The sequence below is a fragment of the Nesoenas mayeri genome, assembly GCF_963082525.1.
Source record: "Nesoenas mayeri genome assembly, chromosome: 4".
NCBI classification, from domain to species: Eukaryota; Metazoa; Chordata; class Aves; order Columbiformes; family Columbidae; genus Nesoenas; species Nesoenas mayeri.
This window is the reverse complement of record NC_137540.1, coordinates 24179991-24324169: the sequence shown is the minus strand read 5'-3', so window position 1 is coordinate 24324169 and position 144179 is coordinate 24179991. Positions and strand designations below refer to the sequence as shown.

The window sequence follows — 144179 nt, the reverse complement described above, 5'->3', positions numbered from 1 at the left end:
CCTTAGCTAGGTAAAGACCTGTCTGATGTTACTAGATTAAGTTGTGTTAGTGATTAAGAAATTGATGGCAGATACTATGAAAACGTCTTTAAGTCTTTATTTGTCATCAACAAATGTTCAGAAAGATTAACCCTGGAATTTTTTGTCTTGGAAGACGTGTTTATGCCCATGCTTTACCGGATTAGTCTTCAGTATTCTCTAGAAGATATTTCCTGCTCCTGGAGTAGTCTTAGCTTTTCAGTTCAGTTGTGCCATCTTTGATAGGAAAGCATTTGTTTTAAGCATTCTCATTAGAATGCCAAATCATAGATAGAATAAATGGTTCTTTTTTTTTTTTTTTTTTACATATATATAATTACCCTAAGTACTTTAATAGCAAAAGTAAAAGTTCTGGAGGTATGTCACCACAGGGTGCTGTTAAATGCACCCACCGAAATCTGTTTCCCAGGAAGCAATCTGCCTTTCAAGGGAAGATTTGTGAAAGGCATTCAAGTGGGAACCAAGATTCTTAACGTCAACCTCAATCCAGAATTAACAGGGTTTGTACACAGATATATTCAGAGTATGCACAAAAGCTCTCTTCAGTAAAACTGGCCGTACTCTAGGGCCCAGGTTATAACTGAGTGGACTGAAGAATGAAGCTCTGGTTTTAAAATCAGTGAACATTTTGAGAAATAGTCTAGGAATCAAACATCAGGACTAAATACCACTGAATTTCAGAGTTTGAAGCAGCCAGAACATTGTCCAAATTGTTCTTCAAAAGCCTCATGCCATTCAACAGATGAGAATGCATAGCTGTGTTCCCCGAGCACGAGTCCTGAGATTTTTAGTGTATGTCTTTCTGTAATGTCAGTTAGTTGGAGAATTATCATGATTCTCTTGCCTAAAGGGCAGCACTTGGTTTTGGCAGTGTGTAGTCCTTTCCTCTTTGTTTCACCAGAAAGGAGAAAAGTAACAGCTCCTTGAACAACACAGCAATACAACACTCTGCTCCTGGCTACAGGGCGGTCAGTGGGGGAATGCTGGCCAAGTTTCAGCACAACTGTACTCATCAATTTTAGTTTTCTGACTCTGCTTTGTCACAAGCAGAAGACAGTGGACATGGCAATAAAATTACAGCATGTATTGCTAAAATAATTGCAGTGGAGTGAAGTGTGCAGTGAAAAGAGTTTTGTGTTTTTTTGTTTTGTTGTGGTTTTTTTTTTTTTTTTTAACCGATGGAGGAAGGCAACCATGGTTATTCCACATTCTACTTGGTGTCAGATAAGATCCCTTATCTCAGTCGAATGTTGCGCTCCCATTTCTCCTCTGAACGTCGTATTGCAGAGCTGCTCTCTTGAGGAAGGAAGATGCACGGTGCAGACAGAGGGTGCCACCTAAGGGCAAAAGTGTGCTGAGAGTTCCAGCAAGAGCAGAACTGAGTGCACCCTCCAGCCTCTAAATCATCCACTTGTTGCATTTCTTCTCCAGTCAGGCTGACCCTGGACAGTTCATCATGTACTTGGTGGTCTGGAGCACTTCTTGGACAAAGCATAATTCTACATTTTCAGTAAGTTTTAATTAATTTTTATTTGTTTTCCAATAACTTTTGTATGTAAATGTGTGTAAATCGCTCCCTGTAGTGCAGGAGATGACTGTGGTGTTAAACCAATCAGAGGTATGGGTAGATTTGCACACCACCAATCTCTTCAAAACTGTTTGGAGTCCTGAAGTAAAAGGCCACAAAGAGTTTAGGTGGTGAAACTGGAGAAAAAGTAATTAAGTAATTACACATCTGTAATGGTAACTGCCTCCTAAAAATATATATATATATATATATATATATATATACACATAATATATACATATATATATATTGCCATGGTACCGGAATCTGTTGTTGACTCAGTGTTCCCTGCGTTACTGACTTGGGAAAGTGAGGAGTATTATGTCCAGTGTGGTGTGTAAGGTAGAAGCAATATCTGCCTTGTTATCCAGGAACAATGTATGCTATTCCTCATACCACCGAACTAGAGAGAGATTAACCTTATCATAATATTAATTAGTCCTTCTGCCTATAACAATTTATTTAGCAGTGGAAACAGTCAAGACTCACTGAAGTAGAAAGAAATCTCATATGACTACTGTGAGTAATACTGATTCAGGCTAAACTTTCCTTTAGATCTGCACAACTAAACTTGATGTGCCCCCACAGAGCAAATATTGAAACATTTTAGAAAACTTGAATCTTGTCAAGTGATACAGTTTATATCTTCTGTTTTTAAATGCTAGTGCATTTATTTATTAGAGGCTACTCCATCAGCTCAGGAAATGAGCACTCTTAAAGACAATAGTATTCAGTAATTATCGCATCTCTCATTTAATCGTGTCAGGAAAGCCTCTTAAAATTATGATTACATCCAAACTCCTGCTACATTGCCTGTAAGAAGTGTATTACAAATAAATTAAAAAATATTACTGCATCAATATTGCAATCATGCTGTAGGACCTGTCATGGTTTAACCCCAGCTAGCAGTACAACTACAATAGCTGCTCACTCAACCTCTTCCCCACTCCCCCAACAGGGGAGAGAATCAAAAGGGAAGGGAGAAACTTGTATTGAGATAAACACAGTTTAATAAAATAACAAAATACTAATACACTGCTAGTAAATATATACATAAAATAGAAATAAAAGATACTCAAGGCAATTCCTTACGAACTCTGTCCACTACTGAGTAGTCAGTCCTAGCAAGCAGCACCTGGTCACCAACAGAGGAAAAAGGCAGAAAGGCCCAGTGGCCTCTGCAAAACAGCTAAAGCTGGACTAAACGTCCTGCATCAAAGACTCCTCCAGCTCCTGCAAAAAAAAGCAAAGAGAAGACTAAGAAAAACGACCACGTGCAAGAGAATGTGCCCACGAAGCCAGAGAGCCAAAGCGGAAGAGATTAACTCCTTAAAAAGGGTGCATGACGCCCAAGGGATGGAATACTCTTATTGATCAATCTGGATGTCAGTCAAGCTCTGCTCCACCCATCTTGATGCAGAGGGCAGAGCCCTCAGAATGTCCTTGGCTCTCAGACCAGAGCAATTAAAAACATTAGCCCTGTGCTGGGCTGTTATCTCTTGTTCTCAAAATAAGTCCAAATAATGAGCATGTGAGGTATGAAAAAGAAAGATTTCTAACTGCAAGAAGAAAACGAACTAATTTTCAGTCAAACCAGCACAGGAGCTAATGAATTTGCGCTCATGGTGAAGTGCGTGAATGGAATTAGTATTTTCATTGATCTGACATTACATTCAGCCCTTTGAAGGTAACTGTGAGGCTGATGTGGCCCCCGATGAAAATGAGTTTGACATGCCTGCTGTAGGTGATTTACAGTTAATATACAGGGAACAGCTACATAATATAGCAAGTGCACACAAGAGCATTTTTTCTTCACAGAAGAGCATTAAATGGGAAAGCATTCAGAGCAATAACAACTTACTGCAATGGCAACTAACTGAAATTGCGATTAATTCACCAAGCTAAATGGAAAATATTTCCTTAGCTATTTTTTTTGTAAAAGAAAATCTGGTAAGACACGTTTCAGGCAGTGAGTTTCTATCAGATGTTTCTTCAGGTATGAATTACCTACTATGTGCATGTTAGTCATATCACAACGCTTAATGTTTTCAAAGGCTAGTTAGGGAAGTAAATTACATTTTAGATGGGCAGCAGTTGCTTTAAATTAGTGTGGTGTTTTGGGGAAATAGCCCTGGAAACATTTTGGCAAAATAGCTTGTCTTTTTTTGTTACAACACTGAAATATGGCCACAGACTTGCCTCCAGGTCACTGCAATGCAGAGGATATTTTATGTTCTCTTCCTTTTGTTCTTTTAACTAGTGAAGAGTACAGTTGTCTCAGTAGTAGTAACAAATTAATCTACCGTAGTGATTTTTTTTTGTTTTGCAATTACTCAAGTCTTTATGTGAGAATGTGATGGACGTTTTTAGAAGATTTTATGTTGAAAGAAAATAAAGCAGGTTGTTAAGAATGTGGGACAATTGTTTCAGCCAAGCTATGTGAATAACTAACACTAATGAACTGATACACTAGTGGACTGCTGAGCAGCCGCTTACAACAGCTGTGATCCTGTAAGTAATTCAGTTGCTGACACTGCGTCCAGTGTTTTGAACTGAGGAATGAACGCCTGACAGCCACGCTGCTCACAGTCATCGCTCTCTTAGGAAATACCCAGTTTAATGAGTACAATAGAACAAAGCAACACCTGCCAATTGGAAACAATCTTCCTGTAGGCAAATGGTCGTAAATAATACCAAATCAGAACTTGACCTTTGGCCCTGGTCAGAAGTCTGTTCAATGTCACGTGTGCATTTGCATCCCTGTGTAAGTTACCCCTGAAACACACACACACATACACGTGTGCACATCGGTTTGGGAAGACCAGAGAGCTGGGGATGGTCAGCATATTGGCCCACTGCGTGAACACAGGCATGCTGGTTTGGCACTGCAGAGAAACATTGGACTCCTCACCATTCCTCTCCATGCCAGGATGACTTCTCTGTTCCTGCTTGCTGTTCTGAGAGCAGCTGCTGGTTTGTTTTTTGAGCCCTTTGATGTCAAATAATTCCACTCATAGGTTTTGCTTCAGTTGGCACATGATGGTTTCCCTGAGGTTCAGTTATGTGAACTGGAATGTTTATTGTCACGCAGGCTAAGAACTGGTCTTTGGTTTGCCCGTGGGAGGCCTCTGCTAACTAACTCACATGGCTCTGACCTACCCAGACAGGTAGTTCAAACTTAAAAGGCTAAGGTAGGCAGCTCCTAAGGCTGGGAAAGAAAATTACTGTTCTTCAACTGAGCAGGACTTAAAATAGCAATTAAAAGAACTAAGGTGAAAGACTGTGAAAGAAAAGATGTTGGGGGTGGAAAGGGAGCTGCTCAGTCTTTGCAGAGCAGAACAGATGTGCATCAGACTGCAGTCCCCTGTGTATGGAATACATTTCAGTTCTGCAGCATTGCCAAGGTAACATTAAATCAGCTGAGTTTCAGATTTGTTTTCTTGAAATTTAAGTCACTTGACTTAAAGCGCCTGTGGTTTGCAATAAAGTGCATTCCTGAGATGGAAAGGAGTATCTACGGTGTTAAGCCAGTTACAGGTGGGGAGTACACTAAAACACCTGCTTTGGGATTATTGTTTTGCTAGTATTCTGTAACAGAAAGCACTTCAGCAGTATCATAAAAAGTATCTTCTGGACCCCTTCATGGGTAATAATTACACGACTAATGGTAACAAGGACTTTACTCTTGGCTTTTGCAGGTGTAGTTAATCATAGAATCACAGACTAGTTTGGGTTGTAAGGACCTTCAAAGCTCATCTAGTCCAACCCCCTGCCATGAGCAGGGACATCTTCAACTAGATCAGGTTGCTCACAGCCCCATCCAGCCTGGCCTGGGATGTCTCCTGGACAGGGCATCCACCACCTCTCTGGGCAACCTGGGCCACTGTCTCACCACCCTGAGCATACAAAAAATGTCTTTCCTGATGTCTAGCCAGTGCAGCTCCATTGACTTCAGTGTATTTACAGTAATAGCAGTAAATTATCTTACTTGCAACATCTCCCTTCAGAGAGAAACCACATTGTATTCCATTTTCTAAAACAGAATAATTCTTGTTATACTTCCTACATTTCACACCATATTTGAACACTGGAAGTAGATAGTTAGGAAGACAGAAGAATGACACTGGCATTGAAATAAACTAATGCACTTAAAGCAAACAGAAACTGTTTTAAAATGAGATTTTCCAAGTATAAAATAAAGTGGATGCCGCACCATTGGTGAAAGTAACTCCCAGCTAGAGCAGGACACAAAAGAGATGGAAAGAGATGACCCAGTGGGTGGAAACATACAGGATGTTTCCAGTCAATGGGTGGAACAAGTCCATACAGAATTACAACCATGTGAACAGCAAGGTTTAGTTGGACACAGAAATGGCTAAGGAGGCAACCAAGAATGAAGTCATCTCACCCTCACTTCTGGAGCAAGAGTATGGTTGTGCCACAGAATTCTTAACTTCCTGAATCTGGAAATTCTTAGAAAAGCTCCAAGAGAGGGGTGTGTATGTAGGACTGTCAGGAGAGAGTCTAAGTGCAGGATAGCATCAGACCAGCATGACAGGAAACTACCATGTGCTACTGCAAGGGAGAAGTTTGGTTTTTTTTAAGTTCCAAAAGCAGATCACATTGTCACTGCGCATGGGACATCATTTGTGAGTCAGTCACCTCCAGGGAAGTGAATTTGCACCAGGGAAGAAGACTGCAGGTGCAGTGACATGATAGCAAGTCCCTGCTCTGGACTGGAGTGGGTCCAGAGGAATGTAATGTGTACAACTCTAATGACTGCTGATTTGTTGATGACTCATGTATATGGTATTTTTGAAATTATGAAGACCTCCCTACAGGTGTTTTTGTAATATGTCTGCCCAAGAAATTCAAGGACAACTCTTAACTACAATGGACTTGAAAAGAAAAAAAAATACTCCCACAGTGGAATTTTGGAAAGAATTCCTCAGATTTTGACTTTTTCAGATTACTTAAGACAACTGTTCTGGTCCTCCCTTGTTTTCTTTTCTTCTGAGTACCATTTTATGCATAGTGATACTTGCAGAACTGCAGTTGCCCAACAAGCAAGAGAACCTTGTTTTCTGTTAATTGCAAGGTACATCTGCTTTTAGCCCCCAAATTTGGCTGTCTTCCATGGTGTCTACTTATGGAAGCGCAACCACAGCATCTGACTTGGTTATGCAGTCAGTCTGCCTGAATAATTCTGAAGACTCAATAACCAAACTATACTTGTTTTGAACAAATATGAGCCATCCACAGGCTCATGTTTGTTTATTTACACACACTACTGATGAGACCACTTAAAAAATAAGCTGTCGATTTACATGCAGAGAAGTCACAAATCAGAAGAATGACTTCTCCAGCTAAATACTTCAGAAACCTACGAGCTCATGTAGCTTCAATTCCCCACTTTGTTCCACTCCTGAGGTAGATGTCCTGAGCATTGCTGACACAGACTAGTCTAGTGTCAAAAAGAAGATAGTTGATTCATATTAATATTGAGTCATGTCATGTCTGCTGCTCTTTAGGAAAAAGAAAATGATGTAATGATGGCAGCACTGAATCAAAAAAATAAAAGTGTGTCTCTCACATAAAAGAACATGTCAGGCTTACTTAGCTAAAATACGGTGTTCTTATTGCAGCAGCCACACCAGCAGCAAATACAGATCTTAAGACTATTTTTTAAATTGCTAATATTATTTCCCCAGAAACTGTGAAAAGATAAGTTCTTCAAATATTCAGTGTTCTCCAGATAAACTAATTTTCCATAATTCACACTTTCACTTCCAGTCTCACACAGGCTAAAAAATGTGTTTATTTGCCTCTGGTGATTTCATATCTAAGGTATTCCTACAGCTATCTAGCAATGACGAGTTAATTCTGATTAAATTGTTTCCTGCATGTGTATAACATATGGTTGAGTTTGCTTGTTTAAGTCTCTGTCTGATAAGCCTTGGAGACAATGGTTCTATTTAAAACTTGTAAAGGAAATAATTGACGCCAAATAGCTTCCTGTAATAGAAAAGAGACTTCTCCCCAAACACATCCACCAGTTTGGGCCAGCATCTGATCCAACAGTAAATGCCAAAGTCCCTTATCTTAACCTTCATTTATCTGTCACACAAACCAGATAAGTTAGCAGCAGACTTGGTCACACTGCATTTAGGTGCATTCTGTTCATTATTTTTTTTTCAGTACAAGAGATTAATACAGGGTGCTGGACAACCTGTTGATTTTCTTTTACATTGTTTTTTCTTCCTTTTTCTTCCTAAGAGTTGCATGAAAGCTGGCCAGCTTCTGCTTCTGTTTATGAGGCTTCCAAGTCAGGAAACTCAATGAGTTTTAAAATTATGACTCCCTCAAGCCCTTAAAGTACTAACATTTTCTAGATTGCCAGGGAAATACAGAATTACAGGTATGTCTAGATCAGGGTTCTTCAATTTTTGCAGTTCATCCCAGGCTAAATACAGTCCTATTACACTGAAGGATGTGACCATTCAGCCTGGGACGGAGAGCCACCAAAGTCATGACAGCTCACACCTGGCTTTTACTGACTGCAGACCATTTGTTACTGGACAACTGCTGTCTGCCACATGGGTACAGAACTCTGGATCTCCAAAATACCTGGTGCTGGATCTCTAGATGACCATTCACTACTGATGGCCTGGAGAAAGGGCGAAGAGTGTCCCTACTGAGGAAGAACGATCTCTGAACACTTAAATGAAAAGTTCACAGCTGGGAAGACATGAAGGAAAAAGGAGAGCATCCAGCGGTAGAAAAACCAAATACAGGTAGTCAGGAAAACCAAGAGTTGTTACAGAAATGGGTTATCTCTGTGCAAGTCTATAGATGGAGGAGGGTCATCTTTTCCGTAACCAGACACAAAATTCAGTAAGAAGAAAATCCACTACTGCTTCATTCCCAAGACCACAAATAGTCTGCTGTTCCTGAAGTTCTCAAGGAACTTCTCTATGGAGTTGTGGTACATGACGGTCAGAAAGCATGTTTTGGAAAAACATATGCCAATATTTTTCTGTGTAAGTATCAAGGGTTCTGCTTACTGCAGAACAATGTTTAGATTTCTTAAAGAGAAGTGTGACTTAAAAGAGTTCGGTGGCAGGTTCACTCTATTATTTACTGCATGGGGGAAATATACCAAGCTAACCGTTGCTGACCTTCTCTCCAGGTGCCCATACCCATTCACGAAGCAAACTTTCAGGCATCTTCCCTCCCTGATAACCGTTCTCTGGAGTCTGTGCCTTGGAGCTCTCAAAGCAAACTTTCAGGTGAAGCCTGTATCTGCCGCAGTGCAAACTTTCAGGATTCTTCTCTCTCTGATAACCATTCGCTTCGGAGTCTGTATTTTTAAGCTCCAAAGGCAAACTTTAAGGGTAGGCCTTGTACCCGTTCGTGAAAGCCAACTTTCAGATATTCCCTCCCTGATAACCGTTTGCTCTGGAGTCTATGTTTAAAGCTCCAGAGGCAAACTTTCAGGTGAGGCCTGATAACCATATGCAGAGCACACTTTCAGGAGACAAAATTCTTAGGAAAAAAAAATTTAATGGAGTAGAATAGCAGGACGGCTGGCTCAAGCTGGGTACCTGTGCTGAGGTCTAACCCGAGCATAGGAAAACATAGACTTTTATATCTTTACAGACCATTCATACGACAATTCAGTCCAATAGCAATATTTGACATGGGGTCTTCTTGCTTCTCATTGGATCTTTTTCTCTGATTCCACATGGGCCTTTGTTTTGTTCAGCTGTATACATTGTTTACTGTCCAGAACCTTGCAGGTACTGTTTTGTCTGAGTAAATCCTTTCTTCTCAGCGAAGTGCAAAATAGGCCTTATCTTGAAAGTGTTCAATGTCGTTTGTAGTTGCTTTTGGTAAATATGAGCAGAACTTTACAGCTTAAAATTTTAGCAAATTCAGCTGACTAAGTAACATGAAGCAAAGAGTTTATTTAAAATCATACAACCTTATGTCTCTAAATAATTAATTACATTTAGTGTGCACCTACTTAAGCTAAATGATTAATATTAAACTTAAATTGGGCTCATCTACTGACCTGTGAGTAGTAAAACCATTGCCATACAGCTCACTTATTTAGCAGGGAGAACTCAAAGTAGGCTCATTCAGGCTGTCGTGAAGTGGTTGACTTGTAGTTAAATTGCATACAGTAGGAAAAGTATGCACGAGACTCCCTGCCCCCACAAGCCACCGGTGTTCAGTGTGCCATTCTGCTTCCTTGTGGGTCTCCTGGAAAGAGTTCTTGGCCTGGATTCGGCTCAGGCCCTCTCCTCCTCTGAAGTTTGGACCAAACTGCTGCTGCTTTGGCTGGAAGGCGAGTCAAGTGCATCCACCACAGTAAGTAATGGCAGTTTCCCAGTCAGGGAACTGTTATTGTACTTGTGCAATGGTATAATTCAAGTAATAAGAACACTCCATTAATTATGACCTTTATTTTTTTTTTTTCTCCAGCTTTAACTGGTAATATGGTTATGATTTGCTGTCATGGCATGCTGTATGAGTTGAATATATCCCTCTGGCATATTTTGCATTCATGATAAGTGTGCCCTCCCTGGGGCACTTTTTTTTTTCTATTTCAATGCAATGAGATAAATTACACAGAGATGTAGACAACACAACCAAATCCTTGCACAAGAAACATAAAAATTACATGCTTTCTGCTTAAATGAGAATTAAACACTTTATAAAGCTTATTTGAGGGCTGTTGGTTTAGAATGAGCTTATTCTTTGCACCAGTGGCTCTGTTTTGTCATTGTTTAAATGCCATAGCACAGATTGTGCTGTCCAGCCACATGCCAGACACTTGTATTATTATAGTAGACTCTCCCATCATGACTCTATCATGTATGTGCCTGCCTCCAGAGCTGCTGCAAATGCCGCAGACAAGCACTGGGCCTTGAGCCTCCTTGCCCTATAAGAATCTAACAGCTCCCTGACACACTCCTCAGCCTATTGCACCAAGCTATGCTCGGTCCCCAAGCGACACAGCTCTGCTCTCCTGTTCCAGGCTTTATATGCAGCTCTCCCCAGCACATTTGCCTCCATAGGCCTCCAGAACACAACCAGCTCAGGCCCAGCAACCCAAATTCCAGCTGAGCACTCTGACTTTGGCGATGCGTATCCAGTTCATTAACTATGTATCCAGCCCCAGCAGCTCTTGCTTTCCATTGGCACTCTCTGTGTGCGGAGGAAAGGGGGAGAAGGAGCTGCTAAGGCCTGAAATTCTCCTTCCTTGCTCAGGCTGTATGTGCTATCTCAGATGGGTGATGCAAGTACACGAGGTAGTTTTGCTGGTGTACGGTCTCCGTCTCTTTTCACTGATGATATCATGCCATGGACTGCTGTGATTCAATCGGGAAAGAGGATGTATGAAGTGCTTGCAAATTTAATGGTGCTATGAAAAGGAAGGTACCACCATGTGCTGTTGCATTGGCCCACTCTGTATTGCTGTTTCTCTTATTAATGGATCCACCCATAGTTGCATGGCATGATGACTGATTGTAATTAACATAGTGAGATGCATTCTGTGAGTGCAAAGTAGTTGGATTGTAATTAGTCATGTGATAAGTATACATGGTACATTTTATGCTTGGGTTCTTAAAAATACAAAGTGCCAAAGAGAATGAGAGACAGTTTCTTTGATTTTTAGGCGGTGCAGGTAAATTAGTTGAAGTAGTGTCAAGCCAAAGGCTTGCAACCTCAGAACAATGGAAGTTACTCAAAAGATCAGAACATTCTTACACTCTGACTCTGCTTGTACATACTAAATTCTGTTGCAAATGTAGCCTGAAATGCTCCTTGTGTGCAATGCCCTATAATTTCTTAACATGCTGAGTAAAGATTTTATTTAAAAGCTTAAACTAGTGGCTCCACCATAAGGATGTATTCTACAAAGAAGCCCTTTGAAATTTAAATAAGATAGTCTTCTACCTAACAATCTCTGCAGTTGCAGGGAGAAAAGGGCTTGTTTTAAATTCAGAATAGTACAGGACATATTATGAAAGGTATTGAAGTGAAAATAGATGCATAACTATTGCTATGTGTAGCCATAAGAAAACCTTCCAAAGACTGATTCCTTCTGGACTACCAGCTGTTCTGTAGGAAGAGTGTGGGACTGGAAGTCAAAACTTCCAGTATTTTGCACCTAGTTGCCTGTGTAATCCTGAGTATGTCAGGTCACGCTTCAGTTTTTTCCTTCTTGGAAATGTGAATATTACCTTACCATCTATGTTGTGAGGTTCAGTATATCAGTATAGCGACTTGATTTGAAAGCTTCAAGAGGCAGGAGTTACAGATGTCAAAATATTACCAGGCATAGAATGACACATGAAAATGTATAATTGGGATTATAAAGCCAGAATTGAAAATGAAGCACTTCATTAACACTTGACCCAAATTGCCAAGTGCTCCCTTTACAGGGATTAAACAATGATCTGGCTTTTAGAAGCGAGAAACTTTTCCAAGGGTGTGTTTCTATTGCAAACTCTTTTCCGTCTCTGCTTGTTCTAAAAGTAGTTTATGGCCAGAGGATACTAAAGAATTTTCTTTTGGGGGCTAATGACTGTTATAAATTCTGTTAAGATTTCCAGTTGTGGAAAAATATAGTACAACAGCAACATAAAAACGAGATTGTCCAACATACTGCTCCAGCTACTTCATCCTTAAAAATAATTTCCAGTTAACAAATCAGTAAAAAGTTAAGAGAAGCAATGTGACAAAGCTAAGTAGAAGTAGGAAAGAAGTGCCCACAAATGTTTGAGGTAAAAAAATATAATTATTTTAATCATCAAATTAAATGTGAAACTTCTATAGATGTTCCTATGCAATGCTCAACACAAGTCTGCTAATGTGGCTGGCATATGTATTGGTGAAGATACAATTTACCAGAACAGAGGGCTGCCACTTACCCTGCATGAGGAGTTCTCTTCTTCAAAAGGAAGACACGCTTTTTAAAAGACATCCAATTTAAAATCTATGAGAGCAAAACTGTTAGGTGATAGTAAGCAATTAAGAAATCCAGGGAAAGTGCTGAAAAAATGCCTGCACAAATGCACCAGCATGTAGAGTGATCCAAATAAAATTAAAAGTAACCTACTTCAGTGGGCATAACTCTGTGGCAAGGTTGTAACTTCTGGGATAGAACTCAGTCCCTTTAGTTTGACAAAATCACTTTTGTTTGATTAGGTAAAAATTATAATCAGACATCCCAGCACATAGCTTTTTAAAAGCTCAGTTCTGTACTACTTTAAAAGGTACATTCAAATAATCCTTATCCTTACATTAACAATAGAGAGGCATTTCTTAGGAACAACGTGGCTTTTTGGCCAAATTAATTCACAGCTTTTGTAGCAACAGTAGAACTGTAAATGGTGGTAGTTTATAGAATAAGTAGAAGAAACAATAATTGTCCTCATAACATCAATCTAAAGCTAGAGTAATTCCACATATTTCAATGTAATGACTGTGGATTTAATCTAGTGGATAACTATACCCTTAAGAGATTTACAGACAGACAGAAGAGATTTTGGTGAGTACGGAAAAAAATTTTGGCATCATTAAAGGCAGTACAATATCTCTAAGGCATTAGATGTATTTTCTTATTTTTATTTTCTTTTGAATCATTGATAGTTCTTCCAGTAGTTTTTACAGGGATTCTACTTTTTTAGTTCTGTGATTTTCTCACTCCGCCTGGAACCTCTCTTCAGCCTTTTTTTGCTGGTTGTTTCAGAGCATTTAACGATTTGACAGGCATGTTTGCATCACTGTCTCTTGTCATTATCTCTTCACCCATGAATGTTTTAATCCTTACTGAGATATTTCATCACCTGTAACATCAGTCATCTCTTTCTGTTTAAGCTTTGCTGCTACCAGAAAATGCAGTGACCCAGGTTTTGATCTTGAAAAGATGGCACTGGGAATATAAAAACCATAAAGAAAATACTAAGCACAATTTCCAGGACCAGAGAGTTTCTTACACTGTTGCTATAACTAGTGTCTCACAGTGAATGTTATCAATGACAGAAACTGCAAAAAAAAAAAAAATTTCTTAGAGGTCAACAAAAAGAATCAGTGGTAAAAAAGTTTCAGGAAAAAAGTTGGGTTATGTTAACTTGGTTTGTATTTCACCATTTTTGCTACCTTCTGATGAAAGGTACTACAATTAATATATTCAGTTTCCATTCCTTCTGGTTAGGTTTAATATCATGCAGCTGAATGCGCACATATTCGCTATTTAAAAATAGCAAAACTCTGCAATCTTTAAGGATTAGTATTAAAAAAATTTAGTTTCCAGTCATTTCTATAATCTTAAAAAAGTTAGATTTGATTCAGCAGAGAAATTCATGTGAATAGCCCCAGGAATTTCAGCAGCTCTGTTTGAAAGTGTGACAGAATAGTGCTTGAGCTGTAAATGCTGGATCTATGTATTAGATTGTTTGCCTGCAGACATTCGTTTACTGAAACTGTCATTGTGCAATTTCCATTGCATGATATTAAAAACAGAATAAGGATGACCTCCAAACTACAGAATTTGCCAATAGATAAGCAGGCTTTCTTGTTGACATGTGAGTACTGAAGGTCACTGCAAAATCCAAAGCTGTAATTTGTACAAGTCAGAGCCTTCTCTGTTTAAGGGAAATTGGAAGCTCTTACTGTGTTGAACAAAAGTCATCCTAGCCCTTGCACACAGGATGATGCTCAGTTGTGTTGCAGCAGTAGGGCAACGAATTCATTGAAGATAAACACAATGCTTTTAGATGTGAGGGAGCTACAAGAAAGGAATATTCAGAATCTAAATTGTCTGCCTGGCTTTTAAAATTTGGTCAGCTGAGAGTCATCAATTATGGAATTACAGAAACAGTACAATTTTGGAAAAAAGTCCCTCTCTCCTTCCCCCTCCAACTTGTCTAGACTTTGCTCTGTCTTTGCACACAATCTTGCTACTGTTGATGCGAGAGACATTTCCTCAAAACAGGCTGCAGTCTGGGACAGCCTTTGTGTATTTCTCAGGCTCTGTGACCCTTCATCTCATTTCAAATCTCAAATAAAAACAACTCCTTTTCTCCTGCTCTCACTGTACATTTTAATGTGTCTCTTCTGCTGCTCTGATTTAACTCTTGACTGTAATACTCCCAAACAAAACCTTCATTAAGATAGATTCCAAAGTTGAATGCAGAAAGGACCTGTTTGTACAAGTAGTTACTGTCTGGGCAAGATTGTTCTCTACTGTATATTTACTACTATTTCAGCCAGTCTGGTTTTAAGTATCTAAAGCTAATTAGCTTCTGTAAATTAGATTTTCTTGAAGATTATCCTTAAAAGCCCTGAGTCTTAGTGTAAGAAAGATTTTTCCTAGTAAAATCTCTACTTTTTTTTCCTTACGTGGTACATATATAAGTATACTTTGGTACATATATAAGTATACTTCTAGATATGTTTCAGGCCTCTTTTCTGCAACTGTACCCACATAGGGCCAGCAAGTATGCTTGAAACCTCACTGGCATTACCCTACCAGATGGATTTCATTGCAGATGGGGACCAAAAATACTTCCTCTCACTGGCACTTAGCCCCACTGAATGTTTGTGGGCAGTGTTCTCCTTGTCCCTTCTTTGTCCTTTAGCCAAAGAACATAAAATGGCTAATATTTCTAAAGACATTTGCAAATCAAGATGCCAAACTTCAGACACCACTTATTATGTACTTTTTGAAAATAAGATCCCTGTTTGGGCATCAAAACTGGGAGACACCCAAAATTAATTGTCACTTTTGAAAATCCCAGACAGTCACTCTACTAAGTCTTAATCTTTCTCAGAGATTTAATCTTTGTGAATCTTTGTGGCAGCTATTGCTCTTTGCTGCTTCTTTCTGAGCAACTCATGTCATTTCCTTAGGATCTTTGAGATAATACAAGGACAATATTTAATACCCTAATACAGTATAACTTAAAAATAAGGTGCTTTGTGTGCCAAGAACTTGTATGTGAATTGTTGGGTTGTTGTTGTTTTGGTGTTTGTTATTTTGTTTGTTTGCTTGCAGGGTTGTTTGTTGTTTGTTTGTTTGTTTGTTTGTTTGTTTGTTTTGGGGGTGGTGTTTTGGTTTGGTTTGAGCTTTTTTAATGGTTTTCCTTAGTTGCAAAGTGTGAATAGTTAGATATAGTCTTCCTCTAAATCGATCTTTAAATGTACACTAGAGCATGCCACACAATTTTTGACTCCTCAGTTACCCAAGGGCATGAGGCTAAGGGAAACCTCTAGTTTATGTGCAAGTTTTGTCCTAATATGCAGTCAAAGTGTGGCCAGACACACACCCCAAACCAGGAGCTTAGAGGTGTTCTTGAATCCCCCAGCTCAGACAAAGATAGAGGCACTCTTGCTTTTTAAGGAAGTTTCAACAAGAACAGCAGATAATGTGATTTGGCTTTTTTTTTCCCCTAAATAAAATTGCACTACACTAAGCAAAAGCTATGAGTAAATGATGCAAGATTTTGATGGTGCAGTAACTTTGGTTTATTTATTTGCCAGACATTCTCTGCAGAGAAAAAATTAAAGTTTCTAAGTCTGTTTAGCATGGAAACCTGCTCTGAACAGCTAAGGAAAAAGTCACACTTGGGAATCTATTAACTTAAGTACTGGCATGTCAGTCTTTTCTGTAAAATGTATGTTGCATCCATGACAAATGGCAGAAGTACCACACTGACAAAAGCCATTTCATTCTTCTACAGTGGAGACAGTCCAAGGCGTCAGTCTTTGTGCACAATGTGTGATGTCTTTCTTTTAGTCAGTGATGGAAGAAGTTCTTGAAGTTATGGCAATGTTTCCCATGTATTTGCATTCTTGTAAAATGCACAGTAGATGAAGATGGAAATTATATTTTTCATTGATCCTAAGCTCCAAGTTTCCTTGTTGAAGATGTTTAATTAAAAAAAAAAAAAATAGCCCAGTGAGACTGTTGTTAAGGCATTCAAGTACATTTACAAGACTAAGGAAAATGCTGTCCCAAACAGATGCTCATTAGCAGAATGAAGAACAAGGAACTAAATCCTGTTTAGAGCAAATGACATCAAATTTGCAGTCTTTTAATAGAGGTGACTTTCTGGGGAGGAGACTTCTATATTCAGCAGCATATTCTAGTACATGAAGATATGTTACGTAGGCTGGCTTTTAACTCATTCTGTTTTACTTATTCTGTTTACTGGAATTAATAATGTATGTTTGCAAAAAAACCATACTCCTACAAAGAGTTTTTTCTTAAAATACAGTAAAAATGACAGAATATATAGTAACATGGGTGATAGCAACTAGAAAGTGACCTGAGGCATGGAAACAGAGTTTTAGGATAAAATCTACCACAGATCATCAACATCCATTAAAAAATTTCTTATTTCAGTAAGGCACTAACCTGTAGAAAGAGGAGGTGAGCCCTTGCCGTGGAACATACAAATGTACAGAGACCAAAACAAGCTCCTTTCTTCTTGGAAATGTGGATACCAATGTATTCAGATAGTTATCAAATTAAGGAACTTGTATTACAAGAAAATAATATTTAAATTGCAGAAGTAACAACATCTCAGATTACTGTAGCCTCTTAAAATGTTAATTAGTTCTACTATTCATTTTTGTTAGGACTTACACAAAGTCACTGACACTACTACTTACGACAGACTCACTTTCAAGTTGGATCCTTAGTACACTAGTTAGTACAAAGGAATTGGTATTTAGTTACGAAACAGTTACAGCCAAACATTTCTTATTTGTTCTAAAGCAATTGTTTCCAGAAAAATGTATTGGTTTGTTTGTTTTTTAAATAGAAATGATCCTTCTAGACTATTACCCTGAAAATTTCATTTTCCCGCAGCCTGAATTTGGGGCCACATCTGTGGTGACAATATTCTTTCCAACTCAAACTACTATTTCCTTTCACAGTCTGTCTCCGCAGAGCTGGTGCAGAAACCAGAGACACTCCAGCCCCACGGGGCAATTGGGCAATGGGTGGAAAGAGCCCCCTTATTTAAAAAAAAACAAACTTTTCACCTAGCCAAGTAGACCTTTACCTCACCACAATTTATCTGACAGGCTAAAAACAACTGGCCATATTTGAAAACTTTGCCATTCAGGCTTTTGTTTCTCTAAGTTTGCTGTATACTTTTTTTCTTCTTCTTTTATTTTTCTCCCCCAATTTAGGAACGGTTTGGATGACGATGGGAAATGAAACGTCTGCTCATGGATGGCCTCCCTCCAGGCGTCACCATCACCTCAGGGATGGACACGCCACTCCTATCACACAGCACCAACGCTGCCGGCTTAAGCACCAAGGGCTGGGAGCAGCCAGAAGTAAGAGCATCCCCGAAAAAAAAAAACAACAGCCTTTGAAACCAAGACCAGGTTGCTGTAAACAGTGGTTTACCCGCAGGAGAACCAATTCTCTCCAGTTACCTTGAAGCTCCGGCCGGGCGCTGAGGGCGGGAAGGGGCTGAGGGAGCGGGCGGGGCCGGGCCGAGCCGGGCCTGTGTCAGCAGCTTCCCCGCCGCCTCGGGGGCGTGAGGGAGAGAGAGGGGAGAGGGAGGGAGCGGCCGTCGGGGGCGGAGGACGGCTGCGCGGCCGCCTCCCAGAGCTGCTGGCGGCCCTGAGGGGGCAGCGGCCGGAGAAGCGGCGTGGGGCGCAGCGGCCAGCGGGAGGGCCGGGCCGGCGGGGCCGGGCGGCCGCGGTGGGTACACGCACCCGCCTGCCGGGTCGTGAGGGGGGCGGCTGATGGCGGAGGAAGGGAAGGAGCCGCGGGGCGGGGAGCGCCGCCGTTCCCGCCCTCTCTGCGCCGTGTGAGAGAGGGGCTCCGGGGCTGGCGTGGGAGGCGATGCTGCTCCGTTCTGACTCCCTCCCCGCGCTCCCTTGCAGGCACCGGCCACAACCTTACGCTAGCGCCGCTGCGGGGGAGGGCGAAGCGTCGGGCTCTGGGCTCCATCACCGCCCTGCGTGCGCAGACGGCGTCTGTGAGACCGGCCGGTAGGTCCGCGGCTTCCCCGGCCGCTCGTTCCTGCGCGCCGGGGTGAGAAGGGAGCGGGCGGCTGCGAGTTCGGGGCCCGGCGGAGGCGTCCGGGCCGGGCCGAGCGCCGGGACCGCGGCCGTGGGGTGGCGGCCCGGGCCGCAGCGGGCAGAAAGAGGGAAAGTTGGGTACGGGCAGCACGGCGTGGGACGGCGGTTCTGCGGCTCCGGTCACCCGGGGGATGAACTGGGCTCCCGGTCACAGTGGTACTCGCGGCGGCGGGGGCCGGGGGGGGTGCGTTTGCCGGCCGAGAAAGGCTCGTTTTTTGTTTACCCAAACAAAGCAACCCCCCGAACTTCTTAACTCCGTGTCTTATTAACATTTTTGAAGGAACAGAAATGAAGGATAGATGTATTGGCCGGTGATGAGAAATAGCGTAGGTTTCATTGGCTTTTTATCTCCCGGCAATCGACACCTCCGCAAGCCGCAGCATAATCTCCCTCATATTCTAGATTGTGTCATTCTCTTTAAATTGCATGTTTAAAACAACAAAGGCAGTGACTTCATAGGGAACCGCCAGGAGCTGCTCTGTACCCCTCCTGTTTATTGGGGAAGCATTTGGGAACCGGTTTGGTTTTGTAGGTGGGATCAGAAGTAAACGCAGGACATGAAAACTGTAAGGTTGGTTGCCGGTAATCTGTGTCTAACCATCTTATTAAGGTGCGATTTTGGGAGAAGGGAGCCTGAAAGTCATTACATGTGGAACTAGCTGGGGCAGTAATCGTGATCAGTCCGTGAAGGCTTCTCAGTGGGAAGAGAGCGTGTTTTATGAACCCGTGCAGTGAAACTGGGTCAGAATACACAGACTTTCTCCTGGGGGCTGAACCTCACACACGAAAGCTGTCAACATATGTTCCGAGGTGTCTTGGCTCCCAGGTCGTTTGTTTGGGCTCAGACCAGTGAAGTGACGTTAAATATTTGAAATAATTACTCTAGGGCAGGACTGTGTTCTACGTTCAAATTACATATCAGGCCTTGAATTGATACTCTGCAAGTCTGTCTTCGGATGACCAGAGATATGTTTTAAAAACACTTAAGAATTAAAATCAAACAGGATAAATAAACAAATAGGAAAACAATTTAAATAGTTTGGTTCTTATGCAAGAAATACTGATGAGGAAAGAGTAAATCTGATCTTAGAATCTTTTCGTAGTGCAGTTACAACAGAATTTACTACCACTCCTAGTGCTATCAAATGTACCTATCTGTTCAGCTTTCACGTTGGGCATTTGTATTACATCTGGAGTGTCTTTTTTATCTGCCAACAAGCATTTCTTCCCATAGGCAGTTTTTAAATGTGAGCAATAATTTAAGGAAATAAAAGCATGACAGCAAGACTTAGAAAAACCTAGAATCTAGCTTTTTAAGATATTTTATGACTCATTTTTAACCTTGCAGTTTTCTCTGATGACTGGAAAAGAATGTAACGTGTATTTCTTCCATAATTTGTCTTTTTTTTTCTCTTTTTTTTGTTGTTGCGTGGTAAAAAAATGAACCTTCTTTAGATGATGGGTTTTGTGTTGATACTTTTTGATTCCTCCTGTTTGGGGTGTAATTTTATTTTTTTCGTTAAAGTAAAAGTAAAGAAGAGCATGCATGAAACAAGGAAATATCTGTGGGAGAAGGATGGCCTGAATGTTACAGGAGTGCATAGCCCATATCTTCACCAGGATAACAGGGTTTATGAAGAGGATGGGATCCAGTAGTCTATTCACAGCTTCATAGGCCTTTGAAAATAAAAATGGGCTGTGATATGGGTGAGTGGTAAATAACCACTATAACTGGTTATCTTGAACTGGTGATAAGTTGTGCGTAGTATTGTTGGTTTGGATGCCCTGGGGGGAGGTAGTGATGAAGCCCAGGAAAGGGAGGAGGTTGCATTCCTGCAGGTGGGATGTTACCGAGGCACAAATGTTGCCTGTGCCTGTTTCAGTGGGAAGGAAGGTATTGTGTTTGTGTTTCTTTGCTTTTTTTTTTTTCCTCTATGGTGGGATTTTTCAGCTGTGCAGTTCTTGTAAATAGGGATTAAGTATCACAGTGAAGGACTGCAAGTTAAAGAGCAGTCTTTTATCTGCTTACATTTTAAAGAGCACTGCAAAGCAAATATTTTCACTCTTACATGTGGAGCAGAAATTTGGCACACAGCTATTTTTTTTTTCTAACCAAATGCAGGTATGAACAATAATAATTAGCAGTTGTATAGCACAATAAATCTTCAAAGTGCCTTCAAATCTTAATCAGCAAACCTTAATAGTGTGCTATTCCTGCAAGAGAGGTAAGTAATTAGATAGATAAAATGGGACTGGTCAGACTATTAAATGGAGCTTATTGTTGAAGTACCAGTCAGTTGGACAAAGCTGCTCTTTATCACTGAAGTATCTGAATGCTACTGTGCATTAAGTGGCTTCAAATATTTATGTGTTGAAATACATGACAATATGGCCCAAAGGACCTGGTTAACATAAGCACTCTCTTGTTCCAAGTCCTTCACAGTTAAGGAGACCTTGTATTCAAGAGTCTCTCTCGTGGTTGTCCCAGAGCACCTGTCAGGACTTATTAACTTGAACAAGACCAAGGTCAGCTCTTAAAGAGGAATGATTTTCTTTTGAAGAACTTTCCAGTTCACCCACTTGACAAGCCTAGAACCTTTAGTCAGTTGATGATATTGGTAAAACTCAAAGCCCAGGAGTCTGTGAAACCTGGGAACCATGTAAGTATTGGTCTGGCCAGTGCATTTTGAACATTTGAGGGGGAGTGTTGGTTATCAGCCCAATGCTCTGTTAGTCACCCCTTTTTTTTTTTTTCTTGGTTTACAGAAAGGCTGTCTGGAATTTTACTGTTTGAAAACAAGCTAGTTAGTGAGACAAGGAGGCTGAAAAGCAAGTCTTGGGGTAGTATGTCACAATGCAGAAAATATTTGCAAGCAGTTGCCCTTAACTGTCGCTTACCATGGGACAAGTGTGGACGGAAAGCTATGAATACCAAAGTAAGTTAATGTTGTATGTCGCCAGTTAACTATTAATGAAATCTGTGCATCTGTAAAGAAGGGTGGAACTTCTGAAAGAAGTGTTTCCCAGCCCCACCTCCTCCTCAAGTGCAGAGAAGGAAGCTGGCATTTACAGATGGGAAGGGCAGAAGACGACTCTTTGGTGCCATTTTTATTTTGTCCGGGCTTCTCTTTCTCCTGTGTCAGTTAAATATGTGGTGAGCAACTAAGCATATTCTTTGTGCATCATTATCTATTAAAATGCTTTCATAAAAGGCAATGAATTGAGTAGGCTGCCTTGGGACAATGATATGCCTTGTGAATTTGAAATCCAGTTGCCAGGATAGAGATCTGCTCCAGTTAGCTTATGAAACTCTGTAGAAAGAATAACAGAGGTGAGAAGGCTTTGTTCTTAGGGTTTCATTTGTTGTTCTCTATCTTTTATGGGTAAATTTAATATACCACAGAAATGTTTGCAATTAGTACACTGAGAGTCAAAGGAGACCTAGTATTAAACTGCTGATTTTTGATTGTTGGTATTTGTAGAGAATACTGTAGTTTTGCGGGATGTTGAGTGTTGTTAAGGATTTGTAGATGATGGGGTAATGTCAGATTTAGGCCTAGGTATTCTGTCAGCTCTTTGTTCCTGCTTCCAACAGTCTGTTTTTAAATTAGATGAGACAGGGCACTTAGAAAAGAAAAGGAAGCTTCGTCTCCCATTTCGTAGCTAGAAGAATTGACTGACCTAAAAACAATGAAAATCTAAGTGATGAAGTTCAGAATTGAACACAAACCTCTTCATTAATGAATCCAATGGCTGTCAAAAAACACCTATCACTTTTTTCAATAGACTCTGCTGTGAAAAGACTTTCAGTTTTTTGTATGCTTCTACTTTGTTAGAGGAAGGACATGGTTTTCTGGGGAGGAGGGTCTTCTCCCACCTCTGGATAAATAATTTTGTTTGTTTGTTTCTTGAAAATTGTCTTACTAAAGAACATTTACTTGCATCTGTGGGAGAGATATGGAAGGGAACATCCTATAGAGCTTGCTGAACTTTTTGAAAGTGAATCTGAAAATGGTGTCAATATGGTGTTGACATCTTCTCTGAGTATTTGTACGTAGTATAGGTACTTAGTTTCAGGCACATATGCAGAGAGGTACCTGAGAAGTGGCATGTCTGTTTTTAGAAAAAAAAAATCTTGAGCTGAAAGCTACTTGGGTGTCTTCTTGAGTGATGCTGTTGCAGGTGAGTTATATTTGTGCAGTACACTTGAAACTGATGCTGAATTTAATAGCAAACACTCTTGTTTAACTCTCTTTCCCTAGTAAGAGAACTTAAACACAGGTTGTTTCCCATCAGACCTTCCAACGAAATCCAGTTTTGTTTGTTACTCTATAATTCGTTGAGGGCGGGGAAGCTGTTAGATCATACAAATTTCTCATGTTTGGAAGGTAGAATGTACTTTTCATCATAATGAATGTGAGACTCTTACTGGATAACTCAGTGGAAATTCCAGGTTCTCATGTGTTTCTTATCCAGTATCATAACAGCTGTAAAAGCTGTTTTGACCACATCTATATATTGATGAGGTCTTATGTAGGTGCAGCTGATGTTCTGTAACAGCCAGATGACAGTTGTCTTCCTCATAAGTTCCAGGATGTCCTTGTACATTGGAATCCTAGCACCACCACTGTGTGCTGTATAAAACTAATTATACTAGTTCATTGCAATACCATAGTTATGCTAAGCTATTATATTATAGGCATTGTTATGTTCTCTGTTGACTTCGGTGTTATTTCAGAATCGACATCAAAAGGCATAAAGACTTGTTAATGAAAATAATATTTACAGTAAAGTTGTGTGCTTGGATGTGTAAGCTTTTCTGAGTCTATGCCCACTTTTTAGTGTGCCTTTATTTTTATTCATGGTGTAGCTGATGTTGTACTTGGGTAGTAGGCAGGCCCTCCAAACCTGTTACAGAAAAAAAAAAATCCCACAAGGATCTGAGTGCAAAGGCTTTCTAAGTTATTACTGAGTACAGACAGAACATGGCTTATCTCATTATCTCAAGGGTTATAGATGCTCTCATTTTCAGCTCCTAGTTTGTGCAGGGGAATTGGTTCCCAGTGATTAATTTTATGTCACAGATGAGGATTTTTCCCTTTTTAATATTCATCTCTTTAGCATTTCAATAGTATGTGTAGATTGGCTACTGTATTTTCAAGTTTTCATATAGACATGAGTGGCTTCAAGGGCATTAAAAAAAAATCCAATAAACCTGTGACTCTGGAGGTTTCATGACTTTCATAGGATCATTGGGGAAAGGTGATGGGACTTGACTCCTAAAGCTGCATCTGCTGCACAGCAGGTTTTCAGAGACCCTCTAGGATGTTGCTGTTGAAATCGTAACTACATTTCAAACTTAAAAGCGATTTTATTTGGTGTTAAGTGTGTTCCAGCTTTCTTGATGGGGCTGTTGAATTTTTCTGCTGGCCATTTCTATATATTGCAATTGTAAAAGATTAAGTAGCCTAAAGAGGAGGCTAAATTAAAGCTTGAAACTTATACCGTTAGAAATAGTCGCGCTTCCTAGCAAAGTCATGCTTGGTTTAAAGATGAAAGTTTTGGATTGGCATATTGCCCTAAGTAATACAGGCATGAGAAAATTGAGTATTTAGATTTTTATCTATGTCATATGTAGATAGTTAAGCAGTATATAAATTTTCTACCTCACTTGCTCGTCAGGGTATCAGTAGTGTAAAAAATCCTGCCGATTCTTCTCTTGTCACAATTCTACAAGTGCAATAATATGTATTACTGATTTTATCCATTTCTCTCTTGGTATAATTTAGTGTTTCAGCAAAGAGAAAAGCTGGAGAAGGGGAAGGGACTGGGCATTTTTGCCTTTTAGTATCTTTACTGTAAAATCAGTAAGTGGAAGATCCCTTCCTAGAGCTGAGGATTATGATCAGTGAGACAATAGCTTGTTTTTCCCAAGTCAGTGCAGAGGTGTATTTGCCTTCAATTAAATAATTGGAAGTTTGAATCCCAGACGAGCAAATATATGTAACTTCCTTGAATGGTTGTTTCAACAGGTGATAAATACTATTTTATCTTTCAGAGGTTTTGTTAAGGTTATTTCTTTCAAGTGCCTTAGAACACTTTAACTGTTTTTCAATAATTGAGATGCATTTTTCGTTTGTTGTTCTGAAGCCAGTTTGCTTTCATCTTTAGTAAGTCTCAAAATTAGACTGCTTCACATGAGTTTGACTTCTAGGAAATGAGGGAATACTGCCTATATGTATGTGTTAGAGATTTATTTGTCAATAAGCTCTCTTTGCACTTTTCAGTAAAGGATTTATCATCTCAGATTCTTAGGAGGAAAGAGATCTTGTCCAGCCTTTATAGACTATCTTTTTGAGTTCTCGTATATCTTCAGTCATCTTGTCTTTGTTCCTTAGACCAGTGGCCTGCACTTGAGGGAACTTCTTTTAATGATTTGAAGGATAGCTTCAGAAATGCTTGCAGAAAAAGTCAGTTCATTGATTAGTGTGAGAAATCTTTACACGCAGTAGCAGCAAAAAATGATATCATGTCTAATTAATCCACTGAAATATTAAAAAAAAAGTTACTGCTATCTAGAGAAAATTAAGATTTTAATGATATTTCTCTGTAAAAAGTAACTTTGATATTTGTGCATGCTGGTGCTAGGCATCTGAACTGATAGACCCTGAAGAGCACTGCTCACTTCACTGGAAATTTGAGCAGGATGCAAGTGGAATACGAACATGGTTGACATCCTTATTGATACATTACAATAGACAATGCAGTATATATCTGTATGTCTCTAGATTAAGAAAAGAGTGTTCTCTGATAGAAATAACAGTTGTGAAAGTTTAAATGGCTTGTATCTGAAAAATGAAGAAATTTAACAAGCTAGCTAGAATATACCTGTACAGGACCTGGAAGACTTTGATCTAGAAGGCCTAGGTTGAGAAAACAGTGTTAGAAAACCAATATTTTTTGGCAGTGCACCCAGTTTAAAAAAGCAAGGTGGAGAAACAAAGTGGGGGGCAAAAAAGGGTGACCTCATTCATGGTGTGCTATGGTACCTTCAGTTCTCTCTAGTCCAGGTTTATGGGCCTTACCAGAAGGTCCATGTCACCTCATGTGCTGGTGGTGGAGGCTTCTGTGAGTTGAGGTTTCTCCGTGTTAAAGGCTGGGATGAGATTTCAGACCTTCAGAACTGCAAGCACTTTTGGGTCTCCCAGCTTAGTGGTTGTGTTTAAGGCCTTCAAGGTTTAATCATTATTTGCTGTGTGCTGTAGTTGGTTGGTTGGTTTGTTTTCTTTTCTCTCTCTCTTTTTTTTTTTTTCTTTTTAAAGAACTGTTTGTTCTTTTCCCTTTTTAGTTGTAAGGTTGTTCAAACTCCAAAAAATCAGAAGTTTGACTGAGAAGTCTGGTATAATGGAGTTGGACCAAGGGTTGGACTTGGTGATCTCTGAGGTCTTTTCCAGCCCAGTCAATTCTGTGATCTGTTTACTGAGAAGTGCATGCAATAGAATCACATAATGTTAGGGATTGGAAGGGACCTCGAAAGATCATCTAGTCTAATCCCCCTGCCAGAGCAGGAGCACCTAGATGAGGTTACAGGAAGGTGTCCAGGCACTAACTTTTTGAGGAAACCCTAAAACATTAGACCTCTGTTTCCTAAAAGAGGTTTCTTGTGATGCCATTTATCTGGTGGACGTACATGCTTAGCAAAGCAAGTTAGTTCCCAAGAACCTTAAATTTTTAACAGCTTAATTTTTCTGTGTGCCCTGTCACTGCAATCCCTTGAATGACCTTAATAAAGACTTTAGAGATTATCTGATTATGAAGCTGGCAGTGATGAAAGTTTGTTTCGTCAGCTATATAGACTCATTTATTGAGTGACTTTGCAGTTGGGTTATCATCACATGTGTGGAGCAGCCAGATCAGCCTGGAGCTTTAAGCGCATGGGCCAACGAGTGGAACCGAATTACTGAAACAGCTTTGCAAAACTCCTCTATAGCAAATTACAATGTGTGTGCTCACATGATTGTTGCAAGACACTGGTGTTTCAGGAGAGTGTGATATGTTGTAAAAAATAACTGTTTTTTTCTTGTTTGTTTTCAGTAGTTTTTCATACCGTCGTTTTATCACATTAGCACTAATGTTTGCTTAAATCTGTTGGCACACAGTTCCAGCAAGAACAGTTTTCTCCCTCTTTCCTTGCTTCCTGGTACAGTTCTCTCCTCTATGAATCTGAGGAATACAGTATGTAAGGGGAGAAAATCTTAAGTCTACTTTTTGTTCTTTTGTTATAAAATACGAAGGAAAACCCTAGAAAGGTTTTTATTATAATTTTGTAATTTTATTTGCATGCATTGTCTTCACAATAGAAGATATTTTCTTTGCTGGAAGATGGTTTTGATTTGTCAGTTGCTGTGGTGGTGGTACACACAGCAAAGGTTGGTGGAAGAAAAGGTTTTGTGTTATTTTTGGTGCCTGCAAACATGATAAAAGGTGACTGTGGGATCCTTCAGGACCCTTGACATGTTTTTCTCTAGTGAGCTTTGAGAAGGTAAGTTACTGTCCTCACAAGAAACAAAATAAAATAGCAAACTGCTTAATTACAGCTGTGTGACTGAACTAAAACATCATGTGGAGAAAAAGTGTAAATGTGTTCAGAAAAGGGATTAGACAAATTACCAGAACAGAGACCATTAGTGACAGACTTTGCTGTGCAGATTGAACCTTGAGATGAGGAACTCAATGAACTGGTGATTGCCAGGGAAGGGTGATGAGAGGGATGGTCTGATCCAGGGCAGCAGTTTTTGTATTGAACATTGCTTGAGCTTCTAGACACCAAAAGAAATAGGAGGCTCCTCCAAACCAAAAACTTCCTTAACTTTTTTTTTTTTAAAAAAAAGAAAAGCTTATACGAAGTCTTCGATGATCTGCCTTTGAAGCTTGTGTGTGTCCTTGTGGGCTGTCTTGATGTTTTGAGAAGAACCCTAGGAATCCAGACACCGGGAGCTGCCATGCTATCCATGAAATTCTGTGCTACGGGAACATGTTGGTGGCACTTTCACTGTACCTGAAACATAGAAGTTTCCACCTAGCTTGAGATCTTGAGCTGTCTGGTTCAAGCTGCAGTTCTTCGCTTGTTTTTTTCATACCTTTTGCCATGAAATCCTTATTGCCTTTTCTTCAGACCTCTTATGGAGGGATTAAATGATGGACAGTCAAGTAATCAAGGGAGTTGATTGTCATGCATACAAATCTAGAGTAAAAATAATTGCTCGAAAGGACAAAAAGACAGGAACACCTTGGTGATGTCACAAAGTTTCTGTTGCCGTATTAGTTGTGAAAATATACTTCTAGATGAAATAATAAAATAGATTCTATAAGTAATTGCATTTTTAAGTGATATCGCATGAAAAGCACAAAAAAACAAACCAGCTTGTAGAGATGTAAATAGTTTTATTTTCCAGTTGAAAACCATGAAAAACTTAAGAACTGAAGACCATTCTGCAATCATGAAAGGCATTCTTTTTGTTCTTCCTTGCCTCAATATCAGATTCTTGTTCTCTGGTATAGAGGCTGTTTTGCCATGTATGCTCTTTGGCCTCTGATGCTGAAATAAGCATAGAATAGTCAAAAAGAGTATTTTTCAACACGAGCCCTTTAGTTTTGAGATATTGTCAGACACTAATGAAATTTGTGTCTCTCCATACTGGGTACTAAAGAGCAGAATAGAATCAGCAGGTTGCGTTTAATGTGGTATGTGGAAATTTCCCTGGTGCTTGCACAGTGCAGAATATAGTTTGCAATGTTGTAGAAAATATTTTTGTGCTTGACTTTAACTGGACTCTTTGATATATGCATTAATTCTCATTGAATCTGTCCCACCCATGGCCTTTGCTTTGAGAATATTAAAGAACTGAAGATCACAGAATTTAACTTTTCACCATAATGTGAACTGCAGCTTGGGAAGTCTGATGATGATGCAAAATCTGTTTGTTCTGCTTCCCTCTTCAGTGGTTTTGGAGAAGTAGAAGAGAAAATATTGCCTGTGTAGACTTTAATTTATATGTTTACTTTTTATGTAGACAACATACATTTCAAGGCTTATGATGTATTTTCAATGATAGGCTATAAAAGCCAATTTAAAAAAAAAAAGGGGGGGGAACCAAAACCAAACAAAAACCCCAAAACAAACCAAAGAAAAATGATGTGACTTTTTTTGCCGAGACGTAATATACATCTAATAAAAACAGTTGCTTTTTTTATAGTTCTGGAACCTCAAGGTGTGCTGTCTTTAAACTGTTTTCAGATAATTCTTTTTCTTATGGTGTGGAGCTGAGATTTTTCTGTGACAAAAGCTCTGATTAGTGAGCAGTAGGCTCTTTGATACAGAACAGCTGTAAATTGTGACTTCTGAGTAGGGAAAGTTTGGGTTTCCTACTTTTACAGAAGTCTGGTTATTGTGGAAGAAGATCAGTGAAAAATTTGAGAGGTTGCTCATCAGCATGATAAAAGGCAAAGCCTAGATTAGTGCCAGTGCTCTTCAGTTAGTTTTTCTGCCAAAACTAAAAATTTTAATCTGTAAATCTGCACCTTTTAAAATCACAGAATCATAGAATAGTTTGGGTTGGAAGGAACCTTCAAAGGTCATCTAGTCCAGCCCCCTGCCATGACCAGGAACATCTTCAACCAGATCAGGTTGCTCAGAGCCTTGTCCAGCCTGGTCTGGGATGTCTCCAGGGATGAGACATCCACTACCTCTCTGGGCAACCAGTGTTTCACCACCCTCAGCGTAAAAAAATTTCTTCCTTGTGTCCAGCCTGAATATCCCCTCTGTTAGTTTAAAACCATCACTCCTTGTCCTGTCATTACAGACCCTGCTAAAAAGTCTGTCCCCATCTTTCTTATAGGACCCTTTTAAGTACTGAAAGGCTGCAATAAGATCTTCCCTGGAGCCTTCTCTTCTCCAGGCTGAATACCCCAAACTCTGTCAGCCTGCCCTCATAGCAGAGCTGTTCTAGCCCTCTGATCATTTTTATAGCCTTCTCTTAACCCTCTCTTCTTTCCTGTGCTGAGGGCCCCAGAGCTGGACACAGGACTCCAGGTTAGGTCTCACCGGAGTGGAGCAGAGGGGCAGAATCACCTCAACCTGCTGGCCACAATCCTTTTGATACAGCCCAGGTTTGCCTTCTGGGCTACAAATGCACGTTGCCAGCTCGTGCCCAACCTTTCATCCCCCAGTATCCCCAAGTCCTTCTCCACAGGGCTGCTCTCCACCCCTTCATCCCCCAGCCTGGATTGATACCAGAGTTGCCCCCACCCACATGCCTGACCTTGCACTTGGCCTTGTTGAACCTCATGTGGTTCACATGGGCCCACTTCTTGAGGTTGTCAAGATTCCTCTGGATGGCATCCTGTCCCTCAAGCATGTCAACTGCACCACTCAGCTTGGTGTCATCCACAGCCTTGCTGAGGGTGCACTCAATCCCACTGTCTATGTTATTGTTGTAGATTTTAAACAATACTGCATTTATTCCCCCTAAATGACTGGGGTAATATTCAGCTTCTATGTAAGTGGATGAAAAATGGCCAGTAGTGTAAACCATATCACAAAAATATTAAAAACAGTTATTTGAAGAAAAAGTACTTTTCTACTGTAATTGATTACAGATGGTCCGTGGGGTGCCTTAGGTTTGCCAGCAAGACTTGGCATCTATAATGATGTTTTGTTTTTTTAAAAAAAATGTTTTAATGTGAAAGTGGCCAACACCTCCAACTGCTACTTTGTAAGTTGGGCCTTTCTTCCTTGGCGAAAACAGTACACGCACGCTTTCATGCAAGCACACTTGTTTTCTGTCCTTCTCTCTCTGCTGTCTCATGAAGTCTTGGTCTGGCTTCTACACAGTGAGGAATCTATGGGTTATTGTTCCTACTACAGACTGAGAAGATACTACATTCTCCTGTCTTAGAGATTTAAATCTCAAGATTGTCAGATTTTGTTCCCTCCCTCCTTGTTTGTTTGTTTTCTCTTCTTTTTTTTTTTTTATTCCTCGCCTCCTTTCATTAATATCAAATTGGGTATTTCTCCAACTGGAAAACTCTTGATGCTTCTCACCGATTATCTGATTATCTAGTACTGCACTTTCTCAGATAAGTTTGTGCAGCTTGAGGGAAACTGATGCAACTGGTCTGGTTTGAAAGACTCTCATGCAAATTCAGTATTTTGTAAGCAAAGATTATAGGGAATGCATAGTAGTGAGACAACATATATAAAAATTGGAAATTTACTATTGGTAAAACATTCTAAAGTTTTGAAATGTGTTTTGAATCTGCTGCCCAAGTGCTTTTTTAAAGCATTAATTTATTAATTTTTTACATGCTGTACCAGTGAGAAATCTCTTTCACTTCTTTTCCAAAGTGTTTATTCAGCAATGGAAGATGGAAATAGGAGTTGAAGAGCTTCAGCCCATCTTTTTTCTCACAAAGAATGTCAAAATTTGTTCCTAAAGGCACCACTTTATATTAGAAATTTGTGCCACTTTTATACTGAAATTGCATGTAACATTTTTCATAACATACCCATTTTTAAAGTCTTTAAGTTTGCAAGACTCAAATTGAAATACTATATTGAAGACCGAAAGAATAATTGGATTGTGGTGAAAGTTCTAGCCATGCATAGAAGGGATGAAAGTTGGTATGTCATAAAACACTTGAGCTCTTATGTCTTAGAGGAATGAAGTATTTTTTTTGCTTTGGTTTGCTGTTTCTGTTTATTTTTGGTTGTTCTAGTTGGTGTTTTCTTGAGTCTCCATGGAATAAGGGTTATGGGGTTAAGCTGCTGTACATGGAATTACCAAATTGATGGAGAAGGTGGCAAATTTGACACATTCTTCAACTGGTCTAACTCCCTGTGGTCCAGCTGCATCAATAAAAGATTCAGATGCTGTTATGTGATCCTTCTATTCTCCTTTCACTTAACCCTTCACCAGGGCAGTGGGTTCAGAGGTTGATACAACCTTCTGCTTCGTTCTGTTCCAATACAGCCAGTATAATTTGTACATGGGCATTATCTGCCTGTGTCCTCAGTCTGACTAGCTCTCTGTTATTGTTCATAGGAATGTTCTCACAAGAAAAGAAAGATGATGCTGTGACTCGCTTTCCTCTCACAATTTCTAGGACTGCAGAGGAAAAGTTTCTGCTAGTTTGTCCTTGTTACTCAGCCAAGGGTGTAATATGGCTCTTTGTCCTGTAACTCTACTAACATGAATGTATTTATCATCCAGACAAAGCAAAACTTCCCTGGACTCTTGTTTTTTGGTGACAGCAGGCTTGGAGTTGTGTCATGGGAGGAGGTGCTATCTTGTTTTTCCTGTTTTTTTGGCAGTGCCATCTTCTGTTGCTTGTTCAGTCCTGTAATCTCTCCAAGTACCAAAAATATTACAAGTGCAGATAATGATCAGATGGAGTCTTTGTCCATTCTAGTGTGTGAAGCTGAATCAAATCTGTTAAATTGTGAGATATCTCTGTGTCTTTACTCTCTATCTTTCCTATAGATCAAGCAGTTTGTTTTGTGTGGAAGCTCTTGTTAAGACTTCTATAAATCACCCTTGCAGCTTTTTCACATTGCTATCAAATGTTTTTTATGCTTATGTTATTTATGGTGAGGGTCCTTTGTACACTCCAAATACAATGCTATTTCATGGGTCGGAGAAGCTGCTAAGGCTTTGAAGCTGGTCAGAAATAACAGGTAGATAAATCTATTATGAAAGAGAAATGGCATGTTTTCCCATCTAAAAGGAGAAGGTCTAATAGTCACATCACCTTTCAGGGCAGTTAAGACGTGGAGAATATAATTGCTATAGGACTGGATAAATTATGCATAGCCTCTGAATTTAAGATGAATCATAAATTGGATGTGTGTTAGAAATTTGTTCAAGGGGCAGTATAGTCAATTTAACAATTGTTAAGTTGTAAACATACTGAATCATGCAGTGTATAATTATATATTTTTATGGAGTGCAGCGAGCCGTGTGACAGGCTGAAGGACTCTACTTAACCAATCAGGTTCTGATTAACTTATTTAATGTTGGTACAAAGCCATATGTGCTGTGTCAACTCATATTTTGGAGCAAGATGGTGATTTCCTAACCATAGGCATTCCAAGTCTTCAAGTAGCTTTTTCTGCTAATTAATCTGGAGCTAAAACCTTGTAATTGAAGGGTTTAAACTAGGTGGTATAAGCTGCTTGGGAAGGTTTTGGCTTCCATAAAGAGCTCATTTAAAAAGCAGGTACCTGTGAACAAAAAACTTCATGTTTTGTGTCAACTCTTTCAACTGACAGATATCTTTAAGATATGCTGCAAAATTAGTGTCACATGGGCTAGACTGTTCTTAATACTTGGTCTATGCTGCATCTACAGAGTTGAGTGCAGCAGATGGGCAAACAGCAGGGAAGTCTTGATGTATCAGTTGCAGGAAATGGATCAACTATGGATAGCTGGATCAAGAAAGTCTGCCTTCAAAAAGCCAGTATTTATTCAATACCTGCAAGATAGTGGCAGGTAATGTGCTTAGAAATTCTGCTAAGGGTAGATTTAACAGAGAACTGAGTCAAGTTGGGAAATACTGGAGTTTGGAAACACCAGCAGCAGGTGATTGAGAACTTTGGGAAATCCTATAATGAACCAGTAGGGAATGATGTCCTTCCTATAAAGCTTGTCTTCCTTATTCTGGGCAATGGGTCTGTTTCACAACATGAAAGTGCACATTGGCAATTTTCTGCTCTCTTTTGGATTTTGATGTGTGCCCTTCAAACTGGTTACTAGTGTGGGAGTGTGTGTGCCGAGAATATGTACAATTTAGTCTTAATTTCTGTGTGTAAGTATGGACAGAAGTGCAGAAAGAAGGGATCTGCAAGTTGCAAGGACAAACGATCACCCTAGTTGTCATGGGTTCTGCACGTAGGAGGAGCAGCTGTTGGGCAGAAGGAATTTCCATGATTGCATTGTGTGCCTCTAACTCAGAGCTCAATTATCTTCTGTATTACCCAATATGGTTTTGGTTTGTTATTGGTTTCACCAAATATTGTTTAATATAGTTGATTTCTGGACCTTATTGGTAGCTCACTTAATTGTGTTACATTGGCAGATTCTCTGTTACTGAGTGAAAAACTGAGATGTATGCTGTTCACGGACAACGATAATGAATTTCCAGCTGTCTGTTCCTCAGCTCAGCATCCCTTCAGGAAGGAGAAATGTCTTTTATATTACTTTAACAGCAGCTAAGTTCTTTCAAGAAACAGCAGTTCAATAGACTACTTGTTGTCTGGAAAGTTAGTTGCTTATGGAGAAAAGAACTTGCTGTGAAGTCTCTTAAGAGGGCAGATTTATACGCAGCTGATAAATGCCATTGAAATGCTTCTCTGGAAATCGTTCTACCCTTTAAGACTTCTCAGTGCACATTTGCAGTACCATGTGTGTAGGACATAGAACTGGTTTCTTGACAGATGGAGAATCTTGCAGAATCTTACTTTAAAGCTGCCTTGGCCAAAACCTTTAATAGGCTTTAGAGACCCTCTAATAAGGCTTTCAGGTTGTTGGTGTTCACATCTCAAAATAGATCAGTGTTCCTGCCTCTTTACAAGTCTGTCCTTCAGGATTTTTCTCTTATCTTGAAGCAGAAACATAAAAGTGAATTATTTGGTCTGTATGAAGCATACACGTGTGGGTATATGAAGTATACAAATGCACATATACATTTTATCTAGATAGATGGTATCACCATACATGTGTATGCACATATATGTGTGAAAAAGCACACTGTCTCTGTCACATGAGTGTGCATTATAAAAAACACATCCTTCCTAAAGGTTGATGTAAATTTTAGAGAGCGTAGTATGTAGCACCTGCCAATGCTTCTCATTTCCTTAGGATTAACCTGCCTTCATTTGAGGAGAATGTCATGAAGCAGCAGCTTATCACCTGTTGTCTTCCTAATTGCTCTATCTAGGAACAGCTATTCCATGGACAGGTCAAATCCAGCCAGCTGCCAGTTCACATCTCTGCTATTCCCTTGAAATGTACGTGTTTCTTGACCAACTCTCACTATGAGAATGAAGTATCGTCAGATATCTTTATTTTTCTCACTTGGTGATGTATGAAGTTGCTTTGTAAAGTTAGTCACTGATTCCCTCTGCTTAGAGTTTCTTTAGAATAAATCTTTGTACAGATTTTCACACCATGCAGGAGGACAATATATCATATAGCTTTTTAACTGTAGTTTTGGTCATATAAGAAGTTTAAATCTCCATGCCTTGTACTACCATGTCTGATTAGAGACAGGAACTTTGACTGAAAGCAAAATTGCTTTTTTTGCTACTACAGGAGAGTAAAGGAAGTCCAGTGCTCTTTGAAGAAGACTTGATATTTGCTACTGTGTTTGAGTCAGTGTTTTGTTCAACTTACAGACAGGTAGAGCAAGGATCTCTCAGCTTATGCCTTGGTCCTAAAGACACAGCTCTTCTTGTGTATACAATTCTTGACAGCTGAAATGTAGGACTATGTTCTGTCTTGTCTGTTTTTCAGGGTAGAAATTAAGACTTTCACAATAAGAATTAGTCATCTCTTGTGTGAGCAATAGCTTTATTCCCAGACAGGTGAGTTCACAGATAAGATATCCATGGTGTCGTCTAGCAGCAGACCTTGTAATGTTCTGTTCCTTATGCCATATCTCCCTTTTTTTTTTTTTCTCCCCGAGAGGTGAACCAAAAAATCATCACTGTCTGGGCCAGCAGCACACATCTCTATGTGTGGGGGTTTTGTTTGGTTTTCGCCTGCTGCAAGTCCTGCGGTTCTGTGGTGTCACCTCTGTTGTAGAGCATGTGCAGTCACTTAAAGAAGTCCAAATTTCCAAGGAGCTGGGAATATTACTGTCTTGAGTACCAAAGAGTACAAGGTGGACCCTTCAGATCGATATTGCTCTCAGACATCCTGAAGTTTGAGAACATGATGACTTCTTCCTCCAGCTGTAAGGCTGCTTCAGAATTGTTCCTGAAAGCTACCATGAACTAAAATGTCATTTACAGTCATGACCAAGGAGAGTGGTGTTACTTGGGAGTTGATCCATCTTCATCCATAATTGTTTGGACTCTCATCAACCTTTTTCATAAAGAGAGATAAGCAGAAACAATGTGATTGAGGATGGAGATTGACTTAGGCCATCGGAGAAGAAAGTCGTTGGACCATTTATAGCAACTAATTAGTTGAAGACAACACTTGTTAGGTGGCAACTTTTAAATTGTTGGGTTTTTTTCATTTTCATAGAAAAACAAAAAAAGTAGAAGTGCAGTTTTGTTATTGGAAGGTGGGGGCATCCACTGGGAGTTTGTTAGCTCTCATACTGAACTAAAGATGTACTTTAAAAGTCCTTGTGTTGTAGTAGTGCAACTGCTTTGCTTGTGTACACCTAAGGTAAAGCTGTGCTGGAGAAATCAGATGCAGATAAATGTCATTTTCAAACTTCTTCTGTTACTTGGCCGTTTTTTCTTCAATTGTTGCTTATAGTTTCCTTCCCAGGTAGGACATGTGAAGTAGCTCTTAGTATGAACTGTCCCCTGGATGCTAGAGGTTTCTTGTGGTTGAGGACACAAGTTGTGCTTCCTGCTGCTAAATCACTTCCTTGTCCTGACTATGCAAGGGTGCTGTTTTCAAATTGAAAACACAACAGAATTGTTTCTGAAATCAGTACGTTTCTCATATCAGTACCATACAGGAGATTGTTCTAACTAAGGAGGAAACTATTTGGGTGCCATAGTCAAGTATCTCTTCTGCTAATTTCTTTTTCAAAAATGTCTGACAAAGATTTTTTGCTCACATCCACCCTTCCCCACAGGAGGAAGAAAACTGAAAAACAGTGAATCTTGCGGTTCATCCACCCTAACAACAGCAAAAGCCATTTGTTGAAGGGTTGGATGTGAATACATAGGATTAAAATCTGATTTTGAAATAACGTATCGTGGGGATCAGTCTTTATACTTGTTAAGAATATGTTGACTTTAACAGTGATTTACAAAATATACTACAAACCTAACACTTTGTTACTAAATATGGTAGCTATTACTTTTTTTTCCCAGTATTTCAGCACGATATCATAATGATATTTCTACACTTACCTGAAAGTCAGCAAGTTTCTGAATAAATGAAAAAAATCCCAAACAGACCTGTAAAGTTTCCTGAAGTTGACTTTCTAATGCTGCATTGAGGAAATTCAAGGACTCTTACTCTCTTGGCGTATTGTGCTTCGTTTCTTGCTGATCCAGTTGTACTGCCGTCATTTATGCCGGTTATTACCCTGATGCAAGGGGCTGTCATACTGAGAATGGTGTTTATAAAGCAAGGTACCATTCTCTCTTACTGAGATTGCAAGGATTAATATCTAAGAGGATCTGAACTCTTCAGTACTAGAGAGTTTATGTAATGTAGTAAAATTGGTATCACTTCATTACAACAGGAGAGACCTTAAAGTTAAGCATTTAAAAGTTCACACCAGACTAAGTTTGTCCATTAGGCAGGTTATCTACTGAGCAAAACTGGCTTAATTTGTACCTGTTAAAGCAGTGAAACTTACTTGGAAAGCCACTGAGTTTCTAGTCTGTGGCAATTTATGTCTCAGTGTTAAATATCTGATCATTATTCTAAAACATTGGGAGCTGATTTTAAAGCAAATCATATTGGTAGTGATATGAAAAAGCAGTTACTCTATGCGATTGTCACTAGTTACCTGACTTGCTGCCTGTCACAACCTCACTGTCTTACTTGTAGGTAGCTTTAAAATGCTGCCGATGGTGGAAGGTACGACATGTTGTCTTAGAGGAATGCTTCCTAGTGACTCCATGTTATTTAAATCATGTATGTGTGTGCTACTATTTCTGCTCCTCTGATGATAACTTTCATTCCCTATTCAGCTGTGCTTAGAGCTGCATGTGAACAAGGACAGACTTCAGTCATGACCTCTTTATAGTATGTGAGGAATGTGTAGCTCTCGCTTGTGGCAATGGAATCACTCCTGGACTAAAGCTGTGGGTGCTGTTTGTAGTCTCAGTGTACTCTATCCTTGCTGCAATGACAATGCGTGTCACCGGCATAGACATAGCAACAGTCCTGTACCCCAGTGTACTTAATGAAGAGTGTTACTGTCACTGTGCGCTGAAAAAAAAAAAACAAACAGCAGTGTGGAAGGATGCTGAGGAAGGCATCTTCATCAAGACTGCTGCAGAGTCTGGAATTTGTCTGTTGTGAGTTATATGATAGACAACAGATCACTACATCATGAGGTTATGTTGTCGATAGTAAGATGTGTTTTGCTCTTAATTATTTCATGTAATTAGAAGGGTTTAATCCGTTACGTGTGAGTAAGGGCATTATTGGTTGATCTGCTATTTGGAAAGTGTTACTATTGCCAAGCTGTTTTGCAGTCCTGAAATTTCTGCTTTTCCATTTATGAAGTTTGTATTAGTCACAGGTATTCTGTTGCTCCTTGGCAATTAAAAGGAAAATTGCAAGTATGAGAAACACACCAAGGAGACGTGCTTCTCTGAGGCGAAGCAGATCAACAGCAAAATAAGGGAGTTGCCCAAGGATCTTACACTGACAATTAAACAGAGAGAGGGACACAAGAGTCATGCCCCGATTTATGTGGATTAAGCTTACTTTGTAGTGATAATTACATACTCTTCTGAATACTATTTTAATATCAGATGTGAAACATTAGCTGCCCTGATGTATAAAAGAACAATCTACAGTTACCTAGAAAACATGACTTTCATTATTATTATATATGTTTTGGACTGGATTTACTAGTTTGACTTACATGAAGCCTCAGATAAACAAGTTTATCTGGTTCTGGTGATAGAGAGACAGAAAAGAAAGGGAGGGAGTGTGGAGTCAGCAATAACCCTTGCTTGTCTTCCCTTGTGAGTTCAGTCCGATGCCAAAAGCTGATCTCTTTCCACCTTCCAGGAAAGAAAGCAAGCACTTCTCCAGTAAAATAAACATCACTTGCCCTGGGGGTGCGAGCTGAGATTCGCAACATGTCACATTCTTTGGTCTTCCAGACATGGGAATACAAGACTGATTTATGGCTTTGGAAGGAAACACTATCATCTCATCTCTTACAGTGAGTGTGAGAGCATCACTGCATGGCTTCATTAAAGAGGGCATCAGTGCCCTGTACTTCTGACAGTGTCCTCATGTTCCTGGTGTTTTATCACGAATTTCAGCTAGTTTCTGTTCCTTTACTTAGGAGGTGTGAGCCCAAGCAGCAAGGTGTCAGTTTGAAGAGGAGATATAGATTTTGAGGTCTGGCTGAGGAGCATGGGACTGTTTTGCTGATAGTTTATCCTACAGGAGAGAAAAAGAAGAGATCATGGAAAGAAAAATGTGAATGGAAGAAGCTAATATCTTCTACAATTGGGGGGAGAAAATTCTTGGGTGGTAATACTGATCTCTACTGACCCTTTCACAACAAAGAAGGAAGGAATAGTGCTTATACTAAGATAATACTATTATCAAGTAGCTGCTTGAAGGAAAAGCACCAGAGAAGTGTGATTGTTTGCAGAAACTTAGATTCACAGAATTTCTGGCAGCTATTTAGAAGTTTAAAAAAAGAGGGGGTAGGTGGGATTTGCATCTTGTGGGGCTTTCCTCCATTTTTATCTCTTCTTCATAGCTATAGGAGAAGTGCAAAAAGCGGTCATGGCACAAGGGTTCATTTCCTTTACCCTTCAAGACAATCAATGAGAATAATGTGCAGTAATTAACTTGAGAGCAGGATTCTAAAAAATTATTTTAACACACTTGATTAACTTGCATATTTACCCTGATTGCATGATTGACTTGAATATTTGCAAATAACGCATTATTTTGTGGACAGTCTATGCAAATTGGACCTGCAGCTATAGGAAACCACATTTTACATGCATGCATCTAAATATGTGCGTATTTGAAAATAAGGTTTCAAAGATGACTGGAGCGCAGCCTTTCTAACTTGGCTCCAGGGTTTAGCACTTAAGCAGTTTCAGTTCACAGTATTATTGAGGATCAACTAATTGATAGATGCATCCCAGGTCATCTTCAGGGGTGTAAGTTGTGGGCCCGTGTAAATAAATAGGATAGACGCCAGCATTCTGAAATTACAGGGCATGGTTATGACTCAGAACTGTTCAGGTACAGCTCCATCTCGGTTTCACTGCAATTTGGGCTTATTTTATGCTTTTAGAAAGTGTTTCACACTCCATGAGTGCTGAAGAAAAGTGTCAGTGTTGTTTGGGTTTTTTTAGGCAGCTGATCATGGCTATAGAAAGGTTAATTTTAAGAGGTTCTTCTGGACAGAATTGTCTTGTTAAATGTTCTTTTGTTTTCAGGCATTTGAATCTACGGTGGAGAGGCTGAGAAAGGGCTCTTTGCTTATCTGCCAAGAGAAAACCCACTCTTTGGAAATTGCTACTTTTTTGCCCAAGTATACTTATGGAGCAAAGGGGCAATGCTTATATTTGGGACATATAAAGTGAGCTAACAGTATTTTATGTTGGAGAAATAAGTTGTTTGTTTTTTTTTTTTTCTTTTTCACCACAGTAAAGAATTTGGACTTATATGGAGCCTTCTTGCTATCTCTTCTTTCTGTTTAACATTTTGTCAAAGCATTAAAACAAATACCACAGTATTTTGTGTGACTATCCAGATGCTATAACAATGTCTTTGTATTTTTTCCACTGCTTCTAGCACATCTAAAAACACCTACGAAGTGTACAAAGTGTAGGACTGGAGCAGCTGCTCTACATGTTTCTTGGCAGTATATTCCAATGAGATATCAAATAAGTGTGAGGTACTGCAGGCATCTTAGTTAGCTAATGATGTTACAGCAGTTTTGGTTGTGAACTTAAAAAATGGTGGAAAATGCTGATGGCACAAGATAAGTAAAAAAGCAAAGGATATGTGTTATTAAAACCAAAACACTGTTGTCAAGCAAGGGTTAAGTTGAAGCAGTTCAACCTTTTGACTTTCAGTTGTTATGAACTTTCTGACAAAATTACTGATACTATAGTCATTATTAAACACAGTTATAGTGGTATCTTCTTAATATTTCAGCTGTCAAGAGTTCAATAAAATCTAGAAAGAACAGGCTGTTAGACTTCTCCTAATTCTTGGTTGCTGTTGGAGACCTTTGATTTCAGATTTTAAATGTGTAAGGAAAAAAGCTCATGGTTGGGGGAGATGTGAATTTTGAGCACTTAATTTCTGGGCTGCATATATAAATAATGGAAAAATGGTGAGTTGTTTTGAAAACTTTGCCAGTTGTAGGGAAAATGAAGTAGGCGTATACCTTGCAAATAGTCATTTTGACAGTATTACTCGGTGTGAGGAGCTGCTCCTGCTGTGCATTCCTCAGACTGAGGGAATGTCGTGTTCCACAGGTGGTGTGCATCGGGTTGTTGGGACTGCATAGCGTAGGGGTGAGGAGATGACTGAGCTTGCCTGATGGGGAAGAGACAGAACGACCCATCCCACTCATCAGGGAGTGTACAAGCTGTCTGCTGTAAAGGGAGGAGCTGACAGCTGGTCCTCATGGGGTAAACAGGCTTTTGGAAGGAAGTGTTTGAGATCTGGGAGAGGCCTTGGGCTGAAGTGGCATTCTTTCTTGGAACTGGGCTGCCTGCATGGCTTAGGGCTGAATGGCGTGGAGGGTGAGAAATTGCACTCAGGGCTTGTTGATACAAATGATTTACACCTGAGTTTACTCTCTTGTCCTGGAGCAAAAACCAGAGCTGCCTCCACATGATGCAACTCCTTTCCTCTGGAAATTGCACTTCTGTACGGTCTGTGAGTAAATTCTGTGCCAGAGCAAGCAACTTGGAAGTAATATTCATGTCTATGCTTCTTCAGTGACAAGTATTTTAATTTATGCACTGTCTTCCTACATTGTGCTGTCCTCTCTGTTGCATGAATGTGACTTTTCAGCTGTTCTGTGGCTGTGATCTTGGGTGGTTTTTGGGTGTATGGGGAATCCATGCCTTCACAGTTCATGCTGAGTTCATACCACCGAGCCCTTTTACGTGCCTTCTGATCGCTCCTGCACCTGGACTTCTCACTTCCTAGAGCAAGAGCAGAAAAAAGCTGTGCTTTGTAAGCCTCCTGAACCCATCTCCATCTCAGTGTCAGCATGGCTTCATATTAAGATGCTGCTACAGTGCTGTCCCAAGGAAAGTGACCTTGTCTGTTTAAACGTTCTTTGTTTTGAATATTCTTCAATCTGTCCATTTTTATTACAAGGAGTGAAAGGAATGGGGCACCAGGATGCCAGCACAACAAATCTTGCTTACCTTGAATGAAGAAGAGACAGGGAAAAGGACTCATTGCCAGGAAGTGCCCTGGCAGGAACCTAAGAGTCCATTCAGAACTCTGCCAGTGCATCTACATTTCTTTGCTAGTCAATTTGACTGAAAAACACAGAGACTGTCAGGAACATCTTTGGAAGCTGGAAGCAGACTAATTTGCATACGAGAGGAAAATCTTCATTTTATTTTTCGTTTTGCATTCTGTCATTTTAGGCCAATGCTATTCAGCTTTCCTGAGATCCACTCACCCTTTTTTCTCAGATTAGCCCTTCTATGCCCACTGAAATCAGTTCAAAGCTCACCCTTAACAGAGATAACTCATCGTTAGTCTGTCTTCTCATTTTAAGAGGTTGCTGTTAGTCTGTTGTCCTCTTGTTAGTATTACTCAGCTTTCTTTCTCCAAGTTCTTAGCTATAGGAGTTCAAATACACATTTTAAATTGAGATTTATTCTAATGGGAAAATGAACCCTGTGCAACTATATAGCCAGGGACATAACTGCAGTTAGAAGGTGAAGATGTGAAGACAGGCAGTCGTATAATTTTGATAGGGTGTTCTTAAACAGTTTCATATGTTTTTCTTTTACATAAGTTACTTGATACAGTTATTATGTTGCAATTTATCAAAAAGTTCAGGCATTACACAAAACCAAAAGCTTTTGTATATGTTGAGCACTCAGCATTTCAACTTCTGTGTTCACAAAGGACCAGACACAATTGAGGGCTCCCAGGAGCCCTCAAAGGCAATGGTAAATTCAGAACAATCGTGCATTGCAAACATTGTCATTCCTAGAAATTTCTCCTTGTGGAAAACATCTGCCACAAACAAATTGGTGGGGAATAGGAATGTTTTGGGCCTGGCACTTTCACTATCAGCTTCATCATGTTAATTTAATGGTGCCTGACTGCTACCAGGTGGGCTGTACAGATGGAGACCCCTGGGGGTGCTTTTGCCCACAAATGCTTCACCTCAACTTGCATCAGTTGCTTCCTCAGTGATAGGGAACTGTTTTGGGGAAGCTTCTTTAATCTTCAAAACCAACATGCTAGTCTTCTCTTTGCTGTGACAGACAAGCCCTGCATCTTCGAGATAGTTTTGAGTAAGGAAAGTTACAGGAAGAGTTACCAAAACAACATTATCAAGAAGTTACGGGAGCAGATACACTTCAGTGAGAGTCCCACTCGCATCCCAGTGTGCCATCATTTTGCATGTGTAATGATCGGTGTTTTGTTGTTTTCTGCTTGAGCTTTCAAAACTAATTTGAAATTATGTGAGTTTGGTGTGTTGTCCTGTGGGTGTTTCAGGTTTGGGTTTGTGCCTTTTTTTTTTGTTAAGCTACTGCTATGTGTAATATACCGGCATATCTTCTTGTTTACGCTGCTACAACTGGGACCTGTGTGGCTGGGTGGATATGCATATGTTTCTTACTGCGATTGCAGAATTTTTGTTGGTAGGATTCTTTTACTGCTGATAAAACGTTTGGGAGCTTGAGCAGACCTGCTTATGGCCTCTGTAGTGATGTTAAACAGACAATTGCCTTTTATCTGCTACAGATCAGTTGGCATTTATTTATTCACAGGTGAAAGGGATTGGGATTTTTCAGGGCGGGGAAGAGGAGAATGGCAGAGAATTATTTTGGAGGGGTGATTTTTGGTGGTGTTGTTAGGCTCAGGATCATCTGCTTTTAGTCCCTAGGGGAAGACTAGATCTTTTAGCTGGATAATTGAGTTTGATTCTAGATCTATGTACTGGAATTTGAGACAGTGCCATGAAATCACAAAATTCCCTGCCACGGATAATAGACCAGATACTCTGTGCCAGGTGTATGTGAATCTCGCACCAAGTAGAAACATGTTTATCTCTGGCTTTTCATCCATTTATTGCAAGTCTGTGTTGGTCCCTAGCTTTCTGTTTTGAATAGTGTATGTATTTTTCTCTTTGGGAATTTAGATTTCGTCTTTCTTTTAAAAGTGGTCCAGATTGATTTTCCATTATCTTTTCGTGATGACTTTTGAATATTAATTGTAGAAAATATATTTGGCTTAGTAAATATGCGGAATAATTGAATATTAGAAACTGGCAAGATGTGAAGTGAGGAAAAACAAGCTGACTGGGATGAAATGCAGCCAACAATACATCATTTTCAATATCATAGTATAGAATTGTAGCTAAAAAGACTCTGCGTGGTAGTTCAAAAAGTATCTTCAAGGTTATGTTTTCAGCTGGAAACTGACGGATATTCAACTTTTTAGATTGCAATTATGTAGGTACGAGCCTGGTTATCTGAAAGTGGAAGGCATGAAACTGCCGAGGCAGTTGGAAAACTAATATAGCTAGTCATCTTGTCCTCCATGCAAATTGTTAGACTAATATCCATGAGTGTACCCCTGGGCCAGGCTTGTGCACTGATGGGGAGAACCCAGCTGGTAGACTGGGAGGGGAAGGATCCTCTGGCAGCGCTGTGGTGTCATCCAGAGTTGCTAATATCAGTTGCTGATCTCAGGACAATCTGCGCTGCTTGTGGAACTGTCTTGTCCATTGCCATCAGCAGCCTGGGAGCCTTTCAGACCTAACAGACTCATCAGTGATGACTCATGATGTACCTTAGGCTCTTACTGCAGTTCACTGCTTCAGGATTTCATTCTGTGGGCTTTTGAGAGAGGCAGAGAGAAAAGAGACTGCAGCTGCATCTTAGTCAGAAATAGAAATTGGCATGAGTGCTTGATCTGAGAACATTCAGTGTCTGTGCAAAGCTGAAGTAATTAAGCAGACACATGATTTCTTTGCTCCTGAGCTTACTGAAATGATGAACCTTTGACTTAGCCTGAATGTTTAGGGATGTGTTCTTCAGCTTGCAAAATAGTTTTGGTTTTGGACAACTGTATATCATATTGCGGTATGGTGAAAATTGCTTAATTCTTTGAAAAAAAAATATTAAGGCATGCCCTCTTTTAGCAGCGGAAGGAAGCCTTTACTTTCTGGGAATATATGATGTATGCAGAGCTAATGGTTTTAGTTTGTTTTCTTAAATGTATGAAGAAGCTGAGCAAAGGAGATAACTCAGTTCCACAGTGTACTTGCATATTTGCAGGCAGTAGTTGTTATTATTTGGTCATGAGGTAATACAAACAGCCCTGTGAAAATATATCAGAAAAAAAAGCCTCCTTCACTAACAGCATCTTGACTGACTTAAACCTGTCAAGATAATGGTAGTAACTGATTTACTTCAATAAACCTCTAACTACCAATCATTCTGTCATTTTTTTTAAACAGAGCAAACTCTTACCTGTAGCATATACACTAATGCCAGCTTGCTGAGCTTATTGATTTAGTAGCCTATATTATTAATACAGATTATTATTGTCTTAACCCAAGTTTTTCTTCTTTTAATAGCAGATGCTCAAAGTTCTTTATAGTCATGGTAAATGTTTTTTTTAGTATCTAGATTTGATAAGTTCTGTTAATGTTATAGAGAATTTTGGTGACTGAGAGTTGAACAGGGGTTATCACTACTTGAGTACTACCCGCAAGTAGAAAATAACTGTTATGTATTCTGAAATCTGTCTTATTTCGCAGGTAACATGCATGTGTCACTGGCAGAGGCTCTGGAGGTTCGAGGGGGTCCATTGCAAGAAGAGGAAATATGGGCTATTTTGAATCAAAGTGCAGAGAGCCTTCAAGAACTATTCAGAAAAGGTAAGCATTATTAAAGGCTGATTTATACAGAACTGGAAACATCTTGGTTATATTTATGTGCCATATAAGTAAACTCCCTTGTTCTTCCTAGGCTCTAAACCCAAATAATAACTTGCTTCTATGTTATCTTTGAGTAAACTGACTTGGTGCACCCCAGCCCAAAGGATGTTTTCAACCATGACTTCATGTTCTCAGGACACGCAGTACATTCTAGTTTTATGTGGTGATAACTTTGCTTTGGTAGGAAGCTTCCACAGAGCCTTGGCATTATTTTAGGCTCATTGAAATGAGATAGAAACATAGAAAAATGATAAATAAGTCTGAGACCATTGGAGCATTCTGGTCCTGAAGAGGGCGTAGAAATGGTTAAAGTACAGTCATGATCAGTCTGCTCTGAAGAGATTTAGTCTCACGTGATGCAAAGGTGGGCTGCTGAAAGCTTGACCAGAGAGCCAGGAATCACTCCTCAGAATCCATTTAATAATACATACAGAGCTACTGAGAGAACTTATTTTATTTAAAGGTGTAGAAGGAAGTATCTCTTCTCCCCTATTCCCCCCAATTTAGTAGGATCTAAGTTGAGCTTCTGCAGTACTGCTAATAACTATCTGTTTTAGCACTAGATCTAAGTATCTTTTCTTCTCTTCTCTCTTCTCTCTTCTCTCTTCTCTCTTCTCTCTTCTCTCTTCTCTCTTCTCTCTTCTCTCTTCTCTCTTCTCTCTTCTCTCTTCTCTCTTCTCTCTTCTCTCTTCTCTCTTCTCTCTTCTCTCTTCTCTCTTCTCTCTTCTCTCTTCTCTCTTCTTTTTCTTTTCATCTGCAAGTCCTTAAATCCCTTCCCCTGGTTTTGCTCTTTATAACGATAAAAGCTTAACTCAAATGTTGAAGTTTGGTGACATCTTTACCTTGGCTTTCTATAGTGTATATGCTGTCATGTTGCATCTAGTATTTCAGCAAATTTTAGGGGCTTATCTCTTTATATCTAAGCCTGAATCTGTAAGCTTATTCAGGAAAAATCAAAAGCTCACACTTTGAAAATAGCCATTGTTTTGCCACTTTACTATGTAAGGGGCACATCTTCATTATTGAGGGAAAATTCTGTTTGGCTAATGATTTCATCAAGATTCAACATTTAAGATGGCTTTGGGGAGTTGTTCTTTTTAAGATTTGATCTAGATGATGTCAAGTCAAACACTGGGTCTGTCTCTTACATTGCACAGCCTCTGAAAGAGATCTCTGTTGGACACTTCACAAAGGCTCCAAAGAAGGCAGGTGTGGGCAGAAACTGCCATCCAGTGCTTGATTTCTGATCAAGATGTACTTAGCATTATAAATGTGATATTTTAGCAGCTTCTCCAAAATGTTATTTTGAGTAGTTTTGATATCCCGTACAAATTTCCTTTTTCCCCCCATACCAGTGAGGTCACCATGCATGGTGAGAGGTGTTCTCTGTGAGGAATGCTGAGTTTATTGTTGCCATTTGACTGACTGTCCTGTCCACTCTGCTTCTTGTATGGTGAAGAATGGAAAGCTGGTATCTTCTTACCTCTCTCTGTCTTTATTGTCTCCCAGAGAGAATCAGAGGAATTATGGTTTTTTTAAGAGGATGAGTCATTGAGATCAACCAAGACCTTGACTAAAGAAAGATCTTCAATGATAAGAGGTTTATTCTTGTAGACTTTACAAGAACCAACACATTGAGCTCCATCTTGAAATCCACCTGAAAGACCACAGTAGCATGAGTATATACAGTTGTGAAACCACTTCAGGTGTCATCCTAGGTCTTGTTTATTTTCAAGATGCAAGTCTTCACTGAAAATAAGAGCTCACCCTTTCTTGGCCTGAGAGTAGTGCAGAAAAGAGTTAACATAATTACGATGAAGGCTGCATGTGGGCATTGAGAATGAGAACACAGTAGATGGTAGAGAAATGTTTGCCAGCAATACTGACTAAGGTGGCATAATCTTCTGGTCTTGCTTCCTATCAGCAAAGAGCAAAACAGAACTTCAGGTCAAATCAGTGCCAGAACAATCTGTCTCTTCTTGGAGATGAAGCTGTTTTACTGAGTAGTTTTTCTGCTACTTCAGCAAACTATTTTCAGTCGCATGCTATTAATTAACCTGGGATATAGCCCTGTGGTAAAATGCACTTCAAGAGACAACCAAATGAAAGAGCTTTACTGTGTAGCTAAGGTTGACAAAGGCAATCTAATTCCTCCCAGCAAAACTAGGATAACCAGACAGTCTTTAATCAAGATTTGGCTTCGCTAAGGAAACAATCTAGAGTCCTTTTTTGGTCTTCTTGAATATCAGTTTCTGTGCTGGCTTGCAGAGATGCAAGAAGAGAGAATGCAGAGGTTCCTGTGGGCTTTTCTGGCTCGATTTGTTTTTTATTTGTGGAGAACTTGTATCAAATGGGGGATTCTAGAGAAATCCTGTTTTCCTTAAATTTCAGACCTAATATACAGCATGGAAGAGCTATTCTATGGCAGAGGGTAAGTTTCCAAAATTTTTCTGAACTGACCAGTTGCTTCTGGACAGAGGGGAATGAGCCAAGCTTTTAGCTTTTGCAAGTTCACAGCATGCTCAGCTCTGATCAGTTTCAGAGATGCTCTTTTCTTTCTACTTTCATAGTTCTGGAGTCCCTGAATGTGTTGTTCTGTAAAAAAACCTAAGCTTTGAACATCTTCTGTATTAAGTTTCTTTACAAAGGTAAAATAAGGAATATTGTTCAACAGTCTTTGGTCCAGCTGTTTTGAAATGAGAAGGATTAAAAAGGCCATGGAAATCATTAATTCTTAAATTGCCATCTCTTGGCAAGCTCCCTGCACCAGTCCACCAACCACACACGTGTAAGGGAATTACCAGCCCAAGTAACCATTTATTTATTTATTACATCCTGGTTGAGTTTTGGTAGTCTATTTGAAGTTGAGAATCCTTGCTGTTACTTCACCAACCAAGAGTGTGTTCTTCAGTTGATTTGTTACTTAAACAAATTTCAGGAAATGAGGAAAAAGTGCCCAAAACAAGCTTCAGTTACAGATTTCATGACTTCTTGATGCATAGAAGTTCTGCGTGTCTTTTAGCCTGTCTATCTACTTACCCATCAAAGAACTGAATAAAAGAACTACAGAATGAAAATTCATGTCTTGCATTGTTAACCACAGATCACACCATGTCTAATTCAGTGACTGATTCAGAAATGTGCATATTTTTATGCCTGTTTGTATTTACAGTTCTAACAGATGCTGAACTCATTAAAAATGCTTTACAAATTGGTTTCAATCATTATAAGCAATGGAAGATTAGGTTGAAATGCCAATTGCTGATCACTGATTTAGAAGGCCAACTCTGGTAGCTGTCTTGTCAGCAAATTACAAGCTGTTAAATGGAGGAGAAAGACAACCCAGTGCTCTTAGTTGCAAATCTGACATCAGTTGGACTAGTGACGTTGAGATTAATCTGGAGATTTGAAAAGGCCGATACCAGACCTGCCCTTCTCTTACATCTGTTTAATTATCTGCAATGACTATTTTGTTGTTGAGAGGGTGTATCAGCCACTTCAGACATGCTGTATCTTGTACTCGCTACTCCAAGAGGTCAAAGGAGCAAGTCTTTGAAGTGAAGAATCTCAAATGTGAACGTGTTAAGTGTAAGGAGTGTGTTGTGCTCCCTGATGCTGAGAATTGCAAACTGGGTGTCAGTCCTAATTTAGTTGATTTAACTTGAAAGTGGGAAAGACTTCATATTTTGCTTAGGCCACTCCTATGGAAAAGCATATGTTGTGGATTGTGAAAATAGTTGGACCAGACAAACAATGTGTTTGAAGGGAAGGGGAAGAGAAAGGAAGAAAATAAGTCTGGTAATAGAAAGGTTAAGCAAAGAAAGAGCCACTTTACAAATTGACTGTCTTGCAAATTTGTACATGGGAAATGATTTATGTAAAGAAAAGTGATAGCATCTGAAAGTGGATGTGAAGAAGGACAATTGTGGGTTTTTGAGGACTTGCAGATCTTGTCGACAGTCATACTGTTGCATCTGCTTCACTTGGGTTAGTATAGTGAAAAGAAGGAAGGCAAAGGGTGAAATGTGTTGATGGGAACTAGTGGTGTGTGTCCCAGTAGGCAGAGACCTAGTTGGGATGGAGGGGGTAATTGATTCTTTTGGTTGACAAGGGAGGGAGAAAAATGTTCATTTTCCAGGTGCCCCTTGCTGGCAGGTATTAAATGATTGTTTTTCCCCTTTACCAGCAATTGTTGAGGAACAATTCCTTTTCACTTTCTGCTGACATTTGGTCTTTGAGTTGCCAATAGAGACATCATACTTCTGTGGTTTTGGTAGATTTTTTTTTTCCTCCACCTCTTCTCTGCTGGGTGATGCTCAGTCACTACTTGCACTCTTTCCCCAACTCTGCTGGATGTGGTCAAGGTAACAACCAGGTGTAGTGCAGTGTTCTGCTGCATGGGGAGCATCTCAGGAACTAACTGTTCACCTGTTTCTTGCTCCAGCATTGTCAGGAAAGCTTCTTGGTGTTTCTTCATGTGCTACTGGTTTCCAAGTGGTTCAGTGTCATGTCAGGGCTCTCTGCTCAGTCCCATCCCTTTGTCCCCAAGGGAGAGGCAGTAGAAGTACTGCAACACATGCTGGACATGTGGGGACATGCTGCATCAGCTCAGTATTGTAAAATGGATCCATTTGAAATTTCTGCCTGAGCTTACTGTCTCTTAGAACGTGTTTTGGGTTTTTTTTTGTCTTTGGCTACGTGTATCGTATTAAACCATGGAAAGGACTGTTTTAAAAGTCTTTCATTGGCTTGGCAGATGCTACATAGTTGAAAAATATTTCAGTTTTTATTGCATTTAAAACCAGTTCACTCTCTCAGTTTAAGTAAGACCACACTATTTATCTCTGTCTTGGCACTGCCTGATGAACTGAGCTCTCACAAGTGTTTGGTTACCAGCTCGCATAGTTCTTGAGTTAACGCAGGAGCCTGGCAGCTCTAGCACAGCTGAAAGCTGATGGGGTTGGAAGTGGACCAGAACCATGCTTAGAATTCTAGTGCTTTTAGAAAGAGGGATTTGAACCTCTTTTGCTCTTATTTCCCCCCATATTTTGGGGAGGATGCTTCCCTTTCTTCTGAAAGCCTTAAACAGGAGATGACATTAATATTATGACTGGAAACTAGTTTCAGTTGTTTCCCTATGGTCCCTGGCTACTTGATGCATTGCATCTTTGTTATTATTTTTTTTTTTCCATGGTACAAACATGTGAAAGGGTAAGAGTAGAATTACTTAAAATTATTTTTCTTAGGTTAAATCTGCATAGTAGGAGCTTTGAGACAGTTATTTTGGTTTGCAGTCAATGCCTTAAGGAAGGAAATAGAGAATGAGTTATTTTATTCTCATCCTTTGTAACAGTAGTTTCGCAAAGTTGTGATGTAGGCAGTATGATCTTCTATATTAGTTAAAAGCTACTAAAAGAGGCAAATGTCAACAAAACAATCTTGGCAAAATCAGCCCTTTTTCTGCACTTAATCAGATTCATTGTATGTTGCTTCAGGTCATGAAGATGGTTGAGTATGGACGGAACTATTTCAGGTGGATCAGTAAATTCAGCCTCTACATCTACAGGTTATAAATGCATGTGCCAAAGTTTGTTTAAATGAATATTGGGAAGACTTCAGGCTAAATATGTCGGTTTTGATGTTTTTAAAACTAAATAATGTTTGTGTTTCTCAACTTGTTTCTGTAGTGTGTTTCAGAATATGAAGAGTTCATATGTATTTAAAGTCTTTGTCTTAAAGTATGTTAAGGATAACTTAAGGTTCCATGTGACTTAAGGTTGCTGAATTGGGTCTTTTAAGCAGAAATCCTGTAATATTTTTAAATGTGTTGGTTTTTTGGGGTTTTTTTTGTGGTGCATACACACAGAATTAGTAAAACAAATTCCAGTAGTCACCTGCAGTGTTATTTTTGGAATTTGATGGCCAACTAAGGTTTTCTTGCTAAAAATGCTTTACTGCATAATGAAATATTTTCTTATGTACTTGCAAGAGGAAGATTCTTTCCATCTTTACATTTCTCTTGTTTAGCACTTGAACTTACTGCCACAACAGTAAAGTACACTTGTTCTGCTTTGTTTCATGGGAAGTGGGGTTAGAGGTATAATACAAAATGTCATCTCTTGGGGCTGAAAAAGATTATGTTATTTTCATTCTTAATTAAAATTTTACTTAATTCAGTTGATTGAAGTTTATTTCCACTACTTTCACCTTACAAGTTTTTTAAAATTCTTGCTGGGGGAGTTTTCTTCAGCTCATCTTATTTTTAAATGTACATATTTGATGACCTTGGACACTACTGATCATTTTTACTACTCTATCAAGCGGATGTTTGGTTGTGGCCATTAAAGGGAGTGATTCCAGGTTTTAATCTTTTATAGCTAGGGGCTGATTGGATTGATAAATTCAACATTTGGAAGTATTTGAAGTCACATTGGAGGAGATCTAGAAACAGAAGATACTTGTATAGCTTGTTAGTTGAGCCATATGTTTTATTTGGTTTGTTGTATATTGACATTGGTAGGTTCAAGTAACTTACATTGTTTTGTCACTTGCAATTTTACTTAGTGAAACAGGATAGGAAAACCCTCCAAGATCCTGTCTTCTGTGTATAAGAGATATATCACCCTGTAAGGTTTTGTATTTGTTATTGTTTTAGGGTATTTTGGGGCATTTTTTTTCTGTATGTGACAAATAGGGAGCTCAGCAGTGCGGTGTGAGAGCTTAAATTTGTTTAGCCTACGTGATCAGAGGTACCATCCATTGATGACTTATTTCTTTTGGATCTGGAGGAGAAAGCCAGAGCAAGGAAATACCCTCCCCCTCTCTTTTATGTCCTAAAAAGAGAAGACCAGATTTGCACTGTGAATACTAAGCTTGTCATACTGACTTTCAGCAAAACATACCATCATTTAAAAATCCATTAGAAAAGCTATAACAAACTCCTTTAGTTCTCAGGTTTTTAATAAACTTGAAATAACTAATTGAAGTAGACTTTCCAGGATCTTCCCATTTCTAGAATGCTTATTGCCTTCTTCCTTTTTTTTAAAGCAAAATTCTGCATAGGGGTTTAAGGAGTGTTCAGAAAAATGTGTATGTTAGTCTTAAACTGCAAAATTAATTTAATATTATCCCTTGCGTGCATTGGTAGGAGGGGAGACTTTCTGAGCTTCAGGATCTGGAAGTTGGGAATTTTCTTCTGGGTAATTGTACTACCAAGTTATTAATACAGTTTTACTTTGGTATCACAGACTGTAGGAAGCCTGAAAGCAATTTCTCAGCTTCTTTTAGGGAAAGATGAGTTGAAGAAATTGAAGGACTTGCTTGGTAGATACTTTTACATCTGATACCTGCAAGGAGTCATTTAATACTTTTCCGAGGAGATTAGAAATACTCTAGATTACAAGATAGTTGAACAGCCTAGGAGCCAGTGCTGTAGGAACATCCCAAGCTGACAGGAGAGTGGAAAATGTTGTTACTGGTGGAGCTGAAGGAGGAAATTATTATTCTACTGTTATTACTTACTATGTAGAGGGATAAAACAGACTTATCCTTCAAATACACATTTCCTGAGATGTTTGTCATACCATGTAGCAGAAAACAGAGCAACTGCCTCTTTACCTGTGGAAAAAGAACTTTTATTTTTCTTTAGATAAGGAGGCTTATGCCTCCTTCAGTGAAAATGACCTGATTTACTGTTTGAGGTATAGAATAAAAATATTTTGACTCAAGGAAATGCTCTGTCTTGTTCCTGCCTTAGTTAAATTCTACTTTCAAGGTAGATTTTAGGGTTTACCACATTCACTCGTGTGTGCAACTCCCTGCCCGTCAACCCCTTTTTTTTTTTTTCAGTAGGTTTGTGGCCAGGAGTTTTGCAGCAGTATTATCAGATAACATCAAAAATGTAGCTGGCAAGTTGCAAATTCATGGTGTAGGAAGTATTCTTTGTCACTTTTGGTTCTCAGATTTCGATGCTTGTTTTGCTGTTTTCAAGTATTACTTACATGGTTTGAATGTAGGATCTTACTAAGGGGTCAGGTTTATTCTTTGCCCACTTCCACTGCTGCCTAGAGTTATTTTCTGTTTCAGTTTTGAGGGTTTTTTTCTTTAGGTTTAAAAGGACTTTTGTTCCTCAAAATGTTTCTGGTTTGTCCAGTTCTATCAGCTACTCTAATAAGGAGTATTTCCTCTCCCTATTAACCTTGTCTTTTCTCTTCGGATCATTTCTGCTGCAGCAGTGCTATATTAGTATAGGAGTTAATTCCATTCTTATTGTAGACATCAGCCTTAATGACATGTGTGCTACAAAATGTGATCATTTTATATGTTGACTGTTACATAAATGACATAACCCGAGAATAGGAGAGCTGTGAGTATTTTAGCTTGCTGGTGTGAATAATAGTAAGGAATAGTCAGAAAAGATAGGTGTTGCTCCTTAGTGTGACTAAAATTGTGGTGGTGGATGGTGTGGTTACGAAGCACCACAGGTAGAAAAGAAAGTATGAATCTATTCCGTTAATAAAACCACAGGCTAATATTAAATGTGTCTTCAAGCAAATAGAATAACATCAAGCAAGGTCATCAAACAACGTAGTTTTATTTATTTATTTATTTATTTATTTATTCCTTTTAAATACAGCTGATCCTGCTGCTCTGGGATTCATAATTTCGCCATGGTCTCTCCTTTTACTTCCATCTGGCAGTGTGTCATTTACTGATGAAAATGTCTCCCAACAAGACCTGCGAGCATTCACAGCACCAGAGGTTCTGCAGAACCATTCTCTATCATCTCTGTCTAACGTTGAAAAGGTAGAGTACCTCTTTGTTGGCAGGCAGCTGCTGTCTTTTGCTGTTGATTACTTGACAAAATGGCTTTAAATGTTTGTTTTTGTCCCTGTGGGGCTCATGATTTATATGTAACCTTTGATTTATTTTCTTGGAGAGAGAGGGGTCCTCCTACTTTGTTTTGGTCCGTAAAAGTGGAATAGTGATTATGATTGTATGCACTTATGAAGAAGTGTCTGTGTGCAGGTCCCTGTTAATGTGTGCTACTAACAGCCATGCTTGGGCAGTGGGTGCACAGACTGACTGTCCATCAAACTAGGAGTAAGCAGTAAGCAACACTTCACAGTCTTTTAGAAAAATTAATTCAGTGGCATCAACAATTTCAATTTTTAATTTTTTTTTTTTTGCAAAATACATCTGAGAGGTAAGCAAAGGAATTACTCAAGCAGTCCTGGGCTTTGAAAGCTGGGATATTCCCACACTTATCTCTGAAGAAAAAAATTGTTTTCATTTACATAAGTATTCCCCAATTGTGCAACAAATCTTTCCTTTCCACCTTCCTTTTTTAACTCTTCCCTAATGGTAGATGTTCAGGCAGGTAAATTTTACATATGTGATCTCCTCCAGGTCATTGATATGCACAGTCAAAATGACTAGCTTCTCAAATGTCTTCTTAACAGTAATTTGTTGCAAATGGTAATGCTTTCCCCAGAAAACGATTCCCTTGGCCTCAAAGATATTTCGAGGTAGGAGTAAGGAGGAAGATGAGCTCTATTTCCATCTCCTTGGCTTCTCTGGATTGATAATCCTTAGAGAAGAAGTTGGCCACAACCAGTGTTGTTGTAATCTGGGAACAATTATGGCATTTGGCAACATTCCTCCAGGAAGAACAGCAACATGCTCCTACTCCAGAGGAAACCAGTATTGGCATCAGTTGCTGTTGTCTGCACAAGGACTATTAAAACATGTTTTTCTGTGTTGAATATTTTACGTTTGCAGCTTCTTCTAAGCCTTGTATATAGTCAGTTTTCTTTAGGACTGTAGCACTGAATACTTACTGAAAATCACTGTTTCCTCAGTCACTCACAAGCCCTTTAGACATCCTTCTCGCCCTGCAGTGTAGTCAAAACTAATGGTATAATAAAACATGTATAATTTTATCTATGGCAAAACTAAGAAATTGGCGGCTTAGGTTGAAATTTTAATAGAAAAGTAAAAATAACGCTGACATCAATGCAGGATTTGGGATCAGTTGAGTAGGATGCAGCTGCCAAGCTCTGTAGTCACACTGTTGGAATTGTTTATCTTCTTTCAAGAGAGACAACACTGTTGAAGACAGTAACGCTGCCTCTAGTGCCAGTTCTGAAGTTAATACACAAAACAGGCCTTTATAAATGCCAGAAAAAAGTTTTGGAATGACATGTTTGTGACCTTCTTCAGAGCTGATTGCATTCTTTGTTCAGTGCCAGTATTCATTTAGTATGTTGCTTTTTTCTTTTTGAAATAAACAGAGAACTCTTACTACAAAAGCCATCCTATGATGTTTCTTAAGCTTTAGGAAGGAAATACTCAGAGGGACTACTGTGGCCTGTAAAAACAGAGCACATCAACAGGCGATGACCAAATTCTGGCATTCTGCGCATATGCAGTGCCAATTAATCCTCGCTGATTATGGCGGTGTGAATTTATTTCATTATAGCAGTACAATTTTGCCTGCTGGGGGGTGATGACAAAATTGAGAGCCAAGGCTGCAGCAACTGTGTTGCTGTTTTCATTGAGAAACAGTTGGGTATGGAAATATGCACACTTTGGCTTTACATAAGCAAATTTCTCATAGGGTCAGGTATAGACTAAATAAAACACTTTAGCTTGTGGTATTCAGCTATCACATTAGGTTGAAGCTTCGAGCTTTGCGCTTGAGATAAATTAAGCTTTTTTGTATTTGAACTCCACTTGATTTCTGCATGTTTCTTGCACAGACTGAGGTGGGGGAAAATTAACTGTTCTGATAGCCTCGGCGATACAAAAATGTTCAAAGAAAACTTTCTGCTACCGTTCTTATTTTCAGTTTAAAGCCTTGTGGAGAAATGATACAGCTGTTCTGACAGTGCGGGGGTCATGTCTGGGTGCCGTAGTCTGCATGAAGGTGGGATCTGAGAGTCTGTCATCCTGCATTCGCTTATGTGAGACCCTCCAGCTGAAACAGAAAAGTACTGTTGCGTATGAAGAACTGAAGAAAAAACACACACCTCAAACCCCCCAAACAAAGAAAAAAAACCCCAACCAACCAAAAATAACAAAATAAACAAACAGAACCCAAACACAACAGAGTATCTGTAATACAGGAACTACACAGTATAGTACATTTATTCAAAGTGCTTCAAACATATCAGTCCTGTTGGGTTTACTTGCTTGCCCATACGGAAGGAGAAGGCTACCTGAAAGAGAGCTTTTGCACAGAAACTTTTGTCCTAGTGTGGGTTTATTAGCTGATAAGGCTGATAAATAGCTTAAATACGCATCCGTCTTTTTTTGGCTATTGTCCTCTACATTTGTATTAATCTGCGTGTTGGATGATGCAGTGGTTATTTGTTGTGATATGTTGACTTCATGTTTCTTAGTTCTTACTCTTTTTTGTTTGCGTGTGTTCTGTTGCAACTTGCTTTACTTTGCTGAATTCATTTGCTGGCAATCTTTGGTGTTTTCGATTTTGGTTGTTCTCGTGAAATCAGACCATGTCTGAAAGCTGCTGAAAGCAGAAAAATGTCATTTCTTAAGGCCTCTTAACAGACAGTGATGAGGTTGCTTTCACCTCTTGAGTTATGGCTTCACTTGCTAACACAAAGTAACAGTGTATGCAATGATAAATATTAGAAAAAGTGATAGTTAGTGAATACCTCTTTGATTCCAAGACACGCAGTCAATTTCAATACAAAATAAGTCCGAGGTAGCTGCAAGCTGATTGGAAATAGAGTAAGCAAACTGTTCAAAATGGTAATGAAATAATAATTTGAGAAATGAATTTTATGTTGATTTATATATTGTGGAAAATATTAGAAGAATCATAGTTTTTAAATGAACTAGAATCTTTTGAATAAGTGCTTTCATTTTGAAGAGATGTGTGTGCCTCTTGAAGCAAAGGTTACTTCATCTGGAGAGAGAGAGAAAGGGTATTGTAAGTATGAATGTTTATTAGGTAGTAATGTACAAAACTACTTATTAGTTACTGATCATTTGAAATCAGCAGAATTCTTGAGGGTTTACAACCTAATTTTTCAATAGATGTTATTTGCCTAGTTTTCATGCTGGAATTATCTCTTATTCTAAGGAACTTTATGTGGTGCTTCACAAACGTCAAGCAGTTATAATCCTGTAAACAGACTGTCATATTTGTATATTTTTTTACATCCTGACTACCTGGCACAACTTAAGGCTGTCAAACTATGATAAGCAGTTAGAAAATTTTAAGGGGAACAGTCAAACACTAGTCGGGACTATGTATCTTATTTTTGAAGTTAAGGTGTATGAAGTAGGAGAGAGTTGCATGATATAACGTGTGCAGGCATTATGTTGAAATCCAAAAAGTAATTGATACGTAGTAGTGGCTTGCAAGTAACTTTGCAATGCTGTACTTGGAAAACCTCCTTTAGTTCATATAAAGCTTGAAATATCATTGATGAAGTAAAATATCACAGACTGCTCTAATTTGCGTTTTATTTTTAAAGCTGTTTTCAGATAGATTAGTAGGGTAGCATGTTTTAGTTTAGAAGTCTGATTGCGTGGTTGTACAATAGTATTTTTTGTTGAGGGTAGTGCGTGTCTCTTCTTCAGAAGTACCTTTTGTGATGTTGAAGTTCAGAATCACAGAACGATAGAATACATGCGCTGAGTTGGAAGGGACCCATGAAGGTCATGGAGTCCAACTCAAGACTCCACACAGGGCAACCCAAAAATTTAATCATATTTCTAAGAGCATTGTCCAAATGCTTCTTGAACACCGATAGGCTTAGGACCATGACCAGTTCTCTGATTGGAATTAACGATTTTGATAATAGACTTTTTAAGTGCTGTACTCACTTGGGGGTGGTGTGCTTTTTTTGTTTGGGTTTAGTATGAGAAGAAGAAAATTAGTTTCATATTTTTGTAGGTTCTATTGAGTCCATCCATTACCTTTGTACACTTAGTTTACAGATAAGTTTTTAAAATCTGTACCTGAGCCTGGACAGATCTTGTCAATGTGTATAGCTAGGACTTAAGTAAAATGTTTTCCTTTTAGTTAGTGATGAGGCTGGCTTCAGTGAATGACTTTTAATTCATCATTGTCTCTGTAATGGTTGCTCATTGCGTGCACAATTATTTAATAAACTTCTTGCTTTAAGTAGCAGAAGTATTACTCATAACTTGGTAGAAAGTCCCATTGCTAGTGTATGTTACTTACACGGTGCAGAAAAGCTGCCTTTCTTTCTGCACTTATTTGCCAGTTTCATTTTCAAAATCACTTAGAGTGGCATTATATGTTTTTTGCTCTTAATTCTGCAGTATTTAAAGCTTGTTTTCCCTGTCTTGATGGGCTTAACATGTTAAAGATATATTAATATTGTTAATGTTTATATTAATCATTAATTATGTGTGTAAAGATTACTGCATTTGTATTTTGAAATATCAGTGACAAGGTGATGGCTTTTTACATTGATGCGCTTATATTCTCGTTTTATTTTCCCTTTAATCCTGGTTTGGGGGATCTCTTGACAGTAGCAGCTCGGTTTTGAGTCCTGCTAAGGTCTACCTTGCCTTCAGACCAAAGTTTTAAGGAGCCTTGGACATGGCCATGCCGTCTGTACCCCAGACCAGGCAGGTGGCATGAATTATGTGTACTTCTGACTTCGACCTGAGATGAAGGTTTAAAATGAATCAGAGAAAACAGAGGTGCTAGTTAGTTGCAGGATGTATTGCAGAAGTAGGATTTGCTTCTCTGACACTCACGTCAAAGGGGAAGAACAATTTCAAAGACAACTGAACTTAAATACCAGGAAAATATATAGGCAAAATGATTTTAAGTTAGTTGCTTTGCTTTGAAGGTCTGCTTTGTGTTTCCAGTCCTGTTCAATGAGCTGACAAATATCTTGTGTCTTCTGACAGGTCCATATTTATTCTCTTGGCATGGCACTTTTTTGGGGAGCTGACCATGAAGTCCCTCAAAGTCAGGTAATGTTTTATTTAGTTTTGTTTAATATTGCAGCTTCGGATTTGATAGTTTGAACAAATCTGCATTTGGGTTCACATGACAGGGTGTCATGATGGGGCGCTGAAAAGTGGGATTCAATTCCTGTGCTTGGAGCCTGTTCCTGTGAAGCCTGGGAAGGGTGATGGTGGTGTCCTCTTGCAGAAAGAAGCTGCTGATGCTACATTTCTGTTGGTTTCAATGAAGATATATCTGGACTAGTCTATCCTGTAGTGTCACAGGCTGAAAGTCAATAGTTTAAGCTGCTGACAAAGAAGAAAAGAATTTGTTTTCTTTTAGGCTTATGTAAAAACAAACATTTAAGTAACATCGTTGCTTTAGTCCTACTAAAGCAGCTTATTCTCTCTGCTGCCGTAACTGCTGAGAGTCTGGGCTTGGCACATACAGATACTTAAGTTACACAATGGCCAAGAAAGGGTATGAATTGTTTGGAACAGGGAGTATACTCTTGCTGCTGATTTGTCAGTAGATGCAGACACAGTCGCAGATTGCGTAGAGCTGGGTGTTATTGCACAATGGTTTTATCTCTGATGTCCAGCAGAACTTCTAGACTGTCTTTCCAAAAATGAGTGAAGGTGATGTGATTCATCATCTTCCTGGGTGCTCCTTCCACACCCCCGATTGAACTTTTAAGTCAACATCTAAAAGAGTGAAAATAAGATGAAATGCGGCCAAAAAAGCATTTAACGGTGAACTTGCAGTTTTGGGATTTGGCAGAGCACTGTATAGCTCAACGAGGTAATCTACGTCTGTTTTATATTTGGGTTCAGTCCTACTAGTTGTTATATGTAAGGGTAAGGAAGGGAATTTTGAAAGGTACTTTGGCAATTTAAGTGTTCGATTCCTAGTATTTTCTTTAATGGAGGGGTAGTTGGATTCTCAGTTGTACTGAGTTAGAAGTAGCTCCCTGAATGCAACACTCAAGACAATTTGAAGCTGTGACTCTTTTAGGGATTCTTCTTTGTGATGCCTCCTGTGCCTGTTCCAAAAGCACAGTATTTTCTAAGACTCCTGTTCCCGTTATTTGTTCTCCTGTCTCATAGGAGATAAAAGGAACAGTATTAAGCCGTAGTGGGAGAATGTCTCAAGGTAGGTAGAAATAGGTGTTGAGCAGAAAGTAGGCATGAATTTTAGCCCACTTTTTCTTTGTTTCTTCCTTTGGTATTAGATTGTAGCAACAGTTTCACAGTAATGTGTGGGAAGAAGTGCTCTGCGTTTTGATACAATAGTATTTTTTGCAAAGGCAGTGTGGTCAGGAAAGAAAGGGGGAGTATAGAATTTACATTGAGGTGTTCTGATGTGGTCCCTTGCTCTGTGGAGTTATTGGAGGCAAACCAGCAGTCTGTGAATGGCATTATTTTAATTACAAGTGTTAATTTCTGTGTGTGGATTTTCTTTTTTTTATATTTGCCTGCCTGTTTTGGTTAATGAGGTGCTTCTCTGCTTTCTTTGCTGGGAGTCTGGTTGAATGGAAGAGCAATTTTTATTATTAGTTAGAAGAAGTGCTAGACAGATAGGTGGGGAAAGCCTATGTTAATTAAATCAGGACAGTCCAGAATACTTTTTTATTGGGGCAGTTTAAGAGTACTAATACAGGGAAGATTGGAGGATTGTAAAGGTTTGAAATGCTCCGTGATAGGAAAAACCATGACAACACTTGTACTTTGTGGGTAGCCACCCACTTTGGGAGAGTTGCAAATCAGAAAGCCTAAGTCCCAAGTGCCTGCGGCATCAGAGAACAAGTCTCAGACTACTGCGTGCCCTGAGAAGTGATATTCCACATACAGTGTGCTGGATCAAATGAATGGAGAGAGGAGAATTAAATCTACATGGTTCTTAACTATATGGGTGTTGTCCTGTAACTGTGAAGATTTGCTTTATTAACCAGTGACTTTACTGTTTTATTCCTTACTTTTGTATTGATATGGTTTGATGATGTCATTGGACTTTAGAAATACTCACACAGCTGCTATAAATATTGGTGAGGAATGGTAGAAAATGAGTGTAGCAGACAGAGGGTTACAGAATGGTTGTAATGGGGATTGAATTTAATCCTTGTGACTGGCAGAATGCTCCAAAACAACAGAGAAAATTTCCACTGAAACATTTCACTAGTGATTAAGCCCTTGAGAAAGGAAAAGTGTCAGTGTCCTGACCTTACAGATTAGGCAGCTTGGTTGAACCAGATTGTTGTAGAGTAGGAATCAAATCTAGATGCTGAGTGCCCATGCCGTGTTCTGTAACTGCTGTTTTTTCACCACCTAGATGGTGACTTCAAAATTGTCACTCAGTTAACGTAAGCAATAAATCTCGTGAATAGTTATTTTACAATGTTGAATATCTCTTGTTTCTGTGTGTATCGTAAGTCACTATTAAAACAGATCCTTCCATCCCTCCTGGTTTTGTTTGCCATTATAGCCTATCAAACTTGGAGATCATCTCAACAGCATCCTCCTCGGCATGTGTGAAGACGTCATTTATGCCCGTGTATCTGTACGGACTGTTCTGGATGCCTGCAGTGCCCACATAAGGAATAGTAACTGTGCCCCTTCTTTTTCATATGTGAAGCAATTGGTCAGACTGGTTCTGGGAAGCCTGTCTGGGGTAAGTCTTTGTCAGTATTTGAGGAATACTAGAGGTGAGCAGGAAGAGAGCAAAGGTGCTGAATCAGTCACCCTTCAGTCATTCTTCCTCTTGTTAGATTATGTTGCAATTTGATAAGGGGGAGTGTTGAAAGGAGGGAATTGCTTCTCTCCCCTTGGTAACAATTTGTGCACTTCACAGTTCCTCCTGGAATATATATTCACAGCAGCTGTTTCTGAGCAAGATAATTTTCTGAACCATTTGTCTTTGTTGAAAGAAAAGTAGGGAAAAACTGGAGAACAAAAAAGATCATGAACTTTGGGCAAGCATTAGACTACTTGGTACTTGAAATGCTTCAAAAATGGTGACTGTCCATTTTCTTTTTTGAAGTTATGCTTGACTTCTGGAGAGTTGCTTATTAAGAGGAAGAAGGACTTTTTTAGGTGGTGTGCCAATCCTCTTCCACTTCTGCTCAGCTCTTGGATATCATTACTGTGGAGGACGTTATTGTCTAATGATGACAAGTGCATTAAACTGTTTTCAGAAATGAAAGAAATTATGTGAACTCATCTTGAAAAGCTACCAATCCTGACAGGCAACCTCTCCCTTCACCTAAACCGTTACAGCATAACTTCAGTATAGTTAAATAATTTTAAGGCCCTGAGTAGCAAGGAAGGCAGGCCGTAAATTGTCAGTATTGTTGGCTTGTTCTCTGGCCAGTATTTCCTTTGCTTGTATTCTGTTTATAATCATAACAAATGCCAAGTGGTTTATTATTGCTGGAGTGATATCCCACAATGGTCCTGAATTCTGTCCAGTTTTATACCATTGAAACTCCTTTTTTATCTCATAGGGCTTATGCCAGTGTAAAAATCAGTGTCTGAATAGACAGCACTGTAATTGCGAGAAAAGTGTTTGACTTGATAATGCTTTATTTTAAAAAAACCCTTTTGTTATGATCTAATCTCAGAAATAGGGCTGAGCCTGAGCTCCACAAAGCATTGTCTAGTCTGTGAGGTTATGTCTGTCAGTCGGGTGCTCCTCGCTGTAACGTCTGAAGTCTTGTGCAGTTGCCAAGTGGAGCTAGTCTTTGATTCAATGAAATAAAGGCCTACAAGGCCTTAGTCAGTGACGCTATTACAATAAAGATCCAAACCTTAAATCAGACCACGAGCTATAGAAACAACCAGCGTGGAGAGTGAGTCATTAGTCTCCAAGTTCTTAATGGCCCTTTCTGCTTAGCAATTTTTCTGCTTTTCGTCATCTTGCTCTTGTTGGCAACTTTCAGAGGGAGCCTGAGGTTGGTATGACAGACTCGTCTGGACTGGCCTGCCCAAGGCAGCAATAGCTGGTCCCAAATGTACATCCCAAAATCCGATGCTGAGCTGGACCCAGCAAGTGTGTTCCTGTCTCCTAGACAATGTTGATAATGAAGGAGTGGGACTGATGGAGGTTATCCAGTGCTGAAGTTTTGCTTATCTTCTAGATGTCCTCTGCCAGGAACCTTTTTAGCCTAATTCATAACATGTCACTGCATTGGCTTTGCAAGAAGATGAGAACAAAATAGCTGAGTAGAAGAGAGTGTTGACAGAAGAACAACATAGCTGTGCTGCTGTGGTTTTGTGTACCTTATCTAGCCATCCCTACTGGTTTTAATATTTAGTGCTCTGTGTGTGTGCTTGAATTTTTAAGTGAGTAAGGAAAGCACATCAAATTGTTTTTTTCAAAACCATGGCTCAACTTCCAGTTCCAAGATCAGTGTACCTCCCATCTTGATTTGCCTTTTCAAAGGCTGGAGGAGTATTAGCTCTATAGCAGGTCATTTGGTGGTCGGTAAAACACAGCTGAAAGGTCCTGTTTGAATATTTTCACTTTCCACATTAATATGATTTGTAGAGGGCAGTGTGGCACAAGACTGGTTCAGTCTGGTTTATGTTAATTGAGTCGCATTGTGACTGTGAGGCACTGAAGACTGCTCAGTTTCTCCTTCCCATCTCCCAAATAAGCCACCGTCCAAGTCAGGCTGATTCACACTGTATCAAAAGACCTAACCTAAGATTCTTTGCTGCAGCAAAGTAGCTCTTCTTTGAGTGACTGTAGATGTGAAATAATTTTTTAGGGAAGTGGTGATTAAATGAAAAAAGTTAAAAGTTACTAATGGGAAGAATTAAGTCTGACACACGACAGGAATGTGCCTGAGGGATAAGGAAGAGGCTTGTCACAAGTGGATGAGATTTTACATGTATAATAACCTGTGTTGAGGTATTACTCTAAAACTTTCAGGTACAAGACATTTCTCCCTGTTACATAGAAAAGTCATCAGGCCAATCACAAGGTCCAGTCATGTTGCACACATGGAACAAAGTTTTTGAGTGTTGCTGTCCCTTCAGTTTGCTGTAGGGCTGGAATGTCTTTAAGTTACATGCTTGTGAACTTAATCTACACTAACTGGAAAAAGTAGACCAAATGTGTAGTAAAAATAATGCACAGATTATTCAAATATGGAGAATTCTAGGGGACATTCTCACTGCTGAACCTCTGGGGTTTTTTTTTATGAACCAGTGCATTTACCTAATGGACACTTGTTTCATGCTACTGTGAACTCTTCCGATATATGACTTTGTGTTACTGTCCATGTTGCAGGTGGATCAACTTTCTTACAATGGAGACAGAAGAGTACAGCCAGACAGGAGCCAGGCTATTCGGGAGAGGCTGAGGGGAAAAGGACTTCCCACAGGTAAGTGCTCCGTTGCAGTAAGGATTATGGCAATAAAGAGAGCCCTTTGGAAGACCAAGTTTTGGTAGATTTTTGCAGCCAGAGAAACTGAATAGGGGAGCACTTGCTGACATTCACAGAACTCTGATGATTCAATGTCTACCTAAGCATTGGTGTGGTGACATGAGAATAATTGTTTCAAGAAAATAAGCATCTTCTCACAGTTCAGTCCTGATGGTAGGAATGGGTTTTAAAGGTTGTCGGTCAAAAGTTTTGTTTCTGGAGAAGGGAATCTTCAGCTGAAAGTAGATCAGCTACAGGAACAGGAACGTTTTTCTTAGTTCCCTCTTTCCTGTGGACTTGGCTTTATCTCTTCATAGCTCTAGTTGTACACAGTCTCTGTGCCTGCTTCCCATTTCTGCACACACAGTTTTTCTCCACCTCTTCTGTTTTCCTGAAGAGAGGTGTTCTATGTTCCGTCATAGTTCTGCTGTGCTTTGACAGTGAGAGGTAGACATGGAGGCCAGGTGGGATTGTACCATTGTTTCAGGGAGGTAAGGAAAGAGGAAACCACTCATAAGTGGAAGGAGGACCATATCATATTTGTTAAATGAGTCAGCTTGAAAACCACCAGCTATCAAGCTGGCTCAATAGTCCCCATCCTCTAAACCCTACTTCTCTTAAGTATATTGAAAGTACCTGCTTGCATAGGGTGCTCCAGGGAATGCATGTTTGTGCATCACTGTTCCAGTGAAAACAGTCCAAGCCTGGTCTCGAAGGTACTAGTTATTAATGAGAGGCTCTTGGATACTTGATTTTTTTCCTCTTTTTGTCAAGATGAGCTGTCAACCAGCAAAAATGTTTTTCAGTCACTGCTTGTGTGTCATAACTTGGTGTTAGGCTTCTCTCTTCACCTTATCCCTAGAAGCAGAAAATATTTTTTTTTATTTTCTGTTAGTCGAGTCTTTATTCTCAGAAAGGAACGGAAATTAAGTCAGTCGTTCTTTTATTTTTTTGCGTCCTTTCTGTACTGTTTCTACTCCAAGGTATTTCAATTACTTTGTATCACATTGGTTACCTGTGGCACTCTCATTATTTTTCTCCTTTTCCTTAGAGGGCTTACAACCCTGGTAACTTCCCCAAAACATTTCCCAATTCTACTTCTATTACCAGTCCCATTTCCTGGTATGTCTTACTAGCACCATCTTATTTCTCTGTATTTTGATCTTCAATTCATTCCTTGATCTCCATTTCACTGAGCCCTCAGGGAATATAGACTGTCAGTAAAACGCAAAATGTAAGAAAACACAATTTACACATAACGAATCCAGCTTTCCTCTTGATGTATGTACTGAGTTATGTATTTGAAAGTTAGTGAGGACCCAGTGAAATGGATGTCTGATATTAATGAGAGACAGCTCACGTTTGATTCAGGGCAATTTAATGCTGATTTATGTATTTTTCTGTAACTGTGTGCTGGTTTGCTGCTGCAAATGCTGCCAGTAGCAGCATGGATCCGCCGCCCTGGGGGCACAGCTTTTAGATTTATGGAAAAGTGAACTGTGGAATGTAGTACTAATTACACTGATAATCTAATTGATTGAAGAGCCACAAATAGACAGCCAGGTGAGAGTTTAAGAAAATTAGTAATGGTAAAAAAAAACAAAACAAAAAACACACACAAAAAACCCCCAAACAAAACAATTAAAAAAAAATAGAAAAGTAAAGTCCTTTTTTTTTTTTTTTTTTTTTTCCTATTGATGCTACTGTTTTTGCTGCTGTGGGTAGTTGAAATACACACTTCTTATGCCAGTTGCAGAACAGCAAATACTTAGGTAGTAAACTCCCAGATGGGATTATGATTCTGAGTTAAATGTCTTTCTAATAAGTTAGAAGTTATATCCATCATCTTTTCTCTAAATGTTTGGGTTTAACTTCTCTGAAAAGGCATTTAGGGCCCGATTTAGCACTGGGACAGTTGTGGGTGTGGGGGCACACATAGGAACATGTCTAATTTTACCAGTCATTTTACCAGCATATTTAAGGGAGTAAATAAAGTGAGCAGAGGTCTTTGCTGGACAGGACAGAAAACTTGTTTGATAGTGACTGAGGTGAAATTCTGAGTCACTGTTAAAATCTTATTTAATGGAGAAAAAAGCACTGTAGAGCTAAGGCATTTATTATGAACTCAAGACTATCAGAATGTTACTCTGAATGTCTAACTTAAGATAGCTGGTAAATCATGCCAAGTTTGTGAACACAGAGATGGTTCAGCAGGAAGATGTGCTTCTAATTGGAGAGTAGCCACCTAATACCTTAGATGTTTGCAGTCTTTGAAAAATGCTAAGATTTTTGCCTTAAGTTTAGGAAAGTCATTAATGTCAAGATGAGTTTTCTGTACTGTGATCATCCAAAATTATTACTGCTGGGTCTTTATTATTGTCTTAGGGAAAATGTTTTGAAATATTTTTCCACTTCATATGTTTAAATCAGATATTTTACTCTCCGTATGTACCAAGGTTGGACATTTTCAGCTTTTCGTTTCCATCTTTGCATCTTAAAGATAATTACTAAATTAATAAATAGCTTCATTCTGATATTCTCCCCAATTAAATTTATTTTTTGTCTCTTTCTTGACTCGTTTTCTGTGGCCATCTTGGTGAATGAACGTTATGGCAGGGCTGACTCTACAACTAATTTATATTAAATTGATATTAAAGAATGTTTACTTTCAGTCAAGTCATACTCGGAACACAGTATGTTGGAACTGACATGGCCAGCAGAAATAGAAGTGGCAAAAACTGGTGTGAGTCATCTGAACCAATGAGTGTTATTTAAGTTTCCAACTCAAAACACTTTAGACCTTAAGAGTCTTCAAGAATTATTTTTGGAAGTTGCTTGATAAAATGATTTTGGTGTGAGAGTAAGTAGTTGTGAAACTCTTCCAAATATGAAGCAAGAATTAATTCATTACATTACTCTTTTTGCCACAAACTATGTCACTTGTCCTTCAAAAGGATGCACACTCTCTTTAAAGCCTGGCTAGAATCTCTGTAACTTGAAATCCTGCACCAGGGAAGCATTGGTGAGTCACCTTTTGTGTTTATTTACAAAGTTCCAACTGTGTTGATGATCTGTGAATAACAAGAGCAGACCTTTGCAGAGATATTTCCTCTTTCTAAAGACATTTAGCTAACAGACATCTCACAGGGTCTTTTAACTCAACTTGCACAGTGTAGTAGACTGTCCTGAGTTAACTTTGTGTGTTACAATGCTACAGTGGTATCCTGCAAAATTCCCACCTTTGTCTCTGCTAAAAGAATATATGCCATTTTTAAAAGATCATTAAGGTTCACCTTTTCTGTATGTAACGCAAAATAACTGGAAATCCTGAACAAAATTTTAGCTGTTGATAAAGTCCCTGTTTAATTAGACTATACTCTCAGTCAGGTACAGCAAAAATGGTAGGTGTTGTAAACTGAATAAAAGATTCTAAGGCTAAGTGAAGTTGATTTTAATTTTAACAGGAAATTCTAACTTTTAGTTACCCTTCTCTGGAATAAAAATTACTAATTACTAATTACTAATACTAAAACTCTCGCACAGAAGAAAATGTACCCTTTTGCTTTTGATCCGGGGAAATTATTTGTGGATCAGTTTAGTGCTGCATTTAGATGAAAATGCAGCTTTTAGTCTATAAAGAAATGGTTTATAGTGATGATTTCCATGTGTCAACTGAAACACTCATTTTCTTGCTAAATCCAAGCACACAGCTTTAACTTATCAAAAAATACAACTTGAAGTTAATTCCAATGACTTGAAAATCTCTCATCTGGAAATACTTTTTTTTCCCCCCCTGTCTCCTCAGTACTAGAAAAAAAGAAGTGAGTAGGTGGAGAATAACTTTCCAGAGTTCAGCAAAACCAAATGGAAGCCAGATGAATATTTAAAACAAAAAAACCAGAATTGTTCTTTTGTGCTCCAGAAACCATGCCTGTTTTCCTCCAGTAACTGTTCCTGTTTGCATCCAGCAATACTGCTGGTTGGTTTTGGTACAGGGATCTTTTAAGCCTGAGTTTGATTCCTGCAGCTTTGCTGTGGCTCCAGCCTGGCAGCATTGGAGCTGCCATCACAGTGGTGCTGCTGAGGACAAACTCGGAATGCTGGAGACAGAACAAGAATGGACACGGAGATCAGTGAGGAAACCAAACCAGAGGTGTCAAATGCTGTCTCGATGCAGAAAAGCAGCTCTATGACTGAGCTCCTCCCAGGGTACACAGAAATCCAGGAGGAGAATTGCTGAGTGGCCCTTTTGCCTACTTGGTTGAGATATGTACCAGAAAGAAATTGGCCCATAAACCGAGTGGGAAAGAGCAAAGGTGCAGTTTTTCTCTTCTGCAAAGGTACTGCGGAAGGTAATAGGTAAAATGCTGCTTTTACAAAGTGCAGCTTGGCAAGGTTTGCAACCCCAGTTTTGAACAAGATGCCTGGTTTCTAAAGGTATTTGGTTTTTTGCTAAAGGGGTCATGTCAGTCCAAAGCAGAACACAAATTGTTCAACAGGATTTATAGCTTGGCCATTACTTCCAGCGCTTCTAGCAGTTCTTGTGTCCAGCTCGTTTCTTCCTTCACAAAGAATGCATTGTTGTAGGAGTAGTTATATCTGAAACTTGGATTTTTGCAACAACTTAAAAAAAAATAGAGGTGTCATTTGTAGCAGTCAACCCACAGGCCACATCTGGCCCTGTTGTCTTCTATTTGGCTCTCAGCCTACCCTAAAGGGACTGCAAACCCAACTCCTCCTTCAGCTGCCCACTCAGATTTGAGAAAATAACTTCATTGTCTTGGGATAAGGGTTTTTCTCTTATTCTGTTTTCTGCTCAGAGGTGGTGTGGGAGATGTTTTTTAAACTCCCGTATAATAATTTCCTCTTTTCAGACCTTCTGGTCTGGCAATGACAGCGTGTGTCTATATACATGTATATACATAAGCATTGCTAAAATAGAGCTGAAAAAGGTATTTTATTTTGTACAAACAAAAGGCAATCAGGCTTTAAAGAAACTTGAGCTGTGTTTATTCAGTAGAAACAGATACAGCCTGTGATGGCACTGGCAGTGTTTGCACTTACATAATATGTGATCAATTGCCTGGATGACCAAGCTGGTACGCAACTAATTGCAGACAGACTGAATTTAGGACCAAATAACGGCTCTCTTGCTCAGAGGAAAGTCAAACAGATTACTGTCAGTGTGAGTAAAAGATGGTTTGTGACTGACACTGCTGTCAAAGAGGCTGTAATTGCATTTATAGCTGAAGACACCAAAGGGAAAAAAAGGAAGCAGATCCATGGTCGTTTAGCAAATACAACTTCTGCCAGTTGAAGGTGTGTGGAAAACTAGATTTTCATTTTAGCGCCAGAAGGGAATTTCGAAGTGAACTCTTGGTGGCTAATTGCTATTTTTATTGTATATATTCCCTTGCTATATATTATACTTTGGAATAATGCAATTACTATAATTGCATTCGAATTATTTACAGTAATTATAAATAATTGCACTAATGTAACATCAAGTGGAGGATAAACACCTAAGGGCAATACATGAAATCAAGAACCCAGATACTGTTCAGATGAGCATGAAGAAGAGGTTCGTTCAGCAGAGAAATATTTGGGGAAGGGGAAAGCCTGGCTGTTGAAGTTACTTACATGCTGTAGTATCTTATTTGCTAATTGCTTGTCCTGTCACCATCAGTGGCAAGCAGGGAAGCACTTCTCTGTTCTGTTATACTCTTGGGTAACTGAAGCATGGAGTAGCTCTGTGTGGTCTCAGGCGAGGTACTTAATGTCTTTAGTGGAGTCAAGAAGCTTTGGATAGGTCTCTGGCATTTCCATTTACAAATACAAGCTTTTTTTTTTTTTTTTTTTTTTTTTTTTTAAGGAAAGTCATAACAAGAATCTCAACATCCCTTAAAATTTAAAGACATAAAAGTTCCATTATGCAGTCAAGTTCCTTTTGATTATTAGTTGGAACTTTGTTAAGCACATATATTTTTAACTGATAGTTCTTCTCTTTATTTTCCCACACATTTTATCATAAAAGACAGAAAAAAAAGTTGGTGGCCTATTGACCTAAAGAATTTGTACTTGTGTATGCCATTCAACTGAAAATATGTGTTTGAGGGTGAGAGAAATATACTGGAAAAGTGGTTTGAAGACTATAGTGTCAAAGAAGGGCATATGATTCCAGTCTGCTCTATTCTGGAGGTGTTCTGCTAGCTCAAAGTGAGAGATGTGAGTCTTGTGCTTGAAAGAGACTTATTGCACTCATTAAAGACCTTTGATCTAATTAATGCTGAGGGCAGTGTGAGGAAGTCTGAGGTGGGGTGTGGAAAGTGAAAATGCCTGTTTTTGTGACTTACAAAGTCTATAAATGTATTTTTAAAAAAGTAAGGAAGGATGAGGACAGTTTTAAGTTATTAAAATAGAAGAATTGGCCTGATTGCTGATTGCCTAATCCAATTTGTTCGTGGTATCTGCAATTGAGTTGCTTCTCTACTGAGAAGTCTTGTCCATGACTGTTGATCTCTGTTGCTGAGAGCAGGACGGATGCTGGGCTGGTATGAAGTATGGATCTGAAAATTCTGTGTTTCTGCTTTGTTTCCATTTGCCCTCTCAGGATGCCCACCATGAGTAGGCTGTGCACCGTTTGCCCATTAGGCTTTTCTTTACCTTTCTCTCAGGATAATTCTTAAACAGCTCATGTTGACACTATGAGACAGTTTGGGAACAGCTTCTGAAATTATGTTATGTAGAGAGGGATGGGTTTTGCAAAGGTCGGAAGAAGTGCCCAGACATGTGAAAAGCAGAAGTGGGAATGGGGAGAGTACTAAAGGAAAGACGAAAGATATCCAAGAGAATTTTACAGTCTCAAGACTGAGTACTAAGGACAGCCGTAGATTCCTTTTGGTACTATGTGAAAAACTCATGTTGGCTGCATAAGTCAATTTGGACATGAGTTAAAGATCTGTAGATGTCTCCACTCAGCAGAGTGGAAGAGCAGCTCGGGAGTGGAATGTCTCCTACACTGCTTTCTGATGGGACAGCTCATAGAATCATAAAATTGTTCTGGCTGGAAGGGACCTTCAAAGGTCGTCTAGACCACCCCCACGAGCAGGGACATCTTCAACTAGATCAGGTTGCTCAGAGCCCCATCCAGCCTGGCCTTGAACATCTCCAGGGATGGGGCATCTACCACCGCTCTGGGCAACTTGGCCCATCATCATCATTAAAAAAAGGTCACCTTCATAATTAAAAAAAAAATCCTTACATCTAGTCTGAATCTCCCCTCCTTTAGTTTAAAACCATTACTTATTGCTTCAGGCCCTGCTAAAAAGTTTGTCCCCATGTTTCTTATAGGCCTCTCTAAGTACTGAAAGGCCTCAACAAGGTCTCCCTGGAGCCTTTTCTTTAGGGTGAATACCCTGAACTCTCTCAGCCTGTCCTCACAGCAGAGCTATTCCAGCCCTCTGGTCATTTTTGTGGCCTCCTCTGGCCCCTCTCCAACAGGTTCATGTCTTTCCTGTACTGAGGGCTCCAGAGCTGGACGCAGGACTCCAGGTGGGGTCTCACCAGAGCAGAGTATAGAGGGGCAGAATCACCTCAACCTGCTGGCCACATTACTTTTGGTGCAGCCCAGAATGGCGTTGGTCTTCTGGGCTGTGAGTGCACATTGCCGAGTCATCTCCTGTCTCATCACACAGCTGAAAGTGTTTTCAGGCTGCAGCGATGAGCACTTTCCCAGTCACTGCTGATGATATAGCGTTCATGGCATTCACTTTTCCTCATAAGCAGGTGGGTGGATGACCTGGGGAACAGAAAGCATCTCTGTTGTGCTGAAACAAGGAGCTTGTGTCTTATGAGCCTTCATATGAACTGGGAGCAACTTTTGTTATACCTAGTCTGAATTTGATAAGGAGGATGCTCCTTCCCCTCTAGCACTCCTTGTCGCTGGTGGCTGTGCCGCTTCACTGCTGTTCTCACCAGCATAGAGCAGATATATTTGTGTCTGGGTTTTCCACGGTGACGATACCCACTGGTGTTGTGGTTCACTGCATGCCATGTTGAAACAAGATAACACTTCAACATGCAGAGACCTCAGTGGTCTTTTAACCAGGAATATTATTCTGAGTCATGACCAAAGATGTAGCAAGTAATCGTGAATTTGCAGCCTCAGTAGGATACTGGAGTTGCAACTGTTTCTTTCTTTTCTTTTTTTTTTCTGATTTTCTTGCCATTGCTTTGCTTAGCAAAGTCTTGTGCGTGTAAATACTTCCAGTGTTGAAGAGCTGAGTTGCTTTTTTTTTTTTTTTTTAATTAAAAAAAACCCTGAAAACTGTGTGTAGGGGGGTTGTGGGGTTTGTGGGGGGTTGTTTGGTTGTTTTTTTGTTTGCCTTTTTTTGTTGTTTTGTTTCATTTTTTGTTTGTTTGGTTTTTTACCTAAAATTATCCCTGAACTCTCATTATTGGAGAGGACTCTGGGAACTCCTTTTGATTTGCTTTTTTGGTGACCATCTTAAACACGGCAGTATTGCAGGTTATATCTCCCTGTGAAATGGCTGAGTTAAAATCCTATCCAGGAACGTCTGTCCTTGGTGTGCATGTACATGAATGTGAAGTATGTGTTTGCAGGGTGGATATCATCCCGCTGCTTTGAGTAGGTAGTGGGAACTTCCCAGTGAATGACTGTTTTTAGAAGGCTTTTTTATGTCTGTGAATATTATATGTAATTTGCTAGCCTTATGAGTGATGTATAGCCTGAGAATAAGATTTATCTGACCACAAAGTTAAATATTTTGACTTGAGTTTAGGGTTAAGGCTGTATTTGTAAAATATGAAGTTATACTTCAAATCCTTTCAGAAGATTAGTTCATTCTCTTTGGCGAAGGTTTTTGTTCTCTGGACTGCCTGGAACATGTGGGAGCTGTATAATTACTTAGAAGACGCTTTTGCAACAATCATGTATTTGTGTGTTGGTAAGAAACAGGGGACTTCTTGGTTATGTTTGGTTTTAGTCTTCCTTTTTTTTTTAAACATCTGTTGTTATTAAACTAACACAGAAATAGAAACTGATAATGAACAGCCTCTCTTCAAGTGTAATATCAGCGTTGAAAACTGTGAAGCCATAAGCTTTTAAAGCATTTCTGAGTATAATTATGAGCGTCCTTAAAGTGTTCTTTGAAACTAACTCACTTTGGGCTCACAACTGCTTTCTTTTGTGATGATGTCTTCAAGGCTGCTTCTTAAAAGATGCACCTGGTAATGTCTCACTAGAGAGCTCTAAAAAAGCTCTAAGAAAAGCATCACATGACGTCCTGACTCCATCTTGGCATTACTTAGGCAGCCCAGCCCGGAATATTTTTAGTTGGGTTTTCTTGTCAGCGGTATCATGATGAGGTCGAAATTGCCATATTAATCCAGTGTGCTACAGATTGGAAAGGTTTGACATCATAATAATTTTTGCAATGTACTCAGTCCGTTGGAGTTGTGAGTAGATTGCTGCACGTGTGTTATGTACAGTAGACTTTGGATTTTCACAACTTTAATAATGCAGAAGCATTAAAATTTTAGTTTGCTAACAGAAAGTCAGTAGCAGTGGGGGTATTCTTTGTTGGTGTTCCTCTGTGATGTTACTGTTATAATTTTTTTATTCTGATCTCTGGAAGTCTTAAGAACATGAAAGGTAAATTTATAGGTCATCTGTTGATATGAAAAAAGTTGATTGTTCTTACCAAAGTTTGTAATGAGTTTTGTAAAATCAGGCTAATACTTTGGGAAATTTTTTTGGCTGAGACATTCATGGTCTTGGAAGCTCTGTTGGTTTTTTTTTATTTTAGAGTATTCTTTATCTGCATAGGCTGTCATCACCAAAAATAGTCATTAAAGGAAGATCCAGGGTTTTTAAAATTCCTAACTACACAGTCATTCTTCTCTTACTACTGGCACTACTGCAGGGCATCTGTGAATCTATGGAACAAACTTGGACTTGTTGTCATTAAAAAATTGTAGGTGGTGTCTTTGGGTGTGAGAGGTGAGAGGAACGTCTGATTTCAGGTTGATAATTAAAGAGTACTTTTGGTGATAGTCCAGGACAAAGTAACACTAATGAGAAAACAACTTCCAGGATGTACATGATAATAATTTTTTAAAATATTAATGCTGAATTATAGTAGGCCATAATTTTTTCTTGAACACTTCAGAAATAAAACAAATAAAATGCCTCTCAGATGTGAAGTAGTTGAACTCCTGTCCTTGGAGACTGAGGCGGCCTCTTAAGTAGCCATCTCCATGTTTTTCATGACAAAATCAAGACCGAAATGTGTGCTCAGTACACACTTTAATAGTAAATAACTTCTATTATGCTCTTGTATATTAAGTACAAAATTACATGTATGAAATGTCTCCTTGTTGCAGGAAAAACGTTGGTGGTGGATGCACCTGATGGACACAAAGCTCACTTCTCTCAGCAGACCATGCTTAACAAAGGACTTAGCAAGTCTATGGGATTTCTGTCCATTAGAGGAACACAAGGTGAGGAAGAGTTTTTCCAAGGTGTTTCCTCAGATTGCAGCTCAGGACAGGAAGATGTTTTCTGTCCTCATAGATGTAAAACCAGTGAGTTTGAAAAAAAAGTTCACCTTCATACAGATGTCACTCCCAAGCGGAAAGTCTGGGCTTCCACCACAGATTTGCTTTGCACAACTGACAAGGCAGCTGAGAGGGACCATGCTGGAGGCTCTCATGGCCACAACCATCAGTGTGAAGTGTTTACAGTACGGACTTCTACTGCTACCAGAAACAAGGAAGCAAGATACTCTGATGGGAGCATAGCACTAGATGTCTTCGGACCACAGAAACTGGACCAAACACGCCATGTGCCTGAGACATCAACTTCTGCAGCAATATCGAGTGCCTTTGACAGGATAAGAGAAAGGCAGAAGAAGTTGCAGCTTCTGAGGGAAGCCATGAATGTAGAAGGTTAGTGAGGCTTTTTGATTTTCTGAGTTATTCCAGTCATTGAACAAAGGTTTCCCATTATGATAAATTTGAGTTCTCTTGTAGCAGCTCTTGAAACCGCCAAGATCTTCATTTTGTCTTCTATTTTTAGGTAAAGTGAAAGCGCTAGAATGCCTGTTGCCAATGAAGTTAAATATTCTTGTCCAAATTACTCACCCAGTGAAAGTAACTGATCTCTCAAAGTCAGCCAATATCAAAGTCATCAATTGAAATTAAAAAAAGAGAAAAAAAGTTGGCAACAGCCAATGGTCAAGTAATCTTCCTTGGAGGAAAATGCTGATCTCCAGCTACTAGAGATGGATATATTCCCAAGAGGAAAGAGAGAATGTCATCTCCAGATCGCTCTTTTTGCACTATATAACTTTGGCTGATGCAATTAAGCCTGTAAATATGAAATCTTTTTTGGACTCATGTTAAGATCTTTACCTCAGTGGGAATACTTGGCAACAGGTTCCTTCAGTTAATTAAATGAATGCATGGGTGGTGAGGGGCGGGAAAGGTCTTTGTATTTGTTCTGTGGAAAGTTTTTAAATTGTCTTTATGCAGAACCCTGTAAGGGCAGCTGTGTATTTTGTTTGCTTTGAAAATGTGACGTGATTTTCAGGGATTGTAAATTTGGGACAGTTGGATAGAAACTGAGAGCAGAGTCAGATGCTGCTTGTGATGGACCAGAAGGCATAACTTAGTCATTTGAAGTATGTGGTAGAGGAGCCGTATGTACAGAGCTAGCTCAGTCGTTTATTCAGGTGCGTTTACATTGGTACAGTTGAAAACTCAAGGCTGCCTGGCTGTTGTATGGCAGAAATAACTATGTGGAAAAAAAACCCACAAACTTTAGCCCTTTTTCTGGCACTGAGGTGTAAACACCTCCTTAGGAACATCCCTGTTAAGGAGAGATGATAAAGCCTTTTGTCGAGGTCAAATTTGTAAAAATGCCTGATCTGTCCACTGTGGCCACCTTGGGAGATGCCTGTATTGCAGTTAGCCTTTCTCTCGTATGCATGTGAGCCTTGTGCTCCAGAAAAAGTTATTGAAATGGCATAGGCAGTTTAAAAAGGTACTATGGCTTCTGTAGAAGTTGTAGAGACAAGACAGCCAGAGTTTTTTTGTGCTATGAAATTAGCATCTTCCAGTGAGGCTTACGTTATAATGTGAGCAAATGAATGTAGATGCAAGTAGTACTGTGGAGATACCATTGTTTATCTCAATAGAAGTTCACCATCCGTCATTGTCTACTACGATGTCTGATGGGATATATTGGGGTTTTGGTTTAAGAGTCTGAAGCTGAAGGGGACTGTCTCAAGTGCATGAGTCAACTGAGATCTTTGGAGATAGGCAGCTGACAGAGTTTAAAGAGGAGGCCGCTCCCTGCATTGGGAAAGCTCAATAGCCTTGTTATTCAGGAGCTCAGCTTTGTGCAGGTTTGCGTTGCACAACAGCAAAACCCAAAGCTTGGCCAAACCCATTGATGAGCAAGAGTTTATCATTCTCATTCAAACAGATTGAGAGACAGAAAATCTAACATGCCTTGCGTTGCCAACTGAGATAGTTCAGATGTGTGAAACTACTCGGTTCATAAAGGGAATGGGTCAAAGTGCAAAGTAAACTGGGAACTGGGCCTTAATAGTCACAGGAGCTGAGTGACAAATCTGTATAGGGAAGATTGAGGCAACAGCTAATGACTCACTGCCCATCCTTCTGAATTCAGTTATTACTTGCTAGAAAAAAAGTCAAGATATTTTCTCAATAGATACCTGGGTTGCAACATTCTTGTCTTATGAGTTTTCTACTTTGAGTAGAGGAGGAAGGTATGTTTCACTTGAAGTTAGGAGTGCTCTGCCGTTTGATTTTAGGCTTGCGGGGTTTTTTTTTGGTTTTTTTGTTTGTTTGGTTGGTTGGTTGGTTGGTTTTTTGTTTATTTGGTCAGTTAACTACTTAAAGAAGAGTTTTGGGCCAGAACCTGGTTGTGAACATTAACTTTTAATAAGAGCCCCTTCAAAAGAGTATTTTAGTAAGATGGATGAGATGGTTTTTCACATAGGAGTTAGTTGCTGTTGTGTTTGACAGGGCTTGAGAAGCCTGACTGAAGGTATTCTGTTCCACCTCAATGAGCAGATTGAACATAGTCTACTAGTCTGTTATAACTTCTGTTCCTTTTTTGTTCTGTATGTTTTGCTATTCCCTATCTCCCATCTTGTTTACAACTGACGAGTCCCTTGAGATCTTTTGTAAAGAGAACCTATTGCTAGTTTCATCTGTCAAAGAAATGAAAAATCCTGCATGTAAGTTTTTGTGAGTTACTATTGTATGTAATTTTCAAACACTTAGTGGCTAGACAGATACTTCCAAGTGTCAGGCATTATCAAGTGTGTGTGGAATTGCTCTTCTGACATATACCCAGCCTAGCCAAGAGATGTGAGCAACTGTGTGGAAAGCTGTGGTAAAATATGTCGTGTATCTTGATAAAGGTAGCGGTGCTGGTTTCTTGGACAGCACTTGATGTGGGGCTTAGTGCCTACCTTAGATGGTAGTTACATTGTGGACAGGTGGGCAACAACTAGAAATGGAGTGGAAAAGAAGTCCACCAAAAATGGCAGTGAGTACTACTCTGCCTACATGGGACAGAGCATGACCTCAAAGGATAGGTGTTGACAGGAAAAACAGGGAAAGAGAATAAGGTATTTGGAAAGCTTGTGTTGTCAGGAATAAGGGTTCTGTTCAGCTTGAGGGGTAGACAAAAGGGCAAGGGGCCATCAAAACAGCATTGGACTGGAGACAATCTGACTCTTCTTTGGTAAGTTTGGGTGTATTTTCAATTTGGTTGAGTCCGGGTCTTGGTTACAGTTAAGTCTGTGAAAGTTGTAGTAAGCCTCTGCTTTCAGCTGTACATTGTTTTTCAGTTTTTAACTTGGGAAATGGCATTGGACCCTCTGCACACTAAACTCAGCCAGATAAAACTTCCGTCCTCAAACTACGAAGGAACTTGAGCGACATATGGCTTATTTCTTCTTTAACGTATCTTGGGTTAAGCTGGCAAACTTTTGTTATTCGTAAAACCTTGAGCTGACTGTCTTGGAAAAAGAAAATGTTCTCATGCACAGACTCTGGTTTGCCAAGCTTTCACTCAGAACGGATTTTTACGATCCAAATTATAAACTCATGAAAAGTAGTGTTTATAGTGGAAAGAATGACAGAGCTTTAATTACAGCTGTGCTGTAACAGAGTAGTTTGTAGTAAGCTACCAACCATCTAAACTGCACTATAATCTACAGTGAGAACGTCGTGGATTTAGCCTCACAAGCCTTCCAAAGACAGTGTAATTATAAGTGCCGTGCTCATGAACTTGCTGGTTTATATGTTGTTTTGCTGTATCGTTTCAGGGTTGAAGTTGTTTATATCTTGTACGCTAAAGAAAGTTTGGATCTTTGTGATTAGGTGCTTAGCCGGGTTGGGGAAAGGGAAAGAGACTTATATTTGACTTCAGGTGTAGCCAGTTCTGAACATTAAGAACAGACTCCAAAAATATGTATTACTCTTGCCAGGGAATGAGAGACCAAGTTCTGCATCTCTGCTGTTATTGTTCAGTCTTCTTTTTTTTGTGATGTAGGTTTTTTCAGCTTAGACAGAATTGTTTAGAGTTGTGAAGTTGTTTCTGTTAAACCCAAGCAGTTTATCTGTACCAGGGGAGCAGATGATGGTTTTGTTTTCCTTTTGAAACTTGGTAATTGTTCCTTGGCACCAACTGCTAGCATCCCATTTCAGAGGGAAAATAACATTCTACCTTTTACATTTTGCAAGCCTGCATTGCCACTTAAGAGCATGGAGCGTCACCCGTTCTCCCTTGCTCCCAGCTTTCTTTGCCTTCTCACTCACAAAACTGATGGTATTTTCTGAGAGTGGTGAAGGGTAAACACTCTTTGGTTTTGGAATCTCAGGCCTGCCTTCAGACAGCACAATGGTAAGGGACAAGTCTGTGAGAACAGCAGCCTTGTACAAGGCTCTCCCTTTTATTTGCTTGGATAGCTTTCCCTCCCTGGAATGTACACATAATTCAAAGTGAATTGGCTTGTGCTGACTGGGGTGCATGTGCATGCTTCTTTTTTAAAATGCAGTTTTGCTTATGGGGTTGTTGTAAATGAGACATGAGGGAGCAAGCTGTAAAGATAGCCCATGTCCTGGTGGAATACAGGAGCACAAAACCAGTTGGGAGAGTAGTAATGTACCTGGCTGCGGGTTGAATAGCAGACAGGGAGGAAAAAGAGGGGAGGATACCAAAAAAGTTGATCTTGCTGAAGCTTTGGCACACCAAATTCAGAGGTGGAGAAATGGGGATGGTTTGACAATATTCTCTAGACTTTGTTAAATGTTTTGGCAGTTGGGAACCACATGAATCCCAGAGCCTCAACTTAAGTTTATCCCTCTCTCTCCTTACATTTGATTTTCTCCAACTGAAAACAGAGGTGATTAAGCCCTGTCTTTTTTTTTTGTCCACTGACTCCTGCCTGCTTCATACAGTCAGCAAGAAGAGGCAGCAATATTCTCTGTTTCTGGAGATGTGTTTCTGCTTCCGAAGTCTTCTGTGCCATTATCTCGGAAAACAATGTTTTCATTAGCTACCTTGAAGAGTCATCTGAACCCCATTTATAAAATTCCATATTATGACTGTTTGTGTCTAGGTGAAGAGTTATGGTTAGGGATACTCTAAATGTCCAGATTTCAAAAGCTCTCTTAGTTTGAAGCTGTATTTTTGAATAAGGGAAAATTTCTGCGGGTAATCAGGCATCTGTTGGTAGTAAATTTATCCCAACAAACAAAGCCCCAGAAATTTGAATTTGGGAGCTGCTGTAGAAGTTGATTAAATGAGAGACTGGATTTGGGGCAAAAGAGAAGTAGCTGCTTTACAAACTCACCTCTGTGAATTCAATGAAGTGTGCATACTTTCTTTTTCTCTTGAATTGTGTGTACTCAGTTCATGTGTAGGCTAAGATGAGGAAATGGGAGTCACCCATACTGGTAGATCTGCTTGCGGGTGAAAGCAAATTAAGGTTCAATTTACACGTCTTACAGTCATTGTGCTGCAGTATGATTCAGATTCACTGGTGGCAAAATGGATTGTCATGTGGTTGGTATGTCTGGTAAGGATAAGTTTCATTTAGAACGATATCCAGAAATCACACTAATGGAGCTGGAGGGTAGGATAATGGACTGACTGATACTATTTTAGATAGAAAGCTTTCAGTTGTTAATTTTACTGAGGCTGCAGAAGTTGTCTTTTCAAGGAAAAAGAAAATGTTTGTGGGATTTCTGTAAAGTACAAGTACTCTGGCATCAGCCACTATTATTTTGTTGTGAATTACATAGTTTAACATAAGGTAACAGCTCTTAAAATTCTCTTACAGTTCCATAACTGCACAGCAAAGTGGCATCTGCTTCACTGAGCTTTCAGCAGCTCACATAGTCAGGGATTATCAGTTTTGAGTCAACACTCTACAATCCTCATTTGGATAAAGCATTCAAATTCAAACAAGCAAACAAACAGCTTCATTGGCCAAACTTTCAGCCTGTGACCACTTACATGCCTCATCCTAGATGGCATGATCCAGATCCAGAAAGTAAGGTTATCTTTCTAAGCACAAGACAATGACTTCTTAGCAGAACCTGGAACTGTTCTTTTTAATCTTGCTGATTTCCTTTCCAGCCCAGCCCTAAAGATGTATGTGTTCTGCAGTTTTACAAGGCTCTTTTTCTTCCTGTCACTCAGATCCTGCTAAACCCTGTGCATCAGATGTCCCTTCAGCTCTCTAGGGAGCCTCCTGGATGTCCAGTGACTTGAGCTGCATGCTCAATACAGAGTTTTCATTTAGAATGTGGGTAGTGGGAATCTTGCAAGTTAAAATGAGCCTGCTCCCCTGGGAGGCTGGATGGATTTGCTTCCCATGTCCGCTTGTTCAATATGAATCCTTATCAGGGATTTATTCTGCATCTCTACATTCTTCCTGTTAAACCTGTGCTGCCTTGCATAAGATAATTCAAGTTTTCTTAGATGAAAAGAGGAAAGGGAAGAGTAAATACGACTCTAACCTACTGGTTAAACTCTTCTAAAAGCAGCAATTCCCAGCTTCTCTTCGAAGGATGGTTCCTGTGTTTTAAATGGTATTATAGTAGCACTCTTAAGTAATAGAAACACCTACCCTTAAACCTCAAAGAGCAAACAAGAGGTCCCTCACTATCACAAAACTGCCTGTTTAGCTCTGCCGTTTTCTCTGTACAGCCAGTAATAATTCTGTAATAATATGTATTTGACAACTTGTGTATCTGATGTGAGTCATGTGTTCAGGATAATGGAATTCCAAGCTAAATGTGGTTCTCTGATTTCGGTTGAAGTTGGCTGAGATGAGACTTTCTGTAAATCACTTGTCTGGGCTTGCATGTCTTGTCTTGCGTAAATAGTGTGTTCTGTTATTTTATGCTGGGTTGGGTGCCTGTAAGGTTGTGCTCTGCTGGCTTTGATAGGGAGTTTGAAAAAGCACCACTGCAGCACTAAGCAACGGAAACGCAGATCCTTCAAGTTGTAATGCTTCATTTGTCTCTGCATCGTGGTGTTACTGTGTATTAATACAAGTTTTATTTATTCATATTAAAATATGCTTAAACCCAGGTTTGTTAGTCTACTAAGGTATGAAATGATTTGAAGTGTTCTGGTAACAGATGGTAATCTAAACACTGAAATGTTAATAAGGGTAACTGGTAGAATAATTTTTGCTACAATGTGCTTCATGTTTTCATGTTTCTAGAAGTTAAATTGATACTGAATTGATACTGACTGTCTTCAGTCAACAAAAATTGAAAAACAGGCAAAAAACCAAAACCCAAACAAATAAATAAAACCCAAACAAACGAACAAAGGCCATTCAAAAATCCCAGGGAAAATGGTAAATTAGGGAGATAAGTTGTTTGATTGTCGACTATAGCTTTTATTGATAGCATCTTTCAGTTTCTTCATAGCCAGACAGACTAGAAATTTGTCCTTATTTTTGAAACTATTATATGAAAAGCTTAACTTTAACTTGATCCCGTAATTGGGACTTTATGACCTTTGGAAGCCACTTCTTAACAAGAAGAAATTTGTCTTGGCCATGAACCAAGTGCCTTGTCTGAAGTTAAATCCTTTATATTAAGTGTTCGAATTGAGGAGGGTTTGCTGGAGGAGCATGTATTATTTGGGGAATTTTGCAAGCAATTGTAGATATGGTAGTCTCAATAGTTATAATTTAATGGAATGTTTGCAGTTCTGCAGTGCATATCCTGTCCGTGTCCTGGAAAAGATTAATTTTGGTTATGAGGAGGGGAAGTGTGGGGAGCACGTGTAGGAGGGGTGCATAGCTCTGTATATACCAGCACAGAACTGGAAGCTGATTGCTGAACAGAAGATGCGCTAGCAGCAAACAGTTCCACATCTGGAAATATTTTCCCTAAACTGAGCAAAGCAAAGCAAAATCTAGAGGTTTTACCCCAAAGTTCAAGCTGTAGCTTGATTGCCTTTATACTTTCGTCCCTAGGCTGAACAGTCATTGATGCAGCCCCACGTGGAAAGGTGCTAAAATGCCTCCAGAAGATGAGAAGAATTCCTTTGCTTGTGTGATTGAAAAAAGTTGTATCGTCTTGCTTGGGGGGAAAGGTGTGACAAGAAAGGAGGGTGATCTCATCTCTGGCTCTACTTGTGAATGCTGGGAGAATAGGTCTGAACTGAGCTGGGCCTCCTGCGGAGGGCTGTGCAAACTCCGAGATAAGTAGTGATCGGGAATCTGACTTTATGTTTCTTGGCTTGTGAACTTACCCCTTGGCCTACAGCAGGGTGCCAGCTCCTGCTGTAACAGGATGAGTCAAGAGAAGTCAAATACCCTGCAGAGTCAGATACCACGCCACCATGTATAAGTACTTGTTTTGTCTTTAACTGCCAGTTTCTGTTTTACTACGTTTTTTTGTTTTTTGGTTTTTGGTTTTTTTTTTGCAAATTTTCATGTCTTGAAGAAGCAGAGTGAAGCCACAATTTGTGTGTGATTCAGGAAGCCCAGGCTGCTGACTAGGTGGAAAAGAATGAATCTGTTTAAAATGTCGTGTTATATTTTATTGTTCCCTTTCCATCCTCTTGCTTCAAAGTCAGTCTAGCAGACTTGAAAAACCTACATCTAACAAAGCTGCTAGGAAAGAAGAGATGTTTTCAGTTAAATATTTCTGTACTGTAGCTCTGGTATTATGTTTAGATTGATGCCTCACGTAACCCCTGGTAGTATTTTAAAAATACATCTCCAAAAACTACCTGCTGAATTTGTTTTTTATTTCCCTCATAATTACTAGATTGGCAGCAGTTTTCTTTGTTATAGAATCTGGAACACTGAAAGTAGCCGTTGTGAAAGACTGAAGCAAACATCCCCCTCAACACTCCCAAAGAAATTCTCTGCATCATGCTGTAGGTTGGTTTGCAAATGTGCAAATTGCTCCTTTTTGAGCATAATGTGAAATGTCCTTGCGATTAATTTGGGTTTATGCTGGTAAACTGTGCAACTGGGATGGGCTAGCCAGAGCAGTTGTTTTCATGGGCTGATTGACTGCTTTGCTTACTTTTCCCAGTTTTCTTAAAGAATCTTGTATTTGGTGGAACAGTGGGGAATTGCACAAGCCAAGTGTCCAGGTAGAAATGGAGGAAATGCCAGCTTTAAGGAGGAAAGTTTTGGAAACAGATGTTCCAGAATTAATATGAACTAGTCTTTAGTCTTGGTCAACTTCATTGTCTTGCATCCTCCCGTGCCTTTTCCTATTTGGTGTTTTCACTGCCTCTGTAGGATGTCTGAGTGAGTAGTGCTGTTGACTGCACATCTAACTTGTCCTCTCACCTAACACAAATTATACCGCAAGTTTATCATTCTCACAGAATTTTCAACCAGGCTTTCTGTTTTGTGGATATGGGAAGCTGGAACATCCAGCTTCTTTTTTGCAGCATCCAGACTTACCTTTTAATTAACAATGGATGGCATTGAGACTCTGTGTCAAAGCATAGTATTGACAATGTTACTGATGAACCTAAAATACGTTGCTCCTTAATGATGAGTTTAAAACTATTTCAGATCACGAAGGTAGTGATAAACCACAGTTGCTAGCACTTGCATTAAGTTCTCTCAGTTAATTAAGGATAAAGGAATAAGTATTATTAGGGCAAGCTTGGATTCTCGAGGTGGCTGTCTGCACATAGCTTGCTCATCGGAGCCCTAAGCTGCTATATTAAGGTTCAGTCAACTATCCTGGATTATCTTGATCTAACTCTTCTTCAAAAACTCCTGATGCACAACCTCACTAGTTAACCTGTTCCTTTGTGCTGTCACTCTCTTGTGGAAAAAAATTGTTACTAATGTCTGAGCTGAATATCTCAACCTGCAAATATAGCTATTGTCTTTTAATTTGGTTTGGTTTTGTTACTCCCTTCTAGAAAGGCAAAGCAAAGTTAACTGAATTTTCTGTGTAATTTTTGTTGCTTTGTGTTGGAGATGAACCTAGTTTTCTAGTTAGGTCCTCAGTAGCACTGAATAAAATAGAAACAATAAAATTTATTTCTTCTGTGTGATAGTTTTGTTAATAAGATTTTTCTCTGAGTAACTTTATCAGTGGTGTTAATCATTCTTGCTGAACCTGTGGTCTGCTCTAACTTTTCACCTGCTGTTGATGCTTGCTCATGTACTGCCCATTTTGTATTCTTACATTTTATGTTCCTTGCTGTAGAGATTTGTGCTTCTCTTTACAGCAGTTACATGTGTTTTCTCTATATCATCACCTTTCTTGTCAAAACCATTAGCTAATTGGATCAGAGACAGCCTTCTAGCAAAGAAAAGCACCTGAAGTGTTCCCCCACTTAGTGAAACATTGGTAGTCCTGAAACATGGGGAATTTTTGTTCTCTTTTCTCCTTTTAGACACGCTATGTCGTGGTTAATTTGCTGTGGGAGAGAGTTGCACATGTCAAGTACTTATCCTTTCTGTGAAGTCCTTTGCTCTAGGATGTTCTTTAAAGAATCCATTGAGAGTAGGAACTGAGACTGTGCTGTTTTGATTTCTTATCACATGTGTTTAGCTGTTCTGGTTAATTAAATATCCTAGAGGGGCTTATTAATTGATTGTTAATCTTATTTTGTGGATGTCAAAGATGAGCTGAATGAATTACTATTTTTCAGTTCCTGCTTTGTCTCTGTAGGTATTTTTCCTTTTTCATCCTGAAGGAACCAGAGACTGAGTCCCAGTGGTTATTTTTTACACACAAGAGGTGTGCACCATATATCTTAATCAGTTTTGATTGCAGAGGGGATTGGGTTTTGTCTTGGGTTTTGTTGGTCTTTTAACTGTTAGTTTTATCTTGAGAGTGATGATGGTTCATTGAGGTTTGGAGGAAAGTGATAACCAAGAGAGGTCAGGCAGACCACAGAACCTTCGGGCTGCAGAGACAGAATGAGACTGCACAGTATCTGTTTGCTTTCAGACTCCATAACCACAGACCAGAATTTTAAAAAGTTTTGAAAATATTTTTTAAAATTTCAAACATTAATCTGCATTTGATTTTTTTTTGCATTTGACCTGTTGCTCTCTTACTCCTCTGATATCCTGATTTAAACTTTCAGAGCCTTTGAGAAGGTACAAATCTTACCACAGTGACGTTTATAGTACTTCAAGTGAAAGCCCATCTGTTATTTCTTCGGAACAAGATTTTAGGCAAGGTAAGACCTGTGTTTAAAAAATTCTTAAAAAAAAATAAAATAAAATAAAACCCAGAAAGAAAGGAAGAAAGAAAGACAGACTAAGGCAAAAGTCAAAGATGAAAAATAGACCCAAAATTATGAAGTTAAGTCTTTAGTAGGAGGCTTGATAATTACCACTAATCCAAAGTTGTAAGATGACCTCATGTAGTTACAATATTGTGTATAGTTCAGCATAACTGGCAGACGGTTCAAAAATGGCTTTGACATTTAGCACACTGAAAGGGAACTTGATAGGAAAACCTGGAAATGGTTAACTTTTAATTGGAGTGCTTGTTTTAAATTATGTGCTGACTTCAGAGGCACAAACATGATCGAGTTGTTTTACAACAGTAAATTGCAAAAGCTTTTTATGAGACATACATGGTTTAATTATTTTTATATCAGTTGGTTTTACTGTGAGGGTTATACGATTGATAATTTATAGGCCAAGGATTTCAATGTAATGCAAACGTATTAGATACTACAGGATATTTGCAAGATAAATTTAAGTAAGTTCTGTGAAATTAGTGGATTGGAAAAGCAGGAGATTGTATGAAAGAGTGTTCACTCGTATATGGCAGGAGGGATTTTCATGATGCAATGGAAGCACAGCATGGAAGTAAATACCTGGTGTGTTTTTTCGAATACATGCTAGAATGGTGAAAAGAAGTCAAGCAGAGAGCACAGCTGATTAAATGAATAATCAGCTTTGCAAAATCATGTGGTGGAGACAAACCATTTTACGAAAACGTGGACAGAAAGCAGTATTTAGGAAAGTAGAGCATAGCTGCACTGTAGATACTCTGCACACACAGAATTCCAACCCAGCCTTCAGGTATTCGCTGCTCTCAGCCTTCCTCATCCTTTGTCTGTCTTCCTGCTTACTGAGCCTGAAGCCTATGGAGCATATACGAGGAGCAAGGCTCCTGTAATGCGTTCCTTTTTATTGCCATTTAGAACAGGCTGTTTATGTGTTCCAATCCAAAGTCAACGACTCCTAAGTTTGTACAGGCAAAGAGAGAGCTCCTTTCTGGCTACTAGCAGTAGTATTGCTGGACTCAGTAAAATGACTATCAAAAAGAACTGTTTTCAGATTCCAAGGGGCTATAATGTGTTCTACAAGAGCTCTTCTGCTAGCTCTGTTTATTGAGAGTACTGTAAGAGATGAAAGTGAAGTGGTTTGCAAAATCAGATGCAAAATCAGACCTGATGTTGTGGTTTAACCCCAGCTGGCAACCAGGGTCACACAGCCACTTGCTCATCCCGCCCTCCCTCCTCCCACCAAGTAGGATGGGGAAGAGAATCAGAAAGGGGTAAGAAAAATCTCATGGTTTGAGATAAGAACAGTTTAATAGGACAGCAAAGGAAGAAGAGATAAAAGTAGTAACAATAATAATAGAATATACAAAACAAGTGATGCACAATGCAATTGCACACTGCCCGCGACACCAATAGCTTGTTCACTGGCAGCAGTATTGCAGCCAACTCCAGTTTCTATACTGAGCATGATGGCATATGGTATGGGATACATACCCCTTTGGCCAGCTTGGGTCAGCCGTCCTGGCTGTGCCTCCTCCCAGCTTCTTGTGCACCTGGTAGAGCATGGGAATCCAAAAAATCCTTGACTACTGAGCAGCAACTGAAGCATCAGTATATCGCTATCATTCTGCTCATACTAAGTCCAAAACACAACTATGAGAAAGAAAATTAACTCCATCCTGCCAAAATCGGGACAGTTGGTAAGCATCTCAGATGCTGCTATGGGAAGATGTACCAGCAAATGTACAGGATAGCAGGTTAGTATATTACCAAAAGTTTTTTGTTGTTGTTTTGGGTTTTTTTTTAATAAAAATATAAGGAGGGGTCAGATCCCAAGGATAAAAATTAAACTCAGAGCTCAACAATATATATGTCGGCTTCTTAAGCCCTTCTTGTGAACTGGATGCATAATTACTTTACCTAGCTGCTCTTACTCTGTTCTTGTTTTGCATGATCTCTCTGCCACTTACACGTCTCAGCTCATGGCTGACAAAGAAACAGGTCACCTTGGAAAGGTATCCATGCAATTGTGCGTGGGGTTTTTTTTAGGCCTTCTTTAGTATACTTTTTAAAAGGATTTGTGTAGTGCAGCTGTCTTTGTTAGGGGAAACTATAAGATTCTTTAGAAAACTGAAATAATCTTCATAATACTAGTTCGTTCTAATGCTGCAGTGCTGTTGTTCAGAACACACGAATCTGATTCCTTCTAAGTAATCTCATATGACTTGATAATTCCTTGATTTTTAGATTGGATTACTCTATGTGCTTTGTTGTCCAGTCAGGTATTAATTTGTCTTTTGGTTTGCTAGTGAGAAGAACTGAAGGTTTCAAGAGAGATGATGCCAGTGGTGCTTTGCCAGCTGCTGATGATATCTCTACATCAAGCCAAGCTAATTCTCAGCGAGCAAGGTAAACCCTGTGAAAACAACATGTCTTAAAGTGCTGTGTCTTTATCAAAGAGAGCATTCTAAATCTGCAAGCAAAATTTTCGCTCCCATCCCAGTTTCTGTTTATGGTTAATAAATGGCATGTTGTACTTGAAAGAAATTAGCATTTCAGAACCACATATTACTGTCTGAAGTAAAAGTCTTGTGGTGCACTGGAGCGTAGAGGTAAGTATATCAGTTAGGAGTCGAAATTGAGTTGCCATATTTAAGGGAGACTGGGTTGTGCTCTGTCAAGTTGCGATATCTGTCAGAAGGAACCATGTTCTGCTTGGAAATATTTAATAATTTTAATTCTGATTGTACTAAAATAAAGTTTTTAAGAATATTGATGCCAATTATTTTGCATTTTTTTATTTAACAAGGAAATTACAGCATTCAATTTCTTTGAAATAAGCCAAAAGCCACACATTTGGTTGGTTATTCTGGCAAACTCTTAGTTTTATGTTGTTGTGTTTGGATGGATTTTTTTTTTTGCATAGCCTCAGAACTGATTAGGCAGGCCACTTCAGTATCAATTTATGCTTTTTGAAATTTATTTTGCTATACTGCATATTGTAATATTACATCTGTTTGCTTTTTATTTTTCCAGTGCTATTCATCAGTCTTGTTTTAAAAAGTAGGTTCTGCTTTGTATGTCTCACCTTAGTACAGCTTTGTTGTACAGCAGCAATGTGTCTTGCCATACCTGTTAGATTTTGAGTGGTTACAGTTTGAGAATTTTTATTGACAGGGAACTTCTAGCTTGAAAGTTTCCTTCTTCTAGTTTCTGCCAGACACTGAATCAGCTCAGAATATTTTCTCAAAATTACTCAAATGGCCTTTGTAGTACAGGGAAACAAAAAGATGTGTGTTTCCCTGTCTTCCCTCACCACATTACAACAACAAAGCCTTCTCATGGGAGCCTTTTGCTTTGTTTGTGGTGGATAAGGAGAAGGATTGCTGTTGTACTTAATATTTTAGGATATTTATATGTTTTCGGTGTAAGTTGGATGGCAGTCCTGCTCTATCCTGTTAAAGAAACTTAGAGGTGTCCGAAGGTTGGACCTGTTTCAGGTGATGTGGCAAATCTGTCAAAGGTGTTCATTTAGCATATAGTGTGATGTGCAGTGAAGAGGAGGGCTTAGATCTGTGCTTTCACCACTAAAATAAGTGAACATCTGCTTCTTGCACTATGTTGTGTGCTTTAAATGAGTCTGGCTAAGGCAGGTCTCAGATGAGCTGTATCTGATGAACAGTAACTTGGAAAATTCAACAGCTTTTCTGCATCGCTTTTCTTACTACTTACACTTTCCCTGAAAAATGCAATGTCATTTGGTAATGTATATATTGGCATTTCTTGCAGGGGAGAAGGATTTAAGCATTCCTTAGCTGAGTGATTGCTGCTTTGTTGGCAGGAATATGGGATCTCTTCGTGTAACAGCACGTATGTTAGACTGCAGTGTCCAAGCAGTCTTAGAAATCCAGCGTGTCTTGACGCAGGAGAATTTGGGCTAGTGTCTGAGCTTTCGGGGCAAAGACTTGGGTTACAGGTTGGTGTTCTATGTAACCCCGCTAAAGAGGTGTAAATTTCTGCTTTGCATTTTATGCTGTCTTAGCACCATCCTAAAATGGCAAAGTAGATTACTACTGTGTATACAGAACACACACGTAGCTTTCTTAACTGACTTCCCATAATTTTTTTTTCTTTTGGTGGATACTGCTAGGTCAGCCTCATTGTGCATTGGCTTTGACCTGAACCCAGGAAAGCTGCCAATTCAACACTGTAGCTATACTTCAGAATAAAACAGCAGTAATTTGTGGATGCTGATAGAGAACTTTGGTTACTATTTACAAAATGTTTCAGAAACAAAGTAGTATGTGGTATGTAAACGAGTCACAGTGTTGTAAATGAATCAGGCCTATTATGCAGGTTAAAATGTTATGGTAGAACAGTACATACTTTCTCATGGTTCATTTTATATTATTTTACTTTATATTGCTCTGTTCAGACCAGTACCTTTAATGGAAGTAATTTGTATATGTATGAAATGTAGAAGGAAAATATTGGTTTATAAGTGCAGTATAGACTTACCTGTTGTGCTGAGCAATGGAATGAATTTTGGATGTGTGTAACTATACAGTCTTACTTCAAGGCTCAGTATTTTTTTAAATCTCCTGTTTCTGCTTTACCTCCTCTCTCTGCCTTTACTAAAAGATACCACTCTACATTTGTTCAAAAATGTCATAGTACGGTACGACAGATACTTATAATTTTCATAAAATGAAAAAGCTTTTGCTTTTGCTTTTGCTTTTAGATTTAAGTACCAGACTAGTAAGCATATCCAAGACTGAAAAATGAGACTGAACTCCTGAAAGCTTGTTTCACTAGCTTTTTTTGTAGACCCACTGAGAAACAGGAAAGCAGCCAGGAGGAGAATTCGGTCCTAAAAAATGCTTAGATAATATCTCTGTTAATTATGTGAGCTGAATGGAAAACAGCACTCGCGTTCTCTCACTCTTTTTCTCCAACGACTGTTGAAACTTTCCAGTGCTAACAACTGTAAAAAGGAATACCATCAAAGATCGTAGCTAGTTAAGCAGGGAGATTTCTAAGAAGGTAACTTGATATTTTTATCCAGAACATTGCATGTTGCTGCTTTAAAGTGTCTTGTGTTGCAGAAGACCTTGGCTCTTATAACTTCAGAAACATAAGCTCTCAAATTAAAACTCCTAATAACAAGTGGTTCCATGGAGCAGATTCTCAGAGTTTATGGTTTTGACTGGTCATTTGATTTCAGGGTTTGGGGAAGTAGATGCGACTTACTCCATTGCTTGAGTCCCATCAGTAATGGGGAGCATGTTTCAGTGTTTCTCTCTGTGTTCAGAGATACCATCTGTACTTTAATAGATATTAAATTTACTGCTCCTGTGGCATGTCCTTAGAGGCAGTCTGTGTAATTATCCACAGAATTATCCTTGTAAAACTGCATTGTAAATCAAATGGAATTTGGATTGGAGGGAGTTTGCTGCCAGTATTAAAAAAACCCATGAAGCTGTTCAGTTACCAGCCAGCACAACTCGTACTGTTTGGGTGGGCTGATCTGCTCCTGAACTAGCAGAAGCCATAGACTTTTGTCAGTAGTTTAAGAGCACACTCAAACCCATCTCATCCTCTGTGACTGTTGTTATCCTTTAAACTTCTTGCAGTGCTTTCCTCATGACAATGAATACTTGTGTCTGTGTTTCCTCTTTGCTTCTTGGATTCCTTACTCTTGTCCTTATTTTTCTTCCTTTACTATTTCTTCCTTTTTCTCTCTAGGAGCAGCAGCTGATGCGGATCTCTTCCTTCTGTTGCCTTTTCCTTCCACTAGATTGCATTTGCATCTCCTTCCTACCTTACCAAAAGGCATCCATCTTTCTCAGTCTGTTCCTCACCTTTCCACTGCACTAATCATTAGAGAATGCCTGCATGCTTCCCTTCTTCCAGCTTCCTTCTCTGATCCAATACCTGCTCATTTCTTGGTAAGTACACTAGGTGAGGAGTTAACTCTCTTCCCTCTTTGATAGGAGTCAGCCTCCCAGGTGACTGCTCACCTACCGTCTTCAGGTTAATAAATAACTTTGAGGTTCTGTTTTGCAGTCAAACATGGATGAAAATACAGAGGATCAGCCAAGTATTTGTCTGATGAGGAACCATATTAAACACACTTTTATGATGTTATCTGTTAGGAATGTAATTTGGATATTTTTTTTTTTTTAAGTGGAATAGTAATACTTGCACCTTCTGAACTTCACAGAAGAGCTCTAGCTGGATCTGTCAACGTCTCCTCTTCTGTAGAATGAGAGATGCGTTCCTAATCTTGGAACCTAAAGGGTGAATCATGCTGATACTCTCTGTGACAAACTGACAGTTTGACCAAACTTTGAGTTAGTTTTACTTACCCAGGATACTGAAGTGTGCTGATTTCTCGTTGGTGATAGTGCTTATATACTAACTTCAGAAAATTTTGAAAACATTGGGTTTTTGAGTTTCCTCCACGGACACCCCACACCCACTCCAATTTTCAGAGAAACTAATACATGTGAGCAAAAATGATAAACCAACAGAATAATACTTCACAGAATCACAGAATGTTAGGGATTGGAAGGGACCTTGAAAGATCATCTAGTCCAGTCCCCCTGCCAGAGCACAATAACTTATGATTGCTTCTGTTGCACAGAGCTGTATGGTATTAAAAAGGCTGTTTTTAAGATTTTTTTCTGCAGTAAGGGTGTTCACATTAGCAAGTGTTTTCAGATACAGCCAGTTGCAACATGTCGCACTTTTTCATATCACCTTTGATAATTTATAGATATTTATGTTCAGAAAGTGTTTGTTTTTGTTTTATTTCAGAGCCCATCCTTAGACCTTGATCTGAAGGGTGCTTGTGGGTGTATTTAACTTAGTTCATTGTGAACATTCCCACATATGTTGATCTTAATAAGCTTCCCCTTGGTGAAAAGCTCAGCATGTGCTGAGGTCTGAGGCCTTTTCTCATTACTTTGTCCTTTTAGGTGCACATTATTAAGTCTGTTGGAGAAAGGAATAGAGGAGGGAGAATGGGAATGATGCTCTGAAAGCCCAGCACAATAGAAAGGATAATGGGCTTACGTTTATACATTTTTCTATATCTACTCTAAATCTTCCCTGAACTTCCATTTGAGGAACCTCAGCATTCTTTTGCTTAGTTCGTGGTGCTTTAGTGGCAGTTTATTGTTTAAGAGAATGCGGTGCATTGTTCACACTATTGGCATTCATTTACAAACTTTGCAGGAAAAAAAAATGGAAAAAAAAATGAAATGTCCACTGATTAGCATAGACAACTATACTGGCTGGACTGGTGTGTTTTCTCTTACTTTTTAAACTGATTTGTCATTCATCAAATGTATCTTTAGTTTATTTTAGAAAGTAGATATATAAATGTAATGTCTTTAAAATCTGTAGATTACCTTTTACTACAAAGGGCTGTATGTCAGTATAGGACTTACTCTGTATTTATCTGTATTCTTACACTTCAGTGCAATGGTATGCAGGCTTTCTTTGCTTTTTCATGTTTTTCATTGCTCTTGTGTACCATCTAAAGTTTAGATTCTAAACTAATACTTAGCTTAGAATTGCTGAAAATGTTTTTTGGTGAATGAAAGTCTTGTTAGTTTCCCTTATTGATTTGTTTTTAAAATTGCCTCTGTATAGTTATGTCAAGGGAAGGAGAACACTGTTTTTTCTTGCTTTAGGATTTCTAGGGAAGACTTGATTGGTTTATAATTAGTTTGGGGTTCATAGGTTGTTTTCTGTAAGCATGAGACAGAGGGAGGGGACTGTGAGTTGATTTTATTTTTCTTGATTTTCTCCTCTGCTTGCATTTCCTAACCTCCTGCTTTTCAACTGAAAAAATGGCTGTTGTTCACCTAAAATGGGACATGAATTTCTTTCCTTCCACGGGAAATAAAATTGATGGGACATTTGGGATCCGTATCTGCTGAGAAAATAACTGAAGGATATGTTGCTGTGTTTTTCAGAAATCCTGAGGGGGGTTATATTTTTTTTTCCTCTTCTTTTTCCTTTGGATTATTCATTTAGACTCTAATTTCTTTTTTTGTGATAGCTGTGTATCAACCAAACCATTCTTAGGAATTTAAAAGAAAAGAGTTGGGTTTTTTCAGCAAAATAAGATTATGAAAAAGTTAGAGTATGATACATAGAATGATTTAGTATAGAGGATGTTGATACATATAAAATATATAAATATTTTAATCTACTGCTCAGGAAAAATCAGGGGATAAATTCTAGTGCTGTGTGAAGAGTTCATAAAGAATTGCTACAGGTAGTGATTGGAGCAATATTTACTTATACAAAGTACACAATTGTTTTAGTTTTCTCTTTAACAGCATGATTTCAAGCATGCCTTTTTCACAGTCCCTGCTTGAACAGAGAAATTAACATATTTTTCAAAGCATTCATATTTTTCTTCCCTGTGTGTATTCAGTGGTTTTGTACTGATTCACTGGATTTGTAGTGTCAAGTGTTTTTTTAGACTGCAGCTGAGTCTTTATTTTCAGATGATTAAATGGCAGGCAGCTGTAGAAACTTGGCGTGTTGTACACATTTTCTATACTGATGCATTGCTGTGGAGCGCTTAACCTCCTGGCTGCTGAATAAATGCTGTATTTAACATAGTATTTGATAGCTAGATGTTGTGTTCTGGATTTCCAGCTAGGTAAGTGCTTAAAGCAGCAGAATGTTTTAGGAAAACCTTGTAATGTCTTTCATTCCCTCTGACTGTATTGCAGGCAGCACGAAGGACCGTTTGAAGGCAATCTAGTAAGTCAAGAAGTGATGTTAAAGCGTCAGGAAGAAGAAATGATGCAACTGCAAGCTAGAATGGCTCTCAGACAGTCCCGACCTAACCTCTACCCAGGAGATGCAATTAGGACCTCAGTGCTTGACATCACCAGAGATCCGCTGAGAGAAATAGCCCTGGAAACAGCCATGACACAAAGAAAACTGAGGGTAATGCCCTAGTCTCAGGCAAACTCTTATTTTCATTGAAATGAAGCCATGTCTTGACTGAAACTCTAATATGTGGGATTGATAAGTTGGGTCCTGTAATAAACCATCATCAACAGTTTAAATACTAGGTGGTTGGTGTTGTTCTGATAGGAAAGACCTGCTCTCACAAGGTAAACTTCTGAGGTTTTGTGGCATTAGTGGCTCTGTAGCCTAAAGCTGCATCAAGAGATAATAAAACAGACAGCAAGTTTTGACTAAAGATTGCATCAGTTAAACAGTGTAGTGTCATAACAAAGGTCAGGTGTAGTTTTCTTCTGTGTTCTGTGGTGTTTTCAACCACTTCGATTTGCATTTATTTTTCTTAGTGGAACGTGGATGTGTCCCACCAGCATCAAAGGTTATTAAATGAATTAAAGAAAGGCAGAGAGGATTCATTTGGCCCTTGGGTTCACCCTGAATCACAGTGCAAACTCTGCTTTTCCTTTCCCAGCTATTTTGGTATGTGGATGAAATAAAAGATTACAGAGAAAGAGGTATAGGTAAAGAGAGTGGCTGATGTTTAGAAAAGACAACAGCTTGATGGCCTCTACTGCTGCTTTCAGTAAAGTGGATGTATTTATTATTTTTTTAAGGATAGGAAAAACTTGAAACAAGAGTCAGGTGAATTTGCTGTCCCAATTCTGTTGCTGTCTCCAGTCCATAGTGCTCTGAGCAGTTAGTTCATGTAGGCCTTAACTAACCAGGTTGTTGGGGTTTTCCCTGACCCCTTCAGGAGGTTTACATGCAGATGTTTTGCCTATAGTACACAGTAGGTGGTAGTCAATTAAGATTTCCCCTTAAAAGATAAATCTTGGGTCACTTTTTTAATGTGGTATTGTGCAGAGGACTTCCTTTAACAGTTTGAACAGGTGATCTCCTGTAGCTTAGAGGGTGAAATAGAAGAACATTTATTTGTCTACAGGCAGACAGAAATTGGCCATGATCTCTACTTGAACCCAGCAGATGGAATTAAACTGAAACAATTTTGGTCTTCAGGAGATGAGACTCGTGTGTCACAGGCAGAGATTTGCCAAGGCAGAATTGCCCCCAGTGCAGAAAAACTCACTGGTGTCAGGCAGTTGCTTACTGAGATAATCCCAGATGATCCAAATATGCAACCCATGCCCCATGTGTTAAAGAAAGACAAATAATATTAAACTATTGGCTCTTGCCCAGCAAATGAAGGAAAGTACACAGAGTAATAATGTTGCCAACACTGTAGTTTGCCATTGTATCTGGCGTACATGGTGGCAAAATCACGTTCTTTGGATTCACCAGCTCATGGGATGAATTCAGTACAATTCTCTGCTTTCAGCCTTTGGTTGCTCTCTAGCATTTGTAGGGCAGGAGTTAAATGTGCCTCAGTCTGTTGTTCTAGCAACACAGTGTTAATTCATACTCTTGTGATTGACAGAATTTCTTTGGCCCTGAGTTTGTGAAAATGACGATTGAGCCATTCATCTCCTTGGACCTACCAAAGTCTATCTTGGTAAGAAAGGGGCTGTTCAGCAGTCAGTCGGCGGGGGGAGTGTGTTAAAATGACTAATGCGCTTTTAGCACGAGTGTGAATGTTGGGATATTTTATTTTGCAAAATGCAGACTAAGAAAGGGAAGAACGATGACACCAGGCGAAAAGTAAGTGTGATGCTTCTAAGCGGGCAGAAACTGGAGCTGACCTGTGACACCAAAACGATATGTAAAGATGTCTTTGACATGGTTGTTGCCCATATTGGTTTGGTGGAACATCACTTGTTTGGATTGGCTACTTTAAGAGGTAAGAATAATGATTTGATATAGTTGACGGGTAAAGAATAAGAAGAATTAGCTGCATGGTATTGAGAAAAGATAAGCAGAGACTGCCTGGCATCTACAAAGCATTTACCTTGAGATACATTCTCTTGCACTGGGGAAAAAAACATTCCTGAATGAAGAACAACTTTGCACATTAAAATCATGTGTTTGCCTGAGTACTGGCAGCTCGTCTTGGGCTGCCTGTTCCCTTTGGTTGCCCAGTTTCCTTCCCTGCTCTTTGCTACCTTCACTCTGACTAGTGTTACTCAGAGGACACCAAAGGGTTTTGGGGTCTCTTAATATGCCCTGGGCAGTGTTGCACCCTCTTGTGGAAGCAAGCCAGCTGAGATGTATAGGAGGGCCTCTTGTGTAAAGGGAGTTGCTCCTGAGCGGCTAATTTTTTGCTATTACAACAGACCAGAAATTGGACTGTCCCAGCCTCCCCGCCACAAACTGGTGAGAAGGTCGTTGTGGCAGAACTAATGTGTTCAGACACAAGTTTCCTGTCAGTTTTTCTCGCAGGCTGTTGCAGAACTGTAGCACTCAGAATATTGACATGAGATAGAAGCTCTTAGCAGCCCGAGAGCTTACTCTGTCCATGGCAGGCTTCCAGTGCTCTTGGCAAGTTAGAAAGCCTTAAAAACGTTGCAAAATGTAAACATGCAGAAGTGTAAATGGGACGAAGTTGTAAGGAAGGGATGGAATGAGAGATTTTGAATTTCCTATGGGATAAGAAATTTGAAATTTTAAAGAAACTGTATCTCTCCTATTTTGTATCTGTCAGAGAAGGTAACTTTTTTTTTTTTCCCACTGTTACCTTTGGGATAACTAAAAAATTATTTCTTCTGCACTTATTCAGTGATCCCCTTAATAGCTATTGTGCTTATAAGTCATTGTTAGTCAGCAGAAAATCTTACTGTTCAAAACCGAATTTCAGTTGTAAATCTGGTATTGATCCTCCAGCTGGAGAAAATATTTGATTTTAATGTTTTTACACATGTGCTTCCCTTTAACATTCATGGCAGACAATGAATTTTTCTTCGTTGATCCTGACATAAAGCTAAGTAAAGTAGCTCCAGAAGGATGGAAAGAAGAACTGAAGAAAAAGAACAAGCCCCCTGTCAACTTCACCCTGTTTTTCCGCGTAAAGTTTTTTGTGGATGATGTCAGTCTTATACAGTAAGTGTATGAAAAAAAAAAAAATTAACCCCTTAAGCCCTAAATTTGTAGACAGAAATTTGATATTAATAAAATACTGGATATTTGCTATAACAGGAAGGGTATCAAAGATGGTGTGGTGTTTTGTTTTGTTTTCCTGTTTCTAGGCACACACTGACCTGTCATCAGTACTATCTGCAGTTGCGGAAGGACATTCTAGAAGACAGGATGCACTGTGATGATGAGACAGCCTTATTATTAGCATCCCTAGCTCTCCAAGCTGAGTATGGAGATTACCAGGCAGAGGTATGCCACCAGTTTAACCTCTCAGAAACTCTGTTCTTGCTGGTTAATTAAGAAATGGATGGAGCTGCCACGCATGCTTCACAGTTCTACTTCAGTCTGAAAGCTCAGCTGATATGCTGTTGGCAATTTTTGCTGTGGACAAGTTTTCTTCTAGTCTAACACAGGGCTGTTGTAGAATCTAGTTCAAGATCTGCGTGTTTGAACCCACTCTCTTCAGTGGAAGTACAGTCAGGCTTGAATGGGAAGAAACTGTATTGAAATGAAGCTCTGGGTCAGAGTTGAGATGCTGAATCCCTCCCCTTACTCAATTGTAATATATGATTCTCTGTAAAATAAATGTTTATGCTTCATTTGTGCTCATGGAGTAGTATATGGAGATGCCGTCACAAAAATGTTTTGTGTTGTAGGTGCATGGCATGTCGTATTTCAGACTAGAACACTATGTTCCAGCTAGAGTGCTGGAGAAACTAGATCTGTCCTACATCAAAGAAGAGCTACCAAAATTGCATAGCACTTATGTGGGTGCATCTGAAAAAGAGACAGAGTTAGAATTTTTGAAGGTAAGTGGGCAGCAATTCAATTCCTTTATCTGTGAGTTTAAAATTCCTTGTGGGAATGTGGGTGCATGGAATTTAAGTGAAAACAGAGGAAAACAACTCAGGTTCTGAATAGCGCTGAAAGGAGGAAATCAGAAGAGATCTTCTGAAAAGATGCCTCATTGCAAGTGAAATCATAATGGATGGGAAGGAAGTCTTCCTGCTCAAATAAACTATATAAAAGCAACTATCAATCCTTGTGTTTACTCTAAAGGGAGCTGTGATTATGAGGCAGCACACCTTCTGTTCCTCAAATCCTTTATTCTTTCTGTTGAGACGAAAAAATATTTATGAAAAGTTTTGTCACAGTTAATGTTGTGTATACTGCTTGGTATGAAGCAAGCCAGACACATTACCAAGCAGACTTACTAGTGTAGGTACAGTGTAAGATGTCAGGAAAACTGTAATCACAGATATATTTGGTTTATTCTAAAAGGACCCATTAAGAAACATGATTATGGGTTTTGCTGCTGTTGCTCATGCGATAATGATCAGGTCCTGCCTTGATACAGTGGCTGAGAGCAAGTTCAGTGGGTGACAGTTTGCTGCTGAGACAGTGAAATAACCATGACACTGTAACTCCAGTCACCTGTAGCTCCACAGTCCCTTGGCAAAGGCAGTGGAAGAAGCACCCAGCTGATTTTGCCCCCTCTGAGGCTGCTGCTTTTTTGGCAGAAGTGTTCTTAGGGACATGGTTTAGTGCTAGATTTAGGTTATGGTTGGAATCAATGATCTTAAGGGTCTTTTCCAATCAAAATGATTCTATGGTTCTTATAACTTAGCCACACAGAACAAGAGTAGGGGACTTGATCCTAGCTAAACCTGGTCTCACTGGGGGTGGAGAAAGCAGTTAGATTCCCTTGTTTGATTCATTACATCAATCCCTTATTCCTGCCAGTACTGAACAGACAGCTGGACTGAATGACTTGGAGTGCAAAGTGAGTGAAACTGCATCTTTTGGCAGTTGTGATGCCTTAATGTGATCACAGAATTGCTGTGTTAATCTAATTATGTGTTTAAGAAATATGTTGTTAACAAGTGCATCTGGCTAGTTACAGTTTGTTGCCAGCAATTGTTTTGTGCAAGTCTGATTTACTCAGAAGTTTGATTCATGCTTTTGTTGTTTGATTTTAATGCTAGGTTCATTTGCTGTAGTATTTGGCAGGTCAACAAATTCTACTGAGACTTTTAACCATCTAGAGCAGTTAATGCTGATGTATCTCTGTTGTACAATCTGTGAACTGTGTAAGTGGAATCATCAGGCAGAGAGGAATATTTTGCTAAAATTCATGTATATCTATGCATATATTAAAAGTATTTATATAGAGGTATAAAAAAACCTTAACTTTGTGCTCTTAAAAGTTTTATTTCTTTGATCTGTTCAGTTGTGTCAGAGGCTCACAGAATATGGTGTTCATCTTCATCACGTCTTGCCTGAGAAGAGATCCCAAACTGGTATCCTGCTGGGAGTGTGCTCCAAGGGAGTCGTCATTTTTGAAGTTCGTAATGGTGCCCGCACACCTGTACTACGCTTCCCGTGGAGGGAGACAAAGAAAATATCCTTTAGTGTAAGTTGATTTCTTTTCCTCTGTCTGTATATGTATCTCCAGATACTGGGTTTGGGTGTTGATTATTTTTGCAAATTAAGCTGCTGTTTTACAGCGTAATCTGTGGCTATATTTTGTGTGGCTGAGCAGTGTTGTATTATGGGATTGAAACAGGAGTTTTGATGTTTTAAAGATTTTATTTTTTATTTTTTTTTAACTTGCATTCTATGCTTCTGAAGTTCCAGCCTCAGAAGAGACTTCAGCACCTGTGTAACTCGGAGATGCACCCATTGTTGTTTTAAAGTTGTTTTATTTCCCAGAGCAGTTAAGTTAAATGATAGTGGGTGAAAGGAGCTGACACTTAACCTGGACAATACCATCTGACTTCAGTGGAGACACCATAAGCTGGTGGTCACAGGCCAGTTTTTAATGAGATGTTGAGCTTCTAATGCTTACCTTTATATGGGTATTGAAAACAGTACTTCTAACTCTGTCTGATACTGTGTTGAAAACCTGTAGCCTGTTTAATCTGTGATATGATTTTAACTAGAATTGCTAAGTTGAAGTTTAAAAAATGTTAAAAAGATTACTTTAAGACCCAGAATATTAACTTGTAGATTTCATAATTAGATGAGCACCTAGTTCATTTCTCTTGAGTTGCAGCACCACTTGGGACTTCCTGAGAGGCCTTGGAAAGTGCTGTCCTGCAAAGTGTAACAGTACTGGTTGTCATTAGTCAGCACTAACAGTAACAGAGACAGATTAAATAATAATAAAGTACCATCTTGGCTAGCCCAGAAGTAGCTTTAAAGTGCTGCTTTGTAAATATCAAATTACTTTCAGCCCTTATTTTGAACAGAATTTCACCCGTTGGTGCATTTGCTTCAGGAAAGTTTGAATGCTGTAACTGTGCAAAATTCTTTCTAGGCTAAAAGAGATCATTGTCTTCAACTTTTTTTTTTTTTTCTTTCTCTGTCATGCAGAAGAAGAAAATAACTTTGCAGAATACATCAGATGGTATCAAGCATGCATTTCAGACTGACAACAGTAAGACTTGCCAGTACCTTTTGCATCTCTGCTCTTCCCAGCATAAGTTCCAGCTACAGATGAGAACCAGGCAGAGCAACCAAGACACTCAGGACATTGGTAAGGACGGTGATGCTGTGTTGGCTTTTAATAGCAATCTACATGTATTTTTGTAAGAAGGAAAACTGAACTTTAGCTTCTGTCTTTCTGCAGAGTGTTACATGTAGCTCTGCATTTGGAGGGGTTGCAGTACAAAGAGAGTCTACTCACTGTATTTTTTTAGGTTTTGTTTAAGGAAAGAAAAGAGTTGGCAGATCACATAGAGCTGGCACACAGCAGCTCCTCTTGAATAAAAGAATCTAAAGATAGGTCACTAATAGTACTTTCTCATTTGATTAATGGCTTTTGGCATTTTTCAGAAAGAACATGAAGATATTTCCATAATGAGATTTTTACCTTTTGTTGATTGTGAAATGAATAGTTTTGATAATATGGAATTACAGATAAAATGGTGCAATCATGCTAGGGCAAATACAATAGGGAGCATTTCACGATGCTGCATCTGTAAGCTGTGGGTGTAACTGTCTTTGTTCCACTTAATGTTTGGTAAGCCTGGTAAGGAACAACGCTGATGCTAGCAGGTTTTCTTCAGAATGACCATCTACTTTTTGTGTATAACAGAAAATGTAATGATGTCCTTTAACTGGAGAATGCATTCTTTGAAAAAAGCCTCTGTACTCATTTCTTCACTACTTGAAGCAGAGCTCACGTGGCTGGCTGGCCTTCAGTGCAGCCTGGAAATGCTATTTTGGTCAGTCTGCTTGCTCATTCTTTCTTTGTTCCCTGTTTTTGTCTGTCTGCATTCCAGTTGCTGTTAATCCAGATTTCCAGTAGTGTAGCTGGGACAGAATCTGACCCCATTGCTGTGGAGACTGGCAGCTGGAATTTTTAAAAAGAAAAAAAAAAAAAGAGGTGGGGGGAGGCGGGAAGGCACGTGGCAACTCTACAGCCTTTTTTCTATTCTGTTGGGCTCAAGCAACTTAGTGCAAAGAAGTAACACCAAGTGACTTAAAACTTTTGTACTGTTCCCTATCATAGTGCTTGCTTATTCTGAAACACAAAGAAAAACAGCACCTTGAAGGCTTTCTTGGTGCTGCACACTTGGTTGCTCTTTCACATGCAGTACATGTTGTGCTTTGTGAGTTTGGAAAATAATAGTTTGCTCCTATGCAGTGCAGATCACTTTGAATTCAGAGGTCTGAAATGTCATCAGTCGTTTCTAGTCAGAAACAAATAAATTAGTATTCCATTATGGTTGGTTACTAAAAGTAGAAACAATTGCTATTGTCACAATTTTACTGATCTACATGGATTAGCCATGTTTCTCTTCCCTGCATATATATATAGAGCAACAGAGTTCCTAGAATAATGTTTTTAAAAAGACAAATTATTATATAGAAGTAAGTGAAAAAAAAAAACCAAGCAACTAATCAAAATATTAAATTAATTATAAGTACTGCTTTTCTTCTGTTAGAGCAGTGAAATCGCAGGTGGTATTTGGGAAGCATTATTCCTGGCCTGCAGAAGCGTCAGTTTTGGTGGTTTTATTGTTGTTGTTTGTTCATTTGTTTTTTCCAGGGCTCTTAAAATATCAGTAAAAAATAGGGGTTGGAAGCACTCAGCAAAACAGTAAAGAAAAGAGCAGGTGACAATATTATTCACTTGAGACTGATGACCACAGAAAGTGTATATTTTGAAGGTTTCTTACTTAAGGACTGATTCTGGAAGAAAGCATTTTAGCACATGTAAATCTAATGGGAAGAATTAGACTCGGAAAATTAAACAAAAACACCTCTTGAATAACATTCTTTATGCATGAATAGAAAGAGGTTAAAGACAAAGTAAAAAAAAAAAAAGATACTAGCAATTTTATGGTACACAAGAACAGAGAGATAAACTATAATGTGAGAAGTGATTGTTTCTTTTTTACACAACTTCTGTGGCCATGCAGTGAACAAAACTGAGCACTGAGTTTAAGACAGATATCTGGATTCCTAAACAGGGGTATAGAAAAGCACAAAGAATAACTGAGGGCTCAGTCAGACTTACGAAGGACAACTTTTGAGCACATGGGAATTTTCAGTTCAGGGATTGGCAGAAGGCGTGAAAGACCTAATGTCTATTTGGATAATGACGTGAAAGTGTTAATCTGAAATCCATCATAAAATCCTGTTTGGTTTTTGCAGAGGGTAGGTAAAATATCAAGAGATCTTAAAAGATTTTATTAAGGTAATCCTCCCCTGGAGGGGAACTCAACAAGAGAAAGTGTCATTGATAGCTTCTTTCAGAGCCAAGAAACTGAGATTCGTAGATCTCTGGTGTTATCCAGTAAAACCATTCTTTTATAGCTCATCTAGTTTGTCTGGTGGCTATGGCTAAAAGGGAGTATTTAATGTGAGTACGGAAGTGCTAGTTGTATGCTAGTTCACCTTTAAAAAGGACAAAAAATACTAAATCTTCTAAAACTGTGTGCTTGTTACAAAGAAAGCATGAGTTACTGTTGCAGTTTAATTCCTGCTCTGGGTATTAGAGGAAGGATTGTATTTTGGAATGGCAGTGCTGAGTTTGCCAAATATACTCTTCAATGATGAATACTGCACCATTTAGTAATGCTGATGCATGATGCATACCAAAAAGTTGCACAGCTCTACATGGAGTTTAAATCAGAAATCTATATGTGGTTGAGGATTGCTTTTTCTCAGTCTTCCCTGTGAACTGCCTCCAGGACATCAGTGAAGTTTATGAAGGGTTCAGATAGCCTGAATTTCCTTTAAAACCTCTAACCAGCAAACATGTTGCCGCAGCTTATCAAGTTTCTGTGTGAAAGCCAAGCCACAGGAACTTAACTGCTAGCCTAGGGAGGCAGTTAGGCTAATAGAAATGAGCCCAACTCAGCTTTGCTCTGAATTAAGAGGGGGTTAGACTAAGCTGTATTATCTTGCATTTGCTTTCAGCTAAGAACATCCACCCAGACAGTTCCCACGACTCAGCTGACAGTAATTTAATTAGAATCCAAAACCTGTTTCTCTCTGCTGCTTAAGGGAATCCTTGTTCAGGAGTCAAAAAGTCTGGCAAACTCCAGTCAGCACTTTCTGTTCTGTGCTAAAACGTTTAGAATGTTTCTGGCGGGGAAAGTCCCTGAGTTCACCTGAATGACCTGATGCACTTGAACCAGGTAGAGATGCTGCAAAACTCCCACAAACTTGCAGCTGTACTGTGTGTCAGGGACTCATGGTGAAGTTAACTAAGTAATGGTTGGATGGAAGTTTGGTAGAATCTGGTAGTGTAGAAGTGGGGGAGCCCTACTGGTTAAAATTCTAGAAAAGACTTACACAAGCAGGTTAAAGGAAGTGTAGTGTTCCAGGTCACTTGGCTTGAGGATATTATTTGCTTTGCAGAACAAGGTGATGTGCCTGTCTATAAGGCACAGCAGTTTAACAGGAAATATGAGTCTTCTTACTACTAAGGAGATAAATATTCTGCTATTCTGTGTTTTCTGGACATCAGTGTAATAGATGGCCAAGTTAATGTAATGCCATGAACTACAAACTTTGCTTCCTGAGCAAACTGCCTTGTGGTTGTTTATATGTACCTGATGACAGCACATATTTCTGAGCATCTAGAGAAAATGTGCTTTGTGTGAGCCAGTCGTTCAAAATGCACGCTTTATACAAGGAGGTCACACTAGCTCTGCTGTATAACTTAAATTTGTTTGTTTTTCTCCAGAAAGGGCTTCATTTAGGAGCCTCAACCTTCATGCGGAGTCTGTCAAAGGTTTCAACATGGGACGAGCAATCAGTACTGGTAGCCTGGCCAGCAGCACTTTGAACCGACTTGCCGTTCGACCTCTGTCTGTTCAAGCAGAGATTCTGAAGAAGCTGTCCTGCTCTGAGCTCTCGCTCTTCCAGCCACTTCCCAGCTCCTCGAAGGACAAGAATGAGAAGACTCCGTGGGAGGAGAGACCCAGGGTTATGAGCAAGTCATTTCATGATCTGAGTCAGAGCCACATCTCAGTTTACCCCCCAAGAAAAAATATTATTACTGCTCTGGACTCTTCCCCCCAAAAAATAGAAGACATAATGGGCAGAGTCTTTCAGCAGATGCCAAAATTTGATACTGGGTCAGCAGCAGGAGCCTTGAAACTAAGCAAGTAAGAGTCTCTCTGACTGCCCTGCACTATCTTTGTGTACAGTCAATGTACATTTTGCATCAGTTTTGATTTATTATTCATGCCATTATTTTATTACATTGATCCTTCCCTCTCCCAACTTCTTCTTCCCTCTGTCTGGTTTCCCTTCTCTCCTTCTCCCCTTTAAGTTCAAAATCTCATGCAGGTTTAAGTAGAAGCCCTGAAAGAAAGAAAAATGAATCAGACTCATCATCCATTGAAGATACCGGTCAAGCCTATGTTGTAGGTCAGCATGCAAAAAAATAATATTACTGTATTTACTAACTAACCTCTAAAATTGCTTTGGCTGTAACGCTTTGATGTATTCATTAACCGATGTTAATATCTTGATTTGAAAAAGGGAACAGAGTGTTAAATGTTAAAGTAATCCCAGCCAGTTGCCCGTTGTTCCTGAATAGTTGTTGCAGCAAATAAAATAAAAAAAATCCTCCTTTAAAAACACCAGTCTGTACACAGGTGTGCACAGTACTAGTATTTGACAGTGAAAGCTGTTCCAGAAAACATCTTCTATTTCGTCACTTCAGAGTACTATTTTATTGTAGGGATCTATTACAAATTTGCTAGTCTTCACAGTCTGTTTGTCAAACTTGAACTTTTCTAGTGTTTTGTGTGGAAAGTGTGCAGGGAGCAATTTTTGGAAGTGGACTCAATTTGGCATAAGCTGGCTGTTGGCTGGTACCTCTGAGCAGGAACTGCAGAGTTCTTTTGGGTTAGGTCTTATTTGGATATAATAAATTAGGTACAATTTTGCAGGGTATTGAGTGTTTAACAAAAACACTTCTGTAATGAGCTAAGCCAGACATACATATTCCATTTTCTTGGCGACAATTGCACACAAATATTCTTAGTGGGCAGTAAAAATAAGAGTTCACATAAAATTGGAAAAAAAAGTTTCAGAGCAGCTGAACAGACTTAAACTTGCACATTGATTTGTTGTAGATAGTTTTTTAATATCTCTGTCATCAGTTTCTGGTTATAGGAGGTTCCGTGTTACAATAACAGAAACCATGACTGACACATTTGCAATGCTAGCTTACTTTCATTGCTTTGCTTAGTATAAAAATATTGATTAGTTACAGAACTTCATAAAAAGTAGAAGACTGTTATGGTTATGGGCTGTTCATAAACAACATCACCAAAAAAAGAAAGCCAGAGTGTGACATATAAATACTTGCTGCATCTGCTCGCACTGCACTTGAAATGTGAGGTGCAGCATGGAGAGTCTGTAGTGACTGGTTGCAGCCATTTATCCTCTGCTTTAAGCTTTACAATTAGCATCGTCATCTGCTTACTCATAATCTTGTGGGCAGCAATTGTGATAAGGATCTTTGCTACATGTCAAAAAGTCCTGCTGAATCACATTGCCAGTGCTGGGGGATGCACATTCTTTGCATGATGAAATGCATTAGCTGAAACTTTAGGGTTCAGAGGTTTGCAAAAGGCCAAGAGTGCTTTGCTAAGAAGCTTCAATTATCTTAACTCACTTCCATAACTTAGCACATTTATTATTTTATCCTCTTTAAAATATGCCTACATTTGCTTGGGCATTGATCATGCCAAATAAAAATGCTTCTATATACTAACCAATTTAAATGGAAGTACTTGGTTCAGATTGCTTGTTATTGCATCATTCTGTTTGTTACTGTACAAAATTTTACAAGAAGTTAGTTGGTTTATGAAGTTAGGCATATTAATTTTATCTGAACTTGACAGTGGTTGTAAAGGCCAAATCTCTGTCCTTTCTTCAATTCTTTGCCTTTGCATGAGCTACCATCTATCTGAACCTTGAACTGCAACCAAAATACATGAGTAATTTGGATTTGCTAATCCAAAACTACTTTTGTGTTTATTCATTTTTAAAATAAGTAATCTGATATTGTGAATGAGCTTGTGTGTACTGTGTGAAGCCTGAAATACTTCTTGGTAACTTTCATTTAAAAAAAAAAAATGAAAACAATGTGTAATATTTGCATTCATATCACAGGCGTTAGCATGAATACTTCAGGAAATCTTCCATCATCACCGCTGTTAAAAGAGAGTGGTAAGTTGATAAATAATATGCCTGTAGAATTAATTCAGTCAGTTTGTGAAGCACTTGTCAAATGCTTCACTGTTCCACCTCTCCTGTTTCTTCACTATTCTTAAATCAAATACCTTTACCAATTAGATGGGTAGGACCTTTTTCTAAATACAACTCTTAATATTTCTTTTGAATTGCCTCTTGTGGGAGGTTTTTACGTCAGTGTGTAATATTTTTCGAGTAAGAATAGTGTCTGTTTAGTTTGAGACATGAAGGTTGCTGTTGCCAAACATATTGTGCTCTTCAAAGCTCATTTCCCTTACGTGTGAGGTTACTGGTTCTGTAGACCCCAAGAAGATTTTTTTTTTTTTTTTTAGTTTTTTAACTTTTGAGACTTGAGTGGCTTCATATAGTAAGCCTCAGTTTTACCAAAGTGCTTAAGATGAAAGCTAGACCGCGCTAGTTGAGAACAGCTTACCAGAGAACTAGGCTTTTTTAACGGAATAGTACTTCAAGGCAAACCTGAAGAGATATGAATAAGCGAGCAGCCAAGTAGTGTCTGATTATGACATGTTGACTTTTCAGTTGACTCTCTGCAAACACCACAGAGCAGCGTTGCCTCACCAGAACGAGAGATCACTTTGGTGAACTTGAAAAAGGATGAAAAATTTGGCTTAGGTAAGTGCCATGTCATGTGTGTTCCTAGAAGCTAAAAATAAAACTGAGTTTTCTGGTCTGTCTGTAAGCATTTATTGCAGGACTGAGGAAAGCAGTGCAGACAGTGGCTGGATTTCTAAGGCATTTAAGGTGCTAAAGCGAGGGCTTACTTAGTAGTGTGCCTGCTACTGATTTGCTAAGTGATGTTAAGCAAGTCTGTTTCTCTTTTTTTCCGTGTTGTAAGTGTTGGATGATATTTACATTGAGAACCAATCATCCTAAAAGTTTATCTCTGCCTTCAAATACAAGGTTTGTGGCTATGTGGCCACTTCACAGCTGTGTTGGCTTGAAAGCTTTAAACAAATAAACAAAAGCTATTATAAAATCATTATGAGCTAATTGTGGAGTGATTTTCTTACTCTTATAGTATCATCAGATGTAACACTAATTTGAGGTTTAAGGAGCCTGGAAGACAAGGTATTTGCACTCCATTCCTTCTTCCATCACTGGAGAAAAACAGAAATTTTTAAGAGAAAATACATTTCATCTCATCAGTGAATGTACATTTAATGTCATCTGTTTGTGCATGTATTTATTTTGCCACAGTTGTCTTCTGTAGCCTTTGCTGGAGTTTTCTGGGAAGCCAGCTGGACAAAGTCTGAATCGCTTGCTCAAAAACAGAGAATATAGTAAAAGCTTAAGTCAAAAAAGCGTTACCATTTACTTCCATGTAGAGTTTTTTGAGATGTGTAGTTTTCTTTTATTTTACGTTTATTTAATGACTAAGTTTTTGTCGGTTCTGAAATACTGACCTGTACTGTGTTACATTACACTCTGATCACTGAAAATTTTGCCCACTTTGAGTTTGTTTTTTTTTTTTTTTAATAGGCTTTCAAATAGTTGGTGGAGAGAAGACGGGGAAACTTGATCTGGGAATTTTTATTCATTCAGTTATTCCCGGAGGGCCAGCTGATTTGGAAGGATCTCTAAAGCCAGGTGAATATTGTACATGAGAGGTGTATACATGAAATAAAAAGTCAAACATGTATGTAGTACCATTTCCATCTATGGCTGCAGATATTGGTCCCTTCCAAACAACAGCCTTCAGTTACCTTCTGGGTAATATCTGAAAACTGGTGGTGATTCTTTGTTAAACTGTATGAAAACAAAAATCATTTGAATCAAAGTAAAAATGTTGAAGCTTGAAGTAGTAGAAATTTGAAGTTATTTGCTATTGCCTCTCAATAAATGCTTTGTAATTTCAGTTTTTTAAGACTCAAAATCCATTGTTTGATTTTGGAAAAAGAGAATGTAACCATATTACTACAATAACAAACATATATACATTACTTAATATCTGCTTTCTTTTTCCTATTTTAGTCTGTACTTTGAATCTAACTGTACATTTGCTTATATCACTTTCTCATTTTTTTTCTTTTGCATCTGTTTTTCTTATAGCAGGAGAGAAGGTAGAAATGGGTGACAGAAGTCAGGAAAATAACGTAGTATGGAGAAGTTTGGGAGGTTTAAAAAGAGAAAATATTCATGAACAGTTTTGTTTGCTTTGGGATGGGGTTTTTTGTTTGTTTGTTTGTATTAATTATTAGGGTTCCCTATTCCAGCATCACTTAAATTTTAGTATTTTTTAATCTATGCATTGTGTAGAGTTTTTCAGGCTTGTGTTCCACATTCTCACTGATGAGCAAAAATGTAGATGTTAGACTGTATCTGAACAAACCCTTTTGTGCAGGGCACCGACTAATATCTGTGAATAGCACAAGTTTAGAAGGCGTCAGCCACCGTGCAGCATTAGAAATTTTGGAGAATGCACCTGAAGATGTGACACTTGTTATTTCTCAGCCCAAGGACAAGCTGTCCCAAGGTATGGGGAGAAATATTTTTTTATTTTTACAGAATTGTTCTTTGAGTTTGAGCACTCTGCCTTCTTGACATCTGTTTGTGAAACCTTTCTGTGTTTCCTTAAAACCACTAATCTAAGCAGCTGAGGTAGCTGTAAAACACCACCCTAACTGCAGTCACTTGAAACTATGTTCTGAGACTGAACGAAGTGTGTTATGGTAACATTTAGTGAGGACTCACTGATTGAATCCTAAACAGAAAGTTTTCTGTGTAGTACGAATGGGTAAAATTGTACGTGGTTGCCAGCTGAGTAATTTGTATCATACTTGCAGAGAAGATGTTACCAGCTCCTGCTGACTGTCTTGTCTCCTGGTTTTCAGCATCGTCTAACGCTGCGCACATCGGTAATGGAACAAAGGGTTATTTAAGAAGGCCATCGTCAGTGCAGGACAATGAGGCAGAGTCCTCTTCAGAAGAACACAACCGGTGCCATGGCCACCAGAAGCCCGTCTCGGGGAGTTTGTCTGGTTTGTCGGGAGGCAAGCGGGATGGAAGCATTAGCTCCCAGGACTCCAGAACCGAGAGCGCCAGCCTATCTCAGAGCCAGACAACTGGATTCTTCGGCACACGTGCCAGTGGCAGAGCCCAGCAGGATCCTCAGCATTACAGTGATTCCCAGTCTGGGCTTTCCAAAATGAACGAGAAGAGAAGATCCTCTTCTGACAGTGCTCGAGCAAAAAATAGAAGGCCTGGGGTAGTGGAGTCTGTGGAGTATTCTGACCGAGGGGATTCTGACATGGATGAAGCAACTTATTCCAGCAGTCAGGAGCAACAGCCAGCCAAAAAGGCAGAGTGTATTTCATATGAATATTTCCCATCAATATAATAGTGCTAGTGAAATAGCTGACTGTGGATGTGCATAAAGGTGAAAGGGTGTGGGGGAAGGACAGCCCAGCCTGCAGCTTATCCATATAACAGCAAATGATCGTAGCTAATTTCTAGTAGTCTGGTGATTTTGTTCAAAATAAATGGAGAAAATCACCCATGTAACTTGAAACCACTTCCCATTTTCCAATGTCACAAGATGGGCCTGTCTTAAGTAGAGGAAGATTCTACTTTGGGATGAACAGTTGCTGATATTGTAGACAAACTTTCAATGCTGTGTTTGTCCAATGTGTGATCGTAGTCTAGTGGCAACCCCTGGAGGTAAGTTTGCTCACCTGACAGATAAATTAAGTTTTCCCTGAATTAGATGAAAGTAGTATTGGTGCATCTGGAATGGGTAGCAGCAGAACTCATATTTTGGGATCCGTCTAGTCCGTAGAGAACTGCTCTTGTGTAGAGAAGTTCAGCGGTGAGCTCCAGAGACAGCTTACTGCTTCAGCTTTTCAAAAGTACACAGTGGCAATTAATGCAAACTAAATCCTAATTTTCAGTGATTTCTCTTCATCTGGTGGAGTTTACTCAATAAAGTTGTGGCAGCTCCCGCAAATTAATCCAACAGGCCCTAGGCTGCTGTGGTACTGAAGTTTCTGTGTTCTGTGACCGGCTCACTTTGGCGATAAAGGCTCAGCTGCTGAAGGTCAGGCACATTTCTGTGCTAAACCTGTTCAACTGCAGCAATGGAAGAGTTAAAGCAATGAGTCTTACTAGTTGGTACTTTCCCATGTGGACTCCTTTTGGCTGCATCTGACTCAAAACCACATCCTTTAGGGTCTTAACTGTAAACTTCTGTTCTAATGACAAATAATCATCTTTTTTTTGTTTCTTTCTCTTTTTTTTTTTTTTTTTTTTTTTTAAATAAAGGAATCAGCAGCAGCAAATACAGCAAATAAAATGAATTCTAAAAAGGTTACTGCAACACTTCTTAAACCTGGAGATATCTTTGAGGTTGAACTAGCCAAAAAAGATAACGGCTTGGGAATAAGTGTCACGGTACTGTTTGACAAGGTTTTCAGATGTTTTCTCTTTTTCTCTACTCCCAGCAACCCATTAAATTGCTAAATTACAAGGAAGCAAAATATTTTCTGAAGTCTTTGTCCCTTGCCACCTAATCATGGGGCAAATTTAAGAGGAGAGGAATAGGACCCTCCCTGACAGATATTGCCGTCAGTGTTACTTAAGAGTATATATGCACATCCACACACATATACTGTGTTTAGTGTTCTCCCTCTGCTGGATAAAAGGCAGAAGGCAAAAAAGTGCTTACATCTAGATAAGACCTGGCTGACACTGCCTTCTTGCAATACGAGTGAAAATGTATTTTTAATGGATTAGTTTTTTGAAAGTAGTTTACGTTTAAGGCCTGCCATCATGCAGAGTGGCACTTCAAGGAAGATGTATAACTGAGATGCACACATTTTTCACTGTTCCTGTTCTTGTATTTTGTTCAAAAATACATTTTGGTATTTTAATATTCAAATATTGTCTCACATCACCAAACTATGAGGTAAATTGAAAAAGGAAAACTTGCTCAAATTGCAATACTAGAGAGAAGTTACTAGCTGTAATTCAAAACTGGTGGCTTTCACCGGTTATTTATACCTAAAACTAAGTTGGCCTTCTCCCAGGTGTGGCCGCATTGATAGGCGTGTAGGTGGAGTGCCAGTTTCCAAGATTTTCCATTTATGTGGCTAGTATTGTAAAAGGAACAGGATGAAATTCTATTATTTTAGCATCCCAGACTATCCAAAGTCATATCACTTTGTCAAGCCTGTACTTTGAGACAGCTGGAGGAATAAAGTGGTTGGTTATTGAATAGCATCCAGCCCACTGTATTCATGCATTGGCCTTGTAGAAAATGTTAGAAGATGCCAACCGATGCCAAGATTTCCTTTAAAGGATGACCAAGTGGTATCTTCATTGCGTTTTCCTTTTTCAACCCCCGTTCTGCCCCTCAGATTGCTGTCTTGTACAGTGATGAAAAGAAGAGGCGTACAATGAGTTCTGTGTTCTAAGAGTTCACAGGTGATACCATGTGCTTTGGGAGTGAACATTAATATGCTCTTGGTCTCCCTATGCATGCTGTGCTCTCACACCTCGCTGAGCTCTGAAATGCAAGCAAGCACCTGAAGTCCAGCACAGCGCAGACACGTTTCTGCTGAAGAACATTTGTTCAATTTGAGTGCATTTGCATTGTGATGCATCATGGTTTTTTACAGTCTTCCTGCCCCCAACTTCATTCACAATAAATTGCATGACTGCAAAAATATGCTTTGTGTGTAACGTTTTGATTTTGATAGTGTGACTATTCCTTTTACATGCCAGTAGCCCAAGTGCTTCCTGAGTACAGCTTTCCTTATGTGACCTTGTGTTTAATTACTAAGTATTCTAACTGCAAAGGACTAACAAATCCTATTTTTGCTTTCCTTTTAGGGTGGTGTAAATACTAGCATACGGCATGGTGGTATTTATGTGAAAGCGATTATTCCTAAGGGAGCAGCTGAAGCAGATGGCAGGATAGAAAAAGGTAGTATTGCAGTTCTTTCTGTTGGGGTTATTAATGTGAAAAAGGGCAGATAACTGTCTGTGGCAGACTTGAGGGATATACTGTGGTGTAGAAGGTAGAAGCTCTGTTTGCCTCCTTTCATTGTACCTTTTTCAGTTGTCACTTTAAATATTGCCTTGATAATTCTGTGGGTGAAGATTAAAAAAGTGTAGAACAGCTGCAGAACTAGCAGAAAACTGCTGAGAATTATGGAGGGGAAAAATAGGAGACAGGCTGCAGGTTCTTTTATTTTTTTTCTCTCTTCTAATGCAGCCTATGTTCATGGAGAACACTTCTCTATTCCAGCCATGGAGAGAGAGGGCTTTGTATTATTTGTGGCCTTCTTACTTGGCATGCTGGGCAACTCAATACAGAAAATCACTGTAATTGTTAGGGCTTTTCTTGTTTGTAAGCCAAGCCACATTCTTCACTGGGGCGAGAATTCCCACTGTAGACTAAGAATTGTTTCTAATAAAGAGTCTGAGTTTTGTGGCAGGCCATCGTTGTGAGGGTTAACACTAGCTTTGACACAAGGTTATCCCAAAATGGTTTAGTTGCAAAGTTCTCTCCTTGACTCAGAGTGTGGAGGGAAGGGAGAATTTGCTTTAGTAACAGTCCTTGTTAGCTGAAGCCTGAAGGTTTCTGTGCATCATACACATTTTATAGATTATATTCTGCCTCCTTTTCTTATATTATTAATCATTCATAGGTGACCGTGTGCTCTCTGTCAATGGGATTAGTTTGGAAGGTGCTACTCATAAGCAAGCTGTTGAAATGCTGAGAAGCACTGGGCAGGTAAGCAGCTGCTGGTTCTGCTCTTGTCTGTAATAAACCAGTTAATCATGAGTGAAAAAGAGATAAAGGAACATGAAGACTGAATTCTCCCCAGCATCCAGGTTGGTTTAGATGTGTTTTTTACAATTTTTGGCTCCTGGACCTCAAGTCTCGCTGCCCACCCAGGCAAAATTCTAGCTCTGTGTGTGGGTGAGAGGTCTGCATGGAATTGGGTTCTCCTTGTCCCTGGTTTTCATAGGAAGGAATCCCTCCTTATATGCCACTGTGTTGGTAGCTTTACTTGAGTCTTGGCCTTTTTGGATAGTGCTTGACTCTATCAGTGGTGTCTCCTCATTTAATAGTGCCTTTTATGGCAGCTGCTTCATATATTGAAGTACATGCGCACCTGAAAATAGGCAGTAAATGTACACATCCAGAGCTGCGAAGAATTACTATTGTACTTATTGTAGAAAATGGTTTTAACTCTCTTCCATGTATGCATGTGAAAATGACACTGTCTTTGACACTTCTTCACCCTCTCACAACCTTTTATTATGCTGTGTTGCCAAGTATCTCACAAATCCATTAGTTAATCTTGGAGGTTGTCGCTTACAGCCCTTAAAATACGGAATAAATGGAAGATGTACAGTGGAGAGAGGCGTTGATGAAGTTTACTGCTGCAAAACTTTGAAGTCTGAAAGTTAGAAAGAAACAGGTGTTCTAGACTGTGCTATCTCCATGACTGTTGCGAGTTAACTGGAGAATTTTCCATCTCTTCAGGTGGTGCATCTGCTTTTGGAAAAAGGGCAGCTTTCCATGGCCAAGGTTCACGCTCCGGTAACACCACAGTGCACACCTCCAAATCTGGTGGGGCAGTGTGAGGCGCAAGAGAAACCAGCGACAAAAACTACAAATGCCAAAGATTACAGCTTCGTCACTGCAGGTCGGGTCATGTATGAAAATTGTCTGAACTTTCAAAACATCCTTTAGTTTTTATGCTGTTTGTTGTCAGAGTTTCTGTAGAATGACAGACAAGAGACAGAGCTGGTAAAAATCTATACCATAATGTAGTCTCTTCCTTTTTACGCTGCTACATTTGTTTTAAAGATTTCTTTTCGCATCTTGGCAACTTTGTTTAGTGACTGTGCATAATGCAGTCTCTTTCCTTTTTACGCTGTTAATTTGTTTCTAAGATTTCTTTCCGCATCTTGGCAACTTTATTTAGTGACTGTATAACTGTTTGCTCTCTCACTGTTCCTTGTCATTTCCTAATTTCACGAGCTTCCCAGGTCAGGGCTATAGCAAGGCTGGAGTAAAAGGAGTACTGCTAGCTCTGGTGCTGCTAAGAGGGAGTGACAAGGGGAGGTTGACATGCTTATATATAAGGGGAGCCTCCTGTAGGTCCTGCTATTCCTGCCTAGGTGAGAGAGGAACTGCATGAAGAGAGAGGACATGAGGCATTTGTGTAGCCGACCAGAGGCTGGCATGTTAGAGCTTCTCATGCTGTGAAGGGCAGGGAAGCCTACCCAGACAGGGAAACCACTGCAGATACGTTTTGGTCTTCCTGCCTGGGATTTATGCTATCTGCCAGGGGTTCCAGTTGCTGCTCTCACTAATATCTGATCTGTGGCCAGAAAGGTCCTGCCACTTCATGCTTTACCAGGCTCCTTTACGGACTTCCCTGGGAACAGTATTTTGGAGACACTTTCTATTTCTATATAGTGTGGATATTGTCAGGGCAAGGCAGCAGACTGAGAAGTCATGATCAGCTTTTTATGTCCTCTTTAACTTGGAGGGATCTTTTAGTTAATGCTTATGTTCACTAAAATAGACGTTAAGCAGAACCCTGCAAGGGGGAAACTCTGCACTGTCACATCTGGAGTAAGAGCACCAGCTGCTTGTTTTAATGGCCAGTATGATTTAGGAAATAATCAGTTAATGTTTTTTTTTGCAGAGAACACATTTGAGGTAAAGCTGCTGAAGAACAGCTCGGGCCTTGGGTTCAGTTTCTGCCGTGAAGATAACCTCACCCCAGAGGAAATGGGCTCAACTATTGTGAGGGTGAAAAAGCTCTTCCCTGGGCAGCCTGCTGCAGAATGTGGGCAGATAGAAGTTGGGGATGTCATCCTGCAAGTGAACGGGGCATCACTAAAGGGTTTATCCCAGCAGGTTTGTATCTTAGTAGTGCAAGTCATGCTCTGGTAGTCCTGCAAATCTTGGGAGTCCGTGTCTAATAATAAATCTACTGTGGCCATAGGAAGTCATCTCTGCTCTGAGGGGAACATCTCCAGAAGTCTCTCTTCTCCTTTGTCGACCGTCACCTGGTACACTACCAGACATTGATCCTTCTTTGTTGGTAAGGTGTATGACGTATGATTTAAATTTTTTTTAATTACTGTTTGAAAGCTCATTTATTTGGTCTGGTGAGTGGGTTAATTAAATGCAAAATGCAGATGGAAAGATGGGAGAGGGTGCTCACAGAAACGTGATTCCTATAGTAAATCCTTCGTGAGTAAACAAAGCATTTCATGGAAATATGAAAAGAATGCAGACTTTATTTTTTTTCTCGATTTTGTGGCTTAAAACATTGGAGATTGGCTTAATACACTGTTTCTGACATGGGGTTTTCTTTATAGCCCAATGGTTTGAAGTTGATCTCAAGTAGAAATTGGATATTTCTGTAGTGTATCTGAAGAATACTTTGTGAAACGCTAATTTGTCTGGAAATTAGGGATGTTACAAAAGATATTTTCAAAATGCTCCAATAAGAAAAACAAAATAACAGAAGGCTATTTTAGGACAATTGGAAGAAGTGGAAATTAAATGTGTTTCAACAGAAGAGAATGTATAGGGAAGTTTGCCTGAAAAATAGACTTTCCATAATGCAGGAAAGTATAAAAAAATAATGGAGACAAGTCTTCAATTTAAGTTATTTTAATATCATTTTCAATCAATAAAAAACATTCAAGTCAGATGACAGGAACTTAAATGTACAAATGTAAGTGAAATTACAATTAGAGATTTGCAACTGAACAAACTAATAATACAAATAACTAGTGCTGTAATTAACCTATTTGTAGTATAGAAAAGCTTTAGTAAAACAGCACATATATTAAAAGAACAGAAAAACCAATAAACAAATGGCAATTTTTGTTATAACTTTATCACAGATCACTGTGTTCATGAACAGAAGAATTTGGCTGGGAAGGTATAAACGAAGCTTTTAAACTTCATGTGTCTGGTAGCTGACTTCATTCTTAGGAGTATGTGATTATTGACAAAAATGTTGTTCATCCTCATGGGGCATTAATATATTGGCTGAACAGTCTTAATTTGGTGTAAATTACCATAGTTTTTGTACCATGTTATGTTGGTTTTTGTTTGAAAGCTTTCCCGTTTCCATCCTGCGTGAGATCAGTTTGACTGCAGTTGCACAACGGGTGTTCTGGTTGGAAGGGTCGTGGCCTAGAAGAGTACTGGGCACAGCTTAAAGGCATCTGTCAGTTGGGTCTCTGAGGCGAAAGCCAAGAGTATATTTGTTTTCCTTAGATGAATTTGCAGTTTTTCAGCAGTGCACGTTTCAAAGTTTTGCACACTTTCTCTTGGTCAAGTTGCCTTGAACTTGGTGAAACTGTGCTGTGATACGTTCAGCTGGTTGAGGCAACAGTCTAAATTGAAAGAGCCGCTGGCTTTTGGTAATTTTATGCAGTCTTTGCAGTTTTCTGTCATCAAAACTGGAATTTGATGAATTACATGTCCTTATTCCTTGTAGACTCCCATCCACTCACCCCACCAAGTATTTCCAGATGCCAGCAGAGAAGTTTCTGGTGCATCAAACGTAGAACAAGCTGACAGCTCAGATGAAAATGAAACTAGTGATCTGAGCAACAAAAGGCTGAAATCTCCCTCTAGAAGAGACAGCTACAGTGACAGCAGCAGGAGTGCTGATGAGGAGGCGACAGACTTGCCAATGCAGGTGGGCCCTGGCTGGAACTCTGCCCTGTACCAAAACTCCAGTGAAGCCGTGACACACGCACATGATCAGCACAAGGCACATGGTGGTCAGGAGGAGGCTGTTCGCACTGGCTTGTATTCCAACCAAGAGGCTCCTAACAAGCTTGAGGACAGGTACACTGTTTATAGTGATTCTCTTAACGTTGCAGAAGGTGTTTACAAAAACGGTTTGTTGGACCAGTTCATAGAAATACATTTTTGTTTAGATTTTAGATCTTCATGAAGTCAATATTCGTTCCTATATTCATTTATAGGTGACAGCCATGTTGCGCAAGCTGATCCTTGTTTTGGTTTTTTTTTTGCTTGTTTATCCACAGTGATTTGCCATTGGATTTGCCACTGATCCCAACCTGTGGAACCATTCCTGATGTTCCTACATCCATTTTAATAAATGACTGTTATGCTACTCCTGCTTCTGAGCTGACTCCACACCTGGAAGGAACGAATTCGTTACTCGGCCAGTTGGAAAAAAATGCTGAAGAATATGAACCGGTAATTTACTGTTTCTGTCTTTCAGTAGCATAAATGTTACGTACTGTTGTGGCCAACTGGAATTTTTTTTTAGCCATGGTATTGGGCGTGACTGCATAGAGGTTAGGTACATTAATTTAAAAATGTCATAGTTGCAGGTTATACTTGCACTAACCTGGGGGTGTGCATTATATGTGGCACACAGACAGGTGCCGTTTGTAACCACTGAACTGTGGCTGCTCATACAAGTGTCCACAGGCATTTTCTGCTTGGGCTCTCGCGGAATTTGATATATTTCCCTCTGTAAACATCCATGCATCTATGTGTACACAGATGGTTGTGTATAGGTTTATTTTGTGTGTCATTTCAGCCTGGAGAACTTGATATTAAATATTTACCTACCTCTAAATGATGTACTCAGATGAAATTTAGATGGCAGATATCTTGCTTCTGGCCTGTTAATTTTTGGTGTGATTGTCAACTCTCTCTTTGTCCCTTCAGAAATCTTTCTCAAACCTTTTGGTGCTGTGTGAGTTTCTATGCAAATGATGGGGAACTGTATCTTTCAAATCAAAAGTAATGCAAATTGAAATAGATTAAATGTTCATGTGTACAGTTCCAAGATAAGCTGTAGTATTGTATCTCATTGTAGGAAAATACGTTCACTTTCTTAAGTTGAATAATTCCTGTTGTGTTGTCTTATATGAAAAAAAATGCAGTGCCTTTTTTATATGGCAGCTGGTTGAGGGTAAAATAAGGTGTCAGTTTTGGCATGTGCCTTCACAGTTTTGTTTACATCATAGGCCTTTGGCCCAAGGTTAGCTCCATGCAAAACAATAGTCTCTCTGAATTCACTAGAGGTGCTTATTTGAAGCAGCTAAACTGAAACTGCTAAGACACATGTAGGTAAATCAGTTGTCTATTTCTGTCTTAAATTCAGTAAAGCATTCAAATTGCTTCTGTTTGTCTGTGCTCTAAAGTGCTATTTTCTTCCCCTAGGAAGTAGAGCTCCAAGTCACCATGACAAAGTCAGAAAAGGGTAGTCTGGGTTTTACAGTGACCAAAGGTCATGATAACATTGGCTGCTACATTCATGATATTGTTCAGGATCCTGCCAAAAGCGATGGGAGACTACGACCTGGAGACCGACTTATAAAAGTGAGAGAATTAACATTTCCAGATACAGGAATTGCATTAAAAGGACAACTTTGAGTCCAAAAAAAAATGTAAAATGTATTGTGGGCCAGAGTAAATGTGGTTAAGGAACAAAGGCATGCATGTTCAAAGAGACATAATTTGATAGCACTTGGACAAAAGAAATACAAGGATGGAAGCATGTGAGAAGATTGATAAAAGGAGTTACAGTATGTCATGCAGCTAGGCATGTGTGCAAGCACTATTTTTGATAGAAAAAAAGGTTTAAAGAAAGAAACATTCCTTTATTCAATAAGATGGTTGCTCAGATATGTGGAGTAGTTGATGGTAGAATACATGTATGGCTGACATACTGTTAGGAAAAAAATTTTAAGAGATTTGCTGCAGAAGAGTTTACCAGGTACATATCATGTAGTACAGATATTCATCATTACAGTATTAGTTTCTGATCAACTGAAAACCTGCATTTGGGTTTACAGGGACTGAGCAATAGTGACAAAGTGCATTACACGGAGCACACGTGTGAGTCATTCCTAGATCAGGGCAATGAAGCACTGCTGAATACTGTTACATCTTAATAAAATAAAGCAAATACAAGACAAATTGGATTAGATTGTGAGTCAGGCTCTCAGGTGTTGGGCTTATGCAGTTATGGCATTCCCTTTTTTTTTAATAGAAACAGTAAAATGTACCTCTTCAGATTGTTTAAAATTTTGACATTTGGATTGTAAGTTGTTTCTTCATTTGCCAAAGTTCAGTTGCATATGTGTGTTCTATCTCCTTGGGTAAATATGGTGAACTGCAGCTATTGTTGATAAAGCATCATTGTTTTGTCCTTTAATGTCAAAAGTCAACGATAGGAACAGTAGTAATTGTTTCCACAGTAATGCTGACTATTTTACTTTGAACTTAACAAGGAGATCTCTGCTTTTATCTTTGCAGGTTAATGACATTGATGTCACTAATATGAGCCATACTGATGTAGTCAGCTTTCTCCGTGCTGCCCCAAAGACTGTCAGATTAGTGCTAGGGCGTGTTTTGGAGTTACCCAAGATGCCAGTGTTGCCTCACTTACTGCCTGACATTACACTAATGTGCCATGAGGAGGAGCTAGGTAACATAGAAGTATACTACTTTTTGCTCTAATGCAAATTTTTCTTTTCAGTTACAAAGAAATAACTTGATTTTTTGTTTTTTATCCTGCAAAGGTTTGTCGTTGTCAGGAGGTCATGACAGCCTTTACCAAATTGTGTATATTAGTGACATTCTCCCCAAATCAGTTGCTGCCAGAGAGGAGAGTCTCAATGCACTGGATATTATCCATTACATTAATGGAGTAAGCACACAGGGAATGACTCTGAAAGAAGCCAAAAGGATGCTGGAAACATCTCTTCCCAAAGTGGTGCTCAAAGCAACCAGGTATGTTGTGGAAGCAAATGATTCCCTGTACTTTTAATTTTTCTCCCATGATTGTATGAGTATATGGGTAAAACATGATCCTGTTATGACAACTAATTCACCAGAGTGGTACTAGGTGGCATGTTAGTGAGGACTGATGCCACAAAAAAGGTCTGTATCTTCACAGTTTACTATGCTGCAGTGAAGCAGAAGGGTACTTAGTACTTGCTGTGGTTTGTGTTTTTCACAAAGCTCTGTCCAGCTATGAAGTATAAGTGTTCAAAAATATCATTTTCAAAATATGACACAAGTTATTTAAATGGAATTACTCGTTTTTCTTAAAACTGCTGCTGAGCGTTCCATAATCATAAAAAGAAGATGAACTGTTGTTTTGTGCTGTCATGGTTCAACCCAAGCTAGCAATACAACCACAATAGCCGCTCACTCACCCCCTTTCCCACCCTCCCCAATAGAGGAGAGAATCAAAAGGGAAGGGAGAAACTTGGGTGGAGATCAACACAGTTTAATAAAATAACAAAATACTAATATACTAGTAGTAAATATATGTATAAAATAGAAACAAAAGATACTCAGGGCAATTCCTCACAAACTCTGTCCACGCTTAGTAGCCAGTCCCAGCAAGCAGCACCTGGTCCCTGACAGCAAAAAAAAAGGAAAAAGGCAGAAAGGCCTAGAGGCCTCTGCAAAATGGCAAAAGCTGGACTAAACGTCCTGCACCAAAGACTCCCCCGGCTGCATCCCAGAGAGAGAGCAGAAGAGGAGAACAAGAAACCAGAAGGCCCCACTCTGGAGCATGACCCTAATGGGATGGAATACTCTCACTGAGCAGTCTGGATGTCAGTTAAGCTCCACCCCATCCATGCCTGGGACTGAAACATTTACTTATTTTTTTAGGTCTTCCAGCCATGCCTGCGATTCTTTGCTTTCTCTCTCCCTTTCTTCTTCCTACTCTGTTTTATCCCAGAAGGGGTAGGAGTTGCTAAGTCCTGAGGCTGTGAGATTGCATCTTTTTGTCAGAATCTAGAAGGAAACTCCAGCTCTAATGAATTCTTTGGTGCTCCCTGAAGTAGGAACTAACTTAATTACTGGTGCTTAATCTCTCTCATTGAATATTTCAAGTATTCCAGAACTGTTGTAGTACAAGGCACAATTAGCAGTTCTACTGATCATCAGATATTGATGTAAATATATATACTATTATCATTATTTATTTTTTTAATAAAAATTTCTGTAAACATTTCTTTTCATAGAGATGGTCATCCGGTACTTCCAAAATCCAGGAGCCCCGATAACTCAAATCCATGGCCAATGAAAGCTAATGGTAAGACTTGCTTGCTTACTTGTTCCAAGTGAAATGCACATTTATAAAAATGAATTAAAAAATGAGCCTCCTAGTCCAAAGGCTGCCCTAGAACTCCACATACTGAGATCAGCTCCAGCAGGTGTTTGCTCCATCTTTCTTATAAAAGCTCCACTTAAAGATTCAACAATGGTCTTTTTATCATAGAATCATTTAGGTTAGAAAAGACGTTTGAGATTGTAGAGTCGAGCTGTAAAGCTGATACTGCAAAGTCCACCACCAAATTAAGCCTGTAAGTGCCACATTTACACATGTTTGAATACCTCCAGGAATGGTTTTGTGATTCCATTTCTTTTGTGGTTCAGAAATTCTCTATTATCAAGCCTGTCTTTCAAGGAGTTTAAAAAAAAACCCAGTCAATTGATTATTATCATCATCATACTTAATAATATTAATAAAGATGATGATGTTTCCTCTGCCCAGGCATAAAAATACCAATTTGGTACATTTGAAAGGGCTTCAGGTCTGCCATTGGTCTTCTCTTTTTCAAGGTCAAAGGAGCCCAAATTGCTTTTATTGCTCTCCTCCAGTTTGTTTACATCTGGCTGTTTTCCTCTTCAAGCGTGGTGCTTTGGGTCCCACACACGGCACTGGGTGAGGCTCAGCAGCACCAAGCAGACAGGAAGAATCATGTCCAGGCAGCTTTCCTGTCAGTACATCCTGAGTGAGATGAACTTCCTTTTGCTAAAGAGTGCCTTGTTCACTCAAACTCAGGATCCCTTACCACCTACATTTGCTTCTGTGCAGAACAACTGCTTATGTGGTTACTTACTGTCTTCTGCATTTGTTTTTTCTTTGAAATGTGGCACTTTGCGTTTGTCCTGATTCATCGTAGTCTTTTTTCTCACATTTCATTTGATGTATTTAGATAACTTTGAGTATTGATCTTGCCTTATGGAATTGTTGCAACTCTCACAGTGTTGCTCACGTACTATACAAGCATCCTACACATTTTGTTTCAAAAAAACTGAGCCAGGATATTCATTAGGAACAAGATGTGTAACAGAATCTTGGAAGACCTCACTTAAAACTCCCTTCCTGTAGATGACTTGTCACGCATAGGTTCACAACAAGGTATAACATTAATCTTAGGCTTTATTACTTCATCGACAAGTTTCTTAGCTTGTAAAAGCATAATGTATATGAAAATCCAGAACTTCACTAGTAGGTAGGTATATAGCATCTACTGGTTCCACTTGGTCTTACTTATTTTTCTAGTAATGGGATGTCTAGGATAGGCAGTGTTCTTTGATATCTTATCTCTCTTTTCTTTACCAAGAAGGGAAAAGGTGCCTTTGAACAAGGACCCAGATGTTAGATGATGTTTAAAATATATATATTTTTTAAGTTGGCGACAGATTATTGTGGGGTTGTATTTTGTACATTTCAAGGGAAAGGGATCATGCCCTATTTCCCAAAGGTGCAAGTGTTTCTGCTGTATGTTGTTAAGCTACTTATGAATATTTCTCTGTGCTTAGGCTTGGTTACTTATATTAATGCCCTCTGATCCCATTCAGTGTAACATTCAAAAAGCCATTATAAAGTATAGTCCATCAGATATAAGTTTTACTCATTTTATAACATAGTATTAAATACCTTGTTTCCTTCATAAAAAGAATTTATACAGGCTAATTTAATTTCTGTGAAAACGTTCCTGTGAAGTTGTCATGTTTTTCTTTTTTTGTTAAGGCTGTTCCTGTGGTGATCCCTGTGATAAAACAGAAAAGACAACTCAGGCTTATGGGCCCAAGGTAAATATTCCTCTATTGTGTGTATTATCATTAACCAGAGAAAAAATCTGCTTCACAAACATTATTAAAATAAATAAATTAAACAGTCTGTTAATGAAAGTATGCAAATCCACTATTGTCATTTGATGTGAATAAGCAGTGATCATGATCTTCTTTTTCTTTGGGACTGCTTTGTTTAAAGACAAATGGTCTTATGAGAAGGATGTGAGGCTGTTACCCAGAAAAACCTGTTTCTTGTCACAGTTCCTGCAGATGCTTCCATGTTCTATTTACCAGATGGTTTTCTTTCTTTTTCCCCCTTTGTGTGTTTATTTTTTCGTGAGCAATGATGTGTTGTGGGACCAAATGTATTAAAGCCTGCATATGTTTTATAGAGGTTATAATAATGTTAAATACAACTGTGTGTTCTCTTGTAGTGGTTGCTTCTTCATCACCACGTGGGTTTTTTTTCTTAGTTGCTTTAAAATGTTTGTATTTGCTCTTTTTGTGTGAAACTTTTAACGCACCTAAAAGGTGCTGAATGACAGTCCTGCCCGCCCCTCACCCTATCTCAGATGAGATATTACATGAATAGGGTTTTTTATTTGTTGCTAAGTAGAGCATTGAACTTTGAGAGTTGCTTGCTGCTTCAGTGGATTGCCATACTCTTTAAGAGTTAATTTGTATTCTTCTTTGCTTTCTTAGATAAATGGCAGTGGCATCTTAGGACCTTCTCAGGCAAATACAGAAAACAATATCCATCACACAAAAGGACTAATGAATCTCTCAGGATGTGGAGATGCACCTTCCATTGGCTTTACCAGTCAGATATCAGATTTTTCTAAACACACTGAAAAATCAGGTAAGAGGAGGTGAGGTGGGGGACAGCATTATTCAGTCTTAAGTTCATAAGTTGTATGCTCTGCTTTAGAGGAATTAGTTGGTGTTAGAAGTAAATTTATGGAAATAAGATCCTGTGTTAGAGAGGATTGAGTAGCCTTGATAAAAGCTAGAAGTAGTGCCATGGTGTCTTCCTCTTTAGTTTTTTTTACCCCCACAGAACATCCTATATTGGTAAAACTTGACAGTTTATACTATTTGTCTTTAGAAACAGAGGTTGCAGATGATGAGTACTACGATGAGGATGATCACAATGAAGTTGTCCAGTATCTGTTGGATGTTGTAGATGAGGAAGCCCAGAACCTCTTAAATCGTACTAATACAACTTCAGAGGCTCAGAGCCTTCTTCATCTCAAGAAGGCCACATCAGAAGATCACCTGTCAGGTACTGTGAGCCATTAAAAAAACATATCATTAACAGCAAAATGCTCTTTTGAAACAAGATGCCAGGTAAGCATTGATTTGGCAAGAAGAGTTGACATTGAATTGATGTGTGAACTGAAAGTTTGCCAAGTAGAACACAGACAAATCATTGCTGTTTCCAGTCAGCTTCAGATACAACTTAATAAGTCAAGTTCTGGTGTGGTAAATCTGGATTTTGCTTTGAGTAATCTGGGAAAATAAACCCTCTTCTGGAATTACCTCTTGGGTGGAATTCATGTTTAGGTACATGGCTCTACAGCTGCAGTCAGGTTGAAATGCTGAGGCATTTCAACGTTTCATTGATTGCAGGTTGCACAACTTGGACATTGATTGTGAGATATCTCAACACATCTGCCAACCTGCTTTGTGTCTTTTAGAAAGACTGGGTAATTTTCTCCAGTACCTGCTTCTGTCTGTACACTTTTATTTTCCTTTATTCCATCTCCTTAGCTGCACCTGTTATTAACTGAAATTTAGCATGGAGTGGGATATCTATTTCCTTTGTGGTGTCACACCATGTATGTATGCTCCAAACGTTCAAGCAAGATGTTTGCTACTTCTGTACAGGCTCCTTCTGGAACTCAAGATATGCCATCCAAAATTATCATTATTTCAGCTCTTTTGCCGCTCTTCAAGTTCATTGAGTTATTGTCACTGGTCATTACATTAGAAATCAGGGAACACTGAGGTCCTGACACAGCCAGAACTTCATTGGAGCTCCACTGCTTCAAGTTTCTTCTAGCTAGGATCTGGCCTTTGCAACTGGAGATGCTTTGAATCTGTAAGATACGGCAGTGGGGAACTACTGTAGCAGTCAGATCCAAGTCAGATTTTGTTCGGCACAACAAAATTCTTGTTAATACAGCGAGTAAATAGAATCCTGGCTTAGACCGTACTGCTGGTCTGAACTGCAGAAACACTGCTATCATGAGACTCTGATAACTTACTAGCACTAGCCTGTCCATCCATTATACTGTAGCACAGATATTCTGTTAGGTGTGCAACCAATCTCACATGTAATGACAGCTGTTCTAGTTAAAAAGAAGGAAGCCTAGAGTCTCATTATCCTGTGCGCTAAGCCCTCTTTTCCAACACATGGGTAGCAAAGGGATATAAAGATGTTTCTTGGTAATTCTGGCACCTGTATTTCCTGTGTAGTGCCATATGGGTATAGCAGGATTCACATCTGCGAGGAGGTGACTCCTACGCGTCCTTCGGTGTGTTTATGCTGTATGTCCTGATTTTTCCAGTTCCAGTAGAGATGAATGGAAAGCTGACAGAAGATAAGTCTGAAGACACAGATTGTGATGGGTCTTCTTTACCTGAAGATTTTTCAGAGGTGAGATGGCAAGAAGCTGGCAGACGTGTGTCTGCTGGTTTTGTTTTCTTGGACACTCTTTCAATTTCTTATTTTCCTCATTGGCATAGAACTTGGGGAAATAACTTTACATGTATTTTAAGTTAAAACATCTTTGTCAGTGGTAGCTGTAAATGGCGTACAAATATTTATTTTTTAAATAGTGTATGATCATTCTATCATAAATTAACTAAACAAGAGAACAAAGCATAGAGTTACTGTACTCTTTTTCTCATATAAAGCCCAACAGCTTTTTTTTCAAAAAGGGCAATAATAAACTATCTTGTTAATGTTATTTCAGGCATTTAGTCTAAAAGGTTTCCTTAACTCCTGCCCAAAGAAGAGAAGCAGTGTGATGGGTTGACCCTGACTGGATGCCCAATGCCCACCAGAGCTACTCTATCAGTCTCCTCCGCAAGTAGACAGGAGAGATAAAGGCTCATGGGTTGAGATAAGGACAGGGAGAGATCATTCACTTATTACCATCACGGGCAAAACAGGCTCGACTTGGAGAAATTAGTTTAATTTATTACCAATCAAATCAGAATAGGATAATGATAAATAAACCCAAATCTTAAAACACCTTCCCACCACCCCTCTGCCCAGGCTTAACTTTACCTCTGATTTCTCTGGGCTCAGCTTTGGCCAGCAGCAGGTCCCTCTTCAAGCCATCTAGCACTGGCTCTATCAGACATGAGAGAAGCTTCTAGCAGCTTCTCATAGAAGCCACCCCATAACCTCCCACTACCAAAACCTTGCCTTGTAAATCAAATACAAGCAGTCACAATGTATGCTGTGTAGACTTAGCTGTCCAAAATGTAAATTTGGGGTTTCTTTTCCTCTCACTTTTTGCTAGGATATGTTCATTAACTTGAATCACTTCTGTATTTGGGTTTACCCCACATTATTGCATGTGCTGTTTTACATCAGTCACTAGGTACCCAGGTTTTGTCTCGTATTTCAAATCAGTAGAACTGTGTTTACCCAGGAAATCCTGGCTGCTGCAGCTTTCTGTACAGTTAGTAGAGCTGAGAGTCAAACTGAGAATCTGGCTCTCTGTCAGTGTGCTCTGGGAGATCCAGAAGTAAAATTATCTGAGTATGACAGTGAAAACTTACAGGCTGGCCTAATAAGTGTAAATGGTTTTAGAGAGTTTTTCTTGAAAGGAGGATCAAAATACCTTCTCTGCTGAGTCTTCGTTGTCAGTTGAGGAAGAAGTTTTCACTATCAAACTTGCCTCATAAAACATTTTCAAGTACTAGAAACCAGAGAAGTCAACTGGAGAAAATTTAGCTGGCTCTGCTGCTGCTGTGAGTCAGGAATGATTTTAAGATAGCTTTTTGGCCTTGGTACAGTAGGGCCTCTTTCCAAGTCCTCAGTGTTCTCATCCTCTGTTATTTTGGGTTAATGAGATATCTAAAAGAGGAAAGTCTTTCATTATGTGCTGCTTTGAACTTAGTCTTCTTCAGAAATAGTCCATGTAGCTGTTAATTGTTTAAAATTTACAGTGGATGAGTGTTATTACCATGTCCTTTAATGTGTTTTGAAATATTTCTTCCACTAGCCAACACATGTAAATGGTTGTGAAGACTGTTGTGAAGTAAAAGCTGTGCCAGAAAGGTAAGATTTCTTCTCTAGCGTTCCTTGAAAGCAAAACTGTGATGTCTGAAACTCTGAAGAAGGATATGTTATGCAGGGGAAAAACAAACACAAACTACCCCCAAACCAAAACAAACTTAGTAGAAAGTCTGTGCAATGTCTTGTTGAATTGTACCCTGTCTATTCTTGTCATTTAAAAAGGTTATAATTTGCCTGAATACTAGTCAGCTCTATGTGGTTTACCATACCCTAGTTTTACTTACTCCTTTGATATGTGGTTATAACAAGTAACTGGGCTGTGTTCACATGGTCCCTAATAAGTTAATTTGCATTGTCCCAACAATTTGGTACTTGCACGTGAAGAAAACATTCAAACAATGCTGTTTTCACTTGGTATCTTTACAAGCTTCTTTAATGTCACTTCTTCTGGTTTTAGAGCACAGAAACTAAATCATATAGTTCAACTGGTCCATCTGTTCCCATTTGAGTGTTTGGGGCTTCTTTTTTTAAGGATATACCTGGCCAAGTTACTGACTATCCCTTTGAGCCATCTTGAATCTTGGAAATTCCCAGGATCATTTTCCTGTGCTAAATAATTTTAGTCCTTAGTCTAAGTGAAGTTTCAAAGTGTATATACTACTTTTTATGTTTTGATTAAGTTTCTGGGAAGTTTTGGGTTGAGACTTGACACGGGCAGTGACATTATGACCTAATAAAATACTTAATACATTTATCTCCATCTCCAACAAAGCTAGAAAACCTGCAATTGAAAACAGATATTCTAGTGTATAGGTAGTGAATTATGTGAGTGGTACAAATCTGCTCTTGGATGTTATTTGACTGCTTAGCCTTTGAAAAGTGAATGCAGTGGCAGTTTTTACTAGATTCACATCTTCCCAGCTCTTTTTCCACTGTCACCTTTTTCAAATCCCTGCTGGAGATTTTAAAAAGGAAAAAAATTGGAATGTTTTGAGAATACTGGTATGTATCCAGTCCAGAAATACTTGTAGCTATAAATTACTTTCTGGCAGTTTTTTATTGGATTGCTAATATGATTGCTACCCCTGAATGTTCTTTCTTTCTTTCTTGCATACCTTGTCTTCTCTAGATCTCCTCCTCAACCTCCCTTGAGCCAAGCAGATGAAGATGAAATCACGTGGGGAAGTGATGAACTGCCGATTGAATCAATCAGCCAGGAACATGTAAACAAAGGTAAAACTTCAACAAATTATCAGTGGAAAACTGAAGATGAAGATCACAATAAAGTAGACAAAATGTTAGAAGTGAATTTTTAAATGTCCTTGATATGTTTGGAGTGTGTGGTGTTATGTGTAATGGGAAATCTAACAGCTCAGCAGCCCGCTGGAGAGGATGTTTATAGTTTTGTGTAATAAATGTGTGAGAGTTAATAGGAACAAGTATTGGCAATGTTTGGCTTCTAGTTATAGAGTTGAAACCAGCTGAGGTGTTTTCTTTCATAGTATCTATCTGACAAAAGCTGTAACAATAGAGATGGTTTGTGTGGTTTTGACTGTGGTCAGATCAATATATCATGTGCTTCACAGAGTGGCTACTCCATGCTCAAATTAGGCCATATTTTTTTCTTTACCATGACTCTTTCACTACTCCATTTGATGTATTTGGCAGAATCTAGTCTGTAGTTTTTGAGATAGCGTTAGAAGTGTCAGCTTCTGAAATCTATATAGAGCAGCCTTTTCTCTGTGTTCATTAAAAGAAGAAAAGATTAATCCATGTAAACCATTTGATTAAGTCAGGAGATATAGAACACTTTTCATTGTGGTACCAGACAAACTCCATTAATTTTGTTGTGCTTCAGAGGAACACTGAAGGCCTGATAGAAAGCAAACTTTATTGAGGAAAAAAATATGTATTTAAACACATTTTAGGATTACCGCTTGAAAGACATGTTGAATGTAAGTGCTAAAAATGAAGTCACAGGATGTGATATTTAAGTGGAGAGTTCTGAATTCATGCCTATGTGCATTCATCAATTTTGTAGGTCATTATGTGAAGAACTTACATTTAAAATGTATTTGAAGTTTGTTTCAGTGTATTTATTGGAAGTTTAGGAAAATACCACTTTTAGTTCTTGGGTTCATCAAAGCTGATGTATTTATTGATATTTACATCAATCAGTCTTGTTCTGCTAGATTTCCCTTTAGTGACAAATGAAGAGATCTCTGCACTCTCTGCTGTGAATGTGCTCCCTGGAGGCAAGTACTCAGGGGCCAAATTAAAGTCAGTGATCAGGATGTTGCGAGGATTGCTGGAACAGGGAGTCCCTTCGAAGGAGATTGAAGTGAGTAACTATTTGTCCTTCAAAGTCTTTTTTTCCTGGTATTGAAACAGTTAGAATGGCTGGTTTGTACTGCCTTAAATACCACAGCTCTTTAATTTGCAGCTCTGAAGGGATGAAAAGGGTTCTTTTACCAAAGACTTCTCTCCCTTCCTTCCACTGGCTGCTGAGAGATGAGTTTGAACTTGAACTGGGAGTTCAATTCACAAGTGTGTTTACATCATTCTTACTTGTGGTAAATTACCAAGTGAATATGACATTAACAGGCACAGACAATGTAAATAAAGGCTGTGAAATCTAGCTGCAGAATGTGAAAACAACCTTTCCAAAGTCTGAAGTTAAGCGTGTTACACAATCTCTTTTTTTGGGATAATGTAGTAAAATATTTACTAGGTAATAAGGTTTTTTGTTTTGTTTCAAGGTGGTGTATTTTCTTAGCTATGTGAAATTAGATTCCTTCCCGTGACTGAATTACTTGGGATTTTTTTTATTATTATTATGTTTGTGTCTGTTAAAGACTTGATACATGACCACTCTTAACACTTGCTGCCATTCATTGCTTTCTAATGCATGTGTAATCGCTTCTTTACAGAACCTTCAAGAGTTAAAACCTTTGGATCAGTGTTTGATTGGACAAGCAAAGGAGAACAGGAAAAAGAATAGATATAAAAACATACTTCCTTGTAAGTCCTAACTAACTTGATTTGTCACCAACTGTATGGTCAGATAAATTGGATCAGAAGTGAGATGATTTGATTCCAAACCCAGGTTCTGCTACTGAGTATGGAAAAAAAAAGATCTACCACTCATTTCCTACACATTTCAAGTGAGCATTTGTAAAGCAGTTTAAGATCAGTGAACAAAAGACTATTATAGTCTGTAGGGATGGCTATTCACAGATTCTACAGTTGTTTCAGCAGATCTTGTGTCTTAATTGAGATATATGTTTGGAACAAGGGTTTTTTGTTTTTACCCGTGTAAAATTGGAAAAGCAGACGTGTACTATGATCTGTAGATTTTTCTGCCACAAAATTCTGTTTGTTAGCTGGGAGATGTGTGAAGGAGAAGTGAGAACTGACAAGGGCTAGTTCTGAATGAGAAATAATCAGCCTCTGTTTCAGAGGAACTGCAGTTCAAATTGTACATCCTTCCCTTATGATGGTTTAAGTTTCTCCCCAGCCGTCTTTTTTTATTCAAAGAGAGATACTGATTAGTATCCTGAAGCAAGTATTGTGATTTTTTTTTTTTTTTTTTTTTAGTAAGATCTGGAGACATCTTTGGCAAATAAGTACTGTGTGATTGTCTGAGGCTCAGCATTTCTGTTGTGTGAAGGTCTAATTACGTGCACACATAACACTGAGATATTTTTGTTGTGTGGGGATTGCAGATGATACTACTCGAGTACCTCTTGGGATCGAAGGCGGATACATCAACGCCAGCTTCATTCGCATGCCAGTGGGGAATGAAGAGTTTGTTTACATTGCATGCCAAGGACCTCTCCCTACTACTGTAGCAGATTTCTGGCAAATGGTTTGGGAGCAAAACTGTACTGTGATTGCCATGATGACTCAGGAGGTTGAAGGAGAAAAGATAAAATGCCAACGTTACTGGCCAGATGTACTCAATAAAGCCACCATGATAAACGATAGACTACGGCTTGCTCTTATAAGACTCCAGCAGCTGAAGGGCTTTATAATTAGAGTGCTGGAGCTAGAAGAGATTCAGGTAAGTAAACTGAATTCTGCATGCTGAGATGTTTTTTCTGAGTATTGGCATTTTTATCCTCGTACTTCTGGATTGCCTGCTTTCAATCTTAATGGCTGCATTGAGAAGTAACCTGGGGCTTTTCTTCTTTGTCTAGTGATCATTACTAGGCAACTTGTTGCAGCTTGTGATACTCTGTGGCCTTTACAGGAGAAGGCAGTTGGGCCAGGAAATTATTTCATTATGCTTATGAGACTCTAAATTTCGGCTCCTTAGGTGCCTTTGGCCACAAAAATAGTGATATGCAATTCACTAATAATTCAGTCTGGCTGGTTCATTCATTTGTGTGATCAGCTCAGTCTGCACAGTGAACCTTATACAATTTCATTACTTGCTGGTTATTTTTAGTTTAGCTCATTGTTTCTCTTGTTTTATTGAATTACAGAATACCTTCCTTGGGCAAATCTTTCTCTTCTGAGACTGTTTCCTTTGACAACTTACCTGTTGTGTTTTTCTTCTTCCCACGAGTCACATTTTGTTGTTTTTAAACCTCAGACAGGTGAAGTACGGCACATTTCCCATCTGAACTTCATCGCCTGGCCTGACCACGACACCCCTTCTCAACCAGATGACCTGCTTACTTTTATCTCCTACATGCGGCACGTCCATAGGTCGGGTCCTATCGTAACTCACTGCAGTGCAGGCATTGGACGGTCGGGAACCCTGATTTGTATAGATGTTGTTCTCGGGTTGATCAGCAGAGACCTCGATGTGAGTACCGCAAGAGGATGGGCTAAGCTGTGCTTTTGACTTGCAGGAAAAATGTTCCACTGGAACTATTCATTTGCTTAAAGAACATGCCATGCTTTTGAGGGTAGCATTCTGGCCATGTCTTAATGTAACATAAGTCAAGGTGTAAAACAGCAGTTTGTTGGGGAGAAGAGCTCTGACATCTACTGATCATCTGGTTCAGTGTCCTGTTTATTGACACCTCAGCAATCCAACATTGTTAGGTGCTACTTGAGATGTTCCTAGGGTATGTTGCAAGGACATCTCCTGCCGTAGCGGAATTCTGACTTATGGTTTGGAAACAGCAGTGTGTTGCCATGATGATTCGGGCAGTTGAAAGCAAAGTTAAAATCCCTGCCTTACCTGGCTGGATGTACTCGATGGAGTTATCGTGTTAAATGGCTTTAGGGCTGAGGATTTTGGTACTTGGTCAGTCAGAGATCCATGAGCTGTTGGAGGGCAGCTAGAAGACAACCAGAATAAAAAAACTGAATCAAAAACTCAGTGTACAAACATCTCAGCCCAAGACAGGGCTATGTAAATTAACCTTTCCAGCATGACCAGGGGTATCTTTCCTAGGGTGATCCACAGGAGGGTGCTAGCTTGCTTATATTTATGTCCTTCAGTGGCCTGGTGTAGAAATCTTTTTGTCAGTTTGTAGAGAAGGTGAGCTATGTCATGCTTAGCTCAGCAGGGTTTCTAAGCACCCACTAAATGTCTAGAACTTCATAGACCTGAGGAAATAAAAAACACTTTGTTAGGTTGCACCAAGGGGCTCTATTTTCTGCACACTCAGCTCCTAGTAAGAGTAAGCAAGAGAGCCACATCCATATTGCCCAGAAACATGCTGGTGATATACTGAACATGCATGGGCTATAGTGAATTGTAATTTATTGCACCACCAAGTGGTTAATCTACTTAGTTGCTTCCCTTGGTTTGCTGCTAGGGATGTTCCCTTTATATGCTTGTGTGTGTCTTTTTTCAAATGTGTAACTTTCTGTTTGTTTTGGTAGTTTGACATCTCAGATCTGGTGCGCACGATGCGTCTGCAGCGACATGGGATGGTTCAGACAGAGGTGAGTCTGGCTTCTCCAGGTATGTGCGAAAGGAATGACACTGGAATTCTAACTCTGATGGGGCAGGAGACTTTCTGTAATGCACACAATGATTAAATCAGATGCATACCAGTGAGAAACAGAATGTATTTATATAAATAAATTTATAAATACATGCAGTTTCTAACATGCTGTGCTGTTTCAATCTGTGCTTTTTAACAAAAAAAAAAAAAAAAAAAAAGTTGGGAGTTTCCTTCTTCAAAAGCATGTGCTATAGGGGAACTCTGCTGAACTTCTTAAGCTACAAATTGCATTACAACTGAAGCAAAGGCCTCACTGTAGCTGCTATGAATCACTGATACTACCAGAGATGTCTCGACATCTCCTTTGGGGAGATGTTCAGCCAGAAGTTAAATGAATGTGTTAGGAGCAATCTAGGTCTAGAGCTAATTAACTTCACTTTAGAGATGGACATCACAAGGTCTTGTTAAAATATGCACTTTGAGTAGGAAGGAAATGTCAAATAACAGCATTTAAAAAAAGAAAAAACTAAAACTCTCAGTCCCACCTTACACCCCAAAACATGTATTAGGCCTCACACCTGTACCACTGAGATAAAGATAAGCTGCACTGTCATCTGAGTTACATTTTAGTTGGCATTGATGCAAGACCTTGAATTCACTTGCTGTCTTCATTTCTGCTTTTGTGAAGTAATTTTCTGTTTGAGGTGGGTTTGGTGTGAAAGGAGGATGAATGTCACTTATCAGCATATACATTTAGTGTCAGGGGAGTGCTTGGATTTGTCTTAGGGTGCGGTGGCCTATTTCTTCACTGTGTGTTTTTTGTTTTGATTGAAAGAAATAATAGAAATAGTACTGAAATGTAATACTGTAGAAATAGTATTGAAATCAAGTGCAGTGCACCTGTGAAGTGCAGGTGAGAGTGACTTGTGTAGGTGGTGCAAACATTTTTCATGTGTTCTGTGATTTCCTTTCCCTTGCAGGATCAGTATGTTTTCTGCTATGAAGTTGTCCTTTATGTCCTGAACCATCTCCAACATGAAGAACAACAGAGGGGCAAATAAAATACTGAAGGAAAAATTCTTCTAAAATAAGGAAGCAAGGAAATCTAGAGGCTCTCATGTGTTTTCTTTCTTCTGTCAATAATTTTCCAGTCCCTTTCTCCAGTTACTGTCAAATGTCTTTTCTATGAAGTCTCTCCCTCATTCCAACTAAGGTATATAGATATAAGGAAAAGGGATAGCTCATACAATACCACTAATGTCTTCAGCCCCATGGACACATATGTGAGATGTTTGTATAACAGTAAATAATATTTAATAAAGCTGCATTTTTTTTGCAGCTTCCTTAATATGTGATGAAGTACTGAAATAAAAATATTTTAATTAAAAAAAAAATACAAGACAAAAAGTAATCTTATAATACCTCCTGCAGTTCTGCAACTGTTTTGGGGTATTTGTTTCTTATGAGGTGGGGGAGTAGGAGGGATGAAGCAGTATTTTTATCCTGGCAAACTTTATTACAAAGACATTTTACTAGTCTATTTTAAAAGCTTGTTTATGGCACATAATTTTTGCCCTTTTAGTACAGTTACAGTTATTTTATAGAGAGTGTCTCAAAATCAGCGTTTAAGCTTTAACATATGCCTGTTAGCATAAGGATAGTAGTGAATGTTTACTGTAAGTATCACAGTTAATAATGTTTACTTCATAGAGTTTCGTGTATATATTTATATACTTTTACAAAAAAAGCTGAATTATCAGGTGTCTAACCTTGTAACTGATTAGGCATCTACAGTCTGTAAATAAAAAATACACTTAAAGTACACTGATCAGGTGTTCTGGGTATTTTTATGTCATTGTGACTGATTTTTCTTGGGCTTATATGTCATCCTTCACTGTGGTTTGCTGCCCTTCTTAAGAAATTTGCAGCAAAAGGGCTATGTGCATTTTAAATTTTCAGTGTTCTCCTCTTCTTCAGTGTCCATTTGAGAAAAGCTGCACAACTGTGGGTTCCTTTCTGGAGAGTTTCCACACTGTGGTGGAAGGAAGAGGATCTTTTCTCTCCCCTCCCATCTTGTTTGTGAGAGGCAGGATACTGAATTCTAAGTGTTTCAGTGATCTCATGAACATCAAAACTGACCTGAAAATAAATCTTCATTTCATGCTCTATGGAAACCTTGGATGGTGAACAACTGCTGTCAGCCAGCACAAGACCATTCAGGGGTTTGAGCAGTATTCCTGTCCCAGCTGTCCTTACCAGAACTGAACCTTGTGCTGTCAGGAAGGGTATAAGAGTAGTAATTTGAGAGCATTCTGCATTGCAAGGGTGGAAATAAATTCAGAGACCTCTGGTTATCCAAGGTTTTCACTCTTCATAATAGTAGCCCATAGTGTTTTGGTGTCCCAAAACTGAAACGGCCACCATCTTGCTTGTTTAATGGTACTCTAGATAGCAATAGCATGCCTTAAAAAAGAAAAAGAGCCTCTTTCACTTGTCACAGCAACACTGTGATTTTTATTCCCTCCAGCATACCAGGACAGTTGAAAAATTGTGCTTTTTTCAGAGCAGTGTAGTTTGAGGAAGGAAAAGGAATTCTATGTAGAATGAAACAGAGACAGATTGACTAGCCATGTTGAAAAGACTTCCGTATGAAGGAGATTTAAAATGAAGACAGAAGATTTTCAGGACTGCAGTTGTCAGCAGGCAAAGTAAGTAAACGCAGCTAGTTGATACACTGCTGCTGCTTTAACATAAATAGTGAGTTCAGAGGGTTTGAGTCTGTCTGGTTTTTAGAAACAAAAAAATGGTTATGGTAACTAGACAGTGTGGTTAAGCCAATTGAATTCTTCCTTTAGATGTTTTCACATACCTGCCAAACAATGTAGGAACAGGAACTGATTTTTGTATAGTACGCAACATGAAGCTCACTTTGCTATTTGCCAAAAAATTCGCATCAGATTACAGCCTATGGGAAACACAAATCAGTATGAGAGTCCAGGTTTTGCTGCTTGTCCTCACAAATATGAAGCTCTATGGTATGGTATATGGATTTCCTTTTAATGATGGATGCATAGAAAAGCAGAAGATAATTAACTTGACCCAATCTCCCCACACCCAGAAAAAGGAAAGAACCGCCCCCCCCAAGACAGTCTATTGAGTTTCTCAGATTATAACCTTGAAAGGTGAGCACGTGGTTAGTGAATAAATAGACCTGTCTCTTCACCTTGCCAATGTTTAGTTATTGTATTGGACCCCAACCCTAGAAGGTGAGTTGGGAAACCTAGCTATCCCCATTTACTTGTTAACTATTTTAACTCTTTTTGAGAAACTATGGGGTTTCTGGGCAAAGCATTCTTGTCTGAACAAAGAAGGATAAATGTGGCCCTTCTACATCTGCTGTCAATCTGTTGGATCTAGTTCTCTCCATCTGAAATGATCCTCCATCAGTATGTAGCTGAAAACAAGATCATGCAGGAATAATACGGAGTTCCTGTACTGAAATTTTCTTGACCAAATTCCTGATTACCCTGACTTTATGATAAAACAGATGGGCCCCAATGGGGAGGCATTCAGGTGTTCTGAAGAAATCCTGCTTGTATGGTGAAAGGTGGCATTGACCTCTTGAGAAGTGGTCTGAATTTATTTGTATTTTTGTCTTAACCTTGAAAAATGGACCCATTATGGTTCTAATTAAAGAACTCTACTTGTGTATTAACCGAAGAGACAAAGGATTCTTTTTTCCTTCCAACCAGAATTAGCTGACAGAAGCATATACACTTTGCTACATAAGCAGCCCTGTGCCATTAGTAGTTTATCATACCTTTGTTTTCCTTGCTGGTTTTTGCCAATGCAAGAGAAGGGCAGCAGCCTACAAAGGAGGAATTCCACTTGCTCCTTGGAGGTTCTTTCGAGGGCTCGTTACTGTTGCTCCTTGAATGCTTCTAAGCAGTCTCTTCTTTTACAACTTACTTCCTTATAAACTAGCTTAGTGCCTATCTGAGGAAAACAGGTACTTAAGAATTATTTTCATCATTTTCCTTCATCACATGCCCCATGTTTCGCAGGAGGATCCTGAAAGGGGGTAGGAACAGATTCAAATATCTCCTTTAAGTAAATGGAAACAGGCTCATAACCACAGTGTGGGCCTGGATTTTTGTTAAAGTGCTTCCATGTCATCTTCCAACTGTGCGAGCCCAGACCAGAGGCCAATTCTCTTGAGTCTTCAGGTCATTCTGCAGCTGCAAAAATCCTTCTGTCTGTATATTGAGGTAGGACTTAAGGGGACAATGAAAGATGTCACGGAAAAAATCTTAGGAGGTGGACAGCTCTTCCTGTGAGGTGAACTGCATCGTGGCAAAGGTGTTCTGTAGTGACTCCACGTATGTGGCAGAAGCTGGTATAATACCCACCTCTGCCAGCCTCTTAAATGAAGGCACAAGGTCACAGCTGGGCCTGGATAAATCATGTATACGATTAACAGTGTAGAAGAAAATTTTAATCTAAGTTTTGAAGGTTCAGAAATGGTTGACGTGCAGATGCTAAAATGCTTACAAAGTGCTTCTGACTTCTTCTTTATTAAAAAAACCAACAAATTTCCACCAGGAAGCCAAAGCAGCTTGGCCTCTTGTATGTGCTAGCAACTTCTTGTTTTTTATTTCTCATTATTTCTCACATAAGCAAACCCACTTTAAGTACATGTGATATCTGTGATGACTTTTCTACAGTGCCATGGGGGACCTGTGATCCGAGGGCCAGAGTTGATGAAAGGGAAGGCTCTTTGCTGACATTCAAGAATGTTGGGCCATCATCAGGGTGCAGGTTTGAATTTGACATCCACCAGTAGTCAAATTGGAACAAAACTAGGGGCAAACATCAAATGGCTTATGGCTGTTAGTGTGTCTGGAGTGGAGAATGTTCTGTGCCACCTTCCTAGTGCAGTTATCTTGCCTGACTGAAGGGTGAACTCAGTGGAAATGTTACTCAATTAAGCAGCTTTGAGAGGACAGCATAGCAAGGGCTCTGAATATTAAAGGCACATGAGTTCTGTGGGATTTCTGTGATATATTTCTTCATTTTACCTGTGGTATAAGTGTGTCCGAAGTAATCCAGCAGTTATTTTCATGTAAAGTGTAAAAAAGTGCATGTACCTGTTGATTGAAGAGAAGAAGAAATGAACTAAGGAGAAAAAAAAAGCATAGTAGTGAAAACAGATAAATGCTTGGTACATGGCTATATATAATACATCTCTGTTGCTGAATTTAGACTGTCCTAGAAGTTGAAATAGCAAATCAATGCAATCTCCCCTGCAATGTTTCAAAATTGAACTTGATAAACAGTGGAAAAAAAAAAAAGAAAAGAAAAGCGATGACAAAAAGAGCTCTGTCTGTATCTGAAGTCAAAGATGCTGACAGATATCAGGATCTGTAGAAAAAAAATGCACCTTTTAATTCATGGATGATCTCCTAGAAGCATGTTCAGGTTCTCTTGAAGGATCCCAAAGCAGGAGTGGTGCAGAGCTCAAAGTGAGCCTGGCACCTCATCACCCATGACAGCATGGCAGGCAGGTGGCTTAGAAGTCCTTGTTGGGCTCATGAGAGGAAGGTGGTGGGGCTGAGTCTTAGAAACAGATCATTTCATTTGGGAGAAAGTCTTTCCTCTTGTAGGAGCAGGAGAGCACTCACTACATTCAGCCAGCTCTCTTTGTAAGGAGAAAAACAGCTACATGCTGTGATGGTATTGCTGTTTTTCATGGTGAGCAAGTGACTCACCTTGAAGTCTGGGGTGGGGGTAAGGAACAGTGCTGCTTTGTTTATTTAAAAAAAAAGAAAAAGAGAGGAGCAAAACAATGTCTTCTGCAGCTGGCATTCAAACCTGACTTCTAACATCTCTTGTGCTTTATTTCTATTGATTCATGTCAGCCAGCCAAGTGGGCTGTGCAGGGAACTTTGTTCCGTAATGAGAAGTTAGGCAAGGGGAGGATGCTTTTTTTTTTTTCAGTGAAGTGCCGGAAAGATCTTTCTGGCTAAAAGGATGTGATCTGAAGGATAAATCATTGGGCTGGGAGCAGACTTAATTGCTAATTTCCTCAAGCAGGTCCCAGGAAATGAATTTTATCTTCCTTGTTGTACTGGGATGACTTCCGTAATTGAATTTTTTCCTCTGGTAGAGCTCTGACTACTACTTCAGTGTAATAGCCAGATTCCCAAACAAAGTGTTATCTCTCAACAAGTCAGCTTGGTCACAGGAGCAGCCTGGTATTCAGTAACAAGGAGCTTTGTATGGACTAATTTGGTTTCTCAGCTCTCTTTAAAGCCAGATTGGGTATTTCCTCAAGAAAAGGTACAGTAGGATATCCATAAAAAAGAGATACATGGCTTGTTTTACAGCTTCTCTTCACATGTACTCATTATTCCTCTGAATCATATATATATCCATATATACTTTTTATTTCTTTGGGGGAAGTATGTGTCAGCACCCCACCTTTCTATTGCTGGGTTGTACTCTGCAGACTATAAACCATTTTTCTTGTTCTTCATAAAAGTTCAGGTGAATGCTTTGCTGTGAAAAATATGGTGGCATGCCACTTATTCAGCCTTTTCTTCCTAAAGAAGTTGCTCTCCAGTAATTTTTTGGTATGGCCAGTCAGAATTACAGGGATTGTTAAATCCCTGGGAAAGACTGGGACACAAATAGTAGCTAATCTGTGTAGCCCATTGAAGGCTAAGCACGAAAACCATCTCAGAAACTGTTTTCTCCTGTTAGCATGAAGATCATCGAAAAAGTTCGTCTTACCTCAGACCACTCTTATTTTTCTTACTGATCCTCCATTTTTTTAATGTTTTAGTTAAATAAACTTAAGTGCTTGGGTCACTTTAGAGTGACCGTCAATCTGAGTTTCACTGCTCTTTTGTCTTCCTCAGGCAGCAATGCTGCCAGTTCCCCTTGAAATCTGTTCTTTTGAAGCACTTGATGAAGTCCAGCAGTTTCGCTTCACTTTTTACATCACGCGTATGTTAATTGCTTTTATATCTGACAAACGGTGTGTGAACGAATCGTACGAGGCTCCTGTACTTGAATTGGCTGTGCGGCTGTACTGTAGACAGCAAATATGCTTTGGATATCGTATCTCTGCACCATGTGGCGAGCTGAGTACTGGCTAAAGGAAATCTGCCAGAGTGCTTGCACTGAAGACTTAAGTCCCTTGCCCCTCATGGTAATAGAAACAGTGTCGATGCAAACCCCACGTGGATGACTGTCAGAAGTGTGGCTGGCTGGGATCACCTCTCACAGCAGCAGAATATCCCTGTGTGTTGTGCAGATGCGCTGTGACATGACTGTGTATCATCTTGGCATCGCACAGAGAACTGGCGGACTCCTGGTACGTGTTTCTAAATGTATTCCGTATGTTTGACTGATACTGCCATCCCAAATGCAGGTGTTAGTCATGTGCCCAGAACACATTCCCATTCCTCTCCAACCTATTCTATTTATTTTCTTTACCTCCTTTGGCTACAACTCTCCATTCCAACTCCTAGAACACTGTGCCTTCAATAATGCGTAAATCCCATAGAGTGCTGAGACAAGTCTTTTTTACAGCCATTGCATTTTCTAAAAGTGGAAGATTATTTTGCGAACAGCAAAATTAGGCCTGAATGAATGGCTAATAACTTGCCTTAGTTTATAGTTTTAGTTAAAGAAGGTACGCAAAGGAGTTCAGAAGGTATACAAAAGAGTTCTGCTTTCCCATTTCCCAAATACCGTGTGTGTCTGTGATCACAGCTGCAGCTCTGAGCATGCTGTAGTTGTCATTGCAAGGAGCAGATCATTCATGAAGAGTGGCCAGCATTTCAGGTTATTGTTCTTGCCTTGAAGTCTTGACAGAGGTGGAACCCAAAACTTCAGTAACAGTGCAGCGATTAGAAACGACACATACCGGGCCGCAGACAGAGATGTACGTACAGTCAGAGATCTTGTTCAGGAAGGAGCGCAGAGCTGGGCCAAGCAGAGAGCTGAGCCAGGCTGAGACCCTCTCTTTATTAGCCAGTGATAGTTTATAGGATTTACAGATATGGGCCTGGACTAAGATGTTACATAAGATGTTTTTCCAATAATTGTTATTAAAAACACACCACACTCATGTTATGTTTGTTTCAGTTATGTTCCCATTCACTCACAGACCAGGCCCAAGGACATTCACACATCATACATATGGGAGCAGTTATCCAGCCTGAGATACCATTCTCACAAGTCTGGGCTATAACTTTTTACAATTATGAGAAACGTACTTCAAAATAATCTATCCAAGGC

General features: G+C 39.3%; 1 protein-coding gene across 1 annotated transcript; it reads left to right on the top strand.

Moving 5' to 3' along the window:
• Nucleotides 1–45684: 45684 nt before the first annotated feature.
• Nucleotides 45685–136933, top strand: PTPN13 (protein tyrosine phosphatase non-receptor type 13; the record flags this gene model as incomplete). The annotated part of the gene is made up of 47 exons (XM_080343110.1): nucleotides 45685–45799; nucleotides 54495–54664; nucleotides 59780–59845; nucleotides 62301–62486; nucleotides 65109–65202; nucleotides 75649–76212; nucleotides 86915–87010; nucleotides 89380–89479; nucleotides 95827–96046; nucleotides 97500–97574; nucleotides 97685–97859; nucleotides 98902–99055; nucleotides 99202–99340; nucleotides 99748–99900; nucleotides 101322–101504; nucleotides 102467–102629; nucleotides 106296–106719; nucleotides 106887–106984; nucleotides 108743–108799; nucleotides 109364–109456; nucleotides 110324–110431; nucleotides 111186–111317; nucleotides 111676–112149; nucleotides 113109–113245; nucleotides 114671–114764; nucleotides 115492–115577; nucleotides 116337–116499; nucleotides 117511–117725; nucleotides 117814–117912; nucleotides 119329–119684; nucleotides 119888–120062; nucleotides 121041–121199; nucleotides 122139–122310; nucleotides 122405–122615; nucleotides 123866–123936; nucleotides 125665–125726; nucleotides 126411–126567; nucleotides 126814–126990; nucleotides 128285–128367; nucleotides 129950–130005; nucleotides 131093–131196; nucleotides 132156–132304; nucleotides 132894–132984; nucleotides 133689–134026; nucleotides 134561–134776; nucleotides 135808–135870; nucleotides 136853–136933. 47 exons carry the CDS (start codon nucleotides 45685–45687, stop codon nucleotides 136931–136933), a joined length of 7554 nt encoding a protein of 2517 aa, XP_080199236.1.
• Nucleotides 136934–144179: the final 7246 nt, after the last annotated feature.